Source organism: Cygnus atratus, chromosome 3 (genome assembly GCF_013377495.2).
Source record: "Cygnus atratus isolate AKBS03 ecotype Queensland, Australia chromosome 3, CAtr_DNAZoo_HiC_assembly, whole genome shotgun sequence".
NCBI classification, from domain to species: domain Eukaryota; kingdom Metazoa; phylum Chordata; class Aves; order Anseriformes; family Anatidae; genus Cygnus; species Cygnus atratus.
The window spans coordinates 107,613,543-107,751,141 of record NC_066364.1 but is presented as its reverse complement, the minus strand read 5'-3'; the positions used below and the strand labels follow the sequence as shown (position 1 = coordinate 107,751,141).

The 137,599-nt window shown below is 49.1% G+C and overlaps 9 protein-coding genes across 10 annotated transcripts in view; 2 read left to right on the top strand and 7 right to left on the bottom strand.

Annotated features, from left to right (window-relative positions):
* Nucleotides 1-14,089, bottom strand: part of ENTPD6 (ectonucleoside triphosphate diphosphohydrolase 6) — a 15,799-nt gene extending 1,710 nt beyond the window's left edge. Inside the window, exons 1-13 of one of the 2 annotated variants that reach the window (XR_004781009.2) lie at nucleotides 14,022-14,089; nucleotides 11,551-11,891; nucleotides 10,135-10,211; nucleotides 9,205-9,348; nucleotides 8,199-8,274; nucleotides 6,552-6,587; nucleotides 5,329-5,417; nucleotides 3,894-3,973; nucleotides 3,209-3,273; nucleotides 2,760-2,861; nucleotides 2,122-2,262; nucleotides 1,069-1,226; nucleotides 1-81 (exon numbers count right to left, since the gene is read on the bottom strand). The exon at nucleotides 1-81 is cut by the window's left edge and continues 32 nt beyond it. Coding sequence is in view for 1 of the 2 variants with exons in the window: in XM_035561985.2 (XP_035417878.1) it covers nucleotides 1-81; nucleotides 1,170-1,226; nucleotides 2,122-2,262; nucleotides 2,760-2,861; nucleotides 3,209-3,273; nucleotides 3,894-3,973; nucleotides 5,329-5,417; nucleotides 6,552-6,587; nucleotides 8,199-8,274; nucleotides 9,205-9,348; nucleotides 10,135-10,211; nucleotides 11,551-11,809 (1,207 nt within the window). In the remaining variant the exon portion in view is untranslated. The remainder of the gene's footprint in view (nucleotides 82-1,068; nucleotides 1,227-2,121; nucleotides 2,263-2,759; nucleotides 2,862-3,208; nucleotides 3,274-3,893; nucleotides 3,974-5,328; nucleotides 5,418-6,551; nucleotides 6,588-8,198; nucleotides 8,275-9,204; nucleotides 9,349-10,134; nucleotides 10,212-11,550; nucleotides 11,892-14,021) is intronic. The other variant, XM_035561985.2, reaches the window with a different exon arrangement.
* Nucleotides 14,090-39,273: 25,184 nt separating this feature from the next.
* VSX1 (visual system homeobox 1) lies at nucleotides 39,274-42,197 on the top strand. Its single transcript, XM_035562788.1, has 5 exons — nucleotides 39,274-39,682; nucleotides 39,900-39,978; nucleotides 40,197-40,320; nucleotides 41,197-41,377; nucleotides 41,932-42,197. Exons 1-5 carry the CDS (start codon nucleotides 39,274-39,276, stop codon nucleotides 42,195-42,197), a joined length of 1,059 nt encoding a protein of 352 aa, XP_035418681.1.
* Nucleotides 42,198-48,791: 6,594 nt separating this feature from the next.
* On the top strand, nucleotides 48,792-65,053 carry PEX6 (peroxisomal biogenesis factor 6). Its single transcript, XM_035562973.2, has 17 exons — nucleotides 48,792-50,835; nucleotides 50,922-51,085; nucleotides 51,814-51,897; nucleotides 52,476-52,578; nucleotides 52,732-52,868; nucleotides 52,953-53,064; nucleotides 56,348-56,556; nucleotides 57,150-57,342; nucleotides 57,758-57,834; nucleotides 57,942-58,074; nucleotides 60,225-60,430; nucleotides 60,511-60,572; nucleotides 60,887-60,995; nucleotides 62,148-62,264; nucleotides 62,883-62,960; nucleotides 64,013-64,152; nucleotides 64,485-65,053. Exons 1-17 carry the CDS (start codon nucleotides 49,903-49,905, stop codon nucleotides 64,619-64,621), a joined length of 2,994 nt encoding a protein of 997 aa, XP_035418866.1. The 5' UTR covers nucleotides 48,792-49,902; the 3' UTR covers nucleotides 64,622-65,053.
* Nucleotides 65,054-66,236: 1,183 nt separating this feature from the next.
* On the bottom strand, nucleotides 66,237-68,199 carry GNMT (glycine N-methyltransferase). Its single transcript, XM_035558048.2, has 6 exons — nucleotides 67,966-68,199; nucleotides 67,752-67,879; nucleotides 67,534-67,647; nucleotides 66,902-67,044; nucleotides 66,619-66,740; nucleotides 66,237-66,544 (listed from the first exon to the last, which is right to left on the bottom strand). Exons 1-6 carry the CDS (start codon nucleotides 68,169-68,171, stop codon nucleotides 66,373-66,375), a joined length of 885 nt encoding a protein of 294 aa, XP_035413941.1. The 5' UTR covers nucleotides 68,172-68,199; the 3' UTR covers nucleotides 66,237-66,372.
* Nucleotides 68,200-71,256: 3,057 nt separating this feature from the next.
* On the bottom strand, nucleotides 71,257-73,972 carry CNPY3 (canopy FGF signaling regulator 3). Its single transcript, XM_035558062.2, has 6 exons — nucleotides 73,802-73,972; nucleotides 72,966-73,089; nucleotides 72,644-72,740; nucleotides 72,119-72,241; nucleotides 71,872-71,989; nucleotides 71,257-71,759 (listed from the first exon to the last, which is right to left on the bottom strand). The coding sequence occupies exons 1-6, from the start codon at nucleotides 73,914-73,916 to the stop codon at nucleotides 71,548-71,550; spliced, it is 789 nt and encodes a 262-aa protein (XP_035413955.1). The 5' UTR covers nucleotides 73,917-73,972; the 3' UTR covers nucleotides 71,257-71,547.
* A 329-nt stretch (nucleotides 73,973-74,301) lies between these two features.
* Nucleotides 74,302-75,842, bottom strand: PTCRA (pre T cell antigen receptor alpha). Its single transcript, XM_035558076.2, has 4 exons — nucleotides 75,762-75,842; nucleotides 75,286-75,591; nucleotides 75,062-75,103; nucleotides 74,302-74,411 (listed from the first exon to the last, which is right to left on the bottom strand). The coding sequence occupies exons 1-4, from the start codon at nucleotides 75,811-75,813 to the stop codon at nucleotides 74,302-74,304; spliced, it is 510 nt and encodes a 169-aa protein (XP_035413969.1). The 5' UTR covers nucleotides 75,814-75,842.
* Nucleotides 75,843-76,399: 557 nt separating this feature from the next.
* POLR1B (RNA polymerase I subunit B) lies at nucleotides 76,400-94,644 on the bottom strand. The gene is made up of 15 exons (XM_035558089.2): nucleotides 94,479-94,644; nucleotides 94,225-94,392; nucleotides 92,274-92,420; nucleotides 91,173-91,305; nucleotides 90,011-90,147; nucleotides 87,856-88,079; nucleotides 86,115-86,286; nucleotides 84,806-84,977; nucleotides 83,738-84,019; nucleotides 82,979-83,112; nucleotides 82,377-82,547; nucleotides 81,616-81,772; nucleotides 80,191-80,387; nucleotides 79,545-79,798; nucleotides 76,400-77,949 (listed from the first exon to the last, which is right to left on the bottom strand). The coding sequence occupies exons 1-15, from the start codon at nucleotides 94,626-94,628 to the stop codon at nucleotides 77,067-77,069; spliced, it is 3,381 nt and encodes a 1,126-aa protein (XP_035413982.1). The 5' UTR covers nucleotides 94,629-94,644; the 3' UTR covers nucleotides 76,400-77,066.
* Nucleotides 94,645-95,594: 950 nt separating this feature from the next.
* Nucleotides 95,595-112,501, bottom strand: TTL (tubulin tyrosine ligase). The gene is made up of 7 exons (XM_035561293.1): nucleotides 112,165-112,501; nucleotides 108,297-108,375; nucleotides 106,316-106,548; nucleotides 103,161-103,296; nucleotides 102,794-103,063; nucleotides 101,685-101,828; nucleotides 95,595-100,043 (listed from the first exon to the last, which is right to left on the bottom strand). The coding sequence occupies exons 1-7, from the start codon at nucleotides 112,319-112,321 to the stop codon at nucleotides 99,926-99,928; spliced, it is 1,137 nt and encodes a 378-aa protein (XP_035417186.1). The 5' UTR covers nucleotides 112,322-112,501; the 3' UTR covers nucleotides 95,595-99,925.
* A 3,443-nt stretch (nucleotides 112,502-115,944) lies between these two features.
* Nucleotides 115,945-133,436, bottom strand: SLC22A7 (solute carrier family 22 member 7). Its single transcript, XM_035561214.1, has 10 exons — nucleotides 133,059-133,436; nucleotides 130,189-130,292; nucleotides 125,166-125,320; nucleotides 123,508-123,676; nucleotides 121,525-121,642; nucleotides 118,119-118,228; nucleotides 117,817-118,031; nucleotides 117,191-117,299; nucleotides 116,190-116,396; nucleotides 115,945-116,008 (listed from the first exon to the last, which is right to left on the bottom strand). The coding sequence occupies exons 1-10, from the start codon at nucleotides 133,434-133,436 to the stop codon at nucleotides 115,945-115,947; spliced, it is 1,629 nt and encodes a 542-aa protein (XP_035417107.1).
* Between the last annotated feature and the right edge of the window lie 4,163 nt (nucleotides 133,437-137,599).

The window sequence follows — 137,599 nt, the reverse complement described above, 5'->3', positions numbered from 1 at the left end:
CTTGCAGGAGGAAGGTGATGTATGTGAGGTCCATGCATAGAAAAGGGCTGCTTCCAGGGCTGATTTCCATGGTTTTACACACTGAAGACAAAGAAAGCAGTGTATCAACCTAGCTTTGAAAAACCTCAAACAAATCCTTAAAAAACACCTCTTGTAATTTGTGTTCCACAGTAATGGAACCCATTAAAATGACATTAAAATAACATGCATGTGTTTGCAGAAGCCCAAGAGTTTTGGCACACAGGAAGGAAGAGCAAGGCATTCTGTCTCCACAAAGACATCTGAGTTTCTTGTACTTATCAGGGCAAGGACAAAAAGGGCCTCCCACTTTTATTCTACCTACTTTAAATCTCTTAAATATCAGCAACCTGAAGTGTGATCACATCTGCTTTTTACTGAAAAAAAAAAGATGTCAGCAGCTTGGAAAAACAAGCATTGTGAAAAATTTCATCCCTATCTCAATAAAGCTTGAATGCTTAACAGATAGTTGTGCTCCTCCTACTAAAAAATTTCTTGAGCGTAAGCATTCAACTGTTTAAAAATAAATAAATAAATAAATAAATAAATAAAATAAAAACCACTTCCTTTCTCAGAAGATAGTCCAGAAATAAGAACTGCAACAATTGTTCAGTCACTCAGAAAGTTTACCGAAAAGTCACAAGTCAGTTTGATCAAGGCCTGAGTCTGTACTATTAAAAACAAACAAAAACATGATTACATTTGCAAATCTGAGGAGGAAGTTCTCTCTGCAGCTGGTGAAGCAAAAAAGACTATGAATCGTTTTCCTCCCCTTTTCAATTAACAATCTAATATACGAACAAATCATGAGAAAAATTGAACAAATAAACTAGATTAGAATGGATTATGCTAACATGACGAGAACCCCCACATTTATTCTGCAAGCATGGTTTCAGGATAACTGTTAACTGACAAGTTTATTAGTAATTCCCAAGAGGGTTTTTAAACGTATTACAAGAAAACTAAATCTCAAAAAAAAAAAAGGTTGATATTTTCAGAAATACACACAAATCAGCAGAGGTGCTATGGAGAGAGGTGCTGAATATTTACCTGAAACAAAAAATCAGTCTTCTTAGCATGTCACGCATTTGCCACCTGGGTATGAATTTACACACAATTACCAGTCTTGTTTGATTGCATCTTTTACTCACCATACTTAGCTGCAATTTCAAAGTCATTGACAGTTAAGCTTCCTCCTTTTTCTTTATCTAATAGAGAAAAAAAATCATGGTATGTTTAATGTTTTTTTGTATAAAGGCAGTAGTAGACTCAAGTTGTAAAAGACATTTGTAGAGAATGTTTGGAAATAAGCCTTGAGCCAACTGAAATCAATGACAAAACTCACATTTGCTTTAAAGGTATAGAAACATTTATTTAAGATTCTTAGTATAGCTTGAAAACCTAATTCTATGTGGAACTTTCTTTCCTAAAACTATTTTCGTATAAAAACAGAGTTTAAAGACCTCCTCACATTGCCCCATGTCTATGCTGCCCTGTCCTGTAATGCCTGAACGCAGCTAACACCTTTGACCAGATCTGACAGGGCAGTGGTGCTCTGCAACATACTAAATGTGAAATTATTCATAAAACAAAGTGGCTGAGGAGGGAGTAAGTTTGTCCATACTAGCTTGAGATCCCACCGCCTGCTTTCTACTACTAAATGTGACAGCCTTCTGTACACCAGTGTACCACTGGAAAAGAGATGGGATTCATTCTGAGTACATGTTGAACTATCTGAAAATATTTACTCCATCTAAAAAGGTCGGCCCAAGAGAGCAAGTCCGGTCTCCTTTACTGCCCAAGAAAAAAGCTAGCAAGTTTTTTCATATCATCATGAAGTCTTTTTTCTATTTTGGACTGTAATCAGACACCAATCATTTCTGAAATGCAGACAGCTTGTTTAAAAAACTACAAAAAGTTGGAGGTCCTATATCACATCTCCAGTCCCTTCTGTAAAGAAATGCAACAACGTTCAATACTCGCTCGAGACCAATGCACTGTGGTAGCCATGAGAGCTTACCACAGCGTTGTGATGTGTATCAGTGCTACCATTTCTTCCAAGATCTGTCATTTAAAATGAAATGAAAACAGGAGCAAACATACCTATGAGACCAACCTCTGCTGCACGGTCATAGTAGTAGGAGAAAGCATAAAAATCCAAGTCCTTCACTTCCTCAGCTTTATGCACTTTCTTGTAGAGCATCTTCGCCACTTTGTTAGAACAAGACTCATACAGAGGCTCACCTGAAAGAATGCAAAGACACCCAGCATAGTACAGGTAGACACTTAAACGCAAAATTTCTTCAGGATCTGCAAGGAGACAGGCTCCCTTTTGCACAACAGCACTTCTTCATTTCTTACAGGCTCTTCACAGAGGACTGAAACGACACACCTGCATTTTCTCCAAGCAGTAACTGACCATCCTCAGGCGGGGACCAAGTATGTGATAGATCAGAGCCGAACAACACCATTTGAGGCAGAAGGACTTTGAAAAGAGTTCAGGGAGCGCTCAGCTCCATCTGCAGTACTACTAACAGATTTACTGACTGGGCAGACATACCACAGCGTGAGAGGAAAGAGCTGCAGAATCTCTTTAACAGCATGTCAAGAGAAAGCCAGACAGAGGAGTACACAGACGGAGAATTTAGTATCTTTCCAAGAAGCTTAGGGCATATAATTTTAAATACTCTTCTACTAGCATGCTGGCCTAGATAGGAAGAGAGAGCGATAAATTACTATACCTGCCTTCTGTCCTTTAATTTTGTACACTATTTCAGCATGTTGCCATTCAGATTTGAAACCAGGTGGTAAACAAGGGCTGATCAATTCCTCACCTTCCCCTACTGCAGAAGTAAAACAAAGCCACATTAGAGAAAAACGCAAGGAGTTAATTTTAGATCCCCAGCCCTGCTTCATACTGTCTCACACCCTCAGCAATGCACCTCTAAGCCCCAGCCATGGCTCAAGTGTCCCACGCCCCCCTAAGGCTGGCAAACATCCACGTCTCCTGGGATCTAGCAGCATCACCTCCTGCATTTGCCTCAAACACACTCAGCTACGGTGACAGGAATGCACATACCACTCGGGCACCTTCAGCCCAGTGGGAAGGGGACAGACAACCCTTTTCCCCCACAATAGTGCAATGCACTCTGTGATCAGAGCCAAGACTTGAGGAGTGCCCGGAACTTACAGGGTTTTCCCTCAACTCCTCCTAAAATGGCGAGCCTTGCTGACATCAGCCCGAGTCCCAGGTAACTGCAAAGGGAAAAAAAGCCTCTGTGAACAACAAACACCCTTCCTCTGATAGTCCATCGACAACTTGGCCGGGACATGCCTGCCTCCTCTATGTGGTCCCAGCAAAAAGGCTCAAGTCAGCAGCTAATGCATAAGGGGAACAGTGTGACAACCCACCGTGATAGTATCCTTACCCAGAGGGATAATCTCTCCTTGAAAAAGTACAGGGAATAGCTGTCAACTATAACGTCTCTTTAAAGGCTGGGAATGCTTCCCCTAACCTTTCTCCTGCACTCCTCAAAGGCCACACAACCTCCAGCATGGACTCTTTCCAAGCCCCAACACATCCCACAGCAAATGTAGGTGGGAAGAATCTGCTTCCCTCTGCCCAAAGCTTTGGGCGGACAGGCAGCTTCAAAGCCAGGAGCAGAATTAGAGCCCATCACTTTCTCAGCCATCAGACTGCTTATCTGCCTGTTGTTCTGCATAACTGCCCCCTAGTCAGCTTGTGTGGACAGTGACTTGGCTCAGGCTCACCCACTTCTTCTCAGGACTCAAGTGCACTTCAGCAAAACACCTAGATCTCACTGGCTCCAAAGAAAGCTCCTACTTTTACAGTACCTCTTCTTACCACGACTAACCTGTATGAATACAGCTTGTAGGTGCTGTTAAACATCTGAAATGAAGTTGTATGGCCAGCTGGTGATGTCTGGAGAGTTGCCTGGAGGGAAAAAATGATGTCACGGCAAGGTTTCAGCCAGCAACAGCAAACATCAACAAGACAATCTTCCAAAACCTTAGGAAATACACGAAACAATCCTAGCATGGTTCACAGAGAAATGAAGAATTTGCGTGTATCTCCATTTGACCTTTGATACGTAAGATAACCAAAAAACTGGAGCCAGAATAGTGACTTTACATGACAGTCCAAACTGGTTACATTTCTAGGTGTGTCTACACCAAACTCATCTGTAAAAGAATTATTTTAATTATAAGGAGTCCTTATTACAGCTCTTAACTGTTTTTGTCAAGATGCTACAGAAACTGCCTCTTCACAAGATCACTACTAGGGGAAACTGTGCAAAATAATAAGTAAACCAGGCACGCATTAACTTCCTACTCCAGTGAATTCAGCTGTGAACTTCCACAGGCCAGAGGAAAAGCACATCACTGTTCTTGCCAAGGAACAGAGTGAGGACCAGCCTGTGGTCTGAAGAAATGAAAGGACAATTGTCTAAAGCACTGTGCAGCCTGTTCCCCAAGTGCACCACCACCACCAGCGCATTTATGGGGAACACAGCTCAGGCAGCTCATGCCTAGCTGCTCATATCTTAACACCATGTCTAACTCCAGAATTTCCACATCCAGGACTCTTCACATTCCCTGGCATTCTTCTGTGAGAGCACAATGTCCTGATCAGCCCGGGCCGGCACACTAGAAACAGCAACCTTATCCTCTGCTTCTGTGCAGCTTTACTACGAACAGGATCTCTGATCGGGCCAGGACCTTGCTATTCCATATCCACAGGACTTCCTGCTCACAGAACACCTACACTAATGCCGTAAGAGGAAGCTGAGATGAAAAACATCAGCATGTGCTTCTAACTGCATAATTCATGTTACACTTTATAAAGCATTCATTTGCAACTGAGTAAACTCAGGAAAGCCACAAACAAACATCGAGAATGCATCTCATTCTGTTCTTAGAACACAATATAAGCCAAACGGACTTGGATTCACTAACAGCATTGCCTTTGAGGTCACTATAAGCAGCACAAACTGAGTGGGAAGGATTAAGATGCTCAGGACATTGCATTTTCTCCTATATAAAGCAGCCCTGGCATTCACCACATGCACCGACCCACGGAGCTGGAGCAAGAGGACTGACAGAGAGTTGCGCATGTCTCTGTTACCGACTGTAACAAGGCATACGTGACCAACTGATAAGGGTTTTTTTGTCAGAAGCATGGCTTTATGTTACACTGACAACCCCTTGGCATGTGTCCAAGGGAAATAAAACCGAGCAGTTACTGATTTCTGCACCACCATTTCCCTACAGCGTGCACGTTCCCATTACCTCGGTGTGTGGGAGGAAGGTGATCTGTGTTGATCCGCCACCCAAATCCAGCATTCCTACACTTCTCTTCTGCGGGTCATCTAAGCTACCTGAAATGTGTGACAGAACAGAGAAAGGCACAGTGGGCACTGTGAGAAACTGGCAAGGAATAAAACCAGAAGTACAGCTGTAAAGAAAGACGGCAATCCAACTCCATCTGTCAGCTTCCAGCCAGCACTAGATTATAACATCGTCACTTATTTGTGCTTTATCAGGGTGATCTGAAAATCTTCCAAGTGACTATTATTTCTCTGGTGGCTGCTCATGCCCTAATTACAGCAGCTTTGGTTATTGGATTCCTAAACATTCTTCACTGGATGCAAGCACCTTTTTGCAAACTTTACTCTGGTAACCACTTTGAAACACAAAGGAATGTGGTTTTCCTGGCCATCTCTCCCTGATCCCACAGCAGTATTTTGCAGATTCCTACGGCCAAGGGGAGAACAGACTGAAAAGAGCTGGCTTAATAGACTAGCTCTCTCAGAATTCTTCCTGCTGCCGTCCCAGACCTTTCTTCTCTTTAAAATCCAGTTCTTCTCAGATCCTTCAAATACACCTTCCTGACAAGATCAGTTTGTGCCAAGTACCACAGTATACCTCATGAGAGCTAATGTTTGAAGATCTCTGACCTTTCTGATACTTCCTTTGAGCATGAAAAGATTTACAGCACTTGTCATAATGCTCCGCACACTGTGCTGAACAGAGTGCTTGGGTGGCAGACTGGTTTGCTTATTGTCAGAGAAGGCTTCAGTTTAATTTTTTTCTTCAGCTACCCTTTTCCATCTCACCAGTGTAAACACTTAACTGTATTTCTGTTATAAATACGTAAGGAAGCACCAACAGCACTTACTTTCACACTGTGCAGCTGCCAGGCAGATCTACAGTATCCACATCAAAAATTTATGCAGAGCTAGTGGCAGACTATAAAAAGGAATAAAATGCTCTGGTACCTTACAGGGAATTAAAAGAAAGGCTACATGAACGTCTAGGAAAAGGGATTAAATTCCTCATTCTATCAAGCAAATGGCCAAAATCTTAATTACTTAAATGGGGCAGGCCAAAAACAACTGGTGACTTATTTCCAAACCGTTCCAACGAATGAGCAAATATTATACAGGGGCAGAAAACAGTATGAATTTCACAGCATCAGTCATACTTTTAGACACATACTCATGTAAACATACCTGTTAAAAAATTTATTGTGATCCAGGCTGAAATACCTAACAAGGAAAAGATTCAGTAGAGGCACGGTTAGATCACATAATATCAGAAGATGCACTGTTACAGCATGTAACTTCATTTTATATGACAGCAGTAACCATTAAGATGAGCCATATTACAAGGTCTTCCGGCTTTAGTATCTGTTTCACTTGGAGGTATTTTAAAGTTTTCTCAGTTTCACTCCACCATCTAAACAAAATAATCAGCAAACCAGAGCTTGTCATGCAACCATAGAAAGAGACATCAGAGAAGCATGTACCACAAGCTCCCTTGCCCCCTTTGACAAATGGAGGACTTCTAATGCAAAGACTCCAAAGGACACCTAGAAAGAAGGACCTTCAAGAGAGGCAAACAGGACTGGCTCTGCTGAGCTACCCTGACCCAGCCCGCCCCAAAGCCAGTGTTTCCGCAACTGTCAATGGCTGTCATAAACCAAGATTAGAGCCTTGAGCAAAGAGAGTGGCCTTCTATACCAGAGTTTATGTGGTAATAGGAAGAGAAGCCCCATATATGAAATGTCTGGAGAACTCTGTACTTCACAGGCCAAACACTTAGGTGAGAAGTCCCAAAGGCTCTATTAGAGTGGCTTCAGCTCTTAGCTAAAAAATAAGGAAATGACAAACTCTCACATTGTTCATTTTCTAGGAAAATACCCACCAGTAGGCTTTTGTGTGATGTTAGGCATACAATTTTCCTTTTGAATACTAAGAATTTTCATCTTTTCAGTGCTTTATTTTTTCGTACTTCCTCAAAGCATTTTCGTGAACTGCACTGTTGCTGTCCTTTTCTTGTTTTCTAAACTTTTTCTTCATGAATTAGGTGAACTAATGGCCCTTATGTTAACAAATTAAAATATTTATCCATTTGGTTAAAACTAAGGCACGCTAGGGAACGAGGTCCACTTCAACCCTTGGCTGAACCAAGGCTGTCAGAGCTATTAATGAACTTAAAATGAAAAGAATTACAATGTCTTTCTTCCATTAAGCAGTAAAAAAGAAACTCATAAACAGCTCTGAAGCAGCAACTACTTTAAAGTCTGGTTTCTAAGCAGATTAAAAACACACTTCAACACTAAGTTACCCAGAATGTAGACATGTTTCTTTGAATTACTTTAAGTCAAGACTGATTCTGGGTTCTGTGCTCAGCCTTTTTTGATGAACATCCACTTACTTCAATATATATTTTCTCTATGTAACGTGTTGCTTTTTTCAGGTTCAATTCACAATCACACTCATTAGATCAGTTTTAATTAACATTAAGACCAAATACTTCCAGAAAGCTCAGATGAGCATTGTCAAAAGCAGGGCATACAAAAACAGGAGGTGTTGAAGACCACCTCAACAAGCAGATACACAGAGAACCTTCCAGAAGTGCTTACTGCAATTCCCACAGGAATTGCCTGGTAATCAGAGCTTTGAAAATTAGGATGCAGTGAAGGACTTCACACTGGAAAATACAGCACAAAATCTATTTGGCAGGCACTATCTGAGGCAGTATAAAAATTGTATCAAACCTCCTACATATGGGCTCCTAGTACGGTCAGTGGGGACTTGCCACAGCGCAGCAGGAATCTCCAGGATTGCAAAAAGGTTCTTCAGAAGTTAACCTACCTTCATCAGTTCCGTTCATTATCGACACACAGTTGTCCCTCACAAAGAAGGGGGAAGCCTGAAAAATCTCCTTCACCTGTAGTTCAAAGAAAAGTTATGCTCAGAGAAAACTTTTTTTTTCAGTTGAAAAGCAGTTTTTTTAAAAAAACTCTGGCTTTACACAACTGTTCCTTTTCTTGGGCCAGAAATCACAGCCAACAACTACTAGGGACAACAACTTTGGGACTACACCAGGGAATGGCATTTTTAACACGAGCACGTTGACTGTTAGAGGCTTTCTGTACTGCACCCTACGTTAGGCAGCAAAGCCCTACATTTCTGGGTCTTCTAAAGCAACAATTGCAGCAGTTCCAGATGAAATTCAGTGTGGAAAAAGAACAGAGCAGCTTATAAGCAGCAGAGAACAATCTAGACATTGGTTTCAACCACACCACATTTCTTCACTCCAATCATCGCTTAGAAAAAAGACTACAATTAGGGTACAACCAATAACTTCTCCAGCAGCTGTAAGGTCTAGGACATAATATTTTGTTTATTTTTATAATATTTTAAAATAGTAAACATTTTATATGCCTTTAAATACAATATACACTATTCTAATCAACATAAAGCAGAGGAATCTTGCAGCAGCAGGCTGATAACATGGCAGATAACATGGCAAAATGAGAAAGTTCTTCTCAGAAAAGCAGGATTCTGGTCGAAACCACCAACAAACCCACACACTAAGAACAAGCCTGTGATGACTGTTAAAAGTATCTCGTTACACTTATTATGTTTCATGTCATCTCCATGCATATTTGGAGTTGTCATCATTCCTCTGTGTTTGTACTCTTACCATTTCTTACCCCGGACTCATCCGAGATCAGGTGACTATATACTGCTTTCAGAGTAAAGTGACAGGAGTGACTAATGTACATAAGGATAAAGGAGTATATACTTTACGCTGAAGGGACCAATTTTTGTCATAAAATTTCTGGAAAGCAAACCGAAAGATAAGAAACAGTACCTTATCCAGCAATTTCTGAGCCTTTTCTCCCGGCAGCAACCGTAGGCCAGCTGTCGCTTTCAGGACCAGAGGAGTAAACTTCCACAGCTCCATAGGAACTTCCTTCTTTGCCACCTCCAGGAGCTCTTTTATTCCCTGGCCACTCTGTGAGCAGAGAAAGCACAACCCCCAACCAAAGCCCATCTTAGAAACCCTTAAGATTTGCCTTTCTCTGAAGGGCAAAAGGGTGATCAGAGATATGATTCACTGTAAATGTGGAACAGGGACAAGTAAACATCACAAGGGATCAGGAGAAAGCGGATGACTCACAGAGTAAGAACTGGCGGATATAACTGGGATTATCCAGCAACAGGTCAAAGGCAAACAGAAAAAGTCACTTTCTCAAACTGTGCCATGTGCCAAGCAGTACCAAAACTGAACGTTCAGGCTACAAAAGGTTTAAAAAGCAATGTGACAAATCCCTGGGGAAAAAGCCCTTCGGAGCCAGCAAAACAATATGAGCCAGGTGCATGTCTGGCTCAGGAATTCCCTAAATCCCTGTGAGCCAGAAGGTAAGGAAGACAGGAGAGAAGCCACTTAATACTCGGACTGTTTTTTTGACTCTTTCCCTGAGAATCCACTTCTGGTCACTTTTGGAGAAGGCTCTGCTCCAGTCCAACACGGCTCTTTTGCCATATTCTAAAGCCCACAGGAAATCTTAAGACAGAAAAAAACATCTGCTGTGCTTAACTAACATGACCAAGCAGAACTAGATGTGTTCTGCTCCTTGATCTCTGAGTGTCGACCAACTTCTACTGTGAGTTTGTACCATTTGGAGACTGAACTGAGACAGTTCAGCATATTGTACCACGGCAAGGTGTGGTTTGCTGTTCATATCACGAGCAGCACGCTTTGGTGCATGTGCTTTTACAGTAATAGAAACAAAATTACCTTTTCGACATCATCAGCATATGCAGACAGGCCCGGCTTCAGCGCTTTAAACGTCTCATGGGTTAATTTGGGAGTCTCTGTTCAAAAGCAGTATTCCAAAATAAGTACTAGTACAAATCATTTTGCATGCACAAAGCCAAAACCACTTTACAAATTACATCATTATGTGCTAACGGGAGTCAACTGAAGCCTCTGCCTAATGAACGATCAAAGGCTGCCCGACCTTTGAACACAGCCCCTGCTGTGGAATTAGCTCTCCACAAAACCATTTGTTAAAGTCACGATCGTGCTGGTGCCCACCATGCACATATTCTTTATGCACATCAGACAAATGTATCAGATGGGTACACGTTCTCTTCAAGCCCTTACCCCTGCCATGTGCAGCTTTCCAGACTACACGGGTAACAAAGGCCACACATTCCAGCATGCTCTGTTCTGCCTAAACTTGACTCCAGCAGAAGTCAGTGGAAGTTTTACCACCATTTTCAACAGCGGCAGAGGAAGCCAGCCCTAAGTATTTTGGAAATCTGCAAGCAAAACACCATGAACTTGACAGCATCCCCCTCTCGTACCCAACTACACTCCATGAAGTTTCCTGCAATATATTCTGGAATTCTGTTTAGAGAGAAGCAGAGGTTTGGGAATACACTGAAAGAAGAACAAACGAAGTCCATGTGTGGACTGTTGTTTAACATCTTTGGTGGCTAGGCCTTCCACTAGTCCACCCTGCAAACCTACGGTGCTCCCCAAAGGCCAAACACACCATATACCACACTCCTACCTGTTAAAAACATCCTCCACATCACCTACTTAAGTGTTCACATTGTTTCTTTCATCTTTACAAGTTTCACAAACAGGAGCTGACAACACATAAACAAATGAAGCTTACAACTCCAGAGGAAAACTGGAGCTTTACAGTCAACTTCTGTCTTGGTTCTCAGCAAAAATTTTGTCTAAATGCAATACACAGTAATTTTAATCCAATAGGGAAGTGCCACTGAAGCCAAGACAAAGTTTAGTGCCACTAAGCCAGACAATGCAGAGAGAAGCAGCTCACTGCTACGAACTAGAGAGAGCCAACAACCTCATGCTGAAAATCTGGGGGAATGAGGCACTTTGAACTTGCTCCTCTCGCCCACAAATATCGTGATAAAAATTGCTTTTCTTTAAGATGTGTTCCAAAGGTACAGTAGCTATTTAGTTAGCATTCTGACATCACTGCATTTTCCCCCTTGTTGAACATTTTCATAATAAATTTCATCCAAACCCACATGCTCAAATCATAATGCACTTCCTGATGGCTCTCCGGAAAGAGCTGAAGTGCATTTGTTCAAGTACTCCCAAGAATAGAATCATCAATAAGCTGCTCCATAATTTATAGAAGAATTTGTCTATTGTGCAGTGTGCAGGCCATACCTTTAGGCTGCTGTGTAAATTTAAAAATATGGATGCGGGTTCCTGTGCTTCCTGCATCAAACATGATTCCATAAAAGACCGAGAGGTCTGCGGTCAGTGCTTGATGGCTCAGTTTGTCTCTCCTGCTTTCAGCAACTCCTTCTGTTGCTCCCACAACCGGTTTGGAATCCAAGTGCCATTTCATGTATGCGACATAAATAGCAATGCATGCCAAAATCCCAAAAGCAAAGAACCGCTTTGATATCTTCATGGCTTCCATTTATCAGATCTTTTGTTTCTTCCTGTTACCAAATGTTTTATTTCTTCTGTCTCACACAGAACAGGTGGTTTCCACATCACTCCTACATCCAACAGAAAATAAAGCTGCGTTTTACTTTCTAAACCTGTAGAAGGTATTATAAAAAGATCTAAGAGCACGATGGTTATTTGATAAGGGACTTACAGGAATAAACTTGACTTGAGCATTAGTTAAATGCTTAACTGTTAGTGATAAAGTTGAGAATGACTGTCAGAGCAAGCAATTATCCACTGCAACAAAGAGCCTGGTAAAAAACCTTATACGCAGAGTGACAGACTACTGCTTGCACATAAAAGGATTTACGCCTTCAGCTACTTCAGCATCTAGAGTGAGACAGCTGCTGTCTTCAGTACTCTAATCTATCTTGATTAATCCAGGGCAACTTGCAGTTAGATGTGCAAAATTACCCCAGCAGGACGATGCAGAATGCTGCATTCAAAGAGCTGGGATTACCCTATGAATCGCTTGTAAAACTGGACCTAGCAGCAAAATCCCTCTTCTCTCACGTCGCCCGTCCCAGCCACCAAATGCCTCCACGGCAGCTGGATGCCAACATCACACACTACTTTCCTAATGGTTCAGAAGGAACATGTCCATCCTCCTTCAGCAGGTCACTGAGATCTACAGCTAATTTTAAGACAAGAAACAGCATAAATATATTTTTTTTTCCATTGCTACTGAGGCCTTAAAAAGAATAGAGGAAGGAGAGTTCAGAGAAGCTAAACACAGTAACTGAGGTGGGAAGGAACCTCCAGAGGTCTCGTGTCCAACCTCCTGCTCAAAGCACAGGCAGCTATGGGGACCCACCAGTTACTCAGGGCTTTATCCCATGGGATCTTGAAAACCTCCAAGGATGGAGATCCCACAGCCTCTGTGGGCAACCTGAATCGTTTGCAGTTATCTTTGTTAGTTCCTGGATGGTGAAGGAAGTCCCAGGAGACCAGACAAGGACAATTTTAATTTGAATTTAATTTTTAATTTAATTTTAATTTAACAGGCAAGGAGGAAGATCCAGGGAACCAGCCTGGATCCCAACTCCAACACCAGGAAAGACCCAGCAGGAAAGCACAATGCAACAAATACACAAGTGCCCATGTAGGCAATCGATTAAAACAAAGTCATCAGTGATTTATGGGGAAACAATTCCATTATTAATTTTTTGACAGTGTAATGAAGAAGAGAAAGCAAACTAGTTGACGAAGTTGACTTAAACATGGTTTTGACAGATGTAATCTGTTGATGACGGGAATTCAGGAGATATACAGAGGGTGTGAGAGGGAGGAATTAAATTCAAGGTGATTATGGTACATTGTCAAAAACAGCTAGGAGAGGATTTTATAAAAATGGAGGGAGGCAGGACCAAAGGCACAAATATGGGTGAAGAGTAGGTAGAGGGGAAGAGGAACCGTGGGGTGCTGCAGAAGAGAAACTGGGGAAATGGTGTTGAAAAAGGAAGGAAGGAAGGAAGGAAGGAAGGAAGGAAGGAAGGAAGGAAGGAAGGAGAAAGAAAGAAAGAAAGAAAGAAAGAAAGAAAGAAAGAAAGAAAGAAAAAGAAAGAAAAAGAAAGAAAAAGAAAAAGAAAGAAAGAAAAAGAAAGAAAGAAAAAGAATAAGAAAGAAAGAAATAAAGAATAAGAAAGAAAGAAAGAAAGAAAGAAAGAAAGAAAGAAAGAAAGAAAGAAAGAAAAAGAAAGAAAGAAAGAAAGAAAGAAAGAAAGAAAGAAAGCTAGCTCTTTCTGGCTTGCACTAGCAGATGTGGGTGATAACTCTTGCACATATCCGGGTGATTATTCCAACCCTCCCGGTCCAAGAAAGGCCTCCACTGGCTCTAAGTGCCAGAGGGCTACGAGCATGTCCTGAAAGCAAAGCAGAAGGATCCCGGCCCGTTGTGCAGAAAGAGGTCTGTGTGAGGAGAAGGGAGGATGAGGCAGTAACAGGAGAAGCAGCAGCAGCCCCCTCGCGTCTCTCTGAAGGGCAGGAGGACCATTAACCCCGCTCTCAGGGGAAAGCCTTCTCCCGGCGCTGCCTACAGAGCCCCGAGAGGCCGGAGGGCCCCGACCCGCCGCCACTGCCCGCAGATGGCCCGGCAGGGCCCGGTGGCACCGGCGGCCCCTCCGCCCCGGCCCGGCCCGCGGCCCCCGCCCGCCCCGCGCTGCCCGCCCGGCCGCACTCACACCGCCGCCACCGCCGGCTCCGCCATGGCGACACCGCCGCCACTGCGCCTGCGCGACCTGCTGGCTGTGGTGGCGGCTGAGGGCAGCGGGGGCTGCTGCCAGGGGGCGGCTGGGTGGGCGCAGGGGGTTTGGGGGGGTGGTGGGCACCCGGCTGGACACGAGCCTGAGGTGTGCCCTGGCCACTGAAAAGGCTAATGGTGGCCTGGGGGGCGTTAGGCACCGTGCTGCCGGCAGGGGGGATGGAGCTGGTCCTTCCCTGCTCAGCACACCGGGAGTGCTGGAGCGCCTCGCCTGTGGGGGAGGCTGAGCGAGCTGGGGCTGGTCAGCATGGAGAGAGCCAAAGGGGATCCATCAGTGTGTATAAATCCCTGAAGGCAAGGAGGACAGAGCCAGGCTCTGTGCAGCGGTGCCCAGTGCCAGGACAAGAGGCAGTGGGCACAAACTGGAACGCAGGAGGTTCCCCCTGACCATCAGGAAACGCTCCCTTCACTGTGCAAGTCACAGAGCCCCGGCACAGGCTGCCCACAGAGGCTGTGGGGTCTCCTCCTTGGGGATCTTCAGAACCACCTGGATGTGGTCCTGGGCAAGCAGCCCTGGGTAGCCCTGCTTGAGCAGGGGGTGAACCAGATGGCCCTAGAGGTCCCTTCCCAACTCAGCCATCCCATGATCTGTGGAGCTAGTATCCACAGTGTAACCATGGAGGACTCCATCCTGGAGCAGTTGACTATTTTCTGAAGGGACTGCAGCCAGTGGAGAGCCCACACTGGAACAGATTTTTCCTGAAGGACTGCAGACCATGGAGAAGACCCACTCTCAAGTGGAGGAAAAATGTGAGGAGGAAGGAACGGGCAGAGAGGAGCTGTTATGGACTGACCTCAATGTCCCGTTCTCCATTGTCCCACTCAGGGTGGGAGGGAGGCTGAGGAGTCAGGAATGAAGGGGTAAAGCTGAGCCTTGGGCAGAGTGGTGAGGGGAAAATGTTGTTTTAATGTCATCTTTGTTTCTTACCATCCACATCTATTGTAATTGGCAATAAATTAATTTCCCACAAGTCAAGACTGTTTTGTCTGTGATGATAATTGGTAAGTGATCTCCCCATCTTTATCTCAACCCAGAAGCTTTTTCTTATTTCCTCTCCCTGTCCTGTTGAGGAGGGAGAGCGAGGCAGTCACTGGGTGAGTGTCTGGCAGCCGGCCCAGGACAGCCCATGACAGGGATTCAGGCCTATGTGTCAAGTGGGCAGCTGGAGGTGACTGATTAACTTGAGGAAGTTCTTCTGAGATAATTTGCAGAAAGTTTTCATGTCCTATGTGCCAGTATGTTGATCAAGCTCACACAATAGTTGGTTTTGCAAATAAATCCTTTAGCAACGTTTGCAAATGGTGAGTCATTCCCAGTAAACACTGGGCCTTTTTTGCTTCCTGATCAGAAGCTCAGGTACAGCTCTCCAGTTACCATCCCCATGTTCTTGGTGCACATAATGTATATGTGTTCACAGACATCCCTACAAGCATAGGGAAAGAATTCTTATATGGAAGGAAAATATGTATGGAAAGTAACTATGGACTGCAACCTATTCAAGTCCATCAAGTAGCTCTGTTGACTCTCGTTCCCACAGAACAAGGTCATCAAAGAGATGACTGATAGGATGGCTACAAACCCTCAGCTTTTCTTGTTAGATCCTGTCATGACGAGAACTTGTCACTTGCAAGTTTTATCCAGCTGTGTTCTAGGCAGAGAGTAAGCAAATGACTCCATCAGAAGATTGCTTTATTTTTTCCTCTAGAGGTTTTAATTTTTTCTGCTTGAGTAAGTTTCTTGGTGGCTTTCTTCCACATAAGTCACTTTGTCTTTCACCAACTAAAATTACTTTTGCAGCATCTTGCCAATCCACCCAATCTGGAAGAATTAAGAGCATTGTTTTTTGGAGCAAGGATATGTGAGGGTTCAGCAGGAAACACAGACATGAAGAAAAGAGAAAACTAATATTTGGAAATCAGATGCAGAGCAGCCATTCATGCCACAATGCTGTTTGCTGTGTGTGAGAGGCTCCTATCTTCCACTGAGCTCTGCCGTTTCTCCTACAGTGCTGTGCAGGTGCAGGCCTCTGCGCTGAGAGATCCCACTGTTGGAAAGAGCGCTGAGTCTTGCTGGGTACTATTTATTCCAGTAAACTGCTTCCTTGTAGCACTGTTTGGGCATTAAATTATTTTTTTTCCAAGCCCTATGCATTGCAGGCATTGAGGAATTTCAAATGATCATTACTGTTCACATGAAACTCCCTGTCTGTTTTGCTCATGTAAGGAAAACTGAACTTTCCAACTGTTTTCTAACTTGCTTTAATGTTGCTTAACTATATTTAAAAGGAGTTTTGCTCTTAATGGGAAAATCTTACATAGAAAGATTAAGGCACGAAGACTTAAAGTCTTTAAGATTTGAGGCTCCCCAGTGATGTGATTGCAACAGAATTCACACTTTATTTAGTTTCAAGCCCTCCTAGTTTGCAAGAGAGACCCTGAAAATACAAGAAACCTTATAGAAACCTCTCTGAGTCTGCAGGTAGCTTGAAAAAAACAGATGAGCATGCTCTAGTAACTCCTGTAGGTGCTAATCCCAAAATTGCTCCTGTAGCACTTTGGGGCTGTAGGCCCATGAGGAAGAAGATAAACAGGAGAAGCTCAGCAAAGGTGTAGTCTGACTGCTGGTTAAATACCCTTCATCCCTGGGACAGGCACTCTGCCCCTCAATATGATACGCTGATGTTAAAAAGGTCAAGTTTTACAGTTTTTGCTAATAAACTGTAGCACACAGATGCCTAGTGGCAGGCAGTGTGGTGCAGTGGGAAGGTAAATTGTTTGCAAATAAGCTGTTTTTCAATTTGATTGATCGCTTTTTGGTAAGACAACAAAAAATGTGCATAGTGAGTACTACAAGTCCACAGTTTTCTGGGCAAGGAGCTTCCCAGGCCTAGAGCTGTCCTCTCACGGACCTGGGGACCAGGGAGCTGTGTCATATCCTGTTGTTGTCTCTAGGATTTTGGGCTGCAGTGAAAATTCCCACTTAGGACCAAGTTTCCCAATACCCAGAACAGAACTGCAAGCCCTTGCCTTTAAAAATACACCCCTACCTGAGCTCATTGCATTGGGTAGCCTGCTACATGAACAGCCTATTTTTTCATGTTGTAAGAAAACAGAAATGCTTCTGGAGAGCTAAATACTCAGGCTCAAGTACTACTTATGTTTTTCTTCAAGACAAAAGATTTCTGTGACATCAGGATTGTTTTACTTAGCAATATGATTTTTTTTTACAGTCCTAAATGAAAAGTGCTCCTGTTACCAATTGCTGCAAGATACAATCAAAGAGCCAGCAAAACACTTTGAACTTTCCCCTTTTTGCTAGGTAGGGGGAAGAGAAGACTGTGGAAAGTGAGGTCCTCTTGGAAAAGCAGGCCAGGCCAGCAGAGAGCAGTATTTTATCAGCAACACCATTTCCCTAGGGACAGGGGGAAACAGTATAGTATTTGCCTCTTGTATATTAAACATCCTGCACATATATTTGTAAATGCAGCTTGTAACGTTTTAGCTGTGCTGCAGAGAACCCAGAAAACTGTAAAACTGTAATGCTGTTTTTTATGATTTATTTATTTATTCCTTCTGTGAAAGAATCATTTATGTGCACAGGGAACAGTTCTTGGTCTGCTCTTGGAAACCGCCCCCTCACCTCATCTGGGGCCCTGGGTGGAAGTATGGATAGTTTAAAAGGTTCTGCATTTGTTCTGAAGTTTTCTTACATATAGTACTGTGGTCATTCCCCTAATTAACTCAAGCCATATACTATGAGGTTTGTAACAAATTTTCCAGTATGGTGCCTACATATTACATATATTACATAAATGTGCATTCATACTTTGTGTGTTATATATGCCATCCCTTAGCTAGAATGCAGGTTACTGGGGACCAGTTATTTGAGAAAGGATCTCTGCCACCAGTTGATTCGTGGCCAACAAATGAGTTCCGGCTGCATGATGTGGACCTGGATGCACAAGTGTGGCTTTGAACATCTGCCCTCTGAGACCTGAAGAGTTATTTAAATAATGAAGACCCCCTGTATCCATTGGTGTTTCCTTCAGTGCTGCCCCCCCCGCTCTGCCTGGGGAATGGCTCTTTTGCAGCAGTGCAGGTTTGGGAATGTCAAAAACAGTTGCACATTTAAGGTGCAATAGAGTACCTCAGAGGACTCCCTGAAATGTTTTGTTTAAAGATATTGGAGCTCATCTGCAAGCACACCAGGTACACATCCTCTCTAACGGCAGTGCAGAAGTCAGAACTCATGTCCCATGGCAGACGGAGCTGGGATTGCCTGAAATATTAAGAAAAGGTAACAGCAACTAAACCTACAGCTCAGATTGCCATCCAAGATCAATTTTCCCCCTTCATCTCAAAGAACAAATTTTATTAGTGCTGACCTGCAGCAGAAAAATGCCGTGTTCCTTGAGCAGTGAAAACTAAGCTTATTTCCCTGTGGATTTGAGTCCCACAACCCCTGTATCTCTCCGCTACAAAACACATATCTGTAGTATTTGCTGAGACACTCTGCGGAGTCCCCACATCCTCCCCTTTTCCCTGAGCTCCTACTGACCCTACAGGTACCGCTGCCATCCGATCGCCTACATGAAACCCCAGGTGGTACCCACTATTCCTCCGATGTCTGCCTCCATGATTCCCCATCATTCCTCCCCAACATTTCTAAAAAGGCAGGGCTTAGCCTATATTGTGGCTTCTCCAGAGCTGTGCCCATCCCTGGTCAGAGGGCTGCTGTCAAACATACTAGATAAATGCTGAGTGGCCATTTCCTTTCCCACAGAGAAAGCATAAATAAGATTTTTCTGTTTCCTCTGGGAACGCGCCACTTTTTGACAAACTCATAAAAATTAAATCTCCCTGAAACACTTATGTTTCTGGCAAATGTGGCTGGGACTAGTAACTGGCTGAAAAGTTTTGGAGGAACAGCATGTGTACAAGCCTCGTATTCTTAGAGCTCAGGATTAAAACGTGCCTTTGACATACTAACGTTATTCCTTCACTGACTGTTTTGCACTTCTCTCTCTCTCTTTGTTTATCTAGTAATGTGCCGATGTTTTTTTGTGGTCTGAAGTAATATGTATTTTGTCTTCCAGGCTTTTTTTTTTTTTTCAAGCTGTACATAATCGTGTGGCAATAAACTCAAACTCTGAAGACCTCTAGTATCAGGCCAATTTGGTATATTTTTCTCTGGCTCTGCAGGCTGGTGTAGTACGGCATAACAGATTATATTTGTGGCTGTGCACCGGATTTGTCTGCAATAAATGCTGGATGGGCTCCACCATTCTGCAATTGTATCACAGAGGGTGTCTCCCAGGGGATGTCAATGACTTTTTCAGCTGTGGCTGCACTACCAGAAAATATGAACATCCAAGCATGTCTCTGTTGTTTCTCCCTGCTCTTTGCGATCCACATGCAGAAGCGAGCAGTAACTTTGAAAATGCTGCCTCAACGTGGTCTTTTTGGTGCCCTACAGGCTGAAGTTCTTCACAAATTTATCACGACCTACATAATTGACCTATATTATTTGATAAATAGCTTGTGCTAGTTAGAAACATGAATGGGAATGGCTTAGTGGTTATTTATTTATACAGGGGTGTGCGTCTGTTTTGTGCAGTGATATGTGTGGGGATCATGCCCAGATTTTCCCCTTCTGGACCCCTTCTATATATAACCTGTGCTTGTATGATTGGAATAAAACTGGAATTGATTCTGTTCTCAACAAAAACAACAACAAAAACCATACTATTATTTTTATTGCTTTTCTAGGCAAGGAGCTACATCGTATGTATGTCTGTAAGCAAGGCAGCTAAAAATGAGGGAGGAAATAAAGCAAAATGTTCAAGTCTTTGATTGGAGATCAGTGAGTAGGAGCAAAACATGTTTTGCACTTCAGTCACTTTTTTAGGGCACACCACTAGGGCCCAGGACTGGCAAACAGCGTTGCTGCACCCTGCTGTTATTTGAACATTTTGTCATGAATGGGATTATTTTTTCTTGCACTTCTGCCTCACTTGCAGACCAGTAGGAGTCGTTTAAAATCTGGACTGATGTTGCAATTTGGTGAGCGATAATACCTTTGAGTTTAATGGAATTGCACCTGCTTCCAGCAAATACAAATTCAGCTTTTAATGTTTTAGAAGAAAACCCATCTGATTGGCCTCTAGGGGCATATTTGGATCACAGCTTTTAAACAGATGTCCACTACTACAAACCCTACCGGTTATATTAACAGTGCTGTCAGGCGGTTTCCACTGCTGTGTCCTCATTCATTCGGACAGGGTGCACAGAGTGTAATCTAATTAAGGAAAATTCCCCAGATTTTTTTCATGTCTGTTATCAGTGCATTTTTAACTTCTTCAGATTCATTAGAAATGCATCCATCTGTGGGCTGTCACATAGCACTGTGCTACATATTATCTATAATTCCTTCTACATGCTTATTTTAAAGAACAATTGAGTTGGGTGGAGAGGAGAAGTGAAAACAAACTGCTACCATTTTTAACTGTTCATGTTTTTGGGAATTGTTGCCTGTGTCTCATGCTGAGGATGGCAGTTGAAAGTGTATGTTTTGCCTGTGAGTGTGTGGACAAAGAATGTGTTCAAAAAGGTATGTTATTCATTAGCTCAACCGGTTGTCTAGTGGCACAGGTTTGTCTAACTGAAGAGACAGCCTGCACCTTGACCAGGCTTTTGTTAATAAAGATTTTTATGAACTTGTCATAATCTTGGGGTCAGTTTTGAATATTTTGAGTTAGAGGAAAGTCCTTGCTCACCTTGTAGGACAGCTCCACCTGCAGAAAATTGATCTCAGCCTCTTCTGTAAAGCTCTCGGGACCTATTTTGGCATGATGTATGACAACAATGTTCAGAAATGAAGTTTTTTTGTAAAAATGCCCTGGTTTTAAAAAACATTTTGTGCATGATATTTGAGTCCTAAAATGATTTACTGTCATCTTGAAGTTCCCCTTCTAAAACTAGGATCAGAATTGAAGTTTGGTCAGGTTGCTCAAAGCCTTGTCCATATGGGCTTCTAATATCTCCAACAGACTCTCCAAGCCCTGTCCCAGACTCAACTACCTGTAGGGTACCATTTGTCTCCGGATATCTAATAGGGACTTGTGCTGTCACTGAAGATCTTTGGGAAGAGCCCAGCTCCATGTTCTTTACTTTAGGTAGCAATAAGGTCTCCTCTTTGCCTTCACTTCTGATGGTTGAAGAAACCAGCGCTGAGTGGAGGGGTAGGATCACCTCCCAGTCCTGCTGGCTAACATTTTGCTTACAACAGCCTAGGACAAGGCTGGTTTTCTGCCCTACAGGGGCATCCTGCTGATTGCTGGCCAGCTTGGGCCCCAGGGCCTTGTTGGTGGAGCAGGCCCCAAGCCTGTCCCCTTGCATGGCACCTGTCTGTCCTGGTGCAGGGCTGGGCATTTGCCTTTCTTGGACCTCGTGAGGCTCCTCTTAGCCCATTTCTCCAGCCTGCCAAGCTCCTGACCTCCAGCACATTGACTGTGACTCTCCAGCTTGGCACAGACTGCAAACTTGCCCAGACAGTGCTGCATCCTGTCTTCCAGGTCATTAAGGAAGACCCAGGCACTATTGACCCCTGAAAAATTCCTTCAGTAACCAGCTGCCAGTAGCACTGCTGACTATAGATAGTAGTTGTGGGTTTTGTGTGATCATTTGTACTTTTGTGTTATTTCTTGTTTTCACACTACTTAATTTTATGATGATTTTTTTGTGTGTGTCTTTTGATATCTGCAATGACTTATATAAAGTACTTTAAAATTATGAAGAACAAAAAAATGAAGATTTCTGTCTTTCCTTAATATTGGTACTATTCCGTTGCTGGATGTGTATAGAAAAGAAAGCATGGAAATTAAACTAGTTGCGAACTCCCCTCTAATTTATAAATAAAGGGATCAACTCTTTAAATTATCCATGCCCTGTTGCCTGACCCTGTACACCAGCAAGGAATGCTTAGAGTCCTCTATGAGAGAATGACCCGGAAAGTCACTTTTCTTCTCTGAAACACTGTGAACCCCTCATTTGCTAGAAGGTACTGAAGTCTTATATATGAAATAATCACTTAGAGTGGTCCTTGGAAGAAAGGAAGTCTTTTTAATTATTTGTTTCATGTCTTGGACCAACTACTGATGAATAAATGTTAGTGGCAGCCTGTTGTTAGCTTTCCATCCCTTATGCCTCCAATATTTCTAAACTTCCTTGAAAAAGTAAACTAATGTTCACTGTTTTAGTTCCTACAAAATGAATGTACTTTCTAGTGTCCCGGTGATGAGTTCACTGTTGATTATAAAGTACTTATTTCCAAGGTGAATGCAGAAGTGCCTGGGTGAATGCAGAAGTACCTGGGTGAATACTTATGGTCTGTTAGGGGAAGCAAACACAGGGAATCTCTGCTTGTCCAACCTGAGGCACTTTAAGAAGAGCTTTGTCCAAAAGCAGCCTCCCTGCCCTTTGAGACCTTTTGGAGCACCCAGCTTGGGTACCCAAAAAAGCAGGCCCCAAACGTCATTAACTGCATTTGAATACAGTTCTTTCTCTTCTGTGTCACTTTTTTATTATTATTATTTATTTATTTCTCAGGAAATGGAGTTACCTACCTGTCTTCTAACATCATTTATTACCCCGAGATAAAAATAAATCTATTCTTGCGGAGTATAATCTTAATTTCTGATGAGCTTGGTTACTTTGATATAATGAAGAATAAAAATTATGCTGTGAGATTTTCAGAAGTGACTTTTGACATGAGGCACCTGTGCGCTGGTTTGAACCACCTTAGTGCTCAACATGAAATTGAAACTCTTCATTTTTTTTTTGAGAATATGCAACTGAGCAATTTCTACATTTTAGAATGTTAGAATTGGAATTGTGATTGACTGGAAATGCAGCCTATTAAAAAGTTTAAATATTTTGTTTGCTAAACTAATGCAAAGCTAGAAAAGTTTTGGATAATTCTGTGAAATGAGAAATTATTTTGGTACTTCTTGCAGAAGTACTGGAAATAACCTAAAGGTATTTCTGAAATTCCGGATCAAAGAGCAGACAAGATCACAATCTTCACCTTCCCCACACCCCAGTTGCTTTTCTCTAACCAGTCTGGCAAACTGGGATGAAGGGGAACCAGAACCACTGCTGGTGAATGGATGAAGGGGAGAGAGCAGAGGCTGCATGGGCACGTAGTGGATGCAGGAGCTGGGAAGATGAAGAGGAAGACATGGGAGCTGTGCCAGCAGACTCCCCTACTCCTTGAGACCTTCTGTGCAGCCCATCAGAGCTACCTGGAAAAGAAGCAAGACCCAGGACTTTCCCAGAGGTGTTAAAGATTGTCTGTGCTAGAGACCAAAAAGCCAGAGAATGAGGTTAGTGGAGGGAGGTCTCTCAGTGAGGGTACTGGCTGGCCTCCTGCAGTCAATGCGGGGAGCCCTTCCCGCCAGTGATTCAGCTGTTCGAAGGTCATGGCATCCCAGAGGGACAGAGGATGGATGGAAGGTTCCCAACACAAGGGAAAGGAAAATGCTTTGGGGTTGACCTGGCACCAGCCCGGCTGCTCGTCTTCTGTGGAAACCACTTCACCTCCATCTCATTCTCATGAATAACAGGGGTTTGAATTTACCAAGTGAAGTGGCCGGCCCCTCCAGCCCGCTATTCATTACTCCAATTAACAATCAGTTGCCTGAAAAATGGGCCAATCTGTTTCTTGGGGAGCCGCATAGAAAAATCCACAAGGCAAGCCAATTAGCATACCAGCCCTCACCCTCTAGGGAATTTCATTTAGTTGTTTGGTTGATCTAAGTACCAAAATATTGTTGTTTTGTTATGGAGCATATAATGTTTGTTAAATGAGTGAGATCCCCTGAGGCCCATATGCTGCTGATATTCTCTGTGTCCTCCCAGTCCAGGAGAGGCAATAAGGCAAAACTGTTGTGTCCCACACATGGCCCCTGTATTTTCCTGGCAGGACGCAGCAGCTGGACACGGGCAGAACAAACCTTCGCCACCCGGGGTGGGCGGATAGCTTCCCTCCGAAATAGTTGCACACTTGAGCAAGCCCATTGTCTGCCCAGAAAGCATTTCAACCGCCTCTTGTCGGGCAGCCGCCGCGTACAAAAAGCATGCAGAGCCGGCGCTCGGGCAACCTGTCTGCGCGGTGCATTGTGTGGGGGCAATTAGTTTGCAAATTGCCCGTTTGCACACCCGCGCATGAATTGGTTGGGTTGCTCCCACAGGATTTATTATTATTATAATGATTATTAAGGAAGGCCCATGAATAAATAAGGTAATTTGGCCAAACGCCTTTCTCCCCGCACACATACGGATCCTGCCTCTTCCATGGAGAGTAAAGGCCATGGGTGGGATCCCTGGGTGGAAAAGAGCAGTTCCCAGGGCCTGTGTGTTTCTGAGCCTCTAGGCTGATGCCAGAGTACTGGCAACATGTGTTGTGCAAAGTTTTTTGTCAGTTTAATAGCTTTTTTTTTTTTAATTTTTGTTTCCAGTGAGAGAAAATATATTAGAGCTGTCAGCTTGTACTGCCATTGCTGGTGCACACGCTTTGTGCTTTGAGATGCGACCCCAGTCCTGCAACTGAACTGCTCCTTCATTTGTGAAGAAATCCTGTTGGGGTTTCAACAGCCAGAGAAGTGCCAAACACCAATCTGTGCCATCCAAGTGCCAGGCAGAATATATCTAGCCTGATCTGAAGATGTCGGTTTTATTCTGGTCTGACTTTGCTGGAGCTGGTGGAGTCACGTCAGAACGAAAGCAGCCTGACTGACTGGACTGTCCTGCTCGGTCTTCATGCCACAATTAGTTCTCCAATGCACAAACCCAAACTGCAGATCACTGCTACTGAATCAGTAGAAGAAAAATATAAATGAAATGTGACTCAGTCCGTCATACTTTGGATTTCGGTCAGAAGTTTCAATGAATCTGTAAATGCTTAATAAAGGGTTTGTGTTCTTGCTACCACTGATAATCTCCACAGTTGTCTAAGGGTTTGATTATCCATCTTTGAACCTACTGGTGTTTCTCCCCACAACAGCAGCACTTGGAAGGAGAAAAGCCCTCCTGAGCTGGGTTTTAGCTCAGCTGCCTATCTTGCAGCCTTGCAATCCCCAATGTAACCATTCAGTTCCTGCTATATATATCATGGCCTTCTGCACCATAGGATTTCAGCCAGGAGTCCAGACCCTTGGCAGTCCCAGGGATACTGCTGGGTCTGTGTTGAGTTACGGAAAAGCAAGTTGTGGTCAGGAGATATGAATGGGCTACATGGACATCTGCATCTCATCTGGGAAATCTCAGAGGCTGCTATTGTAGATGCTCTGTAGGAGTAATTTTAACTTCAAGTAGTTGACTGAGTAAAGAAAGAAAATTTACTGGTCTGCAAGTATATTTGACAGCTGCAAAGATTTCTAAAAATACTTTTATTACAACAATTTACTCTTGAAATAGTTGTCATGGTGTCTGACTTTAAACGAAGGTCTGTGCATTTGCACTAGCAGGTCATCTGCTTTGTCCCCTTCATGCCTGGCTCTGCTGACCTGTTCTCTGACATAATTTTGCTTCTGCACATCTTCCTTTGCTGTGCTTAGCATTGCTATGCCTATTTATTACAAGGGAAAAAAAAAAAAAAAAAGATATAAACAGCCCACAGGTGTTGCCGGACAGATACACCATGCCCGATTCTATGGGGTGCTGTGAGCCTTCAGCATTCATAGCTTCCAGAAGGAATTGGGAAGAGCAAGGCAGATATGAGAATCAGACCCATGTCAGATACCCGTGTAACTGGTCTGAGGTCAGCAGTGAAGCATCCTGTGTCACTCCCCGGACAGCCAGCATCTTGCTGCATGAGGCTGGCAAGGTATGACCAAGGCAATAGGATTCCCAAGCTTTTGCAGTTTCATAGGACCCTTTTTTTTTTTTTTCTTCATCTTACTAGTTGTAAGGTAAAATGCCCGGACTCTTCCTCTTCAGTTGCAGAACTCTTTTGAAGGCAAAAGAAGGTGCATCTTTCCTGACCTTCTCTTCCACATTTTCACACGTATTATATTGCACACTGATTAGATGAGTTGCCTTTGACAAATCTCTCTCTACATCTCTGTCACTCAGTGCCCAGGGGCCAAAAAACAAACAAACAAATGAGAAAGAGAAAGAGAAGAGAAAGAGAAAGATAAAAATCTCTCTCTGCCTCATATCTTTGTGCCCTGATTTCCCATAATATCCTTTCTGTGGGGGGAATTATTTTGTCATACAACATATATGTGACACCATATATCAACAACCAAGTTCCCAGTTGGTATAGCAAGAACAGACCATTATTTTGGCTGTAGGTAGCATTAGGGAATACATGGTGAAAAATTTCTCCTTTCTTTCTTAATTCAGAGAGAGAATGCATTCCAGTGATGGTTCAACCATTTCTTCAGCTGTTTCAAGCACCATCCCAAAGGACCATCTCCAGGCTCCATATTCTTCCAAGGAGACGTAGATTTGCATTTGGCTGTAGCTTTCTTAAAAATGATAATGCAGTTCTGCAGGTAGTTAAATTTTGCTCACATATCTGATCTGACCACATGCTATTTAGTGCTCAACTCATTTTTGAATCCTCTGCAAATGTTACAAAAATCTAGTAACATTTAATATTATTTTGCAGCCCCTTGGTTAACCCAACACTGCTGGGTTGAGATAAGGCTGGAGCTGGTGAATTATTTGGCATTGATTTAGGGATTTAACAGTTGCCAAGTTTAAAATTTGGTTAATAAGGGCACAACGAATGTTGTGTAACACTCTTTTTTTTTAAAAAAAAAAAAAAAAAAAGAATGAAATCAAATTCCTTCGAGAAGCTGTAGCATTATTTATCAATATGGTTACATTCTTTGAGCCAACTCCTAATCTGATGAAAAAGGATCATTTATATTTTCTGAAACAGTAAAAACACATTTCCCTCATGCTATTTCCTGAATTCTTTACAAATTAAGTCTTATATGAGCATTCTAGGATTTCCCCTTGGAAAGTTAAGGAGCTGGTAGTTTCCTGCACTTATCACCAAAAGATGTGACTAGTGCTTCTTTCCTTGTTTAAAACTGCAAACATATATTGACTGAAAAAAACATATTCTGAACCATAAATGGGAACTTAACAGTCAGCCTACTGTAGGATATCTAGCTAATGAACAGGAGATATGTTTGCTCTTGGTAAATGTGGATGCCTCCTTCTTAATTTCCTTGACTCTGTTGGTCACAGTCTTTTTCAGTGCTGTCTTTATACTCCTGTGTCAGTACTCTCTGTTCCCTGCCTGTCAGGTTGTAACTCTTGGTGCAATGATTTCATTTAAAGCAATTAAGCATGTGATCCTATGTTTCATACTGTTGACAGTCCTAAAATTTGAGGAGCTCAGGTTGTGCATGGGGTAATGAAGAACCAAGACTCAGCTTTCTTGGTATAGGCCACAGTTCTTTGGTCACAGCTGTGATCCAAATGCTTTGGGGAATGGGTAACTGCTGCATTTTATTAAAGACACGCAACCAAAATAATAATCGGATAAAAGGATCATTTATTGTCAAACGATTATGGAGCTGCATTAAGTGATTTCATCTTTTCCTTCAAAATCTCTGCATTTCAAACCAGCTTGTGGTTTTACTCCATGCCATTAACACTTTGGTATTACACAGGAGTATATTTCACATGGTAAATTCTGTGGAATATGGATTATGTTATCAGAAAATAAACACAAATTTCTCAAGTTGGCCTTCGCTCTGCTGGTGGTAATCAGGAAATTGCTTCTCCTTAAGCTACAACAGAGGATTGGATTCTTAAAAAACGAATAGGAAAAAATGCTTTTAGGGTGATTTCTTTACAAGAAAAACATGATAGTCTTAAAGCTCAGTGATAATCTTTGTGAGTCCGTTCTACGTGAAGCAGGGGAGCAACCAGATTCCCAGCTGATGTAAGTCAGCGTAGTCCCATTAGCTGGCAAAGCTGGGTCAGCTCGCAGCAGCTGAGGATCCAGCCCTTTGGCTTGGAAGGAATCATCATCTTGCTGTCAAAACCAGGGGAAAGACTATAACAGGATTTTGTGAGGGCAAATAATATTAGACAGAATATAAGATGGGCTGGGGACCAAAGAGGAAGGCTGTTTCATTTGCCATTCACTGAGACCTTTTTTATTGGAACATGCACTAATGCAGGCAAGTTGTCTCCCAGTGCTGCTCAAGGCTGTTAACCTTTTTTTTAGTACTATTTAGTATCTCTCACTACAGTGGAGTTACAGTATGCCTTTAATAACAAAACTCCTGAGTTAATCTCCTTTGGAGGTCTGCGTGGCATTACTAGCTATAATCTCACCCTTCCAGGTTATTGTCAATGCACTTATAGACATAAAACCTTCTTTGGGAGAATTAGGTATTTTCTCATTATGCACGCTAATATCTTTTCACTGAATATCACCAAATTTCCATGAAAATCTGTTTGACATTCACTAGCAAGTTGCAAAGTTTACCCAGTTGTTAAAAGAATCGTCTCAAATGAGTTGTCCTCTAGCAACCTTTTTTTTCAGGAATTATGCATGTGAGATACTCCCCAATGAACTGATGAAAAAAGAAAGCAGTTCTCCTTTGAAACAGGCAGATGAGGGATATGTGTGGAGAAGGAAATCCTGAAGGAGCTGAGTCCCTGCTGGATGCAGATCTCAGGTTGCCAGCCTGGAGGAGAAGACAGAGCCATTTTGTGACAGCAGCCTGGTGGCGACACCTAAAGTCTGAGACCAAGCCTAAAGCCTGTATTGGATCTGGTCTTTAACCTCTGTGTCTCAGCTCCCTCAGGGAAAATAATGCTCCAAGTTTAGCAAACTCTGCAGGAAAAGGGCCCTCTCTTGCTTTGCCTGTCAAGCCAATAATAAATAACTACAGCAAGGAGACCGGAGTGACTGTGGCAAGAGGAGTTGCATCGCTAGCAGCAGCAGGCTTCTCCTGCCAAGGACGTGACCCGTCCTTGCACCACAGATCCCATACTGGTCGTGTCCCCGTCTGCGACGTTGAGGAATTTGTGGGAAGCAGGGTTCTCTGGGCCCTGGGGTACCTGGCTGCCTGTCCCCCAGGCGCTGACCAGTGCCAGCTACCTCGCATTTCGTCGTGAGGTGGATCAGGGAAATCAGGTCACAGCAGAGATGGGCTGCAGCTTTGCCATCTGCAGAAGAGTTTGAGAGAGTCCAGCATGCAGGGTCGGTGGCAAGTATCCAAGGTGCTGGGGGTACCGGAGGCTCTCGTCCCTCCTGGGTTACAAAGGAAAAGGAGGACTCTTCTGGCAGATGGCGTCTCCAGTGTGGCCTGTGGTGTCTCGCCTGCACCCATATACAGCTGCAAATCATGGTGTTTGTGTTCCTGAGATATCGTATTGCTGGAATATTTGTATTTATAGAAGCCTTTCTTGTGCTCATAGCTGAGATGTGATTATGTGCCAAACTCTGAAACACCATAAGTGGAACAAGCTGGTGTGTCCCCATTTCTCATCATGGCTTGAGCACAGCTGTGGAGGAGGAACAAGGTGGAAGATAGCATAGTTTTTAGGACCGTGATGCTTGTAAACTTTTTTACAGCTGCACTGTGGAGGATGGTCTCAGCTCTGAGGTGTGGGTGTACAGGACAGACCCAGCAGGGATGTCCTCTCCACCTCCTGTAGAGATTTGAGTCGCCCAAGGGCTTGTTGAGAGCTTTTGGCCAGACTGCAAGTTGAACCAAAGCCTCTTAAGTGCTTGAGACAACTCGCCTCCACCTTCCCTTGCTAACTCGCTCACCTGAGGTCCTGTGTGCCATTCGGCTTGGGTGGCTGCCCAACACTGCAGAAATCCCAGACTGATCCGCGATACTCTTGCCAGCTAGTTTTGCTTTGGTTTTAATTCATTGGTTTTCCTTTCCACAGAGTTGTTCAAAGTGACTTTGCTTGAAGAGGGGCTGAAATTCCTTCACAGGCTCTGCACTGCCCGAGAGGAGGTGTAATTAAGCCGTCTACCTCCTAAAATCACGGCCCACCTTCAAATAAAGAGGGGAAGACACCAGAAGGGTTAAACACTTTATTTAGATGGCTTTGTTTGTTACGTTAGTGCTTTGCTTGTTCTGAGAATTAACAGAAGATAAGCTAAAAGTTCATTTATAAGAGTATTAAAGGATAATTATGATGGAGTAAATGCAGCGGGTCAAAAGGCATTATGATGAACAGAATCATAATATAGAGCTTGGGAAAATAAGCTAAAATATACAATGCCTAACATCACTCAATGAACGCCATGAAACATGTACATCTTTGGTTTTCTCTCTTCTTTATTTCCAGTCTAAATTAAAGTTTCCTCCATCAGCACTCTGCCGCTCGTGTGCGAACATGTAATGATAATCGATTGCAGTAACTTAAATTAAACTTTTGGGCAGGCACAAATATGTGACCTTTTAATATCAACAAAATGATAAAAAAGATTTGGTAGGAAATCTGTTTCAATCAGATTAGAGGAGAAGTGGGTAAAGCTGATTACAAGCCCGCTAAACACAGTATTTGGGCAGTATTTGTTCAGAAACAATAGCGTTAATTCTACTTTAACAAGTATTATCTGAAAAATCAATAATTAATGGGAACCCATTATCAACTTGTAATTTAGCACTCAGATTAAGTTGGGGGAGAAGTGAAAGCGAGTGGGCAACCTGCTTTTACTTGACCTGTCGGCCGATGGATTAGGGGGGCGGTGGCAGGTTTTGTGCTTTTTTAAAGCAGAGGTGGTGGAAATTCATCCATTTGGACCCCTCGCTGCTTGGCTTTGCACAGCCAGGTCGCTGCAGCCCAGGGCAGGTGCCTTCAGTGGCACCAGGTGCTGGGGCACGTGGGGGCCTTGCCCGTGAATCCACAGGGTGCATGGAGCCAACCCGCCACAGAAAATGGTATGGATGGTATGGACGGCTGCGGTCTTCCCCCTCCTTAGCATCTTTCTGCACCTCTGGGCTGGCCCAAGAGCCCCTGCCCACGCTCTCCCCTTGGCTGGCGGGTCTGGCAGTGGCATGTGTAAATGCACGTGAACCGCCAGATCTTTACCAGCCTGCTCCTCCCTCCCCCCCGCCGCATCAGCTCTATTTGGAGAAACAACCTGATTTGTCCTCCGCGCTGACTTTGGACTTAGATGTCGCATGAGCGGGGGTCCCAAGCGCTGTGCTGTTGGAGTAGGTCATTGCAACAGATGCCAAACACATAACAGTTTTGCAAAGACAATATACTCGCAGAGGATACAGATGTTCTGATCAAGGATCTATGCGCGTCTCTCTGGGTATCACTCTGCGTGTTTTCGGAGGCTGGAGCTGGCTTTTAGAAGAGGAGCATTGCTGCTTGCGAAATTTTGGGTGGACAACAGTGAACCACCATTTCCACCTCGCTGCTGGCCTGCCTGTGTTCTCCTCCTGGTCAGAGGGCTTTCGTCCCCAGCTGGGTCACCTACCTGGTTGGGGACAGAGCAGGATGCGGCTCGTGGGCTGCAGAGATTTGGTGGGATAAGGGAGGGAAAGGAAACAGCTGGGGACAGGGGAACACAGCTGGGCGTGAGGAAGGAGCTGGGTGCAGTAAAGTCCTGGGGTTGTCCCACCAAAGTGACCACGCTAGTGGCATGTGTGAGGGACACCACGATGGCCTGGGTTGGGACGGGGTTTTCTCGATGAGCATGAAGGCGGGATGCTCTCAGCAAGGGGAACAGATTGAAGGCAGATTGTGTGGGTGAAGCAGCACTGTGCTCCGCAGCTAGGGAGTGGCTTCAGAAATGGCATTTAATCATTCAACATTAACACAAGACATCTGTCACCATCCCCGGCAGTGACGGGGCTACACGGCAAGACAATATGTTCTGGTGCTCCTAATCACTGGAAAAACACTACTTTTTGCAGAGAGTTCTTTTAGTGCCTGGCACAAATCCTTCTATTTTATTATAGCAATCCCAGCCAAATCCTCCAATAAATGGAGTTTTTATTAATGTGCAGCTGTTAAATGAGAAAAAAAAAATAAAACTCAGAAATAAAAATGAATCCCTGAATAATCGGGCTGATCCCAGGCAGTAAGAACAAGCAGGCCGACCAAATACTTTTTGGTATTATTTAAAAATACGGTCGGAGCTTTTCTTTCGCCCTCTGCTTTATGTACAGGCCTGATTAGATTTTGCTCGGTTCGATCAGAGCCACTTCTGTGCTTCTGTGGGTACAGCAAGGAGGATCGAGAGCTGCTGGGAGGAGGCTCACATCCAGGGCGCAGTCTGATGTTGCTGTGGCGGGTAAGATGGGTGTGGGGCTGGGGAGAAAAGCAATGGGTTAGGCCTCAGCACTCCACAGGTACAGAAGCTGGGCTAAAGAAGTGCCAGGCTGCAGTCCTGCTGGCAACGAAATGGCCCAAAGGAGAACGCTGAGCGAGCAGAGTTGTAGGGACCTGGTGGAGCCTCCATCAGATGTGTCGCATGTTTCCATCACATCCATCGCATGGTTGCAGGTAGCTGAGACCTCTGACAGCCTTGTGGGAGCCCACTGAGAGCAGAGCCTCCATCAGGAGGGCAAAGCCAGCCCGGGCAGCTCCCCCAGGTGAGCCCTGGCCACCAGGATGCTGCCTGCCACCGGTGGTAGGACCTTGGCCACCTGGGGGTGCTGCTGGGGGAAGGCAAAGCGAGAGGGAAAACACCCTGAGCAGATAGCACCCTGCCCACGAAATGGCACGACCACCTCCGCTATGCTTTCTGATTAAATTAGAGCCAAAGTAAAGCCCTAATTCTTCTGATTAAAGCTTAGAAGTTAAGCTCTTTGGGCAGGATGCGTGCCTTGCCCTGTGCTCTCCTAAACCACTTTGTCCACTCAGTGGCAAGACACTAATAACACACCCCTATATGTTTTTTTTATGGGTGTATGACATTCCTGGGGGCATTCCATCACTTCTGTCCAATAAATAAATACCATATTGTGGTATTTATGTATGGCCACCTGACTGTTTTCGGAAGGGCAGAGGTGGGAGAAACCGCTCCAAGCACAGCAGAGATCCAGGTCTGCTGGGGTTTGAGCTTTCCCCAGAGGAATTGCCCTGGGAGAGGCACCACAGCTTCCAACTTCTGCCTCCAGCATCTTGCACATCTCCTGTCCCTCCTCCTCCTTTGCAACACGGGCAGGGGCACAGCCGGGTGTTGTTTGTCCCAGATCAATGTATTTACCCGTGTGGAAAAATGTCATTACCACCAGGGCTCAGCTTTTCTTTCTCTTTGAACTGCTCCTGCAGAGCAAAAGGCATCTCCCAGGTCTTCTGCAGCCTCCTCAGCTCCTTCACCTTTGGCTGGCTAAGCACTGCAGGAACAGCAAAGGAAGGGATGCTGAAGAAACCTGATGGCCAGGCGTCCCTCCTGCAATGTCACTGGAGCTATCTGAGGCACCAAGCAGAAGGAAATGAGAATGCCTGCTGCTGTTTTCAAACTGGAAGAAAATACTTTTTTTTTTTCACCTTCAAAATCCGGCAAAAACTCAGAGACTTGCAGACAATGATCCCACAAGGGGGATGCTTATTTCTTCCTCTTAATCCTTTTTCCTGGAGCGTGACAATACCCATAGTACAAGTCCCTGTTTGAGGTGATTAGGTTCATTGTCAGCAACACTCAATCTGTTCATTTTGGACAATACAGTCCCTTTTGGCATTGAGGTCCACCTTGATTATGTTGCAGAAATCAAATCAAAGCAAAAAGCAGAATCTGGTAGGAAAGCTGGGAAGTCCTTCATGCTCTGTGTCCTTTATTATAGGGAAAACGAAGTGCACACACACAAAATAATGGCTGTGCTTTGCTTGGTGCACATTTTACAACTGGGTGCCTCCAATGAAGGAGCTGAAGAGGCCCGTATGCCTCTACTCATATGAGAAGGAGAATCCATATTTGGGAATACAATTGATGTTATTTTTCTGTTATTCCTATAGGTCCTCCAGCTGGTTTCTTTTTTTTTTTTTTTTTGGTAAAGGGGCATGCTGCGTGTGTAATGCCTCTCAGCCTTTGGATTCGCCTTCAAGCGCCAGGACTTTGGGTGGTGATGGCTGGAGGATTTTGTCCTCGGAGCCCAGCCAGGTCCCACATTTTGGCACCTGTTTGCGCCCAGGAGAGCAGCTCCAGAACGCGGCATTAAAGGGAAGAGTGAGAGTAGCCGCCTGCGTGTGCGGTGTCCCCGTCTTTAATTAGGTTAGCTGCTTTCATGGCAAGTGCTGTCACACGGAGCCGAAAAATCAATACCATATGGCACGGCACTCAGATAGCAAACTTGGAGCTTAATTAAAGGAGAAGGAACCCTGTCAGGTCTCATAGCGCAGCGCCTATTAGGCATGGCTGAACTGGTTTGGAAAAGCAAGGGACTGGGTGACACCTTCACCCAGATCTGAGTTGGGCTCTCCACCATATTGTGGCAGAATAAAGTGAAATCTGCCTTTCCCTGCCCCCAAAAGAGACATTAGAAACAGTGGAATCACCATTTCACGTGTTTGACTGGATTTCACCATGGCGCTCATGGAAAGAGAGGGTGGCTTGGTGACTGGGTGGATTGAGGTGGCTGGGGGAGAAAGGAGGCTGGGAGGTGGAGAAGGGGAAAAGCAACCTTCAAGGCACCAGCAGAGCAGCCGGTGCTCACCAGGACCTCTTCCAGCCAGCCCCCGGGCACTTCTCCATCACTCCTCCACCTCCTGGGACCAGTGCCTCCAAACCAACCCATCTTTTCCAAGCCATAACTGTGGCTTTCACTGGGGGTGGGCATGCCCTATTGCCCTATGTGTTGCTTGAGGTAGCCAAGGCAGGAGAATGGAGTCCTGAGGCCAAGTCGAGGATTCCCGTGGAAGCATCCGGTGTGTCTGCCGTGGAGTCTAGGGTCATAGAATCAAAGGATGGTTTAGGTTGGAAGGGACATCGAGGGCCATCTGGTTCCAACCCCCTGCCACAGACTGGGATGCCTTCCACTAGACCAGGTTTCTCAAAGTTCCATCCAACCTGGCCTTAAACACCTCCGGGGATGGGGCATCCACAGCTTCTGTGGGCAACCTGTGCCAGTGCCTCACCACCCTCATGGTGAAGAATTTTCTCCTAATATTTAACCTAAAGCTACTCTATTTCGGTTTAAAACCATTCCCATGATGACCAGCAGTAACAGCTGTGGCACCTGGACGAGATGCCTGCACTAGGGTCCAGCAGGATCTGTCCCCCAGCTCTGCCACTGTCCCGCTGAATGGCCACGGGCAGGTCCCTCCCGCATGGTTTCACGTGGAGCACAGAGCAGGTTTCCCATCGAAAGCTAACCTTCTGAATGAAGAAACTGGCTGAAAATCTTCCAGACCAGAAGGATGTTAAGACTCTAGGTTCAGTTCCAAACTCACTAAGGTCAGTAAAGCTCTTCCAGCAGCTTTCATTGTCCTTGACCTGAGACCTTCATGGGACCAAACATCTCTCTGCTCTCTCAAATATAAAAGAAACCTAAAAAGGTGGTGTAATGCGCAGCTTTTTCCATTAAAACAAAAAGAAATTTGACTCCATTGCTTGGGAAGTTTAATTTCCAGGGCCTGAACCAGAGTCTGACAATGTATACCCCTCTTTGGGGAGATGCTGATGTAATGAATGTGGCAGCTATTGTGCGTGCTTGGGAGCCTTGCAGCCACTTCTCTTCTGCTTATATTTTCTTTTATTTTCTGCTTTAATGAGTGTTTCTCTAATTGACTTGATGATTTCTGTTTAATTAGCACATTTTGGAGGAATGATCAAGAAATAATAAGATAAAGTAATTGGACAAGCATAGTGCGGAGGAATAAGAGCTCCTTTGTGGGGCTAATTGGAGAGGACAGTCCATCGGCTAGTTTGGGGCTCCTCACAGTCGGATATTCCCAGTCCAGCTCTGCCATGTGCCCAGGACTCCCAAGCACCCACGCAGACCCAGCTCCGGCAGCCATTTCAATTAGCTTTAATGAGCCGTGACGGAGCACCAAGGAGCACCCAGACCTGCCCTGTTTTGCCATAACCCACGTTTTGTAGGACGCTGCTCCGAAGGTTGCAGAAACAAGTGGAGTGGGCACAGGTACCACCAAGGGAGAGCATCCCCAACTCCGCTTGCTCGCTGCTTGCCGACCACGCAGTTGTAGGTGTACCACCTGGATGGTCATTTGTTTGCCCTGTGTTTGGCCAGGAATTAATTAGAGGATCGGCCCCAGGCTGCTGTGACAGCTGTCTGCGCGTGGCACTTCCCAGCAGTTCGATTAAATCTGCAGCACTCCAGATGTGAGAGCCCTGTTCCCCAGCACATGGTTTGCTCTTAAACTCCACTTAAACCGTGACTGCTCTTCTGTTTTTAATCAAAGGCAAATGTCTTAAGACAGAAAGCTGTGAGGAGGAATTAGTAGGGATGTCTCTGGGACGTGGAAAGGGACCCCCTCCAGTGCCAAATTAGGGCTGCTGAAGCGCTCGCCTTAAGCCCAGCTTGCTGCACTCCGGCACAGCAGGCGGAGTGCGCGGCCAGATGTGGCTGCCTGCATCCTGCAAATGCTGCCTTTCACCAACATCAGCGCGGGGCAGAAAGGAACCGCTCCCTGCAGCACAGCAGCGCTGTGAGCACAGATACTGCCATTTGTTTAACCTGTCCGTGCCACCTGCCCCCACAGATCCATCACCCCAAAATGGAGACTATTTGGCCATCGTTTTCCCAGCAGGACATGGAGGAGGTGGAAGAAAAGCCCTTTTCCTTCTGTCTGAGCTTGCTGAGGCAGTAACCTCTCCCCAGACTCTCCCCCTTGCCAAATTGCTGGTGTTCCCATCCCGTTTACCCAGGCAGGAGTTGGATGTGGGGTGCATGGCATGGAGCCAGCAGGGACCGCCTGGCCAAGGCTGCCAGCTCAGGTCCAACGGTGGCTGTGTGCTCCCTGTCCATAGAGCACAGGAGGCTCTTCCACCCTGAGCAGCCACGAACTGTCAGATGGTGCAGACTCTCCTGTATTATTGACCTGATTCATATCTAAACCAGGGAGGTGAAAGCTGCCTTATCCCATTACTAATCCCCTAAACCAGTCCCTTCAATGCCTCCTCCTTGATTCCCCTTCCTCATCGCTACAGAAGGTGGATCTGTGGTGAGTGTGCATCCTTCTGAGGTTTCCCTTCACATCCCTGCAAAGACAGGCGCCCCTAAACCCCGCTGGCTGCTGGCTTGGGACTCACTTAGCGCATACTGTAATCCCGCAAGGACTTGGCAAGGCTCACTCCGGGGTCTGGAAGGGCCAGCCCTGGGCACCCATCCCACCGGTGCCCCTGCGGTGCCATCCCGAGGTGCTGCAGGGTGTGGGTCCCAGGTGCTGGGGCACCCTCGGGCTCCTGGTCTGGTCGGCACATGCGCCCTGCCCGCAGGGGGGGAGGAACCGCAGGGAAATTAGAGCAAGAGCGATGTTTGATGTTCTGCTCTTTAAGCGATTAATAATCTTTCGGCGTCGGAGAATCAGCTGAAAATCTTCCCTGGAAAATAATGAGCAGAGAAACATTTACTGATTAGTCTAATCCCAGATAATCCTATCTGATGAGCGTATATCAAGATATCCTTTAACTGATTTATTGTCCAAAGGACCGGTGGAGATGCCCCTCGGAGATGCCCCTCTCCACCATGGCTTGGGGACCTGGCACCACCCGTGTCCCCCCCTGCCCCGTCCTGGAGCCGTGTGCCCAGAGCAGGCGCATCCCTGGTGCCCCGCGGCACCGCCGCCGTATCCAGGCCACCTCGCCGGCGTAGGGAGATTTAATCGCTATTTCCATTTCTGCATCTATCGGCTTTCTCTTGGGTTTGAGCTTTTATGTTTCATAAACTGATTAGGAGCAATTATACGTGCTTTATCCCCAAACTTTCCAAATGACTAGGCCATATGCATATTTAAGGCTTCATCATCTCTCCCAACAGCTCGGCCTTAACGTAAACTGCTGAAATCAAGCTGATTCTGGGACAACGTCAAAAATTAGGGTTTTATCCACTAATATCTGCTTGGACAGGAAATTTGTTGTGGGTGGTGGCCGGATTAGGGCTTCTAATTACTGTGGCAGATCCTCCCTGCCTAGCAGTGAAAGTCTCCGCTTCCAGCAAACCTGCAGCAAAAACACTCTGGAGAAGTGAAGGTGCCCGAGGGGACGTTGGGTGACCCATCCCCGGGTGGGTGGGGGGCAGCCCTGGGTGGGCATGCCCCAAATATCCCTGCACGCCCAGTCCATGGGGACCTTGGTGGCTTTGGGGGCGCGATGTCCCCCGCTTCCCACCTCCCGTTTGTGGTGTGAAGCGCGATCACCCGAAGGCAACCCCCCCCGCCAGCCCCCAGCGCCGGCCACGGCAATTATCCTAAATGAAAGTTATTGTTCTGCTAATCCCAGGAACAGCTTGCGAGGGGAGATTTGGGTCTTTCTTTAATAATGCAAAGTTAATGCGGAGTCCCCTTGTAATTATCTTTATCAGAAGGACCCTCGGTTAATCTGACCGTCCAGCGGGAAGGCCTGGATCAGGCCACCCGTGTAAGCCGGTTGTAAATCGTTTCCATAAACAGATGAAGGGGAGGGAAGGGGGGGAAAGCAAAGAAAGAAATTGCAGCTCAGGTGCAAGAATCTGGGAGCCAAAAGGAGCCAGGAGGCCAGGCACCTCGAAATGGCCCCGGTCTGAGAGGGTCCTGCCCCACAGCCCCCTGCCACCCGGGGGGACAGTGGGGGGACAGCAGCCGGGCGGGACGCTCCATCCGGGATGTGGGGCTGGAGGGACGAGGAGAGGGGACGTGGGGACAGCACCGAGGGGACCCGAAGGGCGTCGGGGTGGAGAAACGGGAGGGAGCGGAGGGAATGGGATGGAGAGGAGCGGGAGGGAAGGGATGGGGAGGACCGGGAGGGGATGGACGGGGAGGACCGGGATGGAAGGGATGGGGAAGACCAAGGGGAGGGTCCGGAGAGGGGGACCCGGGGGGGAGGGACCGAGGGGGGACCCGAGGGAGGGGCGCGGGGCCCGGTGGCCGCTAATCCGTGCCTCGGGATCGCCCCCCCGCCGCCCCGGGGTGTGCCCGGGGCCGGGCCCGGCGGCGGCCCCATAAAAGCGGCGGCGGGCGGCGGTGTCCGCTGCGGGCCGGGCCGGGAGGCGGCGGCGATGCCGGGCCGGGGGGAGCCGTCGGGGGGCCGGGCGGTGGCGGCGGTGCCGGTTCCCGTTGCGGTCCCCGTAGCGGCGGCCCCGGGCCCGGCGGCGGTGCGCAGCGCCCTCCCCGAGCGGGCGGCGCGGCCGGGCCAAGGGGGGCTGCGGGCCAAGGGCTTCGCCATCACCGACCTGCTGGGGCTGGAGGCCGAGCTGCAGCCGCCCCCCGGGGCCGCCCCCGGGCCCGCCGGAGGCTACGAGGGCGGCGGGGCGCTGGGCTTGGGGCTGGGGTTGCTGTGTGGCTTGGCCGGGCCCGGAGCCCCCTGCTTGCTGCCCGCCCCCCTGCCGCTGCTCCCGGCCCGCGGACCCCGACCGGGTCCCCCCGGGCCGCCGCCGGCCCCCCGTCGCTACAAGGAGAGCGTGTCCGGTGAGCTGCTGGCCCCACGGCCGGGCCACCCGTCCGGGATGGCCGTGTCCCCCGCTGTCCCCCTCTGGGCACCGGGGAGAAGGGGAAGGGGCACCCATGGGGTGGCACTGGGGAGGAGCCGCTCGTCGTGGGGCCAGGGAAGGGTCTGGATGGGAAGGGTCTGGATGGGAAGGGTCTGGATGTGACCGTGTCCCCCCCTTCCCCGTGCTGCCACCAGATGAGGACAGCCTGTCCGGGGATGCCAGCGACCTGAAGATGCCAGCCTCGCAGATCAAGAGGAAGAAACGGCGGCACAGGTAGGGCCCGAGGGCTGGGCTGAGCCCCGGACACCCCGCTGCTGTCCCCCGGGTCCCCTAGGGTGGGTGGGTGTCCCCACGACAGCAAGGAGAAGGGGATCTACGGGAGCTGAAGCAGCGGCGGGGGGAGGATTTTCAAGGCATAACCCCAGTGGGGAGGGGGTGATGTTATCGGGAGGGTCTGGACCCTGTCACAGGATGCTGGCTCCTCTCCGCAGGACGGTGTTCACAGCCCACCAGCTGGAGGAGCTGGAAAAGGCTTTCAACGAAGCTCACTACCCCGACGTCTATGCCAGGGAGATGCTGGCGGTGAAGACGGAGCTGCCGGAGGATAGGATACAGGTAGGGCTGCGCGGCTCCTCTCTCCCCATGGAGTCTGGGGGCTGCTGGCACCTGCCGGTCCTCTGCTGTAGGGCGAGTGGGTGGAGGTGGAGGGAGCGCCAAAGTCTCTGGGGTGGCTCCTCGGCTTCCTGCTCCCCGGGCTCCAAGTGGAAATGCAAGGATGGGGGGACACAGTGCTGGCCCAGGCAGCTGCTGTTCATCGCTGGCTCTTCAGCTCTTTCCTCTAGGGACACAACTCAGGCAGGAGTGATGCAGAGGTGCTAGGTCAAAGCTCTCCCCAGCTTGCTCACGTAGCCTTTGAGGTGGTATTTTAGGGCCTGATCCTGCCCCCTTGTGGAGCAGCTCATTGGCTTAAGGACAGGTTGGGAGTTTGGATGATGGTCGGGTTGTATCAACACCTCTTTAGCCATTAAATACAGGAAGGGTGTGGGGAGAGGGACCTGAGCACCCTCTGCCATCACCCATAAGTGCGATGTGGACCCCTTCTGGAGTCGTCGGTGGCTTTGTGCAGAGCCAGTGCAGGGGCTCTGTGGGCAGGCGGCGAGCAGGGGCCGCCCTTGGTGACTTGGGCTGGGGGCATCTTCCTGGGTCAGGGCCAGCCTCGTGTAACGTGTGCTCCCTCTCCCCCCCTTCCTCTCCTCTCTCACTGACACCCACGTGTGTGCCCGCCCTCCCCAAATCCTCCTCCGTGGCTCTGCCCCGGCCACCCTCCCTCTGCCTCCCCCGTGCCCATGTGTACCTGCACCCCACGCACGCGGCTGCCCCTCTGCCCTGGATGCGCTCCCCCGTGCACGATTGGCCTGAACGCCCAACCGTGGGGCCATCTCCTCCCCACATCCCACCCCCTCCGTGCTCTCCTGGCTGTTACCCCTGAAGGTTTGGTTTCAGAACCGAAGAGCCAAGTGGCGGAAGCGGGAGAAGTGCTGGGGCCGGAGCAGCGTGATGGCCGAGTACGGCCTCTACGGCGCCATGGTGCGGCACTCCATCCCTCTGCCCGAGTCCATCATCAACTCCGCCAAGAGCGGGCTGGTGGGGTCCTGCGCCCCCTGGCTGCTGGGTAAGCATCAGGGCAGAACGGGGCAGGAGTTGCAGGTTTTGGGTTTTTCCCTCCCTCCTTGTACCGAACAGCCAGGAAGGGGAAAGCCTTTTTCCACTGTGTCAGATGAGCCTCTGCACTTCACTGTGTGTTGCTTCATTGTGTTAGCAGTCATTGTGGGAGCGGCTGGGGGTCTGGGAAGTCATCACGCCCCTTGCTGAAGACAATGTTAATGCTCTGTCAGAGCTACCCTGGGGCCCCCAGCACAGGAAGGACAGGGACCTATTGGAGCAGGTCCAGAGGAGGACCACGAGGATGATCAGAGGGCTGGGGCACTGTGAAGACAGGCTGAGGGTGCTGGGGTTGTTCAGCCTGGAGAAGAGAAGGCTCCAGGGAGACCTGGGGTCTGGGCATGGGGTAGAAAACATGAGTTTTCTTCGGATATAAGTGAGAGTTGAAGGAAGCAGCAGGAGGGCAGAGCAGCACACTCCCCTCGACTGAGGAGATGATGCTGAGCAGTCCTAGGCAGAAATAAGCAACCGGCACCCTTGGCTTTGCTCTCTCCCCTCTGCCAGGCATGCACAAAAAGTCGATGGAGGTGAGCAGGAAGGCGGAGAGCCAAGAGAAGCTGGCAGATGGCTGGCGAGCGGATCCGGATGAGGAGGAACTCCAAGGGAAGCAGGCCAGTTCCCAGAGGAGCTCTGACAAACTTAGCCCGGCAAAAAATCCTGAGGACACAGCCATTGACCTCTCCAGGACGGCCAAGCATGAGAAGAGGAGCATAGTGAGGCAGTGCATCAACGGGGACCCTGCCGCGGAGCAGAAGGACAGGGACCACTGAGCTTGGGCTGCCCCGGAGGAGGCCAGACCTCACAGCTTCCTGGGGAGATAAGAATATTTATTAACACATATATATATTTTCTTAAGTCATTGAACTTTTATCTGAATTCAGGGCATTCTAAAACTGGACACCTTCCCCCTGCCTCTGTCCCTTCACTTTTAAGCTGTTCACTTCTCAGCAGAGCACAGATGCAGCCAGGGTGGAGGGTGGGAGAGGTGTCCCAACACGGCCAAGAGCAATGTGAAGACGGGACCATGTTTCGGGCAGCATGGACGGCTGCTCGGGAAGAGCTTCCCTTCTCCTCTGGGATGTGAACGTGTCCTGGGCCATCCAGGAGCACAAAGAGCAGCAATGCAATGGGAATCGTTCCCTTCCCAACCATGTGGGTGCAGAGATGGTGCAGGAGTTTACAGACGCCTTCTCTGAGCGCTGCCATCCCTGCACAGCACCCGTGTGGCAAGTCCCTCTGCTTCAAGCACACAATTCTTCCACCTCAACCAGCAGTGGGGTTTTTAAACATGGTAGGGTCCCTCCTCAAGCTGGTGTAACCTGACAGGCCTGCCAGTTTATACCTCCTGAGGATCCGGCCTGCCAATGCAGCCTTACCACTGGATTTACACTGTGTAGCTTCCTTAACTCACGTTTGGGAGAAGGGGGTAAAGACGTTTTTGTTATGCAACAATTTTGTACATTCTTGAATGTTACCTGCCATACTATGCATACTAGAACAGACCTTTTTGAAAACCAAGCCATAGTACCCTGGAACAATGAAACAGTTTTGTGAACTGACATAAGAAAATATTTTGTAATTATCTGTAAATAGCGTAATGTGAGAGGTGTTTCTTGGTTGTCCTATATTTATGTCTAAAAGCACTTTAGTGATCTGGATTTTTGAATGTGGCTGTTCCTGTTTTGTCCGTTTATTTATTACGCATCCGTAAGTAAAATTGTGGTGTATCTTTGGTTTTCACGCTCTGCATTGTGATTTCTTTTATTTTACTTTGGCAGGTGTTGTGGTAGTTGCTAGCTTAGAGAAGATCCTGGGCAGACCCATGCCTAAATGGGGCTTGAGTGCTGTGTAGTCACACAGGGGAGCAGAGTGAAGCCCTCATTTGTCTCTCCAGAGCTGAGGTCCAGTTCAGTGGCCTCCACATGCCCAAAGGTGATCGATTTTCACCAAAGGTCTGAGCTGATCCAGAAACACCTGCTGCCCTGGAGGGTACAGAGCTGGGCCCCGTGTCCCCATGTTTCATGATTAAACACAAGGAGCTCTTTTTGGGCTAGGTGAACCAGCGCTGCAGGAACCGGTAGGGTACCTCAGCCTCCCTAGCAAGTACATGGAGCAGGACAGCTCCGGCAGCCCCATGAGCATCCCCAGCCATGACGGCATGTGCAAGGGTGCTGTGGCCATCCAGCTGTTCAAATTTGGGCTCCTCCTCTCACTGCCATGCTGAGTTGGCCTGTGTGTGCACTGTGACGGCTATCCTGGAACACCTCCAGCTTTATCTGCTGGCCAAAATCTAACTGAAAATTATCAGAAGGTTTTATTACAATCTGAGTAATCCCAATTTGGAAAGTTTCCTAATGCAGCTCAATGAGAGCATGGCTGTGTAATGATGCTATCACCTGTCCCTGTCCCTGCCGCTGAGCCTGGTGGCAGCTCTTCGCAGACTTGGTGCTGTGCAGGGGTCTGGGGGGCACGTGGGGAGACGGTTGGCTGGGAAGAGCAGTGCCATCATCTGCAAATATTCCACCTTCAACCCCCCCTCTGCTCAGTCAGGTCTGCTGGGGGGGTGGGAGGAACATATGCATGGTAAATACAAGCTTTGCAGGAAAAAAAAAATACCCATATGATGGAGTGGGGGGAGCACAGTTCAGGAAAGGACCAGCCAGGGCTTATTGCAGCAGCAATTAGGCTCTGTGAGAGCCGAGACTTAGCACATTGGAGGCCTAATCCTGCCTGAGCAGCATCTGCAAACCCTTTATTTGGGCTGTGCCATGCTGGCACTGGATGCCTGCAATCCTTTTTTTTTCTGCCCTGCCCGTGTGCAGATGGCCTGGCTCTCCACCTCTAACTGGGCTGAGCACTGCGAGCTACGACCACAACGTCACTGCAACAAGGGGACCACCATGGTCCCCTCCCCATGTGGGGCACAGAGCTTTCCTGGCAGGGCCTGGTGAGCTCCCAGCTCTCATTTTGTGCTGCGAGGGGTGCTGCTTCACAGAGAGGACTACTGGCCTGAGGCATGGTTCATAGAGGGATAGGATGGCTTAGGTTGGAAGGGACCTTAAAGATCACCATGTTCAAAGCCCCCTGCCAGGGGAAGGGACACCTACAGCTAGACCAAAGCTTCAAAACCTCATCCAGCCTGGTCTTGAAAACATCCAGGAATGGGGCATCAAGAGATGGTTACAGGACTGGTGCCACAGACAGGGGTTTGGCTACTTAGAAATAAGGACTTGCACTTAGAAGCATGCTCTGCTGGGGGCTGATGGTCAGCAGTCAGCTCCACCCCGGGAGTCTTCTCTCCTTAATGCTGACCAAAGGAGACCCCTCAGTCTGCCCTCGTGTGCCGTGTGCCCTGGTCCCTCACCCCACAAATGCCCTGGGCTGGGCCCACACTACACACATCAGTACCTTTCCTGTACTGGGGAGACCAGGAGGGGATGCAGGAGTTCAGACGCCATTACAAAAACGCCACCAAATAAGAGAGCAAAGTTGTTTTACTGATTTATTTTTTTTAATTGTTATTATTATTGTTGCACTTTGAGTCCCAGTCTGGGGAAGAACTGGTGATGACGCATCTTGAATGGACTCAACGCTGCACTCCGGCGCTTCTTCCTGGCACACCTGAGGACTTGTGCTTCTCCAGTGTCTGCATCACTGCTTTGTCTGATCCGCTGCTGTTCTCTGTGCACCGCCATGGAGGGCCCGGCTTCGTCTTCAAGCACCTCCTCATCAGGCAGCTTTTCGTCCTCAGGCTGAGACAGCCAAGGCCCAGTGCCGGCTTGTGAGGGGGCCTCCTGCCGCCCCGGTGCAGCAGCCCAAAGGAAGCCGAGTCCACTCTTGCCCACTCCTTGGGACTCTGTGCAGAAGAGATGACACCTCTGCCCGAGAGGTGGGGATGGGGCATGAGGGATGTGGAAGGAGGCCATCCCGCAGGCAAGCCTGCTAGGTGTTTCCCGGATGGCCTCTCCCAGCTAGTGGTGGCGGCGGAGGCTGTGCCAGGGATACGGAGCTTTCCGGGCGCTCCTGCAATGGTGACGTCTTGCAGGTGGGAGCCCTGGCACGGTGACGCTGTGCCAAACCACAAGGGTTGGAGCTGGATCCACCTCCATGGGCTCCACCTCAGCAGCCACGGTCGCTCTGCTTCCGCTGGCACTCCTCCGCCGCCACTTCTTGGGTTCAATGAACCGCTCTGACCCACGCAATTGTGGGCAGCAATTCCTCCAGGACCTCTTATTTCCAGCCATGGCTGGTAATCGCAAGAGGGCCAAGAAGCTCAGCGAGTGGTGGGCCAGGCGCAGGGGGTTTTATAGGGCCGATGCCTCTGTGACATCATGGAGCCTCACTGACGGCCCCTGTGATGGCGTGCCACGCCCGAGGCCAAACATGGCCGTGTGGGGAGTGGGTTTCTGCGGCCTGAAAGAGGAGGCCCTCGTGTGGTAGGAGGCCTGGAGGTGGGGGGAAGAGAAGGGGTCACTCTGAGCCCCCCCCTTGCTCTCACCTCTAGTGTTAAGGAGAGACCTTCTCACCACTTCTGTGGCTTCTTGCTTCCTCGTTCGGAGGAAGAGCTCTCCCCACTGGTTGGGAGACTGCAAAAGGAAGACATATGGAACTCCCTGCCGTGACATGTTTGGAAGAGGCAGTGGAAACTAGAAACCTCATGAAGAGGCTGCTTCCATTATGTGGAGGTGGAGCCTGGATGCTGAATGTTAGCCTTCTTGGTCAAATGAGTCAGTACTAAACCAAATCAAACCAAGCAAATAAAAAAAAACAATGCTCTGTCAAGGCCAAAGCTTTCAGGAGCTGTTCTGTGCTGAAACTGTGAAACGAGGCACCGCCAGCCACATTCTGCTAGGAGATTCTTAAGAGTCTGTTCATAGAACCACAGAACGGCTTCTGAGGTTGGAAGGGACCTCTGGAGACCATCTGCTCCCACCCCTCTGCCAAGCACGGTCACCTAGAGCACATTGTGCAGGCATGGTCACATTCTTGGTCACATTGCTGGCTCATGGTTTATCTGCTGTTCACCAGGACTCCCAGGTCCTTCTGCGCAGAGCTGCTTTCCAGTAGCTCAGCCCCCAACCTGTAGTGGTGCAGGGGGTCATTCCTCCCTAAGTGCAGGACCCTGCGTTTGGCTGTGTTGAACTTCATGACGTTCCTCTCAGCCCAACTCTCCAGCTTTCCAGTCTCCTCTGAATGGCAGCAGAGCCTTTTGTTGTGTCAGCCATTTCTCCCAGTTTTGTGTCATCTGCAAACTTGCTGAGGGTGAACCATCTGGTTCATTGATGAAGAAGCTTGTGAAACAATACTGGTGTCTGCTTCCCTAAAAGAAAAAGAGAAGAGAAAGCTATTATGGGAGGTACCACTAGCCTGACAATCTGTAATTGTCAGACTTCTGGAGAGCAAGTATTTGCATACTTTTTACATGCAGTTGATTTGTTTATAAATTGCTTTAATTATTATTACTATTATTATTAATAATAATAACAATTTATTAATATTAATATTTAGTAATATTAATAATAATAATAATAATAGTAATAAAGAGCCTAAATTTGCTTCCATTGAAATCAACAGAAGAAGTATTAAACATTTGTGATATCTGGAGTTAGTGCTATGAAATGGTAGCTACCTCTTGTGATCACCAATGAAAGAAATATAACTCTACATTAACCAAATCTTTTTTTCTTGGTTGTTTTGGGCTGAAAGCGAAGAGATGTTTTGGCACATAACAAAAAGTACAACTTTGTACAGGAACATTTGAGCTGACTTTAAGTCAGCTGTTGGACTACTACCCTGTGGGACTGGAAGCAGGGTAGTTGTGTCCAGAGTTAAGAACAGCAGCACCAGCATGCTGCTATGCCACCTCTGCTCAGGGGGCTCTACTGGTATCTCTGCGTGACACTTGGGTACACTGTGTACACACGACAAGTTTTTCAAAACCAGCACAGCTTGTGGAAAAGGAAATGTCTGAGCCAGAGGCTCTTTCTTCTGCAAAGCTAGAGCTGCTGAACTTGTCTCCCGTTCGTTGGGAGATAAACTGACTGCCAAGAGAATGCAGTTATTAAACAAGAGACATTACAGGATATGCAATGGCTCAGGTAGATGAAAAGAGATGAAAACTGAACTCCAGTTGTCTGGCTCAACAGCTGGGGCATAGTACTTGTCCGAAAGACCCGCCTGAGACTTTCTGGTCACTAGCATGGCCAAAACCACATCTGCAGGGCCAGTAAAGACCCTGCAAAACGTCAGCACTATTGTCTGTTCCCTCATGATGTTCACCAGCCCCAAGAAGAGCAAGAAGAAACCTTAATTGAGGTTAATAAAGCTGGGGCTGCCAGCTTTACATATGAAGCCTCTTCTAGCTCATCTATGTGAAGGTTATTCCTTCAACAACTTTAATGCACGTGAGCACGTTGTCTGAGTGTAGCTGGTAAGAATGAGAGATGAAGGGTGAGGAAGAATGTGCCAAACACAACCCACTCGGCTGGGGTACATTTGGAGCCAGAGCTGAGCTCTGCTCTACAGCTCTGCCCTGAGAAAAGCCCATGGGGGGGACAATGAGATCTCCAACATTCAGCTCCCATGGAGTGGGTGTCAGCATGATCTGACCCCTGCATGTGGATGCCCCATCCCTGGAAGTGTTTAAGTCCAGGCTGGATGGGGCTTTGAGCAACCTGGTCTGGTGGGAGGTGTCCTTGCCCATGGGAAGGGGTTGTAAACAGATGATTTTTAAGGTCCCTTCCAACCCAAACCTCTCCCAACCCTGTGGAGTCAGGACCGAAGAGCCCTTAAGTGTGGCAACAGCTGCACCTTGCTCGTGTCTCTGGGCTGTGGTGGGGCAGCTCACGTGAGACCCCGCAGCCACCTCAGGGCCCTCCTGAGGGCCTAGGTGGGCTCATCAGCCACAGGAGCTGTGTTTGCAGAGCCAGAAGACTGCTGGGGCACGGCTCGGGTGTGAGGAGCTGGTCAGAAAAAGACGTTTAGATGTAGAGCTTAGTGATATTGATTCACGGGAGAACTCTATAACTCAAAGCAAATAAGTTATAAAGTAGGTATTGTTATAAATTACTCTCAGTCGGAAGAATTTGAATTAAGTCAATCAATTTATTGAGTAAGCGATCAGCAAGCAAAACAGCGCTGGGCGGCCGGGGGAACTCGTGCTCCTCCAAGCGGCGCGCAACCTCCCCCCCCCTTGCAGTCCCTTTTTATCATTCAGTTCTTCCGGGTTCCGCTGCGTCAGCTGTTGCTAGGGGGTCGTCCTGTCCCAGTCACTTCTGTCCCTCTGGTGGTCGCACGGATGAAGACAGCCATCCTTCTCTCTCTTCCTTATTCGGTTATATTAGTCCTCGAGACAGGGGAGTACGTTACTGACTGAGCAACCTATTATTTACACAATGTTCTCTCCGCCATGGACCTGAGCTATCCTGTCTCTGGGGAATGTCTCAGCATTCCAGCCACTGTTTGAATAACTCCCTTCGTTCCTTTAATGTAGCAAAATAATGAACAAACATTCTTGCCGTCTATCACAGGTATGGGGTTTATTTTGGCGCCGGGCACATGCGGGATAGCTCCCAAAGGCATGCGCACCTTAACACGGCAACTTGCTTTGGTTATATGCAGTAAAAAGTTACATAGGCATGAAGTTTCCCAATACGCCTATACATATTCATAACATATCCCCGCTTTGTATTCAGATTAGCTCCAAGAAGTCATTTCCATAAACTCCTCCCATCTGCGCCTGCACAGTGCCTCGTGGTGGCGGTCGTCGGGGGGTCGTGGGGATGAAGTCCGATAACTCTTCTTCATCACCACTAGTTGACCCCCTGCCGTTGTACAGACTCAGCTGCTCCTTGGCTCTTGTCCAAACCACAAGGTTGGTCTCAGCTGGTTTTTGAGACAGGTTCCCCATTTTTGTCAGGAAACATCTTCTGTGAGGGGCCCCGAGACTCCTTGTTTCGGTTAATTTGCACAGTAGTAAGCGAAGACACTCAGCAATATCTATTTTAAAGCGATTAAGCAAGCCCCCATTCTTTCATTCCTGGCTTTAATAATTACGATTGTTTTATTTAGAAATCATTAATACGATTAAGCAAGCCCCCATTCTTCTATCCCTGGCTTCAATAAGAGTGATAACGGTTTAGTGGAGGACTTGGTAGCGTTAGGTCAGAGGTTGGACTGGGTGATCTTGGAGGTGGCATTCCAACCTAGATGAGTCTGTGGGAGAAGGGACGAGGGAAGGCGATGAGTTTATTTTAGTGAATTTGTGGGCTTTTACTGAATTTCTGAGCTTTTACACGGCGGGGGCTGAGAGGAGGCTGCCTCTCTATGGTACCGGCCGGCACTCTATGACCCGGGAGGTGCGCGGGCGAGCCGCTCTGCCCCTCCCCTCTATGCCCGGAGGCGGGCAGGACCCCTGTGCGCCTGCGCGCCGCGCCCGCTCTACCCTCCCGTCTCTATGGTGTCGTGGCGGCGCCCATGGCGGTGGCGGTGCTGCGGCCGCTGGACGCCCCTCCGGCCGAGCTGGCGCCGGTGACGGCGCTGCTGCTGGCCCCGGAGCCGCTGTGCGCGGCGCTGCGGGGCCGGGCCGGCGGCGGGAGCGGCGGCGGCGGCGGCGGCGGGGGAGGGCTGGTGCTGGCGGTGCGGCCGGCGGGGCGCGGCGGGGCGCAGGCCGTGCTGCTGAGCGCCGTGGCGCTGGAGGCGGCGGGCCGCCGCGGGGCCGAGCTGTGGCTCCGCGGGGCGCTGCTGCGCCGCCTGGGGCTGGCGGCGGGCCGCCGGGTGGCCGTGTGGCCGCTGCGCCGCCCCCCGCCGCTCGCCTGGGTGCTGCTGGCGGCGGCGGGCGGCGGCGGCGGCGGCGGCGGCGGCGGGGGGGGGAGGCCGGCGGGGGGCGCGGTGCTGGCGAGGAGGGGCGAGGCCTTGCCGGGAGCGGGCCCCGGGCCCGGCCCGCTGGTGCTGGAGGCGCGGCCGGCGCTGCAGGGGCTGCTGGGCAGCGGCACCCGCGTGGCGCTCGCGGCCCCCCCGCCGCCGCCGCCGCCTCCCGGTGCCGGGGGCGCCTCCTGGCGTCGCCCCGCGGCGCCGCCCCTCGTCTCCCGCTTCGCCGCCGGCCCCCGGGCTGCCGAGGGGCCGCGGCTGAGGGCTGCGCCCCCCGGTGGCGGGGCCGGCGGCGGGGCGGAGGTGTGGGTGAGCCGGCGCGGGCTGCTGGCCCTGGGGCTGTTCCACGGAGAGTGGGTGCGGGTGCGAGCAGAGGGGGAGGCCCGGCAGCACCTGGCGGCGCTGCTGGCTCGCCCCCCCGCCTGGGAGTACCCGCGGGCCGCCCGCAGAAAGCCCCCCGATGGCACCGCGCTGCTGGCGCCAGCCCTCGCCTTCAACCTGGGCTGCGACCCTGCCGGCGGCGAGCTCCTCTGTCTGCAGGTGAGTGCCGCGGGGAGCGGGTGGTGGGCTGGGGGGCAGCAGAGTAGAGCCCGGGGTGGCTCATGGTGCCCCTCGTCCCGCCACAGAGGTACGAAGGAAAGGCGGGGGCTGCGGAGGGGAAAGGAAGCCGATCCTTGCTGTCCGTGCCGCCCTTTGCCAAGGAACTGCACGTAGAGATCGTCTGCTCGCCAGCCTACAGTGCCAGAGGAGTCTATGACCGTATTCTCTACAAGCACTTTGAAACTCCCCGGTGAGCCACGCAGAAAAGCCACACGTTTCTGTTCCTGGGGGGCCTTGTTTGCAAGCTGCACCCTCACTGCGCGTTTGTGGCATCCTGATCCAATACACGTCAGTTACGCGCATAACCAATCGCAGAATGCTTACACAGAGTATTTCCTAAATGTCTGTTTGCAACATGTGCTCCCCGTGAGTTCACGCAGGTTCAATTCCAAGCAGCATCTCTTGTCCTGTCCCTCAAAAGCCACCCTCAAATCTCCTTCCTTGTAATTCAACATCCAGTGGTGAAGGCTCCCAAGTACTGCCCGCAAACCTCCCTCCTGGGGCATGCCCATAAACCCAATTTTCAGCTTTGAGTGAAGATCAGTGACTGGGAAGCTGGATGTGCTGCGGTCTTCGCTTGTGAAACCCGCCCCCAAGCCTTTTCAGGAGCCTCGTTATGAGGCTTTCTGCTGTTGCAATTAGCCAGGCACAAGAAGGTGACTTTGTCGGGAAGTGACGCTCTTTGATAGTGTTCATCTCCTGTGTCTTCCCTTTAGCAGTCTGGTTGCAGCTACTCTCATCCCCTGCGAGCTAAATCTTTAAGTGGTTATTTACGGTTTTAGAACACAAGGAAGGAATGAATTGGTGCAAATAGCTACGTTCTTTTCTGTAAAAAACAGATGTGGTATGGGGAGGGCATGCAAGAAGAACTTACTGTTTTTCAGTGTTGAAGCTGTGTTTTGTTGTTGTTTCCTGTAGGCTTGTCCAGGAGGGAGACATCCTGTGTGTTCCAACATTTGGGCATGCTGAGTTTTTAGATGTAAATGCAGACAAATTCCTTAGGTAGGTGGCAGTAAACTATGGTGCTATCACATAGATACTGAAGAGAAAAGGTACTTCTCCACTCCTGATTCTCTTGAAACAAGACAGTAGATTCCATTCTCATCTGTCTCTGGAGCTGATGGTTTTTCTGCCTCTTTAAGGGAAGAAGGAAATGTTTTTCTTGGATTATCATTGAATTTTTAAGGTTGGAAAAGACCTTCAAGATCATCTGGTCCAACCGTTCACCTACCACCAATGTCACCCGCTAAAACCATGTCCCTAAGCACCACGCCCAGCCTTTCCTTGAACACCCCCAGGGACGGTGACTCCACCACCTCCCTGGGCAACCCGTCCCAGTGCCTGACTGCTCTTTCTGAGAAGGCAAAATGAGAAGTTAGAAGTTAGTACAGCAGTACCCATGGGCTGAAGCCACCAGGAGAAGCTGTAGCTGTTGACAGTCCTGTTGGTCTGCCTAGCCAGCCAGCCAGGGAGCAAGAGTCTCTCTGCCTACCCTTGCCTCTCAGTTGGCTCCTAGCTGATGGATGTTCCTGTCTTCAAGATCTTGGCTCCATGATTGAGACTGCCTGTTTTTCCTTTAGGTGGCCAGAGCTTTACTTCAAAGTGAGGAAGATTTTAGGCATGGTGGAAGGCGAGCAGTCTGAGGGTTACCTGGCGGACACACAGAACACCTCTTTGTATCTGGTAAGATGTTAGAGGAGGGCAGGGAGGATGCCAAATGTGCCTGTGGAAGCTTGTGCTTCCCCTGCTCTTGTAGAATGGTGTTTCAGGACAGACTGTCACTTGGTAGCTGTCTTTTCTTAGCTGCTGTTCTGCAGAGTGCTGTTTTCCTCACAGGTGGGCTCAACAAACAGCGCTGTCCCATCTGCCCCAGCCTATAACAGTCACGAGTTCTGGAGCAGTTTGTCTCCTGCCGGACTTTCTGGTGTTGTGAAGGACCTCTGCGATGCACTTCGGCCTCACCTGAACAGTCAGTGAGTTAAATTTCCTTCCGTCACGCCTCGGGAGAGCTGGGGCCCTGCTCCCCAGTCACTGGGAGAACTGCCTCTGTGTTACAGGGCAACCACGCTGAGCAGGGTGGGCAGCGTTCTCCTCTCAGGACCAAGCGGCAGTGGGAAGCTGATGGCTGTCAGAGCTGTGTGTAGCTGCCTCAACCTCCACCTCTTCAAGGTAATTCCTCCTGTGGCTGGTTGACGATTCTATGGTTCTTGGCCCAGAGGTTGCCTTTGTGCCTTTCTTTAATAGCTGTTATTTTGGTGAGTCTAACTGACTTTACAGATAGCACAGCACACAGTAGCGTTTTAGGGGATTTCACATCACTGGGTAGGGGATCGAGTTGGAACCGTACCCCAGAGGGCGGCAGCAGCTGAACACATTGAGAGAAGTTGAGGAGGTGATGAGGGCAGGAACTGCAGTGGCACCGGGTGTTTTCAGTTGTCCCTGACGAAAGGCGTGTTGCAGGGTGAAGCAGAGATAACACTGAGATCTTCCCCAGCTGGGCAGGAATCCTACAAAAGAAAGGTGGCCGGTGGTTTGATAGCAACGCGTGTGCCTGATCTGCTTCAAAATCTCACTGCCCTTTAGAAGAGCTGCACTGTAAGTGTGCTTCCCTCCATACACCAAGAGTCCTTTCACGAGAGCAAAAAAGCCCCCACGTCTTCCATAGCTGTGCTTGGCTTTGGAAAGGGGAATGACCTCAAAACAAGGTTTGTTTAGAAAAAGAGAGTTGGCTGAGGTAAGGAAGTCCTTACATCTGCTATGGAGGCAAATGAAGGGCAGCGTGCTGTAACACAGGGTGACTGCATAGGTCATATAGGGATGGGCTTGGGAAAAGTAACTTGAAGCCAGAGCAGATGAACAGCAGGGAAAGGGCATTCACCGGAAACAAGAAACATCCTTCAAAGGACACACAACTGTGAGGTTAGAGTGAAGGATGGCATTAGCAAAGACTAGGATGAGTGTGAGCTACTGGGAAGGAATCCCTGTAGTTCCTGCAGAGCCAAGTCCTGTCCAGTGAGCCTTCAGAAGGTTACTTGAAGGTGTTACATCAAGCACGTGGTGAGGGGAACTTGACTGATGCGGTCTACTTGGGATTTGAAAAGGCTGTTTGGGAAACTGCGTGGCGGTGAGATGCGAGTGAAGATCCTGGCTTGGATATAATGCTGGTTAAAGGTTTGGGACGTGATGGTCTGATGAGTCTTAGCTGATGACAGCTGGTGAGACTTCACAATCAGCAGGGGAGCTCTGCAGGTATCTGGGCTGGGAGCTGTGCTGTTCAGCATATTGAGAAATGTTGTGGGAAAGAGGATGAATTGAGATCTGGTGGTTGTTCATAACAAAACTATTAAGGGTACGAGGAGACAGATGGACAGACTGTCCTTGGACTAGAGGAGAGGTTTAACGAGACGAAGTGACTGAGCAGTAAAATGCCGGATAAAATTTACTGGAAAACAACACTTTACATGAAAAGTGTTGGATTTCAAGCTGACTGTCACCAGTCAGGATCAATACTTTTGTTCTATGTCAGTGGCTTCATGAAAACTTCGGCTTTGCTCTCCATACATGTCAAAAATCAGATCATACTTCAGGAAATAAACGGGAGAGTTGGTGCTGCTGCTGCACAGATCCGTGTCTTGCCACAGCTCTAATATCGTCCACGGTTCTGGTCTCCCCATATCAAAAGCATAAAGCCGAACTAGAAAAGTTCAGAGGAGGACAATGAAGAAGATCAGGGGTCTAGAACAGTTTCTGTGCAGCAAACAGCTGAACAGGCTCTTCAGCTTGGAAAAGAGCACTCGGAGAGTTTGTTAGAGTTTTGCAGGATCTTGAGTGGTCAGCGCAGAGTGGAAAGTGTTTGATTTCTCTCTCTGTGCCAGGACGATGCTTGGTGCCGACAGGTGAAAGCAGTGGGAGGCAGGTTATGGGCAAGCTGAAGGAGATGGTTCTTTATGGTAGGTAAGAGTATTTGGAGGAGAAGTCTACTGCATCTTACTTTTATCACGAAATCACGTTTGACTGGGAAAATCCCCAGAGAATGGTAGTTGCTCGGAAGAGGACTGAGGGCAGAGGGCTGTAAATGCTTACGCTGATCTTAGTCTTTCTTAAACAGCCACTTGTGGCCATGCATGGCGACAAGATAGCGGGCTAAGTGGACTCTTGGTCTGGGCCAGTACAGCCATTGTTACGTTTTCACAGCTGCGGCTACACTGGGTAAGCTTTATGGCCAAAATGAGGTCTAGCCCCTTTCTCTGAACAGCACTTGAGGTTCTGAACACAAACAGAGTCTTCACTGACTTGTTAAAAATGCTGTTTTCCTTCTGTGCGCTCCTTTTGTTCGCTCTGAGAGTCTGGATGCATTCCTCAAATTCTTTAATGTCCTTGAATCTATAGGTTTATGTTTGCAAGGAGTTTGGAAGTTGCAGGCTGGCTTTTCTAAGAGCTTCACAAACTCTAAAAGGACTTGGAAGAAGAAGAAAGCTAGAGTAGAAGAGAGCTCGAAGGTTCCTTTTTGTGGAAGGAAAACATAAGCTTACTCCTTTTGTGTGGGTCTTGTTAAACTCACAGAAAACAAGCTAAGCATTTTGGACGTTTGGGTTTTCTTCTTTTGCTTGGAAGTTGGGTCCTGTTACATTGTGTCACTACTTGGACAGAGAAGAACAGTTAAGAGAGTAAATCCGTAACAGTGGGTCAGTGGGGGAGGCAGATAAAGCCCTGGCCATTGCCCAGCACCGTCTCTTGTTCCAAGCAATATGTCCTGTAGGGAGTCTTTGTCACGGATCCGCTGCTAAACCTCCGGCTTCTCAGTGTGTAGGAGCTGTATCTGGAGACTTCTGGCAACCCCGCAGAACAACCAGTGGATTTCCTCTTCTCTCTGTGTAAAACCTCTCAGCACCAGGAGGCAGCAGTGTGTGTTTCCAGCAGTGTTCAAGCTGCTGTTCAAGGGCTCACCAGCAGCCTCTCCTTTTTGGATGACTTCATGCAGTGTTTGCCTAGTAAACAGCGTCTAGGTTTCCAGCCACCCGTAACTTTTTCTTCTCCTCTTACCTTCTACCTCCCTCTTGCACTCTGAGCCTGTGTGGCGCTGAGCTGAACAGTGTCCCGAGCCTTCTCCTCTGCTCTTTGCTCTGTTCCTTTGAGGCACCTTGTTCTCCCTGTCTTGTTCTCTTCCACAGCTCTCCCATCCCTTCCAGCATAGGTTGGCTGAGCCGTGACATCTCCTTCACTGACTTCTCCAGTCCCTTGTCCTCATCTCTTTCAGACAAGACCCTCCTGCTCCCCTGTCCTCCTGCGGAGAAGCAGGAAACTGCCATTTCTGCATGTCAGATAATCCTGAAACCCCTTTCAGCTGCGGATTGCCCACGGCAGGCTCCATGGAAGCGAGCATTGCTCCCAGTCCCCGAGCTGTCCACGTTGCAGCCCCTGCAGTCCGTGCGTTGTGTGGCCTGTCTTGCAGGTCGATTGCGTTAGTTTGTGCGGTGACACCAGTGGAGCCACAGAGGAGAAAATACAGATGGCCTTTGCCCAGGCCCAGCAGTACCGTCCCTGCGTGCTTCTGCTGAAAGACATAGAGCTGCTGGGCAGGGACCGGGACATGCTGGGAGAGGATGCCAGGGTCATCGCTACTCTGCGCCAGCTGCTTCTGGATAGAGACCCAGCACTGAGGTATGGACCTTGTCGGGCGCCCAGGACAATTGTTTGCTTCTGCCTAGGGCTGCAGCCGCTGTTGCATCGAGGCTTTCGTTGCTAGCGTGCCCGGTTTTGTTGTTAATCCAGTAGAGACTCTCCCTGATTTACTTTGTGTACCTCACTGGGCCCTTGCTCTTAGCGGCTGGGGAGATCAGGGGGCCTTATTGTCCAGGTTTGGGCTGGTTTCTGAGTTTATTCAGATGAGCAAAGCTGGCATAGTTGTGAGGTATGCCAAGGGTCGCAGGGTCTGCGGAGCTGTTCTGCTGGGATTGCAGAGCTAGACCCCAGGAGAATCCTGCGGCAGATGACAAATACCAGGGAGCAGGGAGGGAGACACCAGGTGAAGAGGTGAGGTGTCACTTGAGGGGCCTTGTCTTGGAGGCAGGGCTCAGAAAGCAGTACAAGGGTAAGCTGGAGGAGAGTGGCTGGATGGGAGAGCTTGGCTAGTACGTGCGTGTTTCTCAGAGGAAAGGCAAACTGTTGGAGCGTAATGTGATCTGGGTGACAGCAGTGGGGAGAGGGAGGTTTCCACAAAACTGCAGCCCTTCCCTGCCCCCCTTTCTCAACAGCCACCCAGTCCTGGTGATCGGCACAACCTGCAGACCCCAGGACGTTCCTACAGACGTGCAGACTGCTTTCCTTCATGAGGTGAAAATCGAAGCCCTTTCCGAGGAGCAGAGGAGGTCGATGCTGAGCATGCTGACTGCCAGTCTTCCTCTGGGCAAAGAAGTGAACCTAGCCAAGCTGGCCCGCAGGACTGCAGTGAGTGAAACCACAGCGACACGTGGCAAGGGGCGGCCCTGTGATATGGCAGGACGGGGCTGCTGGGCCAGCCTCCCGGGTCTGGCCGTGGAGAAAAGGGACAACTCCCGTAGCCCAGTCAGTATCTTCAGTGGTTAACCCTGGTCCTCAGACGTCAGTTGTAACTGCAGATTTCTAGTGCCTAAGGGCCCTACGCTTTTTGCAGAGGGCTGGTTGATGCTCTGCTCTGCTAGAAGGCAATTTGAAAAATGGAAAGGAAAAAAAAAAACACAAACAAGACAAACTAGAGCCTTTAATCAAAGCACGGAAGCTCAGAGTACAACTCTGCAAGGACTCTTTCCCCATACACCTTTTATGGCCTGGCTGGAGCTGTGGTCAGGGACTGAACTGATGCTGTTTGTTTCCGCATTCACAGGGTTTTGTGCTGGGGGATTGCTGTGCCTTGCTGTCCCACAGCAGCCGGGCTGCTTGTACCCGCATCCAGGCCTTGAGGTAGCCCGGGCAATTTGGCAGGAGGCGGGGAGGGTGGGGATGCAGCGAGCCTGGCCGTGCTGGGAGCCGGGCAGTGCCTGAGCCCTTCCCTTCTCTTTCCTTGCCAGTTTCCCGGGTGGACTGAGTGAGGAAGTAGAGCAAGATTTTTGCACTGCTGGCTTCCCAGTGCTTGAGGAGGATTTCAGCGTTGCTCTGGACCAGCTGCACGATGCCCATTCGCAGGCAGTGGGAGCCCCAAAGGTAGGATGCTGGGGCAGAGGGGGGGGATTGTTTCTCTAAAGATTCTCTCTCTGTGGCTCAAGATACTTCTCACAGACTTTGCCAGACCTGTGCTGTGCCCGAGCATGTTGCTTCCTGCTGTCTCATTCCACATACTCCCCAAGCCACGAAAAACAGTCCAGGTGTGTTTTTTGGACCCTGTTGGCTTTGGATTTGCTCGGGGAAGCCTTTGCAGCTCTAATTGGAGACTGCTTCATCAGTAGGGGTGCCAGGCTGCACCGCTCAGCCTCTCAAGAGGCCGCTGCCTCGCTGAGGTCTCTCCAGCTGCCTGGCATACAGGAACAGAGAGCGTGTGGCACAAGCTGGAGAGGGAGTTTCCCCTCGTGTGAGAAGCTTTAAACTTGATCCGTGGCCTTGACCATGGCTCGAGCTGCTGGCACAGGCTTTTCTGAGAGCCGGGCAGTTTGAAAAGTTGGGGATCCTTCAGGGAGGAGAGGGCCGTGGGGGGTGAGAGAAAACCAGCAGGGTCAGCTTCTTGGGAGGGGCGTGCTCTGCCTCTGGTGGCTCGTGACCAGGGAAACAGCACTTGGGGTGACCACTTCTGCTGGGCAGCGCGGTGTCGGGACCAAGCGCGCTGATCAGAGCCTCTTCTCCCCGCCCCCACGTGCAAGTGACTGCGCTCAGCACAGGGCTGGGAACAGTCCTCAGAGCAGTTGTTCCGGCACCTTCCCCAGCTGCCCGTTTGCGGTCCTGCCCAAGCAAGGTATCGCCTTGCTGCTCTTGTCAGCTGGGAGCTGCTCTGGGGCTGTTCGGTATCTAATAAATTAATGAATTAACCAAACGAGCTCTGCTTTGAGGTGTGTTTACCCAGTTCACTCACTATAAGACAAATACTAACCACAGAGCATGCTCGGCAGCGAGCTGTGTGAATGGAAGCTAATTCTGCTTGTATTTTGCAATCCTTTATCGATTTCTTAGTTATTGGCTAGGGTTCCAAAAGCCCATTAGCAGGCACGGATACTTTCAACGTATGTAACTCTCAATTCCGTGCTTGCTTTTTCTGGTTAGTCACACGTTTTTTCTTGCAGTTAATGGGATGCCAGCTTGAGGAAAAAAATGATTTCAAACTTCAGTTGCCAGCAGCATCTACGGCATGTCCTACAGTTGCAATGTTCTCCTTTGAAAACAACCTTGCAGCGTTCCAGCTCTTGTGCTGATGTCTGCAGAGCTTTTCCTAGGGAGAGGCAGCATAAGCAGGAGTGTGGGGGAGAAGGCAGCTCTTCGCTTCATCAGCGGTGAAGGAAGAGTGCCTGTGATCTCTTGCTTTAGAAGGTTTTTTTCTAGAAATCCTTATCTTGTCAGACCTGATTTTCCGGCGGAGTTGCTGGACGGCTGGAGTAAAAGCGTGATAACATCATCTCGAGTAGCAAAGGAAGGAGAGCCCAAAGAGGGGAGGGAGCCGAAGGAGGGGGAAAGAATTTAGCTTTGGCCTATTTTTAAACTCCCCGTTTGCGCTGGCACCTGTTCACCACCCAGCCAGCAGCTGGGGGAAGTGTGCTGGGGCTTTGTTCTCTCTGTGTGTTCCCACGAGAGCTGCTCTGGCTCGGGGGGATCTGTCACCCAGGCTGTGGCATTCCTGCTATTTCGAAGGCTTTGCGCAGAGCATCCTCCTCCTCCAAGGTTCTTTTAGCATAAAATACAAGTGGCGTGGCTCCCCCCTCTCAAGTTTGCTGTCTTTCCTCGCTCAGTAATCCTCCCTTGCATGCTTGCAGCTGGCCCCATCCCTACCTACTTGTAAACCCATGGATTTTGTTCCTGCATTTCCCTTTTCAAAAGCAGCTAGTTTTTTGCGGTGTCCTCCAGGATGTCTGTCTTCCACATCCTCCTTCACGCGACAGAGGTCTCAGTAGCCCAGGTTTTGTCACTCTGTTGTGAAGCCCTTGCTCAGTCTAAGCACCGTGGGGAACAAAGTGGCCTAAACACAAGTTGCTAGGTCCATTTTTTCTTCTTTCAGCCTTCCCCCATGTGTCCCTAGGGGGATCTCACGTGGCTGGGCAGTGTGGTGAGGGGCTGACTTGCTGCCCCGCAGCACGAGAGGCTGATGACCGGAGCAAGAGCTGAACGGGCAGGCTCAGGAAGAAGTGCTGACAGGGACTCTCCCTCTCGTGCAGATCCCCTCCGTGTCCTGGCAGGATGTTGGTGGGCTCCATGAGGTGAAGAAGGAGATCCTGGACACAATCCAGTTGCCCCTGGAGCACCCAGAACTGCTGTCGCTGGGTCTCTGCCGCTCTGGTCTGCTGCTGTACGGGCCTCCTGGGACAGGGAAGACCTTGCTGGCGAAAGCCGTGGCAACCACGTGCACCATGACCTTCCTTAGGTGAAAAGCCTTGCGGGAGGACTGACTTTCTCCTAGCAGTGGCTGGCCATGCTCTAACCAGCTCCCTTCTCCCCCTGCAGCGTGAAGGGGCCAGAGCTCATCAACATGTACGTGGGGCAGAGCGAGGAGAACGTGCGTAACGGTGAGTGGAAGCGTCCTGAGCCTGCGTGTGGCAAGAGGGGCTGCTCTGTGGTGCCGGAGGGAAGGTGGGAGGGCTTAAACCGCTTTTCCAAACTCCCTTCCACAGCAGGCAGCGAGGGCGTATGTCCAGCAGTCTCTTACAGCCAGTCTGGCTCTCTCTGAGCCCCTCTGGCTGGAGTAGAGAGCGGTGGTGAGGGCAGCAGGCAGCTCATTTCCATCCACAGCTCTTCAGCTCTTCTCTGCTGGTGACTCCACTGGGGTCCGCTGATTGCTCCTCCTGCTTTCTCATCTCATGTGCTCTCTGTCTCCTCCCAGTGTTTGCCAGAGCCCGGGCAGCTGCTCCCTGCATCATCTTCTTTGACGAACTGGATTCCCTGGCCCCAAATCGTGGGCGGAGTGGAGACTCGGGGGGTGTCATGGACAGGTGAGTGAGCGTAGCGTGTCCTTGGCAGAGCAGGCATGCCTGCCTCAGCTAGGGGTGCACGGGATGGCCCGGCGAGGCAGAGTCCATCCCAGCTCTTTATCTCCCTTTTCCCTTCCTGCTCCCTTCAAACCCGCTGCGTGGCGTGTCTCCCCTCTCAGGCTCATAGTACTGCTGTTTGCATTGCAGCAGATTCCTGATTGCCCAAGCTTGTTGTGCAAACATTTGGTTAAAACTCAGCCTCCTCCAACTGCTTCTGTGGCTGCCAACTGTTCCCTTTGGCCTCTTCCAAGGTCATCCCTCACACCCCTGCCTTGCGGTGGGAAACCTTTCAGCTGCCTCTGGTAGAAGCAAAGCACGTACAGCTTGGCGATACCCAGAAACAGGGTGACTTCCCCCAGGGCTCTTATCCTGAGCTGATAGTCCCTCTCCAGTCTTCTCTCCATCCATGAGGGGTTCTGCAGAGTTTTGCAGTGCCACCATGTGCCCACAGCGCCCATCTTCACATACGCAGACCAACAGCCCTGGAAGGGGCTGGGTATGGTTTGTGTTGGTTGGCTCAGGCAATGCCAGAAACTGGTTGAGGTTTCCTCGTGCCGGGAGGCCTGCGCAGCACTGAAGTACTCTGCTGCCAGACGTCCTGGAGCCCCGTGGTTTGCAGAACTAGATCTGCACCGTGTGCTGTTCGCTGCCCTGAGGACCGGTCGGCAGCATCGCAGGCCCACCGGGGCGTCCCCAGCACTGACTGACAGGGCAGTCTTGCAGCTGAACTTGCTGGGCAGCACCACATAGCAGGGAGAGTTGGGATTGACCAGCACATCTGTGTGGGGAATCTGATCCCTAGGCATGCGTGCCTGCCTATGTTTGGTCTGTGTTGCCAGCGTCTGATAGCAAGTTGTAAGCACGTGCAGCCAGCCTGGAAGGGGTCAGAGCCAAGCAGAAGTATGAAGGACTGTCTTGGTACCAGAGGTTTGTGCTGACTTTGCAATGAGCCCACACAATCGCTGGCTGTGCCCAGAGAGGTCTGGGCGGCTGTGTCCGGGCTGTTCCAGGGAAGAGAAGTAGGAGCTGAAGCCCAGGACGTGGACCCTTAGTGGCCTCGCCTGTTCCTCCTTTCAGGGCCCAGTTGTGAATGTCCCGTCTTGCTCCCTGCAGAGTTGTCTCGCAGCTCCTGGCTGAGCTCGACGGCCTTCATTCCAGCCGAGAGGTGTTTGTCATTGGAGCCACGAACAGGCCTGACCTCCTGGACCCAGCGCTGCTCCGGCCGGGCAGGTACGTCGCCTCCTACCTGCCTTGCTTCAGGGCAGGGCTGTGGAGCACCTCAGCCGGTGATGAGCTGAGCTGGGTCTCTGCCACGTTCCCCCCACAGGGACTCTTCCTAAAGCCTGCCCTGGCTTCTGGGGAAGATAGGCAGCTGACGTGAGGCCAGAGCCTATAGCTGTAGCAGCAGCACAAGATACCGTGCTCGTTATGTCCCCCCCTACTCCGGTTATTGCCCCAGCAGCAGAGCAAGGCAGTAGGAGTCTTGCCGTGGCACCAAACTGGCGGTAGGTCTTGGTTTCCCAGGGTCTTTTCTGGAGAGCTGCCTCCCAGCCTGTCCTCGTGCCTGCAGTTTGCCCATCCTGGGGCAGGGCTTTGCATCTGTCCTTGCTGGACCCCATGTGGTTCCTGTCAGACCATTTCCCCAGCCTGCCAAGGCCCCTCTGAAGAGCAACCTTGACCTCCAGCATCTGCACCACCCTCAGAGTCTTCTGTTGTCTGTGGACTTGACAGCAAAAGGAGCTGCCCCAGGGCTACCTCTCAGTTTTCGGTGCACGGGGCTGAGCACCAGTGCCAGGTGTTTCTGGGCCTGTTCTTGACCGTCTCTTTTCTCTTTTTCTCTGCTGACAGGTTTGACAAGCTGGTGTATGTGGGCATAAATGAAGACCGGGAGTCCCAGCTGCAGGTGCTGAGTGCAGTCACCAGGAAGTGAGTGACCCTGTCCCCTTGCAGCACCCTTCCACCACCTTGCAGTGGGTGGCAGCCTTCCTAGGAGCAAGCCACCCCTTGCTTGAGGATCCTGGCCGTGTGGTGAGGCTGCAGTGCACCAACAGGGCAGGAAGTTCCCACTTGCTTTCTGCAAGACTTCCACAAGCACATCTGCTGCTCTTTCCAGAACCGGGGGTGAAGGCAGCTCTGTTCATCGTCCTGCCTCTTGTCTTGTGATGTTGAGGGGTGCTGTTCAGCCTATGCTCTGTGCGTCTTCCCAGAGAAAACACTGGTTGTGTGGGGGTCACCGAGCAGCGGGGTTTGGCTGCTTCTCCAGCTTCTCTGGGCTCCCGAGAGCATCTCTGGAAGCAGAAGAGCAGGCTGTGCAATTTGGGTGTGGACTTAACACCTCAACAGCTGGGTGAGCAGCAGAGCATCTGCTCTGCATCTGCCTTTGCAGAGACTTTGTGTAATGGGTAGCTGTCATCGCTGCTCCTTTCGAGGACAAGCTAGTAGGAGACGTGAGAGCGCGGGCGGGCTGTGAGCATCGTTTCACGCCGTGCGGTTTGGCAGTCGTGCCCTCCAGTGCTGTGCTCTCGTTCGTGCCGTAGGAGGCTTGCTGCTGTCTGCCGTGTGGCTCTGATGGGATGGTTTGGTGTTCCAGTGGTTCGTGCTGTCTGTAATTAAGCGTGTTCTTATTCAGCCCTGGCTGCAGGCTGTTCCCAGGTGTGCAGAGCATTTAATTTCCCTGAGTGAGAACTTGAAGTTGCCTTTGATCCTGCTTCGCAGGAGAGAGGACCTTGCTGTGGGGATGTTTCAAAGCGAAATGACTGTGGTTAAAAAAACAAAATAACCAAACAAACATAAACAAACAAACAAAGCCCTTTGATTTTTTGGAGCGTGCAGAGCATAGTCCAGAAGTTGCTAAACATGGGGTGTGACTCTGTGGCCTCTGATTCCTCCTCCCCAGTCACTCTGGCTGCTGCATATCTACCAGACTGTTTTTATTTTTGTCCCGTGGCTCTTACAACTGTGGCTTCATTTCTTGGCAGGTTTAAACTGGATCCTTCTGTGAATCTCAGCAGCATCCTAGAAAAATGCCCGGCTCAGCTGACAGGAGCAGACATCTACGCGCTGTGCTCGGACGCCATGATGTGCGCTGTCAAACGCAAGGTGGAATGGATCGAGGAAGGTGGGAGCCCGACCCCAGCCCATCCCAGGTGTTGTGGCTGCCCAGCTCAGGGGCAGAGAGGGCGGTTACCGCTGCTGGCAGTAACTGGGCTTTGGGAGAAGAGCCTCGGTGGCTCTGGGGCTCTCTGCGTGCTAGGCTGCGGGTTACTGGCAGGCAGTTTCGACGTGTGTGAGCATCTCCACCTCCAGTGCTTGGCCCCGGGGGGGGAAAGAGAAGTATGGGTTTTCTTTCCAGGCCAATTTCCCTCCCTTGGCAGGAGAGAGGGATGTTGGATCTCACCAGCCGCCCTAGCGCCTTGCTCTCAGTCTTTTCCCGTTTTCTATCTCATGCAGGGCTGGACACAGAGAGCTCTGCTCTCATCCTGACCATGGAAGACTTCCTGCAGGCTGCCGCGAGGCTGCAGCCATCGGTCTCTGAGCAGGAGCTGCTCAGGTACAGGCACATCCAGCAGAAGTTTGCTGCCTGCTAACGCTCAGCGGAGGTGGGCCCGAAGGAACAAAGGGAAGGATGCGCTAAGGGTGCGAGAGAACTGGGGCAAAAACAGACGCCCTGCTGGTGGACCCCTTTTTTGAGCTGGGCTGAAAAAGTGGCCGTGCAGTTCCGTGTGCAGGCACTGTTCTGCTCAGCTGCCCTGGGTGGTGGGTTCTGTAGCAGTCCCTCAGCTGTAGAGGAGCACCACGGCGCTGCCAGGAACATGCCAGGGTGACCCCAGGCGGGGGGAAGCTGAGTCTGGTGGCTGTGGGCAGCTCAGGGGTGTTTCAGGACAGGAAAGCGAGGCCAAAACTGGACCCAGTTTGGCAGCAGGCTGGAGGCAGTCACTTCTGGGACGTGGGGCAATGTTGCTGCCGCAGGCCTGGCCTTGACGCGGTCTCCGTGAATAAATAGAGGTTTCTGCTCCATTGCGGCACTGCCTGGCCTCAGATCTTTGTCCGCTGCGCTCAGGACAGGCCCTGCCAGCCCCTGGGAGGACTGGGTGTCCCAGAGGAACCCGCGTCTGGCAGGGAGCGGGGAGCGCAGGCACATGGCTGGGGCCACCCACCCTTGTGGGGCTTGCTCTGCTGGGAGAAGATGAAGGAAAATCTCGCTGCTGCCTGCAGAGGGAGCCCCGTTCTTCCTGGAGGAGCTTGGTGACGGGATGAGCTGCAAGGGGGACAAGTGGCAGCAAGGGCGATTCCCACTAGATACTAGGAAAAGCTTGTCACAGCCTTGGAAATACTCAACCCAACCCTTGGCTGGAGCAGCCCAGAGCTGCCCCCTCTAAGCCAACCTGCGCTGAGCGTGAGCTGGACCAGACACCCCCGAGGCCCTGTCTCGCCTCGCTCCGCAGCTGGCGCTGCTGCTGCTGCTGCACGCGCGCTGCCTCCTGGCCTTTGCCAGGGGTGCCAAAGAAATCCCACACTTGAGCTGTGCATGTCAGTCAGCTGCCAGGTCGCTGCAGCTGCTCCCGCAGCTCAGGGGCAGTCCCAGGTTAAACCAGGGAGCCGTGGGCGCCCCAGCCCTGGGGGGTGTTGGTGCTGCCTGCCCCAGGACTGCTTCCAACCGCATCGCTGCACCACGTGCGGCTGGTGAGGACCCCAGCGCGCTCCTCCCCAGAAGGCTGGTCCTCCCGCAGCCGCAGGCACTTGGTGCGTGACAACCCAGCTGAGTGCCTTGAGCGCTGCTGCTCCGGCTCCTGAGCGTGTTCAGGCAGAGCCGGCCGTGACCGTGACGCGCTGCTCGATGTGGCCACCACCTCTTCCCCAGGGCGGGCAAGGAGGGGGCTGCAGCCATGCCGAGGGATCAGGGCTGAGAGCAGCGTCAGGAAAAGGGGGGTGGAGGTGCGAGGGAGAAGGGTGTCTGCTGGCCTCCCCCGTGAGCGGTGCTGCAGCAGGCGTGCAGCGGTGGGGATGCGCAGCCACCCAGGAGCCAGCCCACGCTGGCCTCCTGGCGACTGGCAGCAGCGAGGGGCAGAGAGATGGGGTGAGGCTGGGCCCGTGACCCCCCCCTGTGCTCCCCCCAAGGTCTGGCACTCCTTTCCCTGGGCACCCAGGTCCCCCCGTAGCAGAAGGTGACTCGCCCCATACACGGACACATGGACCACGGGCTCCGGTAGCTCTCACAGATGCTCTTAATTAACAGGAGGGAGCTCCCAGGCAGGTCACGGCGATGTCCCCAGCCCCCTGCTTGTCCCCAGAGCTGCTCGGAGCTCTCCACCACCAAAGTCCCGTCTCCGCAGCCCCCTCATGCCGTCTTCTTCACGACGTGGATGAAGTAGCAGGGGATGTGGGCCTGCCCCGGCGTGTAGGGCTGGAAGTCACCCAGGACGCTGTGCTGGCACTTCCCCTGGAAGGCACCCTTCAGCAGCGCCGTGAAGGCCTCCAGCCGGTGCGGGTAGTAGGAGAGCCGAAACTTGCTGCAAGGAGGCAACGGCGGTGAGGCCGGGGAGCTCGGCGCTGGCCAGGAACCGCCCTCGCGGCCCCCTCTCACCTCAGCTCCGGGGAGGCCCCCGCCTCCGTCGGGGGGACCTGCACGGTGTAGTCCAGGGTCACCATGTGGGCCTTGTTGTTCACCAGCAGCACCGAGGTGGTGATGTCCTTGGTCAAGTCGCTCTGGGGAGCGCAGGAGGCCGGCTGTGTCCTGCGGGGACTCGGCCGCCCCCAGACCAGGCACGGCCCAGCTCCCCGGACCCCTTGAGGACCTGGTGAAGGGGCTGGGGAATGGGTTTGGGGCAGAGGGGCCTGGGGTAGGGCAGGGTCTGGCAGCCGCCCACCTTGTAGTAGATGTTCTTGCCGGGCGGCGCGCAGCCCGTGGCCAGGATATGGTCGTAGTTGCGGTGGTCGATGACCAGGACGCCCCCGGGCCGCACCATGCTGGCGATGTTCCTCAGGGCCAGCTTGTGGTCGCTCTGGTCCCCTGCGGGGAGGGAACCGCAGCGTCCCCAGGCAGGGGTTGTGCCCTCGTACCCACAGGACCACCACCCTCATTTCACCCATATACAAATCATTGCACCCCCACCACCACCCCCCCCATCTCTTAGCTCAGGGAACCCACAGCCCCACCCACGGTATGAGCTCAGGCACGTTCTCAGCCTCGCTGGGGCAGCGCAGGGAACCCACAGCCCCACTTGTGGCACGAGTCTGGGTGTGCCTTCAGCCTTGCCAGGGACGCGACACAGACGCACGCAGCCCCAGCACCCTGGGGCTCGGTGGCCCCGCTCGTGCCACGAACTGGGGCACGTTCCCCGGCGGCACGCTGCAACGCAGCAATGCCACCTCGGGTAATCCACTCGTGGCATGAGTTAGGGAAAGTTCTCAGCCTCCTGGGAGGCTCTGTGTAAGGGTATATGTGGGTATGTGACCCCCCCCCTCCCCGAGCCCTCCCGCCACCACCCCCAGGCCTCACCTTTGAAGTCAGGCAGGTGCGCGAAGGAGTTGCCCAGGCAGATGACGGCGTCGAACCCGTCCCCTGGCTTCTCCAGGTCCTTCTCCAGCGTGAGCCAGTTGGCCTCCTCAATGACTGCAGTGCAGGGGAAGGCATGAGGGCAGCGCCCCCCCCCCCCCCCCCCCCCCCAACACCCCCTGCCCACAAGCTTCCCCCCGTCGCCCCAGCAAGCCCCGCACCCCATCGGTCGAAGGGCTCCTCCTTGCGCCGCTCCCAGCGCTCCTTCAGCGCGTACTTGAGCATCTTGTCGCTGGCGTCCACGCTGGTCACCTGGAAGCCCTCCTCCAGCAGCATGATGGAGTCCACCCTGGGGACACGGCTGTCAGGGGTGCTGAGGAGGGCTCGGAGGGGCTGGGGAGGGGGGGGGGAGCTCACCGGTGCGCGTTGCCTCACCCGGTGCCGCAGGCCACGTCGAGCACGGAGCGGCAGCGGTGCTGGCGGAGCAGCGCCAGGAGCCAGCTGCGGTACTCGGCCGTGCGGCTCCGCGTGTCCCCGATGTACAGCTGCCACACGCGGGCCGCCCGCCCGTCCGCGTACTGGTCCGGCAGCCCCTCCGCCGCCACCCCCAGCGACCGCGTCCGGTACACGCTGTCCACCATCCCGCCGCCCGCTCCGGCCCCGGCCCCGGCCCCGGCCCCGACCCCGGCTCCGGCTCCGGCTCCGGCCCCGCTCCGGCCCCGGCCCCGCTCCGGCCTCGGCCCCGGCCCCGCTCCGGCCTCGGCCCCGCTCCCGGCGCGCCACTGCCCCGGGCGCGCCACTCCTCCCGGCGCGCCCCTCCCTCGCCACGCCCCCCGCACTCCCCCCGCCGCCCGCCAATCCCCTGCCGCGCCCCTTCCCGCGCCACGCCCCCCCGCCGTCCCTCTCGGCCAATCGGCGCCGCCCGCCCTCTTCCCGCCTTCCGGCTGCGCGCCACGGCCCGGCGGCGGGGGTCGGGGTCGACGCCTTCATTGCAGCCGAGCGGGGGGGGGGGGGGGGGGGCTCCGTCCCCGGGCTGCCAGCGGCTGTGGGGGGGCTGAAGCGTGCGAGGGGTTAACTGTGGGTGAACTAAGGGGCTGGGAGCCGTGGGAAGGGCCAGGAGGGGCAAGGGAGAAGGAGGAGGACGGGGTGAGGGAGTGCTGGTATGAAAACAGCGGCGCTGAGGGAGTGCGTGACACGGTGCGGAAAAGCACCGTGAAAAAACCTCCTGCGGGTACAAGTGGAAAGTTACCGGCCTCCGTGCCTAGGGTGTATAAAGAGCACACGTGGCCTAGTAAAGTGGGATTTCGATCCGGCGCGTTGGAGGCTGTGCCTCTCCCTCTGCCCCAAAAGGCGCCCGGAGCACTTCACTCACCGGTGGCGAACGTGGGTCGCTGCAAGGGAGCGAGCTCGTGCACGACTCATCGCCTTCGGCGGGATGGAGGTAAGCAGCCGAGGACTACGGGGAGCGAAACAGCCCAGGAACAGAAAATGGTGTTAACTCTAATGCAAAACATTTTGATAAAAGCATGGGAAAATTATACCGGTCCTAGATCTCAAAATGCTGTTTGTGTGGGGGATTGACTCTAGTCCAATCTACAAGTCTGAGACCTGACACCAAATAGGGTTTAAACTCCAGGACTCAGCCAGGTGAGGTGACAGAACAGCGGTGGGCTGCTCACAGCATGGCGAACGATGTCTGACACCCTAAAACAACATACCCAGACACCTGGGGACAGGCGGGGGTTCCTGTGACCATACCATCTCCATACACCACGAGCTTTTTGCAGTCAGTGTCTGAAACGCACGTGCTGGTGCCGCACCACCGTCAGACTACAGCACAAATACTTCCAACAGCCACTCAACTCGTGGCGTGGGCTAGCCAACGGCGCCGGCTAGTGGGCCAACAAGCAGTCGAAAACCTAGGATGACCAGACAGTGATCTGTTATGCGGAGATGCTGCAAAGCCTACAGAGTCTTCTGTCACCATAAAGCAAAGGCCGCAGGATTCTTTTATGCAATTTCTGGACAGGCTGATAGGTGCCCTTTACAGGTAAGTAGATCATGCTGCAGCTCGGGAAGTTTTGTTGGAACAGCTGGCGGTTGAAAATGCTAATGCAGATTGCCAACGGATCTTAAAAACCCTGCGAAATCCTGCACTTATGGACACGCTAGATGCGTGTCAGAAGGTGGACACCCAACAGCATCAGGTTAACCTTTTAATGCAGGCTTCTGCGGCTTTCCATGCCAGATCCTCCAAATGCTTTTGCTGGGGGGAAACTGGTCACTTTAAAAGGAAATGCCCCCCAAAAATGCCGAGCCAACGCAACAAGAGGGCACGCGCCGACACAAGCCGCCCCTGGCACTGGCAGCCCCAGCTTGTATGCCTGCACCAGTGGAAGCGCTGGAACAGAGTCACCATAGCACTTTCTGATACTGCCGTTATCCTGATCCCAACGGGAGCCAGGGGACCGCTGGGCAACGGATGCCCAGGTGCCACGATGCTCGACCAAAGTTCATGGAGAAGGCGGTTTTGGCTCCACAGGACCTGCACGAATTATGTGGGCCCGAAAGGTCTCTGCGCAGCGCCCTTCCTACTGCCATAAACTCCGACGTTCTGCTCAGCAAAATGAGATACGGGGCTGAGATGGGTCCCGGCGAGACGGGTCCGGTCATCATTACATCAGCCATTGCCATCCTGACGATGACAGTACCTGTGGACAGAGTGTGGATCCCGCCACAACCCAAGAACTCTAGCAAATAAGACTGGCCAAGACACCACGTGCCTCGCCTTGTCTACCCTGGGGAACCCTTTTTCTACGTGCCTGGCGTCCAGCAGACACCTGGCCTGCATCTACTGCACAGGATTTGTGTAGCGCCGTAAGAAACTGTGCAGATAACTGGGATGGGTGGGGTGCTTACTTGCCCCTGCTACCACGTGAACCGCAGGAGCTTGAACTTTTAGGTTCAGTCAAAATGGACAGTTGTTTGTATTTTAATTACACTGGTAAAAAACAATCTGTAGCACAAAATGTTAATTCCTCTCTATCGTTATACAGAAATAGCACAGCCTGGTGCAACTATGCCAGCCCGAACATCTCCCGCTCCACCAACGTGCCCTTAGCGCTCCCCTTGGGGATCTTCTTTATCTGCGGAGATCACACGTGGGGAGGAACGCCCTCACACGTAAGGGGAAGACCTTGTAGCCTGGGAAGACTTACCTTGCCGACACCAAATACGTCAACGATTCTGAATTACCATCGGCGCGCTAAGCCATGCTTTCTCGACAGACCGCAGGGATGATGTGGGATTTTGGAGCAGTAAAGAGAGAATTCTGGCCTATTTGCACCAGGAGTAGTGGCATCAAAAGCTTCAGCCACCCTGAATAAACTAGGTTGTTGGCTTGCCAAACAGGGCAGCACCACGTCTTTAGCCTTACCTAATCTACTGATGGATGTGGACTCGGTTAGACAGGCTACCTTGCAGAATCGCGCAGCAATAGACTTGTTACTGTTAGCCCACAGTCATGGATGTGAAGAGTTCGATGGGATGTGCTGTGTGAACCTTTCGGACCATTCCGAGTCCATTCATGAAAGCATCCAGAAGCTCAGGGACAGGGTTGGTAAACTCAGGCAGGACGATGAGTGGGGATGGCTTAACAATTTTCCTGGTGGTTTTGGGTTGGGAAGCTGGGTTATGCACCTGTTGAAGCTACTCACAGTATGTCTGTTGGTTTTCTTATGTATTTTAATACGTGTACCGGAAAGTTACCGGCCTCTGTACCTAGGGTATATAAAGAAGCACACTCGCCTAATAAAGTTTCATTTTGATCCTGCACATCGGAGTCCGTGCCTCTCAACCTGCCGCAACTGCCCCCTGCCCCGGCTCGCTGGAGCCTACAGGGGCTGGTGAGTCCATGCCGGGGCTGGCCGGGGGCTGTGGCCCCGCAGCGTGGAGCAAACCCCTTCCCCTTCAGTACTTCTGGGGTGAGCACCGTGCCTCGGGGCTCCCGGCCCCTGCCTACAGCTCGTCGGCAGGGCTGTGGGGGAGCGGGGCCTCCTCCTGGACACCGTGCTCCTCCAGGGTGGCCCCTGCATCGGGGAGGCTCTCGATGCCCTCGCTCTGCTCCTTCACGGTTTTCTTCTTCTTCTTCCCGCTCTTTTTCTTGCTCGGCTTCTCCCCCATGCTTGCCAAATCGCCCTTCTTGCCGGTCCACTTCTCTGCCAGGCAGCCTGCGGAGAGAAGCAAAGCCCTGAGGGAGAAGCGGGGCTCCCCGCACCCTCACCGGGCCGCCCCGCTCCACCCCACATATGCCTGTCGCCCCTGGGAGGAGCGAAGACTTACTCGCGTCCTTCCCTTTTAGCACGTGGTCAGCACAGAGAAACTGGGAGAGATCCTCTGTCTGGTGGTGCCTGTACCAGTCCTCGATCACGTCTTCGTACTCCTCCACCAGCACGTCGCACTAGCGGAGAGAGGAGAGCCTAGCTCCCAGCACGCGGGGGGTGGGAGCGGGGTGCTGGGTCCTGCCGGCACCCGCAGATCCTCCCCCAGCCTGCACAGCCGCTGCGGGCTGACCCCGGCGGGCAGGTACCTGCTTTTTGAGGTCGGCCACCTCAGCGGAGGTCTCGTTCCACAGCTCGTAGGGGATGTCCATCACCACCTTGACGCCCTTGTGCACCAGGTTGTGCAAGGTCTCAAAGGTTTCCGACATGCCCTGTGGGAGAAGAGAGCTGCCTCGTGAGGTGAAGCTCCCTGCCCAGCCCCTGCTCTGTCCCCACAGTGCTGCCCGGGGCGCAGACGGGCACAAGACAGCTGAAATCAGGGGCCACACCGCATCGGTGTCACTCGGGGAAAGTTTAAGTGATGACAAGTCCCTCTCTGCAATTAGCACCCGATCCCCAACACGACAGGAAGGCACGTGCCACGTAAGAGGGCACATATCTCCCTCCTGCACACACAATGACCACTTCTCCCTAAAGACAGCCCCCCCCAGACCCAATTTCCAAGGCCTTGCATGCAGATGGCAGGCCAGGGACCCAGGGGACAGGAAGAACAAACCACAGTTCAGTGCCCCAGTAGCGTGCAGGGAGGCGAGGTACTGAAAGGCAGCCCCCACCTTTGCAAATCTGTTGCTGCCGCTCCTCTCCTTGTGCAGGTTGTAATCCAGCAGCCTCTTGCAGATGTTCTCCGTCACCTCAATGAGCCGGATGTCCCTGCGCAGACAGGAGGGAGGGGAAGGGCTCGGTGCTGCTCCCCAGGAACAGCCAGGGTGTGGGGCCGAGCCTTTCTGGAGCAGGAGGCACGTACCCCGGGCTGCGCTGCCCACGCTGCCAAGCACTGGTGCATTTTAGGCCTCTGCAGCCTGCCTGCAGGCTCGGCAAGACCCTGGCTCCGCAGGCACCAAATGCAGCAGGAGCCCCCATCCCGCTCTCACTTACGACTGCGTGTACTTGACGGCAGAGCCCTTCCCGTCCAGGAAGCCATACTTCGTGTCGATCACCTCCTTGGTCTTGCCGGTCTCCTCGAAAGCAGACTTCAGCTCCAGCGCCACGTACTTGCACACTGCGGGACGGAAAGCACAGGCGACTTAGTGGCTTTTGCCGCTCCCGGGGAACAGGACTGCTTCGGAAATGAGTGCCGGGAGTTGGGCTGGACGGAGTTGTTGTGTGCAGAGCAGACACCATCGGTGTCCAAAGAACTAAACAGCAGCGTCTCAGCTGGTTCTGCTGAGATGCCCTGAAGCGGGGGGGGAAGTCCCAAATGAGTGCTCCGACGTTAGTGTGTTGGCACAGGGAGGCCGGGAGCCAGTTTCACCTGCGGGGTCCCTTCAGAGCTGCACTTGGCAGCCACCCACAGCCACATCTTTGAGGAGGAGGAGAAGGAGGAGGAGGAGGATGATGAGGAGGATGATGAGGAGGAGGATGAGGAGGGCTCCTGGTGCACCCCAGCAGCCCCACGGCACATCCCACCCCCTCCCCCTCCCCGCAGCACCGAGGCCTCCCGCCCTGTGACAGCTCCCAGCTCCCTGGTGCTGGGCACCTCAGGGGGCGCCGTGTGAGGGCAGGGCCCGCCAGCACCCCGGCTTTACCCCACCCGCCGCATTTTCTCTCAGGACACCATCAGAGGGCCGCAGCGCTTTATTTCCTCAGCAACAACCATCGCACAGCCGCGCCAGCCCCGGCTCCCCCCCCGCACGCACCGGGGGGTGGGGGGGGCCCGCCCAGGCCCGCGGAGCCCCCCGGGCCCCCCCCCGTTTCCCCCCGTCCCCGCTCACCCTCGCACTTGCTGGGCAGCCGCACCCAGTCCGAGTCGTCGCCGCCCGCCGCCGCCGCCAGCAGCAGCAGCAGCAGCACGGCGGGGCCCTCCGCCGCCACAGCCACCGCCGCCATGGCTCCGCTTCCGGGGCCACGCAGCCGGCCGCGCCTCGCCCCGGTAACCACGGCAACAGCCAATCGGAGCGGGCTGCGTGGCGCGCCCGGCCAATCCCAGCCCGCGCGCCTCAGGAAGCCCCGCCCACCGCCTGCCCCCGGGATGGAGGGGCCCAAGTGTGGGCAGTGCCCTTACCTCCCCCCCCCCCCCCCCGCCATTCCCCTCCCCATCCCCAGAGTTTGGGGGTCCCCCCCGCAGCAGCGGGGACCCCGCTCCCCTCCCGCCCCCCCCAGCCTAGAAGGGGGCTCTCCGTGCTTGCGGCACCGGGGGGGCTCCTCGCTGCCCGTCCCCTGGGGGCGCCCCCAGGCCCAGCGGGGTGCTGCCTCCCCCCCCCCCACCAGGCACTCACCGCTGGGCCAGGAGGGCGGAGGTGAGGAGGGCGTCGAGGAGCGCCACCTTCAGCAGCACCAGGCGGGCGGCCGCCAGCAGGGCGGCGGAGGCGCAGGCACGAGGCCCTGGAAGAGGGGACGTCAACGTAGCTCCCATGCGAGGCCGGGGGGCCTCACCGTCCCCATACGGCCTCCAAAAGTGCGGCGAGGCTGGGTGGGTGGCCTCGAGGCTCCAGAGTCTGTGGGCTCCCTGGGGTCTGACCTGGCCTCCATCTCCAGCCTCCATCCACGGCTTTCAACCCCAGCCTCCATCCCAGGCCTCCATCCCCAGCTTCCAACCCCAGCCTCTATCCCAGGCCTCCATCTCCAGCCTCCAACACCAGCCTCCATCCCAGGCCTCCATCTCCAGCCTCCATCTCCATCTTCCAACCCCAGCCTCTATCCTGAGCCTTCATCTCCAGCCTCCAACCCCAGCCTCCATCCCAAGCCCTGGTTTCCAACCAAAGCCTCTATCCTGGGCCTCCATCCCCAGCCTCCATCCCAAGCCCTGGTTTCCAACCAAAGCCTCTATCCTGGGCCTCCATCCCAAGCCCTGGTTTCCAACCAAAGCCTCTATCCTGGGCCTCCATCCCCCAAAATGTTCACCATCCCCACCAGAACACAGTTTAACACCCCCTCGCCCTCCCTGGTCCATCCCCACCCCGGCCTCCAGCCTCCCAGCGGGGTTTCCCCCCTGGCGGTGCGTTTTCGGGCTGCCGCAGGGGCCGGGCACTCACCGATCATGGCGCTGGGGCACGGCTCTGCCTCCTCGCCGCTGCCTGCGGGACGGAGAGCAGCTGGGGAGGTGGTGGCAGGTGCATATCGGGGCCAGCCACAAACCCCTTCCTGCACCCCGACTGAGGGGCAACGTTCGCCCGCAGGGCCTCACACCTGCTCCCCACCATCACGGGAGCCTCTGTCGGCCCTGTTCCCACCGAGCCGGGCAGAGGGGACGCCATACCTATGACGGGGACGGGGCTGGAGCTGCGGGCCGGAGCGGTGCTGTTGGGCCCCACGTGGCAAGCCAGAAGCCCACCCTCCGGGGGGCTTTCGGGGAGGATGGAGACGGCGCAGACGGTGCCGCCGTCCTCCGGCGAGGCCCCGTAGGTGAAGGACTGCAGGGCGCTGCCGTTCCCGCTGGAGATCCAGACGGCGTCGCCGGAGCCGGGCGACACGTCGCTCACCACGCACACCACCAGCTGCCGGTGTTGCCCGTCCACCACCATGGTCAACGGCGGCGCCAGCGTGGGCACGGAGGCCCCGGAGGCTGCGAGGACGCGGGTTAGGACCTCGTATGGAGGCTGCGCGCCCCAACCTCCCCGGCTGAGCGCTGGGATCCGCTCGACCTTCGCACCTTGGCCGGGATGGCCGCCGTCCCACCCCGGTGCTACGGGTCGAGGACCCGCCACCCTTGTGCCTCGTCCCCCCGGTACTCACGGGGCAGGAGCGGGAGCAGGGCGGAGGCCAGCAGCACGCAGAGCACCTCCATGGCAGCAGCAGCAGCAGCAGCAGCGGCGGCAGCAGCAGCAGGGCAGGGCTCAGCCCTTCACCACCTCCACCTGCTCTGCGCATCTCCCAACCCCGGGGCGGGCGTGGAGCCCGGGAGGCCCCCGGGGGAGGAGGCTGCGAGGCCGGGACAGCCTCCCCGTCCTCCGCGGTGGTACCGCCCTCCTGCCTCCCCCCCTCCCCGCCCCGCCGCCGTGGTACGGCCCCGGGCAGCGCCATGGAGCCGGCCCGCACCACTGCGCCCTCCCCGCAGCCCGCGGGGGGGGAAGCGGAGCCGCCGGCCCCGGCCGCCCCCTCCTCGTTCGCCGAGCTCCTGCGGCTGGTGCGGAGCGGCCAGAGCCCGCCGGGGGTGCGCAGCCCACGGGCCGAGCCCACGGGGGACACCCCCACGGCCTCCAGCCTGCCGCGGCCGTGCAAGCCCTGGGAGAGCCGCCCCGGCCGGCCCTGAGCGCAGGAAGCGGGGGAAACCCTTCCCTTCCCTTCCCTTCCCTTCCCTTCCCTTCCCTTCCCTTCCCCAAAGGCAGGCACCAGCTCCGAAAGAATTATTATTTATTTTATTTTTTTTTTAAGAAACATATAAAGAACTCTTAACAAGTGAAAAATTCTCCTTTGTGCCCTCACCGCAAGCAGCGGGGCTGAGCAGGTCCCAGCGCCACCCCGGCTCTCCCCGAACATGGGAGACGCGGCTGGCATCAAACTTGTGCTGCTGCCTCCAGGGACTCGAGACGGGGAGCCTGTGCCTTGTGCCTGCTCCCCCAGCACCGCAGAGCTGCTGGAGCCAAGGTAGGTGCCAGGCTGCAAAGCCATCTACTTTGTTCTTCAGCCAAATGCAAGAAATAAAATAAAAATAAAGAATTACAGAACAGTGCAACGCACTGTCTAGTCCCAGCATTCACTTCATGCTGTTCTGTGACCTCTCTGTCTTTGTGGCTGCAGCCAGCGCTCAGAGAACGAGGAACCCCCCCCCACACTTTCCTGGTGGGAGCACTGATATTGCTTGATTTCCATACACCGTATCTCGACAGCTAGTGATCCTTTATGAAGGGTAAACAAATGGCGGCGGAGCTGCATTTCTTCTCGATGCAGCTTCACGAGTTGCTAAGACAGCCCCATCTCAATACAAACCTCAAATTAACCTTGCAACCGTTTTAAGAACTTGAGAACTGACATAAAGCTTGAAACCCTCCGGGGGCAAACGCAGGACTAACGCGTGCTTCCTCCCTCCCCGCAGCACAATCACTGCTCCAGCGTCAGCCTTAGCTTGATGTTCATGGCTGCCAGCTCTGCCACGAAGTAACGGAAGACGTGGGGCACCGGGATAACCTGGATGGTGTCCACCCTGCCACACAGCAAGCAGGAATACCTCCTGTTGCTCGCCACAGAGGAAGGCGGCGGCCGCTGCAGCAGAGGAGAGAGCATGCTGCCGCAGCTCGTGCAGACGTAGGCTTCGGAGCCATCGGAGCAGCTGAAGAGGCGGTCGTGCAGCAAGAAGGACGTGCCGTGGGCCAGCAGTGCGTCACGCTCCATCTCGCCGAAGCGAATCCCACCTTCCACGTTCCTTCCCTTGATGGGCTGGTTGGTGACAGAGTCCCGAGGGCCCGTTGTCCTCACCTGGAACTTGTCCGAGACCATGTGGCGCAGGCGCTGGTAGTACACGACTCCCACGAAGATCTCTGCCTCCAGCTCCAGGCCGCTGATCCCGCTGTACATCTTCTCCGTCCCAAAGAAGTTGTAACCCGCGCTCACTAAAGTCTCGCCGAAGTATTTCAGAGCCGAGTCCTCCTCCGAGAAGGTGAAGGGAGTGGCGTCGTAGCAGACACCGTGCAGTGCTGCCGACTTCCCCGCCATGCTCTCGATTAGCATCCCGATGGTCATACGGGAGGGGAACCCGTGGGGGTTGAAGAGGATGTCTGGAACCATCCCGTTCTCCGTGAACGGCATGTCTTCAACCGGCCAGAGCTGGCTCAGGATGCCTTTCTGCCCGTGACGGCTGGCGAATTTGTCGCCGACAGTTGGATTTCGGGGAACTCTCACGGTGATGCAAGCCTTCTTCAATTTCCCGGTGCCACGGTCGTTACTGCATAACTTGATGTTGTCTACAATGCCCACCTCCTTATTCCTGTGTGGGCAGAGAAACATTCACAGCAAAGGTGTCAGACGTGCTCGTGATTTTTAGGGAAGGGAAGCAGAGGAAGGAAACCAAACCACTTTTTTAGTCTAATAAAATGCTGGGGATCACTGCATTTCTTGGGAAACACCATTCAGGGAAATCAGACTGCATAAGAATTAGAGCAAAAAAACAATACAGAAGCATCACACAAGTGCCATCCATTTGTTGTTTCTAATGCTAGAAGCACAGCTGCAGGCTGCCATGCGATCAGGTAGCGTGCCATCCATGATTTCAAATAAAAATCATTTAAACCAGGTTCATCGATGTCACACCCAATCTGAGAAAACATTTGTTTTGTTTTAAGGCAGCAGCAGCCCTGCCTCCCCAGTAAATTCTCACTGCCTTGGTGGGATACTAAAATAAATAAATATGTTTAGAGCAAAGCAGAGAGGAAGACTCGGGAACAGAGAGTGAAGGCACGGTGTGAGCTGACACGGCCTTTGCCAACAAGTTCAGGGGTGTGCTACTTCTCCATGTGTACCCTCAGCCTGATGTTTCACATGGTGGGTGCCTGCTGCAGGCTTAACTTGTGTTACACAGCCCAAACTCTCAACGTGTTTTGGAGGCAACAGCTTTAGAATACATACGTTTTGTCCATGTTACAAACGGGGTTATTTTTTTCCCTTTGTCCTTTGAAATCCTAATGAACACTACTTGCAGAAGGCACGAACCTAAGATTAACTTCTGTTTTAGAGCTGTTCTTTTTCTGTGCCGAATGCAACCAAAGTACAGGCCATCGCAAGGGGAAAAGAAAAAAAAAAGAGAGAACTGCAAGCTTGTTCAAAGTTTTAAGTCAAAGCCTCTGTTCATCTCTTCCTAGCTGTGCTTAAGCCCTGGCAGTGTATGCAGCACACTTCTGACACTAAAGAGAACTTCAGGGTGCACGGTCCCTGGGGAAACTGGGGGTAGGAGCCAACACTGAGGGCAGGGAACTACACCTCTCCATAGGAATCCAAATAATGATCTGATTTGCCTTCTCAACATGAATAATAAATAGCATAATCCTCACACTATAAATGTTGTAGAGAGACACAGAGAGTACCTCAAGCTGTACGGATAACTCCATACATATGAGTGCAGTCTTTGGTGACCAAGCACTTTCTTGTATTTTGTTGTTGTTGGATTGTTTTGTTTTATGTTGTTGTTGTTGTTTTGTGCGTTGGTGGTGTGGTGTTTGTGGTTTTTTTTTCGACAGAACACTATTTCCTATTCAATTAACAAAATGCTGCAGAAAAGGACAGAGGAACAGTCCCGGGAGACAGCAAAACATTTCTGGAAGCAATCTTTTCACCAGTCTCAGATTTGTCTCCTGGGTAAATCAGGCTTTGCAGCTCTTCAGCATACACTGGCTTAGAGAAAAGCCACAAAACATGCACCTAAGTCACCTGTACCATGAATTTCATGTTCCATCAACACGTACATGTTTCGTGGCCATGTGAGGAGGAAAAGAAACCCTGGGAAGATCATGCAGCTCATCAGGGGCCACTGCTATCAGACTGCTCACAACTGCATGTTTGGGGCCAGGAGAGACAAGCTGAACTTACTGATAGTACACAGTGAAGGCCTCCCCCGTGTTGAGGTTCATGTAGCTGTAGAACGGGTCCCCTGGCTGTAGGATGGAGCCAATAAAAGGCAGTCCATCAGCATCTAACTTCTCTGCAACATTCGGATCACCAGGCCTGATACCAAATACCAAATTATCGTCTCCCCTGTTGGCTTTAAGGGAAAGGTCAATGCTCTCCATCTTGATAACGCTTCCGTAAGCGAACCCTCTCTCCCAGGAAGACTTGTTCACAATCTAAGAGGAAGAAAAAAGGCCTGTTAGAGATTCGCTAGTAACTTCAAAGAAAGCATTTCCATTCTGATCCGATGCTCATCTTTTTAACATTGCCTTCCTCAACAAAACCTCCCAGCACCATCCCAACAGGCCCAAGCTTCCTCCACCCCCATTTTGTCATCAGTGCTGGAAGCCCACTGCCTTTCACGAGGGAGCTCTGCTCTACTCTCAGTACCTCAAACACAATCTGCAGAAGATCCTTAACAGCTGAGCTCCTGTATCTGCCCTAATGGAGTCTATGGACTAGCAGAAGCAGAAAATGGGCTCTTCTCAGCTGCGTACCACCCTTCTCCACCATTGCCCACACCAAATTCCTTTATAGGACAGCATAATTCCTTCTTTTGGTGGCTTACCATTGCATCTTCCATGTCATAGCCACTGTAGGAGATGACAGCCACAATTGAGTTGGTACCGACTGGGTAGCTGTCCATGCTGTAGTAGTCATACATTCTGGGCCTCACCAGAGGGCTCTGGGGAGTATGAAGGAGGTACAGCTTGTTATCTGAGCGGTCCCTGTAGTTATAAACTGGAAACCCCATGGTTTGCTTTCCTATAAAGAAAGAAAGTTGGATTTATTCAGGATCAATTCAAAGTTAAGCCACGTTTCATCCTCCGGGTATCTTGCTAAGAACAAGGCTGGAAATGAGTTAGAGAAATTATCAATTTTAAAAACTGTAGAATTTAATAATTGCTTTAAGTCCAGTTATTAAAGTTTCTATGAGCCACGCACAATATTCAATTCCCTTCATAGTATTACATAAGAAATATTTGTAATTTATTGTCTTTTCTGCAATTTCAGAATCTCCGATAATGTTTTTTTTTTCCCCCCCCTTTGAAGTTTCCCATAGTGAGGCATACTTGACATATTTCCAGGTCACGAAGCATTTGCTACTGCCAGGATAAATATATTGGCAGGAAAAACAAGTTTTTTGTTTTTTTTTTTTACAGAGTTACATGGGTACTTTCAGAAAAGCATGAAAACGTGGCAGCATTTTAAGGACATCTTTCTGATAATATTGTCAGAAATGTAATATGCTGTGGAGGTAATGAGAGCTGCTCTCAGTTCCTACCCACATGCTTCTCTTAGCCTGCTTTTTTTTTTTTTGTTTTAAATAAGCTTCTTGCAGGTCACTTGCACATCAGACGATTGAAACCCCATGTACATACCCTATCCCAACTGCCTTCAGACAACCAAATAAATCAATTTAAATAGCTGACGGAGAAAAAAACACCCTGTTGCCACAGCACTGTATTACTATCCCACAACAGATGCCTAGTAACTGTCCTCTGAAAACCGAGTGTCAAGACATCACAGTGACTGAGAACAGGTGGCAAAGAAACCTGCACTACTGCACAGCCTCTGCTCTAGTTACTAGTCAGAAAGAAGCAGGTCAACCTGGCAGCTGCGGGGATGGCAGCACAGTTGTCAGATATTAACTCCCCTAAGCAGCTGGTGCAGTGCCCCATACTTGTCTCTGTGATCAACAACCTCAAATTAAAAAACAGAAAGAAAATGCCAACAACTTACTACAGACTTAAGACAGGCAGTATGAGTGCTGCTGTTTAGAACTGCCCACTGGAAGGCTGCCAGCATGATAAACCTGACTTCTCCGACAGTCATTTCTTTCATGGCAATAAACCTCGAGTTTGAAACAACTGCTGGGAAGAGCTGCTATTTGGGACTGTAGGGACGCACACTGGAATAGAAACAAGAGGTTCCTCCACCCCTCACCTCCCCCTGCCTGGGGACTCACAGCATTAGGTACTGTAGTACTTACCCATCTGGCACTGGTACATGTTTCGTGGACTTTGATTGTGATCGGAGAAGGGGATGAGGTTGGCCACCACACTCAGAATGCTGTGAGGGAAGAGCTCCAGGTGAGTGGTCACTCCAGGAACCACCTCTGACTCCATGGTGGCCACGTTCATGAAGATCTGCAAGAATCCAATCAGACAGGTCAGGAAGAAAGCAAAATACAGCTGCCTCTGATGACTTTTCATTTCAGTTTTAGCTGTGGTTGTTGTCTGCACCTTAGTGCAGGCAAGAAAAACATCAGACAACTGCTAAACTACTACTACAATCACAGCTAACTGCAAGGAAAGCAAGTCTGAAAATATAAAACTGCAGTAAGATGTCACCTTTCCTTTCCTAGTTCCAAATCACCAAGCTCCCAAGCAAGCCGCTACTTGTTTCCGCAGACTGCCCTCGGCAGCCATGATATAAACCAAGATGAGACAGTACACACAAGACAGCAATCCTTCACCTAAAAAAATTTTGACTATGTTAATACTGAAAACAGACTTAAGTATCTCAAAGACGCCTACAGTCCACCAGTAAGAAATGTACCAGAAACTTACCAGCTAGAAGTGATAAAACCCTTTTGCCACCTATTCTAGCTCTTCAGCACTATCTCCCTATGTCCCATTCTCAGCTCCTTCGACAAATACTTCACAAAATAGTGCTTTTGATGCAGGATACCTCTGTAATACTATTATTCTGTTATTCTGGCACTTTATAAAGGAAATATGCAAAACCCACCTGTTCCAGAGTGCCAATCCATTCTTTCCTTCCATACAGCAGGTTTTTGACAGGCCGCACCATCCGGCAAGGGGTAGTAAAAATGAACAAGCCAGGATACAGACTGGGTTTTCCGGTCATTGGGATAAGGACCACTTCTGCCCGTGCAGGAAATCTTTTCTCTTGAGTTATCTGTTTGTGCAATGAAATAACAATTTAGAAATACAAACCAATACTGCTTTAGTTAAGTTGCATCCAACAGATTAGGTTATGCCCACAATGAAAATATCAACCACAGATGCAGCTCGTAATATAAGATGAAGAACAGATTTAAAAAATATTTCTAGAAAATTCTCCACCAAGAAAAGGTCAGAGTACTTATTTTTTCAACAAAAATAAATAGATCTGTAATAATGACAAGTTCATAAACCAACAGACTAAACTTATGAATGTAAACAAGAAAAACCTGATAAACCCACTCCAGTACTAACATGCTGACAAAATATCTTATTAGGTTATATTTAAAAAATAAATGGAAGTTATGAAAAAAGTTCTAAACATGCCTATTTTTGACCACTGCATACCGAGGACGTTTAACTAAGTCACATTTTAAACAAGACAACCTTGAAACGCCGGAGGGCTTCTGCAACCTGAGGAGCCAGGTCACACTCCACCCAGCCCACCACAGCACCATCCAATACCACTCTGTAACACTCAGCGTAAGGCCTGCTTGGAGTCGCATCAATGGGGACAACACCTGTGAGAAGGAACAGCCAAAAAAAAAAAAAAAAACCACACAAAGCACACGTTACTTCTGCAGGAAGCCTCAAATCCACACCAAAAAGCTTCACGAGACATCAGAAAATTTAGACCATCTGTAGAGTGAAAAGCTGTAGATGACTTGATGGAAAATGTAAGATGTGCACAACTGAGAATGCCATTCCCCACCCACTCCCCAACAATTTTTGGAATGACACAGGACTCCCGTTATTGCAGCAATCACTGGAAGAGCTGCAGTTTAATTAAAGTCACTGCCAGCGTTAGGAAGGCAGAGTTTCATTCAATTTCTCACAGCTCGTACTGTGCAATTCCCTGCATTCAAGTGAACATCTTCACTTGACAGTACATGGCTAACACATTTATTTTGAACTTTCTGTTCTCCAGAAGGTTGACAAGCCTATATAAGCAACATGCTACTTGCCATTAAGCAGAAGCACAGTAAGAACAAGTTTAGCTTGATTTCATCTTCTCAAGTTAAGAATTTACAATAATGGTATCTGGAGAACATTTCCCAGATATGGGTTTGTAGGGCAGAAAAGTAAAAAGGAAGTAAGAAGTAAAAAGGAACTGCTCTATTAAATGTTCAAGCCAGTAAAACGTACCTAGGGCACATAACAAAGGTGGAAGGTCTCTCACGGGCACCATCTCTGTCACTATTTCACACACAGCTGTCATGTGGTTCATCAGACCGCAGGGCTCTCCATCAGGGGTGTCCACCGGACACAGGAACCCCCAGGATTCGGGCAGCAGCTTGCGTACAGTTGTGGTTCTCATCTGGGCAAACGCTGAGCCTCTGTGTACGCAGCGGAAGTGGGAAAGGTAGCGAACGAAATTCAGCTTGTCTCCCACCACACACAGACCGCTGTCCTGTAACATGCCCAGGCCTAGGAACAAAAATGAGATTTATGCCAGGACGTCGCCCAGCTTTGACACATAAAGCATAATGTTACAAGGCTGTTTCCTATTTCTCACTGGTAAGACCTGAAGATGCTCACACAGGATCCCAACAACAGAAGGTACACGTGCATTTAAGTGACTTGTAGAAGACCTAGAGACTTTAAATTCCAAGCTATGGCTTAAAACACAACTTCTTTTAGAAACAACTGGAAATTGTTCCTAGTAAAGTGACTTGGGGATTTGCACCTGGTACTTCTTAACAAAATTCTGCAGCCTTCTAATCTCACTTCATTTTCTAGTGAGCGTTAAGTAACCACATCAGCACACTCCATATGCCAGAAAAACAGAAAGAAAATTTGAAATATACATTATTAAACTGAAGCAGTTTCTCTCTGTTGAAACTCACATTACTAATGGGGCAGTCCTGATAAACAAACACCCCTTCTCTGTCTTACGTAGTATCTTTTAAGAAATAGTCTTTGGGAAATAAAAATATGGCTGCTTGTTTGGACAATGCTAAACTCAGTTTCTACTATTTATCTGTGTAGAGGCTTTACTTTAATAACTAACATGTTTTATACCATGCATAAGAAGAATCTATATTTGAAGACAAATCCCCCCTTTTATTCAACTATCCCTTTCCCCAAACCAGTCTTCATTAACTCACAGTATATCATTTCTGCATTCAAGTTGCTTTCAGTTGAAAGCTCAGTTTTATATTGTTTCTCATACTATGTAACAGGAAAAAAGACTTTTTAAGCCTTAAGACTCACCAGTTTTAGATCGCAGGTTGCCAGTTGCAAGAAGATACTCAAATGCCTTGGTAACATCTGCTGTCAGGCTGAATGCCTTCATCAAGCTGTCAGCATTTATGTCGATATCTGCCTTTTCTGTTCTCTTCTCCAAAACAAATCTAACAGATTGCAGCCAGTTCTCAAGCCTCTCCTATGGTTTAAAAGTGAGAGGTTTAAACTGAAAACTGGAAAATGGAGACTCAAATTATGAGTGCCTCATTGGTTACGCGTACTACAGAAATCTTCTGAAATCAGCAGGATGGACAACTTTCAGCAAAGTGGAAGCCTTCCGACCAGATTTCCTACACTGACTTTATTTTATCTAAGTGCTTGCATTATCGTGCCAGTGCAGACCCGCAACAAATAGCCCATCCGACATCTTAGCAATCACTTCCACCCAGACTGGTGGTGACTCTAGTAAATAAAGTACTGTAACAGAATTTCATAAAAAGCAAACGAGCCCCAAAGCTGAAAGCATATATATAATCTGACCACAAGACCAATTCTGTTGTTTAGCCTACTAAATACAGTGATGAATTAAAACCACGTCATGAAGCAAATTTAGGCACCAAAACTTGAAGGCCATGGTCACACAAAATTGTGAGACAGGGGATTAGATTTTTATAATGTAGTCTTGGATACTATAAAAAAACAGGGAAAAGGAAACAGAACAACATACCCATGACCACTTTGAATTCTTATAAAAAAACAAAACAGTGTATTGAGCTTATGTGGCAAGGTTTTGGTAGTGGGGGTGCTGCTTTGGTGGCCTCTGTAAGAAGCTCCCAGCAGCTGCCCCATGTCAGATCACAGCCAGCTCCAGCCAGCTCCAAAAGGGACCTGCTGCTGGCCAGAGCTGAGCCAGTGAGTGACACTGGTTGGGCCTCTGGGAGGGGCAGATTTAAGAAAAGGATAAACACTGTCTAACAGCAGCTGGGAGAGAGGAATCAAAGAATATGAGCAAAAACAGCCCTGCAGACACCAAGGTCACTGAAGAACAAGGGCAGGAGGTGCTCCAGTTGGTGGGAGAAAAGTTCCCCTGTGGCCTGTGGAGAGGCCCCTGGTGGAGCAGGCTGTCCCCCTGCAGCCCATGGGTCCCACACGGAGCAGATCTCCACGCTGCAGCCCGTGGAGGAGCCCCCGGTGGAGCAGGTGGATGTGGCCTGGAGGAGGCTGCGGCCCATGGAGAGCCCCCGCAGGAGCAGGCCCCGGGCCGGAGCTGCAGCCTGTGGAGAGGAGCCCACGCAGGAGCAGTGGGTATGGGGGGAGATATCAGATATGATCTTACCTTTAAGAACATAAGGTAAAGCTGTCCTGGCGTAAGCACTTCTTGATTCATCAGACTGTCAGGATTATCCTCCATGCACTCCCCTTTGGCAAAAGCATACAGCTTTCGGGTCATCATACAAAGCAGGTAGAACTTTTCAGTTCTGTCTGTTAGGTGTATGCAGATACACTTGCTGAAGGAACAGAAAGAAGGACAACTAACACCATCTCTTCATGCTAGCTGCTCTTCACATTCTTCCTAAATTATCTCAAAACATTTTTTTAGCTAAAAAGATATACCTGGTTGATTAGATGAAGGTGAACCTTGTGAAAAACTGACTTTACAAACTCCCACGTTAAATGTCCAGTTCATGTACACAGCTATTTGAGTAAGAACCACCCAACAGATGAGTTTTGCACATTATTTCACAGTAGGTATGACACCGGTTACATGCCCGTGCTTATCCACATACACGCAACCAAACCACTCTCCGAATCCGAACTGGATTCTAGTAACAGATCACAAAACATTTCTGTCTGGCCACAGAAAATCTGAACCTCTATTGCTATCAAACCTTTGCATGGAAAAAAAGTGGGCTGAACAACATTCTAGCGCAAGCAGAAAGGAAGGTTACTCCTAATTCCCAATTAAGCTGACAAACTGCTTTCCAATTAGACAAATGAAATAACTTGCCTTCCAAGACACAAGTGCAATCATCTTTCAGCATGTCAGCACACAAGGACCTGTCCATTTCTGCTGCTGCTCTATACTGCCCCCCGCTGAAGCCTTTACAACTTCACCGTAAAGACAAACCTCCAACGGCCGATTCTGAGGTACGTTCTGGCCAGGCAGAAGTTATGATACAAGGTACATCCCAATTAATTCTTTCCACTACTCCCACTCTATCTCCCCAGCTTAGACAGACAAGGTGTACAGAACATATCAGAGGGGAAAAAAACACATAAGAGTATTTAGAACAAAGAGAATTACAATATAACTTCCTTGAAATTATCCACCTGTTTCTCAGTACAAAGTGCTGTACTTCCTGCACTGTAAGTGCCCCTCTGTGGCACCTGAAGACTGCCTTAATGTTTCCAGCAACCTAACCACCCCCCCCTATTTACAAGTACTCAAGGGCATGGCCATCCCAAATGATCCTTTTCAAATGCCAAAATACCTCTCATAGAACTAACGCTTACTTGAAAAATAAATGATTTGGTTGAATGCTCATCACATTGACATCTCAAACCTAACTTATTCCATGAAAGAAGTTAGATTTTAAAACATCTGGAAGCTAATCTGGTTTCTAAACATCTAATTCCTACCATTTTAATAGATAAATGCAATTCTCATAACAGTTGCCCATTACTGTGTGAAACAGCTGAGGAAGTGCCAGTACTGCTGGCCAACAAGACTAACTTCGAGCAGTCCACATACGTACCTGGAACCTTCTTTTCTTTAAGTGAACATTCCAGTTTTTCATCAAATACATCAGAAAACTACATCTAAATAACAATGAATGCCCTTCTCCTGAAACCATTTTGTAGATGTTTGTGTCAATCTGTAAAATTGGTATTTTAGAACACAACTACAGATTAACAGAATATCCTCAAGTCCCACAAAGAACTAGCCACTGGCTATCATTTTATGTGTGCATGAAAATCTTAACAAAGGCAGTGTGATGGCAGAGTATTCTTAAAGTCGCTTGTAATTTCAGTGCAGTCACGCTGAATCACACACTCCTAAATGCATAAATACATACTTGAAAATGAAATCTGCAGCCTGTTCATTGCTGTACCACTCTGGGAGGTTCAGTTTTACTCTGAAGCTCTTTCCAAGGTATTCGAGGACGTTTTGCTGCGTGTAACAGCCTGCATCTGCTACTGCTCTTATCATCTCAGTAACGCAGTTCACATAAAAGGTGTCGTTTTCCTTATCTTTGACCAGCTCTTTAAAAATCTGGTAGTCTGTGAAATTAACTAATGCCTGAAAGACAAAAGGGTGTCAGATCAGAAAACAAAAAAAACAAACAGCCATGACAATGCTGGGCCATAAAACACTGAAGAAGCAGGGCACCCCAATGATTTAGGTTCTTCAGTTTTCTCTGGAAACACCCTTCCACCATACAAACTGAAAAATACTGTGGGATTAAGGGGCTTCAAGAGTAGCACTGAGGATATTAATAAACTGATGATCACAAGTAGGCCCAATCTAATGAAACCCTTGGAAAACAAACAAACAAGACTCACACCTTCTAAATTAACAGGCTTCTTTTGTTTAGGTTTGATTTACTTGTATTTTTTATATATTATACAAACACACACATATGTATATACACTTTTTTTTCTTTACTTAATAAGCTCACTTAGAAACATGAATTTAATTCGCCCTTGTCTCAAGCTACTTCTTATCGCCACAGAAATCAAAAGACAATTTAGTCTCTAAAGCCCCTTTAGAAGGCCATTACAATTCACTTTAGCTTCAGCATTTCATGTTCTAAAGCTCATACTTAAATCCACTGTTCTTAGGTCTGGGTGTTATAACGGTTGCCTAATTGTTTCTTTAAGTCAGGGTTAAGCAAATACATTGCCCGCCAATGACTTCTCTATTTGCCGAGAAAACTCCCTAGTCTTTAAGCAAACTGTTTGTCCACAACATTTAAGAAGCCTTCAAAAAGCTCATTAAAAATGGAGGCTGCATGAAAAATACACCCAGGCAGATTTCTTTCTCAAAGGGGGCAATGCAACCTCAGCAGTTACGTATTCTGCCGCTTGATATGTCGTGATATGAACAATCTAGAACCAGCCACAGCACACGCTGCCTCTCAGCCAGGACGTGAGGTGGTTACGCAGCAAGGAGGAACTGGAATTGCAACCAGAACAGAAGAACCAGGCTGCCACAGCAGGACCTGGACACGCCACAAAAAACCAGTGCAGAACTAAGCTCAACTGACGCTGGGGGGGATGAAAGTCCAGGGAGTGCCTACTCTTGAAAGAAGAAAAACTTCAGACAACACAGCCTGCTTAACCTGAGATCTCATGAGCTAACAAAGTCCGTATAATTCCCTTGCTTATCAAAACTACGAGTAATTACCTATTTTTGGTAACTACTTTTGTTGAGACAGCGGACTGGAGAAAAAGTGAAATGTATCATGCAACAGCAACACAAATACAGCAGGTTGTAAGTACGCACAAATTCCCTGAGACCAATTTATGCAGTGGAAGACAAGCTGTAGTGCCACAGGCCTCTGATTTGCTCCAACACTTGGCTGCTGTATGTAAAATACACAGCTGAAATACCCTGGGCTCTGCTATCAGAGAAAGCACGCTTTTAAAGGAGAAATTTGGAGAGCCTGACTGAAGTCAAACTTTTGCCTGCTATCTGAAGAACAGTTTAACCCACCCAATGCGCTCAGACACTACTGTTTTTTGTCTTCCAGTTCTTACCTGTTTTCAGTTCCAATCAGAAACAGCATTTCATTTTTCTCCTCAAAAATTAAGCCAGTTTACTGGTTTACTTTTACATGAGACTACTTGATTTTAATGATTAATACGAATATAGCTGAGAACTGAACCGTTTCTTGTAAGGTCATTCTGCTTTAAAAAGATTCCCAAGACCTATCAGATTAGGTGCCAAACCCTTACACTCTCCATTCATCCACAGCATTCATTAGTATGAAGCCATAAAACCTTTGCAAAACTCCCCCCTCCTCTCTTTACCCTGCATGCACTTCCTCTGCTGCAACTGTGCATGGTATTACATGTACAGGCTCAGTCTGGTCTACAGTTCTTCAGCCAATATAGGAAGCATGACAGAAAATATTTCTTACAGAATTAGCTGATTCTTGTTACTCAAAAATGGAAAGTATATACTGAAACTTGTCTTTATTCAACAGAGACAGCACAAGCACTATTTACCTTAAGAGCAAATCCCAAGGGAAGGAAGAACAGCTCTTTCTGAAAAATGAAGTTCAACATGACGCAACCGTTTTCCAAGTAGTGAAGGTTCATATTTATTGCAGTGTGCTCCTCCTTAACACAGTGCATCACTACTCCTGCAAAAATTAACACAAGCAAAGACCAACGTGAGCTGTGCAAAACCAACTGACTGCATTTCTGTGACAAGTCCGAACAGGTGAGACAATTCATTAGGTCTTTAGTGAAGTTTTGGTACTTTGTGGTTGAGAACACAAGGCGGACAGATCACTGATTTCAGCATCAGCATCCCATTTCAAATAAAGATACCAGCTCAGTTTAGTTCTTAATGACAAACATCTCCAGGCAGCCACTGCATTTGCTGAGAGGTTCACAAGATGCGTAAAGCTTTTAAGAAATGGCAAGCCCCAAGACTCATCTCTTCTATCTGGAACTGTAGGTCAAAAGATACAGCAACACAAGTACTCTTCCTACTTGCACTGTGGTTCAAATTTTTCACATCTCTGTAGTAGGGCAGTACCTTCAAAGCAGTGTTTCCTGGTCCTGTTCTATGATGTCCACTGCAGGAGAAATTAAAATAGAACAAATGCGACTGTCTAAACCGGCCCTCCCTCAAAATAAGTTCATGGGGAACTGCAGTGTGTTCTGAAGCACCATGGTTCACTCAAATCAGCAGATGGTAATGCTTTGAGTGCAAAACCCTAACTTCTCTGGTTTAATGCCAACTGAGTACACATGACAAAGCTATGGAACAGCCAAGAATCTAGTTAATCCGTTTTATGTAAATTACAAATGGCATCTTGGAGTACAGAAAACCAAATTCACTGAAACAACTTCAACACTTTACACTGACTTCTACAGAACGTAGGGTTCCAGTTAGTCCTCCCATAAAACAACAACTTCATGTACTCCACAGCCTGGAATACAATCTCCTTGCTTAGCATGGGCAGCTCAGACAACCCCACAAGGCAAGTACCTGTTTCATACTTTCATCATTACGGTGTTCTCAACCCCCTTGGTTTTGCAGTAAAATTTGTCTCAAAATATAAACATTATGCAATTTAAAAAATCAGCTATAGTTGGCCGTTTCTGTTTGTCCACATGTATTTACTGGAGGGATGCTGCGGGAAGCTCCTTAGCTTACCATACTCTGTGAAGCCAGGGCCTCTGTTTTTCCACTTGTGTCTTGTCATTGCAAGAGGGAAATTTCGCCTGGGCATAATCAGCATTCTAATAACTTTTTCTAAGCCATTAATTATGAAGTAGCCTCCCATTTCCTGCCAGAAGAAAAAAAGAATAATGCTTTTAATGTGCTTAAAAATTCATAACATTTTAAGTAAAAGAAAAAAAAATGCTCACATTATTTTGTGAAAGCAAACATTTAATATTTCAGCTATGAAACAGCAAGACACACATTTCAGCACCATACTCGAAAAGGCTGCACTCTTTGTCAGTGACCTTTAAGTCTAATTCTAGCATACAGTGCAAGAAAATGGATGCATGTTCCTTCATTTCAAGGAAGAAAAAAAACCAAATCTATGTGGCCAAGTAAACAGCTCTGAAGAGTTGATATTTTTTTTTTTTAATAAATACTTTTAAGTTCTAAATTTGAATTTTTAGACAAAAAGAAACTTTGGTGCAGAAAACCTCTCTGTGGTCACATATAAGCTTAACACCAATAAATTTTATAGCTCCCCAACTTGTGGGTCATTAGAAAAAAAGTGTTCTAGTAATTAATACTAGGAGTAAGGGTACAAGTGGCATAGTAGAGGCGCCAGCAATAGCTTGCCATTGTAGATTTTCTTTCATTGTTTTGTGCTCACAAAAGAGCAAGCAAACATCAGCAGTAAGTTCTTCTGTATTTAACTGCCCATAGATGACATGCTACTGAGGAGGTAAGAAAACTGTTGTAGAAGACAACCAAAAATAAGAAAAACTCTTTCAATGCCTGCTCTCCAAGTCTGCCTCCACAGCGGCCCACTCAGCTACATAGCCTCAATTGCTGGTTAGCAGTTGAGAAGTCGCATACCGCAACCGCAGGCAGTGGCACCAAACAGATCCCTGTATTCGAACACAGCTGAGACTTAACATTTTTTAAGACGTTGTACAGAACCGCCGTAAAGACCAAACATTCAGAGAATGTAAGTCAAACTTAAAATACAAATGCTCAAGTCCTGTAAGTTGTTGGCCTAATGTACCGCTCATGTAAAATGCAGATTTTCCTGACCTGCAAAATCCTCATTACCTCTTCCTCCTCATGGTGCTGGATGAGCTCTTGGGGAGAAAGATTATAGAGGCTGCACAATTTAGACTTCACCATAATTGGAATATACCCCACAGGATGTTTAATAGTCCCTTGTGGAATGCCATTCACTGACCAGCTGATGTCAACCTAAAATGATACAACAAAAACAGTGAGCGAAGTAAGCTGCCCTTTTACTTTCCTCACATATTAACTGCACATTTAACATAATCACCAATCTGTTTCATCAACTTTTGCCACTGTAAAATTGTAGTAATCATAATAAAAAGCAAAACTAGTACATACATAGGTAATATACTCTGGTAAACAGTCAACAGTAGTTTCCAGAAGAAAATCATACAAGTACAGAACTAAGTAAAGAAGCTGCGAGTAAGGTGTATGAAGTTGACTAGAGTTTTCTTTGCCTTTCAGACCTCTCAAAAAAGCAGCCAAAATAGAAAAGGGTATGAAAGCCACAGGATATGAAAGGAGGCCTCAGACGTTAACACACAGTTAAAAGAAAAAAGTAGAAGAAAAAGTGTTCAATGAAAAGACATCCAGATTACAAGCCTTTCCTAAGACTTGTCCACTTAATGTTTTCATAAATGGACTTTAAGGTGAGAAAGAAAAGTGTGCTGTTAAAGAAAAGTTATTTACAACAGTAAGATCTGCCAGTGGGTTTGGAGAAGGATGATGCCTTGACTGTAAGAAACAAAGTGATAAAATGCCCAGCAGAAGCAAACGATCCCGATTTTATGTGCAGAATAATGAATGAGTTTTAAAAAATCTACTGTCACTCAGGAAACATTGGTATTTTAATATGAAATACGTGGTTCAACACCTGGCAACACTTCTTAGGAATTATTAGGAAATGGAGCGGAAACTGTTAACTCTGCCTCCTCTGAATCTGTGATGCAGCCTTACATTGGAACTTCTGCACAGTTCTGGGCTCCAGCTTAAACGATGACCAACAGCATAAACTGGCTTCTGTGTGACAAGCTGCCCAGCAGACTATGGCACTTACCTTGGAGAACTGAGAATAATTTGATAGTGCTACTTGCAGTTAAAAGCAGTGTGGTGAAGACAGGGAATGATCAGACACTGCTTCTTCCTGCGCAAGAGTGCAGAGTGGACAAGAACAAGCAAGACTTTCTCACACAAGGCACAGAAAAATGTTTTGTTCCAACATTTACACAGCTTGAAAAAACAATTAAATATGCATAGGAAAAAAAAGAAGGGAAACAATATAGTTAAGAAGAATGAAAGCATTTCTAGCTCAGCAAAATCCAGGAGTCACTGGGAAAACTGCTGCGAACAATGTCTGAATGCCCCACTTTTATGTTCATACAAGATGTTTCAATTGCAGTAGGTTTTACCTACTTGTTGTAATGCTTCAGAAAAAGAAAAAAAAAAGCTGAAACTGCAAGCAAGCATTCCCTTGCAGTGGACACATGGAAATGTGCAGTACGGTCCCAGTTACAGAACAGAGAAAACACGGTGGCCATCCACAGGGCAGAGGAAGGTATTTGCTAGGGATGCTTCTTCTCCAGTCACATGTCGGAGCAATCCAAAAAACTAATGAGCAGATGATACGAACAAGAATTTATAATTCTGGGCTTATTTGAAACCTAGATCCAGGCAAAAAAAGGATTTTAATTATAACATTGTGAGTTTAAACGTGTCTCCTCCTAGGATTTTCTGAACTGACGGATTTCATCACAAACTCGACAGCAGAGGGAGGAACATGATTAAGGTTCCGGGGGGCAAGGGGGAAAGAAAGGACAGAGCAGATGGGGTCTCTTCAGAGCTCAGTTTGAAGAAAACCTTTCGCTGCCAGCTCGCCGGCACCGCACACGGGACGCGACTCTCAGGAACACCCCAGAAGCCGGTGAGCCTTGAAAAAGGCGTTTAGCTGAAACAAAAATAGGAATGTACCGCGGTTGGGCGGGCTCACCGTGATCTTGCCGCGGTAGGTGCTGCGCAGCCCCCGGCACTCGGCGGGGTACACCTTCACCTCCCGGCACACGGCCCCCTTCGGCACCATGGGCGGCGAGATGGCGGCGCCGGCGATGGCCAGCGACACGCGGCTGTTCCTCAGGGCGAACTCCACCGGGGAGATGTCCTGCGGAGGAAGGGGACAGACGCCTCAGCGGGACCCGCACCGCCACCCGCACCCCCCCCCCGAGCCCCCCCTCGGCTCCCCCCGACCTGCAGGGCTTGGTACACCCCCTCGCTGATGGCGTAGTTGAAGGAGTCGATGTGGGCGGCGGGCAGGTCGCGCTGCACCCCGCCGCGGGGCCGCGGCCGCCGCCTCAAGCGGCGCTGCTGGCCGCCGACCGGCACCGGGCCGCCCTCCATGCCGCCCGCACCGCGCCGCCTGCCGGGATGCCGCGGGGCGGGGCGGGCAGCGGCAGCGCTGGAAGCAGTAGCAGCAGTAGCAGCAGTGGTAGCAGCAGCAGCAGGGGGCGCTGCGGCAGCCACCGCCACGTGCTGGCCCCACGCGCGCGCGCCCCCCGCTCCCCAAGCCTCAAGCCTCAAGCCTCGCCCCCCTCCAGCCCCACAAAAAGATTGGGCTCCCCGACACTCCGCGCGTGTGGGTGCCGGAGGAGTTGTGAGGTGCTTATCTGTGAGGTGCAGGCGTGCGGGCGGCACGCCCTGCCCACGCCACGAGTGCCATCAGGCCAGCACGTCACACACGCGCGCCCCACACATCACTGCCTCAGCGCTGTTTGCCCCCCCTGCGTTGCTTCCCGTTTGGGGGAGTTGGTGCAGTGCGAGGTGTCCTACTTGGAAATGGGTGGTCTTTAAGGCCCCTTCCAACCGAAACCACCTGAGACCTCATCAATGTGTATAAATATCTGAGGGGAAGGCGGCGAGAGGATGGAGTCGGTCTCTTTTCAGTTATGTCCAGTGACAGGACGAGAGGCAATGGGCACAAACTGAAGTACAGGACGTTCTGGCTCAATATGAGGGGGCACTTCTTTACTGTGAGGGTGACAGAGCACTGGAACAGGTTACCCAGAAAGGCTGTGGAGTCTCCTTCTCTGGAGATATTCAAAACCCGCCTAGATGCCATCCTGCACAAAGTGCTCTAGGTGATCCTGCTCAGCAGAGGGGTTGGACTAGGTGATCTTCAGAGGTCCCTTCCAACCTCAATCATTCTGTGACTCTGTGTGACAATTTTAGGTAGGCCTGTGTGGAGCCAGGAGTTGGACTTCATAATCCTTGTAGGTCCCTTCCAAATCAGGATATTATATGATTCTATGATTCCCCGTGCCCACCCATGACGGAGGGCAGGCTGCCCCAAGGAAAGACGCCAGCCCATGAGATCAGCTCGTTTAATGGTGGCCGAGGACAGACGTGGACGCAGCTGCTGGAGAAGCGTGGGACAGGGAGCCCCGCCGGCCCCACACGCGCATGCTGACGTGGGAGCGGCCAGCACCGCCGCCGCTCTCCGTGGCCTGTGGGAGCTGACATGGGTAATGAGACATGGTTACTAACCCACGGACGGCACAGCAGGGCTCCCCGGGGGGACAGCTGCACGTGGAGAACATGAAATGCTGAGACCAGGGACATGCAAGCAGTCCTGAAGGGCGTCAGTCACAACGGGGTGCAGAAGCCGGGTGAAATGGCTGCTGAGTCCTTCTTAGGCTTCTCCAGAGTTTTTTTGTGGGCTGCAGCTGGCCGCTGGATTTCATGGGAGCACAACAGCAGTTGCATGGCAGTCACAACTAACCTGGCATGAGACAAGTGATTGGGGAATTAACTGAAACCCAGGGCCCAGCTGGACCAGACCCTGCTGGAAACCCACCAGAGCACCTGGGTCTGAAATCCTTCGTAGCCCACAGGAAGGGACAGAGCTAAGACTAGAGACATTCTGCAGTATGGCAGGTATCTTCTTGAAACCCAGCACCATCCTTTATAAAAGCTTAGGAAAGAGGGCAAGACCTTTTCTATCGACCTTTTAGCTGGAATAAGGTAGAACACATTTTTTTTTTGCATTTTTCTAAAAAAAGAAAGTCTCACGAGGGTTTGTAAGCATCACTTGCAAGATGCACCCACGGCTGCAACACTCAGGCCTCAGCCGTACACACATCTAATATATGCTTGGCTAATATATTGGACAAGACCTTAGGCACTATGCTGTCTGTCCTCTGTCATTTACCTCTGTGCTCTACCTCGAGGAATGCTTTGAGGGCAGGTGGTAGTCACAAACAGTACCTGCCATTTTCCTCCTGAGGCTGTAGCTTATTTTTAAGAATTCAGCAAACCTACCGATGATTAGTGTCCCTGAATCACTATCTCCCCGAAACCCAGTTGATAGGGCAGGTTATAAACAGCTGCATCACCTGTGGTCACGGCTCTACCATCAAGTCGAAGCCCTGGTTTTAGCTGAGCAGCACTAATAGCCAGTTGGTGACGTACCACAACGCAACCCGAGATGCAACAGGGGGGAAGAAAAGGCCTTGGAGTTTGGCAGAGGTTCCTGAGTCAGTACTTCTCCTGGCTTTATCAGCTGCTCCAGTGAAGGCCGCTGCTTTCTCCTGCATCCAGGCTGCTTTCCTGGCCTCATGCCACTACTTCAGCATGGACCTGTACACTAAGAAAGGGAACAATCTGATTTTTGAATTTCCCTTTTGAGTGGAAAAGAAAGATGGGTTTAGTGCCCCAGGGCTGGTGCGTTTTTCATTTCTTTATGATGGGGAAATTTTTTTCTCACTTCACGCACTTAGCAGCTGTGCTCTGGGCTGCTCTAGAGCTTGAGAGAGTGCAATGTGTCCTGTCACCTCATGTACATCCAGGACCAGGGTGACTGCTATTTGATCCTGCCTTTGCTGGGGGGGGGGGGGGGGGAAGTATTTTTAAGCTCATGTTAGGTTAAGCTAATTTAAAGATACCCTGGAAATGCCAATGGAGATGTGGTGAACTGTCAGCTTTGCAAGCTGAGTTAAACAGCCATCATGGCCTACTTTTTTACTTTGGAGTGCTACCACTACGCTTTGCCCGGTCTGCATGGAAGTTTTGATGCCTATGTGCCACCATAAGGTTACTAAAACCCAACCAGTCCTCCTCCTATAGCCCTCTCTCTACCAGCTTATGATTCACTACTTCCCCACTGCCTCCTGACTCATGAACTGAAGAGTTCACAGCACCTCTTCGGAATACACCCAAGGTCCAAAGTCAGAGGCCAGACCTGGCATTTGGGATCTCTCTAGAAAGAAACCCACCCACTAGCACTCACAGTCCAGGCCTCTTCTGCACGCAGCAGAGGAAAAAAAAGCCCTGTTTTCACATATTAAAATGCTCCTGCTCCTTGTCACTTCTCAGAGTGCACCAGTGCACCTTGTGCCTGTCACATGCTGTGCAGATGCTGATCCACACAGCACTTCAGCGTGTTTACAGCTCCAGAGGTGTTTGTGTGGCTTTTTGGGATGCTTCCTCTCTGCAATGCTTCTGCTGGGTTTTGCTAAGCACTCTGTTCCCTCTTGGATTTGAGCATCCTTGTGTGAAGTAGTGCCACGTGTGGATTCACAGCATGTTGCAAAGAATGTCCGTCCCATTACACCATGATCAAAATATCTTCTTCTAGGGAGGCCTGGACACTTCAGTTCTGTCTCCAGAAAAGTGGCAGGATCGTCTCCTTACAGAGCTCTAGGCTGGCAGGAAGACCTTTCAAATCTCGGTCATGAGCAGAGATGAGTCCATCACAACTCCAGGATCTTTCGAGGGAGAAATCCCACTGCTTGACTCACGTCCCACTTACACACAGGCAGCAAGAAACTTGTAACCTCCACGATCTCTTCTTGTTTGTTTATTTTGGGTAACAGGAACCAGTTTATTTCTGTGCCAACCATCTCTCCCTGCCAGAGGCAGCAGAACAGAGCTCTGACCTCAGCTGCACAGTCTGCTCTCCTGCTGCAATCAATTCAAATCCCCAGAGCTGCAGTTTTCCATGATGGTTTCCTATGCAGTATGTGAGGATCTCAATCAAGCAATCTATCTCCTTTCCTCCTCGCCAGGAACTGGTTCTGTGCTGCTCATGCAGGCACAATCCGCCCTGAACCATGTTTTGAACCACGTAACCTCAGAGCTAAGGTACATCCACACATCGTGTGCAACAAGGAAAGAATCCCCAAACCCAGTACCACCATTGTACAAATGAGCTTTAACATGCACTCTGTGAGCACTCAGTTCTTTGCAGACACCACAGTAGCCTCTTGAACAGAGATCTAATTGTTGAACTTTGCTTCTCTGTATAAAAATCTGGGACACGGCACAGGCCAGACACCACTCACAAAGCCAGCTGCTGCTAGAAATGCTGCTGTGCTCTGCAGAGAGCTTTACTTTAGGAGGGGTGTGCTGGCTTACACTGAAAATTCAGATGAACTTCACAAGATGGGTGGCATGCCAGGGATTTAGGTTATACTCAAAGTAGATGTTAGCTCTGAAATTCAGGGACCTCAAGGAATTTAACTTCCCCACAAAAATATCAGCCTGCCCCAGCTGTGTGGCAAACCTATACACAAGGAATCTCCCTCCTGGTCTAGAACATCTCACCCATCTTCCTCCTTGCTGCGACTGAGCTGTGGACTGTGTTCAGGGTAGAAAATTACAGTATTTGTAAAATGGGGGAGGATCAAATTGGCTGGATCAAACAGGATAAAAATCATTTGGGTTGAAAGGTTTCAGGTTCAAGCCTCAAAGGTGGTAAGGTGAAAGCTGAGAGAAGAGCCTAAATTCACTGCATTGTCTCAGAAGAAGCTGAGTAGATTGGGTTTCAGCTATTCAAAACACTCCTAGCACAGAAATGGTGCTAGAAATCCTATAGGCTGCAGGTGAGTCCCAAGGGGAGTCTCTCTACCTGTTTCAAACAGAATCCAACTGCACCAGACTTGGATTGAAACTGATTCAAATCTCATTAGGAAAAGGGATAACTATAAACAAACAAACTGCCTTCCCTGCTTGGGTTAATTCACCGCCTGCAGTTCAGCACCCTTTCTGACAGCGTCCTTGCCAGTCGTTGCCTGGGTGTTCAGCCAGCCAGCTTTGAAATGACCTCAGGAAACTGAATTCTCAGTGTTCCTGGTTTTATGCATCCTGTGATGCAAGAGATCTTGTTCCTTTCTATGGAAAAGAGCAGGAACAAGGGAAAGGAGTCACCTATTTGGAGCTGAGCTAAGGCACTAATTATGCAGTGGGTGAGGAAAGAAGAAACACAGCGGGAGGAGGAAAACTTTCCAACTACGATGTCCCAGAAGACCATCGTACTCTTCACTCAATCGCCTTAAAAAAAACCCACAATGTTATCTCTACAGAAAAGGAGGAGCTAATACAGTATTATAGTATCCCTGTTGGGGTTTCATCTTAAGGTTGCTTTGCTGTTCTCCCAGAGAGATTTGTTTCAGATATCAAAGTCACATGAGCTGTTTCTAAAGTGGATTTTGGTGAATGCAGGCAGAATTGTCTCAGCAGCTCTGGCTGATCGCTGCTCTATGTGGGTGCCTGTTTTGTTGTTTTTCCCCATGATTTTCCAGAACAAAAAAAGAAGTCTGTCCCTATCACTTTTTGGCATGATACTGAGATACGCCATCGAACAGTGCTGACCCAGTGGGTGCAGTCTCTCCCTATGCACAGCAGACGCATTCCCGTGGTCATCACAGCTTGATAAAGATTGATGGTGGCTGGCTCATCTTCTGCCCAGTGTCAGCGAGCGGGAAAACGCTAGAGATGGCTACATCCACAATTCCTTGGCAGAGTTCTGCATACAGCTTCCTAAGAGACAAGAGAGACAGAGTAAGATGCCCGAGCAGGCCAAACCAGTGGGCCCCCAACCTACTCATACATAGGCATGTGTTTTCCCAGGGGGAGCTACAAGATCCTGCTGCTGTTACAGGTAGCTCCAGGGAGGCAAATCAGATGAGGCTGGCACGTCCTGGTATCCTCCCTTCCTACCCCAGCAACTGTCTTCTTTCTCAACAATGCTCCCATTCCCAACATTGCTCCTTGCTGCACGGGACCATAAAACCCATTTCTCTCAGTTCACTGTCAGAACAAGCTCCTCAGCAGTGTCTCCACATCCTCAGGGCCCAGACTTGAGTCACTGCACGATGCATGGGGGCAGACAACAGCTAAGCACCCCCTGTACCAGTCTCCCAGCTCTGGAGTTGTGATTATCACAACAGACCCTGTACAAGTGGGGATGCACCCCAGAGGGATTTCTTTGATTTATGCATGGTTTGATGAAATGTTGCAATGGGGTGCAAGCGTGTATATTAACTTGTGAGCCAGGCACAGAGATTTCACAGGACTCCCCCAGAAGGGCTGGAAGGGTTTCATCAGGGCAAGGTTCACAAAAAGCAGGATTAGGCAGAAGAGAGACAAGGTGTTTGAGAAATGAGTTAACAACAGCTTTGTTTTCTGCTGGAGGAAATACACGTGTAACCTCACTGAATGTGCTGGCATATGGGACACTTCTAGTGCCAAAGCTGTCTTTACTAGAAATAATAATGCCACCCTTGCAGCCGGGGATACTTACTAGTAAGATGCTTTTTCAGCTCCTGAGTATGTTACTGCTTTCAGCAGACAATTTTTGACTTTTAAATATGAATTGTGTGATATGGGTGCTATAAATTAGACTAGCCCTGAAAAGGCTGATGACTGGGCTGCCTGGTAGGTTGGCCCTGTATTTCTTCTCTAGTATTAGTGATGACCTAATCTAATCTACATTTAATGCAGATTAGTTGACATACTATAACATATATAATAACATACATATTATTATAATATATAACACATTGATATGTATGTGAAAAAAAATATGATCGATACAGTAATGCAGATAATGTAGAACTTCTGTTCTGCTGTGTTTGTATATAATAAAGATGCCTATTTAGCAAAGATTTCTAGTCTTCCAGTCGTCTCAATCGCATAATACAGCGCCTCCGTAATACAGTGCCTATGCAGAGATGTTCATGGCCAGGGTTGCCTGGCTGTCCCAGCTTCCCCTTGGCTGGCAGGGGCTTTGATCCAATTTCTGGGGCATCTACACTGCGCTCTGGGGTCCTACTGCCTGCAAATTCAGTCACCCACTTCCAGCTGCTGCATTTAATGCTACTCATTTATTGTGTTCAGGTGAAGACCATCCACCGCTGGCTCCACAAGAGAGGCTGAGGAATCACCTGAGCCCCAAGGCATTAATTCTGCAACATACCCCACAGTGTCAATAAAAACAACCCAAGTTACATTCAAATCCAGTTGTCCAGAAATCGAGTATCTGGTATGGATTTGCATGGGAAAGCCCTCTTCCATTCACTTTCTTCCACCTTTTTCACTTGGAGTTGGGATACGTCCAAGTTTTGTGTGAGCCACGTGAATGGTGGCATCGCAAATGTATTACAGAAACTGACTACTCACTGGGCACAAGCTGGAGCCCCGTTGACTTCTATGAGCCAGACTTTCAGCTCCTCATCAACCATGAAGTCAAAGCCAAAGAGCTGGAAGCTCTGGTAGTGAAGATGCTTTGTGCTGATTGCAGGCTCTATACACATAAGGCAGCTTCTGTGATGGGAAAAACAGAAACATGAGATTAAAAGCCCTGCGGGCACACTGGTTGCACTGCAGCTTCTGAAGGCATGTGCATGGTGCAGGTAAGCGGAGGGCTCCCCCATTACCTTGGGACCGCTTGGGGCATCAAGTGGATGGGGCAACGCTTTCTGACACTGACAAGCAAACAAGCAGGCAGTGCCCCCCTGCAGCCCCATCAGGCCTGCCTTGTGCCTGGTATCTGGGTGTCATTTTACCAGCCCCTAAATTACAAGTTATATCCAACACACATCGTGGCAACCAGGTCCCTGCAAACATCAAAACATACGTGGACAGTCCAAAATCCCTGAGACAGCCCTGAGTTAACACCCAAAGAGTGGGAGAGCAGCATCCACCCTCACCACTAGATTAGGCAAGTGGAAAAAGAGGATCTGCAGTTAGAGCTTGAAGTAGAAGGCAGAGCCACGAAGAGCTGCACCAGGCCCCCAGGGAACTGCCACTCAGAGCTCATTTGCCACTGAGACCCTCAAAGATCGTGTCATGTCATTTTGGTGTAACAGCAATGGGGGGTTTGCAAAGAAAACTCTGCCGTGGAGGATCACTTCTTCAAGACCTGGTTTCTCTGCAGTGCCACGATCTCTCCAGGCAATTTCCTCAGTGCCCAGGAAGTAGCTGATAGTGCTAGCTGGCTCTGCTTGGGCTAAAGCTCACTCCATTCTCCTCCAGAAACGGCCAGAAAAATGCGCACACACTGACACCTACCCTTCAGAGAACCGCATCTATAGAGTCCCTTATCTGCTTTTTCACTAAGCAATGACATTGAGGTGTTTCTGGATTTATCTTTAATTTACCGCTGGGTCACAACCCCCAATTCATGCAAATCAACCCCTTCTCTTGTCCATCAGTCTGTTCAGTTGTGTTCATACAGATTCCCTGTCACTGAAGGGTTAGGTACCCCTGTACAACTGGCAGCCGGTTACCTTATTATGTGTTTGATTTGCAGTAAGATGCTATTCTCAAGCGTTGTGTTTAGGGCATCCATCAGATACTGGTTGAACTCCTCAAAGAACATTTCATTCCCTTCCTCATACCGTCCGTAGTTTTTGGAATATTCCTTCTGAATGCAGTGATTGGTCAAGTGGCAGGTTTTGTCCTGGAAATTAGCACTGTTATATGGTTCGGAAGAGGTCCGCAGGACACCCTCTCTGTAGAGGTAGATATTATACTGATGATCCACGAGAACCCAGCTCCTAGGGGGCAAGAGAACAAACTCAAGTCTCAGTGGCTTAAAAAGAAACTACACAGAAATGCAAACCGGTATTACAAAAGCCAGGCAGAAAAGGTTACCTGATGTCAAACTTGCGATGCCCTGGCTCCAAAAGAAGAGGCTTCTCCAGGTATTTCTGGATCACATGCACTTGTCCCTGCTCATCGATAAAGTCCAGGAGCTCTCCAGCCTCTGAAGAAATCATGATCCCTTCCCCTGACACAGAAAGATAAAGAAAAAATCACGTGGAGGATCTTTGCTGGAGCTCTTTCCGGCCCCAAGTGGGCTGTGGATCATTCCCATGGAAGAACAAGCATCACATGAGAACCCATGGCCCCAGGGCAGCCCGGTGCCTGAGCTATGTCATGTTAGCTCAGTGTCATGCAATAAATCGGCAGAGGTATCTCCCCTTTTCCATGCCATAGGACATTTGGTTCCCCTCCAGCTGGAGCTAACGCAAATGGAAACCAAGGGTACTGAGATGGCATGGTCTGCCTGGGGCCTGTCTGCAGGGGATGGCTATTTAGGTGTGAGTAGACGCAGAGCAGTCAGGGACCTTGGCAAGAAGTGAGGCAGCTGCTTTGTTTGGAGGATTTGATTTTCTTTTCTGGCATGTTTTTTTTCCAGCTGGGCTTGGCAGGGAGGGGCATTTAGCACTTTTTAAATTTTCTTTTGCTTTTCCCTGTTTTTCAGCAGTTTGAAGAGAAGGGGCTTTGGCAGTTTGTGAGATTTTTCTTTATTTTGTTTCTTTGGGGAGGGAGGTTTGTTTTCATTCTATACTAAGACTTTCTTACCCTGCCTGGCTTTTCTGTCTGTCAGAACCAGATATGCAAACAGTGTTCCCCAGCTCACTGAGTCCATTTAAGGTACTATTGAAATCACTGCTGAATTAGGAAAAGAACTATTTCAAAATGCTCACCAAGTAGTCAGTGTTTCCCCCTTCTATGGAAACTCTTCATTAAAGAATTTAGATGTGTCTTTTAAATACTGCTACATTTTGGCTGAAGCTATCACTGTTCATTTCTTGCAAGAGTCCAGACATGAAATCACTGTTGCAGAGCAATGAAGTGAGAACAGATCCCTTCTGGGATTTGATAAAAGGATGGCACAGTGCCACTGAAGGATAAACCAGCTCAGGTAAAATTATCTAACACCTCTCTGGCACTATGGCCTGTTGTTAAGCATTTAATTAACCTTTTAGACTAAAGCTGATAATTTACTCTTAATTTTGTGCTGATTTTTTTTTTTAGGAAATACTGAGTGGAAAGAAACAAATGCGCTTCAATGGGGCACCATTAGGACAACACTGGTTTAGAGCACACCTGTGAATCACCAGCTTCCCAGCCCCACCAATGCCCTACCCTTCTCAGTGTCCTCAAACCACATGGAAGTGCTTTCATCAAATATTTTCCTCCCCCATTTTATCTGGGGGGGGGGAGGGAGGGGGAAACAAGATTTTTAGTCCCCTGATCACAGCAGAGCCAGTCAGACACTTGCGTTGGTGTACCTATGGTGTATCACAGTGCTGTACATCACATGGGAAAGAAAGGAAACAACATCTCTTTAAGTAAAGCTGCTGCAGTGGGAAAGTCAGCAGGCATCAGTTCTGTGCTGGACAGCCGGTGAACTGAGGGGGTGGTTAGCTTAACTGTGCACCTAGTCAGCAACCAGCAAAGCAGCTTATGTGGGGCCACTGTCTCTGTTCTCAAAGACGACACCAAAATCTCTGGCAACAGATGAACATTTCTTAACTTTTAAGTCAGGACATCCTAAACCTTTACTGATGGACAACCAAGCTTCTCCTAGAACTCTCTTGAATCAGGGGCTGTCTCTGAACTGAAGCTGCCTGGCCAATTAATGCTGACAAGCTTTCTGCTTCATCAGAAGTAATCCCCAGATATTTAAACTTCTCTCTAGAAGATTAACACGAGGCTCCCTTTTCACTTTAATTCCCATCCTGAGTTCTGCAGCACAGTGATGAATACAAAAAGTTACTTTGCTTTAATGCAGAAAAGAAGATGGGATCACGCTTGAATAAAGTATGTGGAGAGTTTAAACCTCCCCATGCTGCACTGAATAACAGCCATGGCCTTTTCAGTTTTCCAGACTGATTCTTTGCCAGACAGTTACACTGCACAGACACATTTCCCATCAGTGGCACGACGAAAGGACTCATCTCCCTTCCTCCTTGGTGAAAATACACATACTCTTCTGATGCTTCTCGGTAACAGAGCCATGAAAGCAGAGCAGTGAGGAAAGCCTGCACGAATGAGTTGTACCACCCAGCCTCCCTGCAGCCACCTCTGGCTTTCACGTTTCCTGATGATTTTTGTAAAACTGCTTCAAAAGTGACTCTGCAAATATGAGTAATATTTGTGGGCCTGTTCTCTTTGAAAAGACCAGGTCTTTCCATGGGCAGGGCTCTGCTACTTGGGGTCTGCGCACACAGCAAGGCGAGTTTTCATAATGAAATTCTGACAGCGTGCCAATGATACTGCTGTAACTGGCAGATAGGATAATTACCAAAGCATTACATTCATAGCTGTGTCCAGCTCTATCTTCCTAATAGCTCATTATTTCTGTACACCAAGCTGTGCAATGACCCTGGAAAAAGGAAGGGCACGTTACCACCTAGGTATCTATTGCCTTATTCAAATGGAAGAGAAATACAGGTACTGCATTGCTCTGCTTGGGGCTGCCCAGGGCTTGGATGTAATTTGGATACACTGCGCTCACAGCTCTCAGTGTGATCATGGGAGGGACACTGGCACCAGGTATTTGGGTTTGGGTGGAAGACAAGCAATGGTCTGAAAACAGCTGAAATCAGGCTTGGCTGCAGCATGGAAATGCTTGCCACTGTCCTGGAGGACTGCTCTCCTCTCCACTGCCCTCCTCCCCACATCCTGTTATGCCCCCCATCTCTTGCAGTCCACATTCCCCTGGCCTGCTGGTCCCCGCTGCCTTCCCCCAGCACCAAACATTCTTGTATTTTGAGGTGCGTGACTAGAAAAAAGGGGAGTTATTTCACTGCCATCCATGTCCTAATTCCTGTCAGGAGCCTGATGCCACCAAAAAAGGAGAGCCCTATGGTGGCATGACTGGCATGGATTAGGTAGGCGAAGCCATTCACAGATGGGCTAAATTTTAGCTGGGCTCAGCCAAGCCCCAGGACTCTATTGATCAAGTAAGGGGTAAGGAATAATGAGAAGGTGGCTCATTTTGCTGAAAACCGAACCTTTGGCACCAGCTGAGGACTTGGCGATCCACACGTTGCCTTCTTTGCCTTCCCGCCGCCTGTTGTAAGCTGCCAAGAAGACTTCCCTCTCATCTGTCCTTGTGTTGTTTATGAGATGGCGAATTCCATTCTGTGCTGGGGCCACGGGGGTCTTCAGGTTTGTTGGGTAAATCACATAGGACTCGGGGAACCACGTGCAGGACTCTGATAGCTCAGGGCTTGTCTTGATTAGCCTGGGTGAAGAGATACAGGCTGTTAATCTCCACATTGTTAATCTCCAGAGTGACCCATGAGGACATAATTTCCTAAGTACAAGTCATAATTAACTGGGCTCTGGTGATGAATAGCATCTTACAGACAGCCTGTACTAAATAATTATATTCTCTTTAGACCATCGAAATTAGGGTCTTTTTAAAGAGACCATGGCAACCCCAAGCTGCAACAATGCACTTCTCTTTGAACCAGACCTGCAAGCTTTTGTTAAATATTTTGTGCTTTAGATATCACGAAGCAATCAGTAAAGAAGTTTCCATGTAATCAGAGCTTGTAGTGAGTTCTCTACACCATCTCTGCACGAGGCCACTGAGGAGGCGTGATTGCTACCACGAAAACAGGGCAGGAAGGAAGCTGTGATAACAGCAGGCAAAGGGGAAGCCAGAGCAGTAATGCTCTCTGGGCTACTGCTCAGCTTGTGACCCCATTCCCCCTGAGATCAGATCAGGCGTCCCAGATGGGGATGGAGACCACTGGGAACAGGCTGAAGGCAAGGACACAGCTACACTTTTCCTGTTCTGAGGTGCCTGGGATCCCCTTTGCATTATGCAGTCTCTGTTCCCTCTGGCAGATACTCCCTCCTACCACCAGTTACGCCTAGAGATGCCAGCAAACTCCTGTCGGTGGAGCTGAGGCCTGTTTTCTTTCAGAGTCCAGGGAGGTGCCTGCCTCTTTGAATGCTCATTCTGCATTTTGCCGAAGGCCAAAAGCAGAGCTAACCATGTGCTGACTATCTGTGTGCATTCTCTGTTGAAATGGCAGTCCGTCAGTGACACCCTGGGATTCCCCTGTCAGAGGAACGTCACTTCTGGTCCCTTGGTTTCATAAGTGGCTTGATATACGGTTGACCCCACAGTACAACAAGTCAGCCAACCTTCAGGAGAGAAAAACAACTGCAAGCGCTTTCAAGATTGTCTCCAGACCATGGGCTGCAGAGAAATCCAGCTGGGGAGCACACTGAATGCTTGTTTAAAACGTCCTGACAAACAGCATCACGACTGTAGAGAAAGCATTTGGGACCAGGTTCTTTGCAGGGGAAGGATTGGCCTCAGATCAGCACACAGACTGCATCAGCAAGAGGCAGGACAGACACTAACTTGTAATCAGACGCTTGGAGGACGCCAAGAGCTCTGACATGAAGATGCCCTAACGACTGCAGAGTTTGCACAGGGAGCGGGGTTATCTACAATGAAACCTCACCCCCATTTCCCCAGGAGACCGTGGCACAGCTGGTCATGTAGAAATAACTCCCAGAGCCTGGTCTTCCTCGAGATGTCTCCAGACATTTGCTTGACCAACAAATCTGATTAGCTAAACGCATATTAGTGCCTCATCGCTGTATGAATCAGAGGACGAGAGGAGTAGGTTTTAATTAAGTAGCTACAAGGAGAAAGAGCAGATACGGTTTGTTGTTTTTTTTTTTCTTTGATTTGGCTCTAATCTGTAGCTCCTGTCTGTCTGATTCAATACACTCTATGGTTTCAAGAAGATGTAATTCAATGGAAATGTCATTTCCCCTGAAGTTACAAAGAGGTCATTGTGCGCCCAGATATCTGCCTAGACCAGCACAGAAGTCTGAAGACACCACGTGTGAGGACACCCCAATGCAGCTGTTCTGTGAAATACCCTTAGAACAGGTTCAGCAGTTGCCAACAGTTAGAAGAAAATTTTCTACCAATGCCATGAAACATTTCAGTGAATTCCTTACTTCACCAGGGATGCTTTGCGGCACAGCTTGTCTGCTCCCCTGTAGTAATTCACCAGCTGCACAAGTCCGGGTTCGTGGCCTACAACAGAAAATAGAAAAGTCAGGCAAACTTCTCAATTAGTGGAGGAAAAACATCTGCTTAGTGCAAAGGATCTGTGCAGTAGAGAAGAAAACGAAGTTGTTTCCTTGCCCTCCATCAAAGAAACAGACTCTCAGCTGGTACCAGCTCCAGCATTTTCCTCCTATCAGGGAAGAAAAAACATGCTTTTATTCAAGTCTGTTTTGAACATGCCTCTTCCATTTTCCAAAAGAAAGTAACCATTTCCTAATTCACACTGGGAACGGTCAGAGCCACCCAAAAATGTTCTCCATTTGCTGGTGGCACTTTTTAAGAGCCAGGCTTTCAGTTACTCTTAACTGCAGTAGGAAGATGCAGGGAAGTACACCATGACACAAAGATCACAGCTTAGGAAATGACCTTTTTTTTTTTTTTTTTCATTTACAGCAGGATTCCCTTTAGGCTCAGATAAAGGGCTGGGAAATGTTAAAAGACGATCTAAAGCCTTGCTTCCCTCTGGCAGTATGCAGGAATGCCCCTGGGACAGCTGCAGTGGGAAGGGACCCCTGGAGGCCTCACGCCCCAACCTCCTGCCCAGTCGAAGTCCAAACAGCTCTGAGGTTGAAGATCCCACTGCAAATGTCCCTCCCATGGTCACACCGAGAGACTGACGGCCCAAGGGGTAATGCAGATCTGGGCAGCAGCACACAGCCTTCCCCAGAACACGGATGTGCAACAAGTGAACGATGCCTGAGGCAATACCTGGCCCCCTAGTGACAACTGACATCCATAGGGAAAATATGACAGAAAACCACTCTGGTCTGAAGCGAGACCTAGGACCAGAGGGACCCCCAAGCATGACAGTTACTTGCATCTTTGCCTTCTCTTTTCAAACAAATGCTTGTGGGAGTTATTTAGACCCTGAAACAGCATTCAGAGTTTTAGTTACCCTCTGCAGTAATTGCCTGGAAAAAAAGGCCCAGAGCAAACATTAACCTAAAGACCAGACAGCTGCGAGATCACAGACAGTGAATGTCTATTTCAACCCCAAAACCATGGCCCTGACCTGGCTCATTATTTTATTCACACATCTTTAAGTATGAAAAACAGCTGAAAGATCTGTAAAGCCAGGTACAGTCAGCACTGCCACGCACTAATTTACTGAAAGAAATGAGTAAAAACTCTCAAATTTCTTCCTGTTTCCAGCTTACTGATTTTGCTTGCTTCCCAGGGCATCTGAGGTAGTGCCCCTGTTGGTTTGCTGAGCATCTCTGGAGCAGTGGCCTGTGATGTGCAGTCTGGTGGCCAGCAAGGAGGGAAAGGAAACAGGTTCTTGTGCACACCGAGGTCTGCTCAGTGGGTTTAACAGGGCTAAAAAGCTGTCAAGGCACTGAGTGAACCGGCGATCCTCCAGTGGCCAGCAGAGCCCAGCATCTTCTGCTCTGTCAGGCCTCTGCAGCCTGCTCCTCCTTTGTCTCCCCTTAGCACAAGCTGTTTTTATGCAAGATACAGGCTTAGATGCGGACACTCACCGCGTAAGGGCACGATCAGCCCAAGAAGTAGGAAACCAGCGAGTGCAGCAGAAGTGCTTGCGGCCGGCTAGCAGCAGTGGCACTCCCACCACTCCCCCATGACACATGATCTAGCTTAGCCCTTTGGAAGACACAGCCCTGCAACTCCCTGAAACAGTGTCTGTTTCAAGCACAGCCTTTAGGAGAACCCAACCCAGCCAGCCTGCATGCAACAGCTGCTCAGAGGGACAGCTTTAGGAAGAGATTCCAGAGAAGGTACAGATTTTTGGAAGATGTACCAAAATAACCACGTTTTTTTGTCTTAATCTACTGATTTCAGGCAACCAGCTCCTGCTATAAGAGGATGGGTTAAAGAAGTCAGTGCCAAAGGTTGGCCCCTCTCTAAGAAAAAATTTTTAGGCATCCTGTCATAAGACATACTGAGGGACCTGCTGAAGCCCTTCCATCATCCCAGGGTTCTTCTCTAGGGTGGAAGGGGTTAGCAAGAGGTTGACCTGAGCTGGGCATGCTGTTCTGGTCACATGAAGGGCCTGCACCGGTTCTGTGACAAAGCCTGCTGCTCCCAGGCCCTGCATGCAAACCTCCACATTAGGGCCCAGCTTTGCTTGCTGTGGCTGGCTGCAGCACGTGTGAGCATCCTCACTGCTCAAGCCTCTCCCAGGGTTTCCCTGCCTCCCGCAAACACCCTGACACTGGGAGGTGACCAGATGGCACTGCCATGTGTCGGGGTCTTTCCAGTCACAAGCGCGTGTGGAGACAGGGGGAGTGGTGCTGGAGCTGCTGACTTACCGATCTGACAGAGCAGGGGTGACCAAGTGGTGCTGGGCTTGAACTGCATGAAAGGGGCTGCAAAAGCAGTCTTGCCCCCAAGCTGCTGGGACTGCAGAAGGGAGACACCCTGCGGTGTTGGGGTTAGTGGCGTCCTCACCCCAAACCTGCTCCGACATGCGGGGGAGAGGAACCAGCACGGGGCCAGCCCAGCAGCTGGCACTCTGCACAGACACCCACCAGCCTCGCAGCTCGCCACCAGCCACGGGCAATGACAGTGCATCTCTGCTCCCCGCCGCACCCCACAATGCTGCCAGCGCCTGGTGTGGCTCTCCCTGCTCGTGGGCAGCGCACGGCCCTCTCCTTCCCTGCTGCTGGGCTCTTCCCTGTCTGGTAGGGCAGGGGACAGGCAGCAGGGCTGGCAGGTGACAAACCCACGTAGGGAAGCTCCCAGGGCTTGCTCGGCCATGGCCATGCATGCTGGCAGAAGGGGACAAGCAGCAGGGGAGAAGAGGGGGTGCCCTGGCCTTACATGCACACGGCCTCCACAATAACTCTCCCCCTGCCCCAAGCAGGGACCAGTCATGCTGTCACCCTCGCCAAGACCCTGCAGAGGCACATCCTCGGCTCCAGGATGAGGGTTTCAGTGCAGCTGGCTGCGACACGTTTCCCCAGCAGCCTCAAACCCCAGAAACACTCCCCTAACGTGTGAGCTCAGCGCTGCAACCTCCCTGCCCTGTGCTAGGCACAGGGATGTCACTGGCACCGCTGTGTCCCCCATGATCCTGCACCAAGTGACAAAACCCCCCAAAGAACAGCAAAAAAAAAGCCTCAAGTGTTTTTTCTGCAGGCATGCTCAGAAGTGGGGGTGACGTGACCCCCCAGACAGCCCTGGGGATGGCGGGGACCCTGAGACCAGTGTCCTCTACACGCGGGGAGCCAAACAAAGGGAGTGTCCCGCAGCGGGGTGCGAGTCCCGGCTGCCAGCATCCCACTCCTCCGCCCCACAGCCCCCAGGCTGGGCTGGGTATTTTGGGGGGCATCGTAGACGCTGTCCTCCAGGAGTTTGGGGAGGGCGATCCTTCGAGGCCTGATGAGGGGCAGCAGCCCCCAGCAGGGGCTGCCTGTTTTCAGGTTTTGAGACAGAGCCTGTTCCAGAGATGGAAGCGGCCGCAGGGAGACCCCCGGTGCTGCCCCTTTGTTCTTGGCGATGCGGGTTGGGGCGGCCACGGGGTCCCTGCGGCAAGGAGCCCGGCGGCAGACAGACGGCTGGGGGCCAGCTCTCACCGAGGGGCTGCTGCCACTGCCAAGGGGACCAGGAGACACCAGGGGACAGCCGGGCGATGCCTCCCAGGCTATGGGGGACCCTATGGGGCACACCCTGCCCGCAGAGGTGCCGGGGGGCTGCCAAACCCCGGTGGCCGCACCCTGCCGGGGGGGGGGGGGGGGGAGGGGGACCCCGACAGCACCGCGCCCTGCTCATGCACGGCGACGCCGAGCCAGCCCTTACCCAGCCTGCCGAAGGGGAGCCGGTTCCTCTCGCCCAGCATCAGGTTGAAGCGGGGGTTGTCCTTCCTGAGCCGCCTCCACTGCCCGCTGGCCAAGAGGAGCCGGGAGACCTCGGCGTAGACGCTGCTGTTCTCGTCCCGCACCACGAAGGTGTACATGGCGGCGGGGCGGGGGGGGGGGGGGCACCCCCGGACCCTTACCCTACCCTACCCCGGGGGCCCGCCGGCCTCCCCAGGCCCATGGGGCCCCGCCGCAGCCTAGGCAGGCCCCTGCTCGGCCACCGGCACCGGCACCGCCGCCTCCTCCCGTCCTGGCTCCGCATGGCCGGGGCCGCCCGCCCCTGCGCGCCGCCGGGCTGAGCTCATCGCGGGGAGGGACCGCGCCGGGCCCCGCGGCTGCGGGGCGGGGAGGCCCCGGCTTGGGTCTACCCCCGGCTCGGGGGGGACAGGGAGGGACAGGGGGGGCACACGGGGGGGTGCTGGCCCTGCCCCTGCACCGCCTTCCCCGCGGCGACCCGGAAGCAGAGCGGGTTTTCCCGATTGTAGAAGATGGCGCCGTGGGGGGTGGTGGTGTGTCCCGGCCCTGTGTGCCAGCAGAGGGTGGAAGAAGGGGATGGGAGAAGGATGGGGGGATCGTAGAGGTCTGCCCGTGTGGCTCTGCCCAGAGCCCCGACATTGCAAGGGCCCCTGTGGGGCACAGCCATGGGGGAGAGGGAAGGGGTCGTCCCCTCTGCTCAGCGCTCCTTGGCCCGCGTCAGGATGCTGCGGGTAGTTCGAGGATGGTCTTGGTGAAATGGAGTGAAAAACAGATGGCAGATGAGGGTGGCAAGCGAGGAAAGGGCCAGGCTGCCCCTGGGGGTGATGCTGGCCCCAAGCTGAGAGAGACAGCGAGGCCTGGGAGCTGGTACAGCGACACTTGTCCTTGGTCCATCACACTCGTCAAACCCTGTTTTTCTTCTTGACATCTTTCAGTTTTGCTGTGCTTATCTTCTCAAGCATTGTTATCTAGTTAGGTTTTTCTGTTCATTGAAAATGTCTTTTTCCTTGTAACCGTTGCTCCTGTCTTCCTCTTAAACAAGGCTGCAGCCAACCGCACCCATCTCATTTCACAAATTCACAACCTGGAGAGTTTAGATCTCTTAACAAACCTGTCAGTAATGGCAACAGAGTTCTTGATTTGGTTAATGCCCTGGTTTCCTTGCAGACCCTATATGAGAAATGCCATCAGCACTGCATGCTTGTGTTGGTTGCTATAAATCATGACGCATTTCCAACAAATCAAGAGCATTTTCCTGAAGAGAACTGAAATGTGTGGTAGATTGGTGATGACCAGCATGGCTTTTCTTTTTTTGACAACATGAGATGATACGTGGCTCAAGGACAGGGAAATCTCATTTTAAAAATGGCTCCTTACCTACCTCATTTTCTTCTGCTAAATTGATTAAAAAGTTCTTAATGAAATGTTTTCCACCTTATGGACGGTGACAACAATTAGTGTTTCCAAGTTGTTATAATAAAAGACCAATTTTATTAATAATCTAAGGAAAATAGAAAACACTCAACTGTAGGCCAAATGGATGATAACAAGATTCGAATGAAAAAGAACTGTCCGATTATTTTTTATCGTCTTTGACTGGAAGCTGACGTGCAGGTTGTTTAAATGTGATGCTAATTGTTACTGACATGAATCTTGGGATACTGAATCTAGTCTTTTTGAAGCTAAAAGGTTTTTCCTGAATATAAAATGGGATCAGAACTTAATTTACCTCCCCTCCCCCCCCCAAGAAAAAAGAAAAGGGTTTTAAAGCAATATTATCTCAACTGTGCCATTTAGAAGTAAACCATTTTAATTGTGTGTGTGTGTATGTACACCTCTTGTATGTGAGGAATGGCCTGTGGGTATGCTCCTGCATGGGCAGAGTAGGAATGGGAACCATCAACCCCAGTCATTTGGGACCCCACTTGTCTTCCTTTTGACAAGGCTATAGAGGTGGGGAATACATCAGGACGTTAAATCCCATCCTTCTCCCACTCTGGAGAAAAATTTAACCTTCTTTATTGAAAGTTTTCCTGAACTGACGCTTTCCAGGTTGTGATGAAGTGAGTTTTGCAGCTTTTCTTTTCGCGTGGTCCTGGATGGCTCAGAAGAAAGTGCTGCAACATTATTCTGCTAACGCTGATCTGGTAACACAGGAGAAACTTCCTTTCCAGCTCCGATGGCAGCTACCAGGATGGATGAAATAAGTTGAGGCTGTACTATATGCAGGTCCAAAACTGATGACAGCACTACGAATATAACTTACTATACTCACAGGTATATAGAAAAGATATGAAAACCTGCAACTGCAAAATGTGACCTAGTGAGAGGTGTCCAAAATAATAAATTTCCACTAATAAACACATTCTTTTATCAAAGGTTGCATGCTCCTTCATTGCAAAAGCACCCTGGGGTGTCTCCTTCAGGTATTTGCTGTAGCTAGGGCAATACTCTGAAAAGGATCCCAAACAAGTGTTCTGCATATGGCACTTCTGAAATAATACTGTGATCTGTTATTAATGTCGGCATGTTGCAACTTGCTGATATAAGAGTGATGATCTGCCTCCAGTGAACACCAGGTAGTACACAGGGAATTGGTCTTTTTTTTTTTTTCAGGGATTTTGAATGGCTATTTGACCCAATCTTTGAGACAGAAATAATACACAAAATTATATGTCTAAGTCTCAGGATGAGGAGTCTGCTTTCCTTTTGTTTGCTTAAAGCAAAAATGCGAGCAAAATTTCGCCATGCAGCTCATTTCTACTAGGAGGCGCTCTTCGACCTAGAATTTGATGGGGCTCCTCATCTGTTTTCGGATACGTTGTTGGTTTATGTTATCCTAATAGACCTGTGCATGGTTTAGCTTAAAATTCATCAAAGCCCCGGGAATCATGGTGTGTCTGGGACTCAGATGCTGAGGTCATTCTCGCTTCCCAATTTAGAAAGCTGATCTTTGTCAGGGTTCCAGATTTATAGTTGGTGCCTTGTCTCTGTTATTTGCAGAAGTAAGTGCAAGATGCAAAGGCATTTCCTAAACTTAAGATCAATGTGTTAGATCAATAAGCAGAATGAAATCCATTACTGAATTACTCAATATTACATTCAAAAGTTCCTGTAATGATTTTTTTTTCCTAAAGGATATCACATATAAACTAGATTTAAATAATCTGAAAAAAAATATCTTCTTTGTGTATTTGGGACAAATGCTTGGAGATATCCCATTCTCAGTGGAATTACTGCATGTACTTTTTGCTAGCTTTGACCCTCAGTGTGGAAAATCTCCAGACCACTTCCAAATTCAAGAAATATTTGTAGCTACAGTATATGGTTTATCCACCATCCAGTTAGATTTATTTCAGACGTTTTTTTTGTACAATTCACACTCAGTGTTTTTATTGCTGTTTTTTTGTGGTTTGTAAACCAATGGACTGTAGTTTCTGGAAGGCTGTGCAGTAATCTGAAAGGTGCTGCTAGTCCATCAAGGCCAAAGACTGGAAGAGCTAAGCACAGGGTCCTTGCATTTTCAGACCCTATTAGACCTGAGTGTTTTTGCTTCTGGCCACACTACAGAGAGGGGTTAGCTCCCTCCAGCTGGTTTCATGATCCACATCCTTCCTTATATACCCTCAGCCCCACTTTCCTGCAGAGAGAGACGAGGAGGATGGTGAAGGCTCTTTTGTTGGCAGGTCAGAGCGTGGCTCAGTTTTGCAGTCCTACAGTGTCTGTGCCTGTCCCACGGAGTCGCTCACTTCAGAAGAGACTGTAACGGCATGCCCTCAGGAGCGCCGGTTTGTAATGGCTCTTTCACCCTGGAAGAAAAGAAGGCATATTTAGGCTGATGGACAGAAGACCAAGAAATCTGACAGTCCTGATCCCTACTGGGCTGTCCCTTGATCTGCTGCCGCCCATGGATGGAGAATTACAGGCAGCAGAGTGGGACGTCTCTGTGCCCTTCTCATCCACGTGCATGGCAGGATGGAGCTGACTCACTGTGTCTTCTCGATGTCCTCGATGCCTTCAGGCAGGCGCACGTTGAGTGTCTCTGGGAGCAAGAAGGCCACCGAGCCGCAGCACACTGCCACGCCACAGTACGTCACCTCAGGCAGAGACCTCCACACGTCATCCAGCAGGAAGACGAGTGGAGCCAAAGCCCCACCAATCCGTGCCGTGAAGGAGGTGTATCCCATCCCATTCTGCCTGGAAAGGTAGGGGACCATGGCGGAGTAGACCACAAGAAAGATATGGGTACTTCTTTCATACCAGACCTTGCAAACTCTGGTTTAAGTATGCACCATTCCCACATAAAACAGACCGGTGAAAGATAGAGGACTGTAGGTACTCTGGGTAGGGAGAAACAGAGGTGAAGTAAACCACGATCCATGCAGTAATCCATGAGTTGATTTTTTTGTTTGTTTGTTTTCCTCCAGATTTTCACAAAACAAACAAAAAACTCCACAAGAAACAGATTTCCTCCACCAGTCTTTGCTATATCCCAAACGATGCTGGTACTGCACCTAATTTTATGTCTCCAGTATCTGGATATTTCATATAAACTGGCTTTTTCCTCCTGAAAGGCTAGTTAATCCCTGCTTTAGTATCATCTGATGTCCAGAAGGCTGTCAAACTCATGTGGTAGTATGTGTCCCTTATAAAAATTGATATTTCGAATGATTATTTCCTGGGTCTTTTAGCAGTTACTGACAGATTATCGCAGGGAGCTAAGACTATTGAGCGCAGATCCCTTGAGTTCCAAAATGTGCCCACACAGAATAGTCCTCACCTTTCAATAGATTTCCCTACACACATAACCCACCCGCACTGCCTCTTTCTCATGAGTATGATATGTAATCCCTAGAACCTGCTGCTTCTAGAGGCAAGGGACCAGTCCTACAGTCTAGCCAACAGCATCTTTTGCTGTGTTGATGCCAAAGACCAGGGGGTGACATCCCACCGAGGGTCTGGTTGTGCACTCAGGCAGTGGCATCTCTTACCTCAGTACGGTGGGGTAGAGCTCAGAGGTGTACAAGAAGACAGTGGTGAATGCAGCTTCTGAGAGACCTTTGCCCGTAATGGCTACTACAGAGCGTAAGGAAGTGAAGGCTGGGGGGAAAGAAAAGACATTTATGACAATGGTCGAAGAGCAACAGCTAGGAAAAGGGTTCTTGTGCAAAAGGAACAAATGCTCAATGCTCTTACAAAAATAAATAAATAAATAAATAAATAAATAAAGAGAAAGCCTAATAGCCCTAGAGCTAGTGCATCCAAGGTCTGAATCCAAGTCTGAAATTTTGGTGACTGTTGTCCTGAGTGGAAGCTGAACTGATGAAAGGATAGGTCCCAACATTTCCCACTGGACATTGTCTGTACTAAAGGCGCTTAACCTTGTCATAACTTGACCCTCACTAGCCACTTCACAGTGACTGGAGACCACCTTTTGCCACCAGATATATGGGCTAGCCCACATTAGCAGCCTTGTCCCACTGTCACCCTTGAAGATGAAAGACATCTCTGTACACAGTTGCCTGTGGACAAGATCTATGGTTCTCCTTCTCTAGCACTGCGTGGAACGGAAAGCTCCCCTTTAGCAAGTGCTGCATACAGCAGAAGAGCATCTCACATTTGGGAATGATGATGTTGGCTCCTATGCATAGTCCAGTCAGGATGAGTGACCATGCCTGACTCTGCCGTCGTCCAATTCGATTCACCAGCACATACACGATCATCTTGGCTGGAATCTCAATGATGCCAAAAACAAATTGGGAGAGATACATGTTGAGCCCAAAGCCAGTTAGTTTCATGCTCATGCCGTAGTACGAGAAGGCAACACCAAACCTGCAAGGAGTGTGTGGAGATGGGAATTAGGGAAAAACAGCTGTGCAAGTGCAGGATAAATCCCCTCTGCAAAGTGACACTGCTTACCACACTGCCCCAGAACACAGAGAGATCTTCCGCAGGACTGGTGTCCTGAACAAGCTGATGTAGGAGTAACTCTCTCCTGGCTTTTTGTCTGTTGTGATCATTCTGAGGGCCTGGGAGAGGTGGAAAGAAGGAAATAGCTCAGCTGCTGTACGTTCAAGATCCAGACATGAACCCCTAGAGAGGTTGGGGCCTGTCATCCTTCCCAGCTCCATCATCACATTGGGTTTTCCATACTTTCCTATAGCAGAACAATTCTCTGGACATACATTATCAGAGGCATGTCTTCATACAATATTTAATAGATTGTCTACCATTTTAGACCCCTTTTTCATCTATTCACCCCTTCTTACCTGCATACCCTACGTGGCAACAAGGCTTGCAGCAGATTGTGATGTTAGCAAAGTCAGCATTGGCCATTTCCACCCTCTTCCCCAAGTAGTTGCCTGCCATGGAGTCAGGTCGCAGGCAGGAGCTAACAGTGAACTGCATGCTTTATTCTCACATTTATGTAAGTATGATTATTTATACATCTATATATTTAAAATATATCCATCTGAATATATAAAGAAGCTAAAAACTGAGAAGTGAGCCTTGCCAATAAGGAAGAATAGACTGTTTATTGACAAATTATTTTTGTGATTGATTTAGGGACAAGTACCAGGAGAGTTCACAATTTGTGCTCACTGGCTAAGATGTGAGAGATTCATACAACTGCAGGTCTGCAGTGCAGGCAGAGGTACCTAAGCTAGTTGCCATAGGCTCACTGTGTAGTTAATGGGGAGCTCCAGTGGGAGTGATGGAGTCATTTTATCCCAGAGCAAATAGCTGCATTTGGTCAGAAGAATTGCATGCTAAACTCCATCAACTCTGTTCATTAGATTGCAAGGCTCTAAAGGAGACTGGAGACAGCTATGATGTGGACACCTAACCTTGGGAGAGATGTCAACGTGGCTTTGCTTCACCATGCCCAAGAAGCATCAGCAAATGTGGGGTAGGACTGTTAAAACTGAAAAATTTTAAGGAAACCTTGAGGAGAGAGTCTGGTTAACTAGTGACACATTCTCAGATCAATATTCTCTTCGGAGAAAACAAAGCCTACAACAAAGTTTTTGCATAAAGACTTAATCACAACCACAGAGCTATGCTGTGAGCCTGCAGCTTGGCTGGATGTATGAAGAGGAGATGCAGCGTCTTGGGTCTGAGGGTCATTTCCAGTGCCTTGTCTCCAACAGCATCCTGCAGTGGAGCCCACGGAGAGCAGGGCAAGCACATAGAGATATTCCACCCAAAATGCCACCTCCTCCAGCAGTTCAGGGACTCTGAACCAGATGAGCTGTCTGCCTGTTGGATGATCCTTTCGCACATTGTCTAGTGGTTTGCTGAACCCATGTTTTTCTTTTATTTCAGTATACCCACTTTCTTTCTTTCCTTTTTCTACTTTTTTGCTCTATTTTTGCCTTTTTCAGAGGCAAATAAGTCTTTTCATCCAGATACGAAGGATGAATTATAGCACTGATAGCAGACCACTTCTGCAATGCTGAGAATTTCAATGTGAGATTCAAGTAACCCTGATGGCAGTTAGTCCTCTCTTTAAGTTGCATGATTTGCTATTTAACTGGGTAATATAAGACATTAACATAGAAGACATCTTCTACTGCATATTGTTGGCCAGCTTTCTTAGCACGTGGAAGGACAACTGGGAGAGCCAGAACAGCAAGAATCCCCAAGGAACTTTAAAAGCACGTGGTTCAGTGATAGCTGGGGAGGAAGGAGGGTGAGGGAGTCTGCAGGCTTTCAGCATTACCTACAGTTAACACAGTGCTGAACAGCTATGGAGGCTGCAGGCTTGGAAATATTTAATAAAAGAGAAATCCTAGCTCAGAGAGCTCTCTGGTTTAAAAGAACTGTACAAAATGAAAGAATGTTAGGAAAAGAAGGAGGAGAGTTGTAAGTAACAGCATGTTCAGCTAGGGAAGAGCTAAGATTTTTATGTTTAATTGCATACTATGAGACTTTCATTCTTTGCAGTTTTTGGAAGAGTGACAAAACTTTTCATACTGAAAAAAAAAATCACACTGGGAAATTACTTAATGAGTTCTATAAGACAGTGCAATTAAATCTGAGAGCACATCAGTAACGTAATGTGCAATTATCAGGAGATTTATATGTCTCGCAGAATCAAAGTCTTCTGAATAAGGAAAATCAGTTGTTATCTTAATAAGCCATCAAAACACACTGAAGCATGGTCAAATCAATCAAGCAATCTTAAATCAGGCAGTCATCTGTTGCTTGCATGTTTGGATACAGATGAGAAAACAGGCATGTCTCTATAAACCTCATAAATCCAGCAAGGTGTCACAACTGCAAACCTTTCTTGATCAAGGTCCAGTGGTCATGGTCCAGTGTGACCTGGTGCAAGGCCACACAAGTGGGGAAGCCCCAGCTACACTTCCTAACCATAAGAGTAGGTTGACGGTACAATCCCATGTCCTTTCTGGTGATGCTGCACTCTGAAATACAGAGTCATAAGCCAAAGCTGAATGAATGGGGTTAAAACCTGTTATTTTCACACATTTAGTCAGAGCTACTGGCTTGATTAAAGGCAAGGAAAAGTCACAGTTAGCTCCCGCCTGCCACAACCTAAACTCATCATTCCTCACATGATTAAACAACACATTTCTATTGTAAATCAAAGGGGCTAATCACCTCTTAAAAAAATATTAAGAAACTGCTTTTTAAAAATGGCATAGTGGCTAGGATAAGAGAGTGGTGGGGATGCTGGAGCACTGTGTGCACATCTGGACCGTGGTGGCAAAGCACAAGGCTCGTGTGCTTGTGCCAGGGGTTTCCCATCTTCCTCCTTTGGTAGGAGAAAAAGCAGAGGACATTAAAGAAAATATCAGCGTTTAATGAGCCACAAACTTCTGTACCCACTGGATTTTACAGCTGAGCTTTGTCACTCTTGAGGAGGTCAGGACTTAAATCATGTGGACCTAATTATTCAGAGGTGACAGATGTGCAGCCATCCAGCCTGGCTGTGAAGGATTTTCATGAGTGCTGACTTCTCCACAGCCAACAATCTTCCATTGCATATGTACAGTAAATACAAGATTATTTCTCCAGACTAAGGTGGACTAGCCTTCATATTTTTGGATATCACTGCATACAGTACCTTGAGTGCAATGAATGCACTAACTACATGCTATTAATATGTCTTTATGTGAGCTGAGCTGATGTTTTCTCTTTAGCAGTGGGTATAAGTGCTTTCTAGAGTAAAATGGACTATGGCACCCTGTGGATCACATTGCAGGCTGTGAGCATTGCTTCAGGTATAAAATAGAATTAAAACAGAGAGAAAGAGGAAATGAAAGAGGAAGGATATGTGTCTGGATCTTCAGTTTCTCACCTCTGGTGAGAGAGCGAAGTCTTTCATCCCATTCATTCTTGCACATCTAAGCAGATGCTTGTGAGCTTGTTTCACTTTGCCATTGGCTATGAGCCACCGGGCAGACTCTGGGACCCACCTGGTGCGAGGAGAGAAGACAGCATTCCTGTTGGCGCTCCGTGTTTTCCACCCCACATACATGGCCCTGACCAAAGAGAAGGGATCTTCTCTGTGAGACTTCAACCTCAGCTGAAAATAGAAACTGTGGTGCATGAAAATAATAAGACTAATAGGACACTGTCTTTACACACGCATGCTGTTCTGCCCTTAAAGAAATAATTTAAGTGCTTATCCTTTCCTGGCAGTGTGTCACAGAGATTTTGGTAATACGGGCCGCGTATTCCTTGCAGAAGAGAGACCCAACTTCTGCTGCTTCACCATCAGGATGGATGGTGAGCATTAAAGCAATACTCATTCCCTAATCTGCCACTGCTCCTCTGCTTGCTCTTTTGCAGCTTCTGGGCAACAACAGGTGGGTGTTTCTAAACACAGAATTTAGAAGCTTGAAGGAATATGTAGGTAAGAGGTCTACTGAGATCACATATTTGTCAAAATCTCTCAGTGGGGTCTTCCAGAGGAGTGATTTGAGACCAGTTCCCTATAAGCTGTTGGTGATTTACGTGCCCCAAGTCAGGCCACAGTAAAACTAATAAACTATTCAATCTAGTCAATCAGTAGATGAAAAAGGATGTGTGGAGCAAAAACATTTGCAGAACCGGACTTCTGGAAAGTTTTCAACTCCTTCCCATAACCTTTTAATACTTTGGCAAACATAAAGAATAAAAAATGGCATTTTGCACACCTTGTCACCATCTCCAGAGTATATTATGTCATTTGGTTGTCTAATGTCTCAACTGAGTTGTGGTGCCATGTCAACAATATCCATGGAATGTGCTAAATTTGATTTTGATCCCATACTTCATGGACTTTTAATTATCCAGCAATCACTGACTTCTTGGGTGCCTGAATTTTGATCAGACTACAGTATAATTTGTTGGAGAACTCATCTCCATAAAAGGCATTAACGTAAGAGAGAGAGAAAAAAAGGAAAGTTACCCTTCAAAGGGTGGGTCAAAATGTATTTATATGAATTTCAACATTTCCCATGATTCAATTTTTTTACAGCTAGTTGTCCTTGAAAAAAAGCAAAAAACCTCAGATTAAAAAGCCAGCGGAACACATATTTTTGTGTTGTACTTGATCAGCAAAATATCAGATGATACACTTTGCCAGAAAGCATTAATCACTGGGGAAAGGATACGTCTATTTTTGAGCCATTGTTTAACAACAGCATCAGTTTCTATCCCCTTTTTCATGTATATTATTTGAGATTTTGTTGGTAGATCTGTGCAGTTGTGGGAATATCTCTGCTGATTACAACAAGGGACATCTGTCCACCTAGGAAATGGAGTTGCTCATGCAGAGAACTGTTTTGTGTCTTTGAATAAACTAATCCAACATACTTCACACTACAGTGACAGTATCAGTGAATCAACCCTATATTTTAGTCTGTCTTGCTATATTAAAGAAAAAAAAAAGGAAAAATAATTTCTTTGATTAAATAGACCATCTCTCCATTGTGAGGTTTCAGAGATGTAAGATATTCCTTAAATAAAGTTACAGGTGGGAAATAGCCCACAGAAAGCTGATGTATTCGACCAGTTAGGATGTTCACACAGCTGACAAAGGCCATGGGAAATGCAAAGATCTGTGCCTGGCCTCAGCCTCAGTCCTGCCTCCTCCATGTTCCCAAAGCCATGGTGCACCGTTGGCTCCCGGCCTCAGCAGAGGTGAGGAGAGATGAAACCCAGGCCACTCCAGTTTTCAAGGCCTGCCATTCCAGGACCAGCACTGTGATATTTGCCACGCTCACAGGGCAGGGGAGGCAAATCACAGCCCGCTCCCATCCCCACCAGCCAGCAGGCTGCAGGGCGCAGCACTCACCACAGGTAGATAATGCTCAGAAGACAAGGTCCTGTTACGGCGACTAAGAGCCAGTGCCATTCCCTCACCAGGTAGGCTATCAAGGCCAGCAGCATGTTCCCGATGCTCCAGAAGATGCTGGTCAGGACCCCAGAGAAGGTGCGGTGCTCTATGTCCACCCACTCCATCCCTGCAAGAGGGAGGCAGCGTTCAGCGGGGACACACAGGACTTCTCCAGGGAAGGGTCTGCGGGACTTTGTAAGAAGTGCAAAGTGAGACAACATCCCTGGTCTTTTCCTCCAGGAGAATTCTGCTGTTTGGCCGACATTTTGCACATTTTAAACGTTCATCCACAATGCTTAACCTCCCGCAAAGCTGTAAGCAATTAAAGTAAAGCCTTAAAAGAAGAAATGCTGGACATACAGTAATAAAAAAATGGTGCTAAAACCCCTTAGATGATACATTTTTATCCTGTTCAGCAGCATTCAAGAGGTCTTCTTCATTCAACTCATATTATTTTTTTTCTTACTATCCAGTTGTATCTTGTCTGCATAGTTTCCTATTTCTCTGCCCACTCATTATTCCAGATTAAAGAAATATATTAAGCTGAATAAGTGTTCATGGACAGCAGATACTAATGCACATGTAAAACCAGAACAAATGGTGGTCTCCTTGTTTCTGTGCGTGAACTAAAAGTCAATTTTCCTCTAAAGATCCTGACATCTTGCTACAGTATCTAACGATCATAAATGTCCTTCCCAGGCTCTACTTTGTCTTGTAGGCATCAGACTTTATAACAGGAATGAGCCATAGCAGGCCTTGGGACGTGTAATGTCTTGTGAGGACTTGCCCACTCCTGAAGTGTGTTTAGCTTGATTTTGGTTGTATCTGCAAAAATTCTGGAAATTTTTGCTGCACCTATAGCTTGCTCTACAGTACAGTGACTCTTGCCTAGTATGTCCTAACTGTATCTATAAAGTCATCCTATGCTCTGCTGGGTAGCTTGGAGTTTGGAGCTTGTTTTAATTATCTAAGTAATTAAAGTCTTCAGCTTGAGTTTTGCCTAGCTTTGAGCGATTTAAAAAATATATATATTTTATTTTATTTTATATTTATTTTATTTTATTTATTTTATTTTATTTTATTTTATTTAGTTTAGTTTATTAGTTTATTATTTTATTTTATTTTTTGTTTCTTTCTCCTGGCCTTTCTAAAAATACGGGTCACGAACATAATGAAAACAACTGTTGCAAAGTCAAGACTGGGGAGGAAGAAACACCATGCAAATGACACACCATACTGCTCCTGCTGAGGACATGGCACGCTGATGAATTTTTGTAATTGTGTTTGAAGAGTGAGAACCCTGTATCAGAGGAAAAGGGACAATAATTTGTCTATGGCTTTTACTGCACGGTTAATGATGCTTAACAGGAATTGGGCAGCATGGATGATAAGTGTTAATGCTGGAACAGAAGCACAAATAAGTGGTTGTTATATTTTGATGAGACTGCTAAAGCATTAACTGGACTAAATTGTAATGCTTGGATCTTCCCAAGAGGGTTGTTCTTTTGGCTGTCCGTAGTGAAATCATGCCTGCGTGCTGCACGAGTCCCTGCTTACCCAGTGCCTGCCAGGAGCACCCCCTCACAGCCAGGCACCCACAAACACCTCACACTTACCCAGAGGCAATACAATCAGGGAGAGACCACTCAGAGCCATCCCGGTGAGGGTCCGCGTGATGGCCAGCATGCTGTAGGAGACGGAGGCGGCACTCAGCATCCCAAATACGACAGAGAACACAAGCGACAGCAGGAGCATGGATTTCCGACCAAACCTGCCGCAAGCACAGTCGTGGGTTACTTACAGGCTGGAAACCTGGTCCAGGAGAAGGGTTTGAAATGGTGAAATGAGAGACTCAAGGACGTCAGTGAAAATGTTGCCTGCTCTGCAAAGACTACATGATGCCTCAGAGGGGGGAAACTGCTCTGGATATAGCCAGTGCTGCAGTGATGTGATCCCCTACAGACGGTCAGCCTGCCCCGTGAGCACCAGGCACAAATCTCCCAAATGGAAAGAGCAGCAATTATCAAAATAATAATAATAATAATAATAATAATAATAATAATAATAATAATAATGGGCTCCCCATTCAACACCACCATGAAAAGGAGAGATGCCAGCTTGAAAATCTGTGTTGCTGCCACAGCCCGCACCTTCCAATAGCTGTCCCCCCCTCCTCCTCCTTCTATCATCCCCTTGGAACCAGATGCTGCCCCTGCTCCAAAGGAGAAGGAGGAGAGAGCACTGTGAAAATTTAAAAGAATTAAAAAAAATAAAATTAAAAAACTTCAAATTAAATTAAATTAACTCTGTCAATGGGTAACATTCGGTCTATAGGGACTGAAACCCTGGCCTGATTCTGACGTTCTCCTAGTGGCCACCTGATAAGGATGATGGCAAAGACCACTACCCTGGTGGGGTCAAATTATGTGCTGGGACACGATGCCACAATAACATTCTTAAGAGTTATCACAGGTGACTTCATGCAGCAGCTAGTTAATGAATCTACTGTAGAAGAAATGAGTCATGGCATTGGCCTAGGCAGTTTGCTGGATCTGCTTTGAAATTTAAGCAGACCCAGTCTTCAAAAGTCATTGTAATGCAGCCGGATCAGAGCAGCAAACATCCAGAAAACAACCTAAACTGGATCCTGCTTCCAAAAGTGTAACTGCTTAGGAAAAAAGGTACATTTTTGAAATTAAAGTATATCTCAAAAATACAGCAAGAAGCATATCAAAACATAAAATTCCCTGCAGGGCACAAGGCAGCTATTTATGGATCCATTAATAGACTCTCTCAGCAAATGCATGCCACCTGCTAAGGAAACCAGAGGGAAGCTGGCAGGATTGAATTGCAGGCTACAGGAAGGCTGCTAGAAATAATGCGGTTAAAACTGTCTTCAGAGAGAAAGATTTGGAAAAGACCAACCTCTGAATGATTAAATGTGGAAAATATAATAAAAGGAGCAAACTGCGCAAGCATAAAAAAGAATAAAAAAGCCATTTTCACAAATATCCCAGTCTGGAGGTCTGCCAAAGCATCGCACAACCAGTGAGGTACAAGGAAAAGGCATAAAAGGGGTGTTTGGAAAAGAGCAGGCAATAACAAATTTATTTATTTTTTTGCATATATATGTTCACAGTAAAGGTCCTTGGAGGGTTTACCAGGGTAAAAATTGTCAGCAGAGGTGTTCTTATACGCAAGTGTCTGTAGGATCTTAGAACAAAGTGAACCATGAGTGTAGCAAAATGCCAGGTCCAGATGGTTTTCACCCCGAAGCACTAGAGATGAAATATCTGCATTACGATTAGCACAAGGAAGTGGGACCTCTTCTCTGTTAGAGAGAAGGAAGGTTGCTAAGGGGACATCAGCTTTGGTGTCTTACAAAGGTGTGGGGCATGACTTCTGGGGTTTAACAGATCTAGCATCGATACTGAGAAAATGGATAAAAATAATGTTAAAAGAATTCTTAGACAAACAGATAAGTAAATAGTGCAAGAATCAGCATGGCTTTTGTAAAGATAATACTCATAACCTGTGGAAGTTCACTGGGGGTGGTCAAATGGATGACAAGAAAGTTCTGACTGATTCAGAATAGTTGGATTTCCAAAAACAGTCTGAGTGACTGGAGACTGGTTGCTGTATCTGGAGTGCCGTGGGGAACCAACACATAGTGCTTGATACATTTGCTGTGTTTTAAGGGATGTGGCATGACCTGCTCTTTCATAACTTTACCTCTTCTTTCCCATCCCCACTCTGTCAGTCCCAGGCCCCTTTCCTAGTGCTTTTGGAGCAAATACTACACTTGTCCTTCCACCAGCAGCTCCTGGCACACCATCTTCAGGGGAGGCAAATCAGGGCACAACTATGCTTAAATGCTGGGCTTGCTTAGGCATTTTGGCTCAATCCCACACCAAGATCATGTGAAGAGACAAACAGAAGAAAAGCTGAGCAAGGTAAGGACCCTTCCCACTTGAATCAGGAAAAAGGATCTGCCAAATTTCCTGCAAATTTACTGGATGCCCTGCTCCCAGCACCATCCCCTGATGTGACCTGCTCTTCTGCAGGGCCTGTGCCCACGTAGCTCAGAAGGCAGTGCAGTCAGCTCTGCTCCAGGCTGCTCACAAGAGCACATCAAACCCTCTTTACCTGTAACTTTAGCAGACTGAAGGGTCTGGTCTGTCTAACTGGAAGTCAAGCCAAAATGTAGTCTTTTTTGTTGCCTTCTTCAAATTTTCTCCACTTCTACTCTAACTTTTAGAGATGGGGAGGAGGAAATCAAAACTGCACACGGTATTCAAGATGTGGGACCACTGTACATATGCATGTTTCTGCATGGTGACGTTCTCTTTAACTTTCTTTTCCTTTCCTAATAATTCTTACTTTTAAATTCGCTTCCGCAGCCACTACACATTGCTGAGAGGATGTTTGCCTGAAGCTTTCTATCATATCCCTGAAGTCTTGCTCCTGAGCAGCTATGGTCAGCTCAGAGGCCTCCATTTTACTTGTGAAATTTTAATTGTTTCTTTATTTATTTTATATTTATCTACCCTGAAATTGTGTCTTCTAATGCTTCCATCCATTCACAGAGCTTTGTAAGATCCTTCTGCAGTTCTCCATGCTCAGAGTTTGTCTTGTCCAGCTTTGTCACTCAGCCTCACCTCCCTGCTTGCTTCTTTTCCAGATCATTTAGAGAAATGCTGAAAAGCACACATATCCAATTATCAGGTCCCCAGAGGTGTTCCTACATTGTAACAACTGAACACTTACACCTCTCTTCTCTTTCCCAGCTTTTGATCAATTATTTAGCCAAGCGGGGACCTTCTTCCTTACTGCAGGGCAGCTCAGTTTCTTTAGAAGCCTTTTGTAAGGAAACTTATTGAAATCCAAGTAGATGATATCTTCTTTGTTCACATATCTGTTAACATCTTCAAAGAAATACAGACTGCTTGTAAAGTACGAATCTTGTGCAAAAGAGGAAAAAGTCATGTGGCCACTGGCTCAGTTGTTCAGAATAGTTTCTGAGCCAATTTGCCCAATATAGCTAGATGCCAGGCTGCCTGGCTGGTAGTTCCCAAGATCTTCCTTGGGAACTGGTGTAAAAACTGATTTGATACCTGATACCTTCCCAGTCCTCTGCTGTGGAGGTCACACAATGCCAACAATATTTCAGTTTTTCCATCCTAAGGTTCCTGTAGGACTGTGGGATGACCACTCCCTGGTCCTGGCAGTTTATCATTCATTCATTTTGTGAATTTTCTCCATGCCTTCTTCTACCAGCTCATTTCAAGGCAGGTCTTCTCTTGAGAAGGCTCCAGCTCCAGCACCTGCCCCTACATGTTCCCTCGCTGTGAGCACAAACTCAGTTATGTCTCACACCACAGCCCTATTGTTGCTCCTTTTATCGCTTAATCATCTATGGGTTCTTTCCCCTTACAATTCACTTTAAAAAACAGTTTATTTTTCATTTTTCTCTAACATAAAGCATTTCTCTGCCTTAATTTGTCTATCTCCTTTTCCTGATTCTCATTTTTCCCCCTCCAAAAGTGCTATCAAGCCTTTTTAGACACAAAGTTGAGACACACTGTTTGAAGGCCAGCTGGGTGTCTTGAGTCCTCACAGAAATATACAGATATAAGCAAAGATATCAAAGATACAGAAGTAACTGGGAGCATTGTACTGGGAAGCTGGTTTCCCTATGCTATGCAGTGATCTTGTAGCCTACTTTACCCTAATGCTTGTTTACTCCCGGAGGAAGGAAGTTGGGAAGGAATCAAATAGTTTCCTGCACAGGAAGCTCAGACATTAAATATTGAATAGTGTAGAGTGAATGGCACATCCTGCTTGCTTGCTTGCTCTGTGTATTCTCTGGTAGGTTTCCTGCTTCTGCTATTTGCAAAAATACTTAATTTCTTAATTTATGACCTTTCTGGGTTGTTACTCAGACTTTTTTCAAGTTTACATTATCACATTCTAACATTTAACAAGAGAGAGCAGATTTGTTCCTATTTTCCTCATCAAGGCATTGCCCTAGCTCTTCCTCAAGGAAAGCCTCCCTGCTTATACCAACCTCCTTTACCCTGCTTCTCTAGTAATAGCGGAGTCAATTTTTTCTTTCTTGAAACTCTGTTTCAGACATGGCAATCATTTGCTTTGATCCATCACTTTTGTGTCCTTAACCAATTTCCAGATAACTTGCAAGGATTTAACTTTTTGTTTGTTTGTTTTAACCAGCTTTCTCCTTTACAGGCAGTTATCTTTCCTGAAATAGGCCCCATAGACAGTGGATATTTTTAGTTTTTACTGTTCCTACAGCAGTGCTGACCCCAATGCTGTGGGTCAGTGTTATTGTTGCAGTGCACCTTGCTCCTAACCCTGGCCAGAGAACTGCTTCCCTGGTGCGCTCCTAACTGGCTGCCCCATGAACCAGTCGGTGGCCACCACTCAGCATTTAGCCCCTGCATTGCTCCTCAGTTATGACTTTAATCCAATTTTCATGTGAAAGGCTGAATTCTCCCTTTATGATTGTGTTTTCTCCTTTCTCTGCCCCTCTGATTGCCTTTTGCACGTCACAGGTTTGTGAAGGCCTTGTCATTGAAGCTGAAGCCCTGGAGGAACAGCCTCCAAATCGAGGTGTCAAACCTGTCTGAAAGGTATCCAAACACCACGGCCCCGATTGTGACGCCAATGAAGAAGAAGGTGGCAGTTGCCTGGTTCAGTCCACGCTGCTCACACACGAGGTCCCACTGAAACACAAGTCCAAAATGACACTTAGTGCCCAATTCAAACTCTGTCTCCATTCTCACCCCTTTCTTCCAGTGATCAGCTATCTCGTGTTCCAATTCATATTAGCCAAATCTGTTTGAGATGTAGAATTGTGCATGGAGCTGCAGATAGGACAGTGCCAGAGTCCTGAAAAATGTAAAATGGCAACCTACAAAGCTCAGAGGCTTCCAGCTGTTAAGCCGCACTGTGACAACCTCTCTGTGGACACTTGCTGAGCATGAGAAAGCTTCCCTGGGTACCACTCCATCATGAAGAGATCCCTTTTTCCTCTCCTGACCCCTGTGATAGCTGTTCTCAACCTGCCTTGGTGCACTTCTCTGCTAGCTTCCCCATCAAGCTCCTGATGCTCTGGGGACTGACCTGACCAGATGGGCATCTGCGGGGTGCCGCACTGGAGTGACCTCAGAATGTGTTGGGATGCAAGGAAATGGTCTCAAGTTGAACCAGGGGAAGTTTAGATTGGACACTAAGAATTTCTTCATGGAGAGGGTGTTCAAGCATTTTAACAGGCTGCCCAGAGCAGTGGTGGAGTCCATATCCTGGAGGTATTTTAAGAGAAGTGTGGACGTGGCACTAAGAAACATGGTTTAGCGATGGGACTCGGTAGGTCATGTTGATGGTTGGACTTGGTGATCTTGAAGGTCTTTTCCAACCATAGATCATTCTATGATTCTGTGTGTGCTGATATCCAGTTAATGTTGACCTGGACAATTTCCTCAAAGTTGTCATTGCAGGGTAGAAAGAAGGCAGAGGAGGAGTCAGACTAGCTCCTGAGGCTAACTTACGGAGTTCTTATGAAGAGAGTGGTCTAGGCATTCTTTTTAACTCAGTTAATGAGCATCATTTTACTTTCTTGGAGGTGCAAATGTCGCTAATCATTATAGAATGCTGTGGCCAAGCAGCAGAGTTAATTTTCCATATGAGTGTAACTTGACAAAACTAAAATTAATCATCAACCCAGCCTTGCAGTCTCTCTGAAAAGGCTGGCCAGACCTTGAGCAACCTTTCTGCCTGCAAGCACAAAAGACTCCAGAGGAGGCCGTGGCCCCTTGAACATGGCCCGAGGCCACTGCACTTTGAATGTGGTGTCACGAGGCTCTGAGCCCAGCACCTCTGCTGCAGAGCACCTTTCCTGCTTTTCCTCCAAGGGTGCTTTACACCTTTCTCCCTGAAACAGTGTAGAAATCAGGTGCAGACCTGGTGTCCATCTCACCTCAGTGCCTGCCAAAACTAGAGGTGGTGGGTGGTAGGGAGGAGGCATTGGCTCTAGGTTAGGATCCATCAGCCTTCTGTCTGACCAAATTGTCCCCTTCCCTCAGATCTACCATGCTTTGGGTTGCCTTTCAAGGAAAGAAAACTACAACCTACATGTAAAGTATTAACACCCAGAGGTATCACTGTCAGCCCTAGCAGAGCATTTCAGAAGGCTGGTGGTTAATGTTTGATGGGCAGGGACCTTGGGCAGGCTCAAGGTTATGTCTGGCCAGAATGCTGCACCTCAGCAGGAGGCCCTTTGAGAGCACATTTCTTGGCTGATGGCAAGAGACACTGCTGGTAGTTGGACTGATGGACTCCTAAACCTGTGAAACGTTTTCCAGGGGGATGAGTACACTGTGAGTCTACAGCTTTTCAGAGGGGGTGATGCAGCCAAGCCCTCACTCTGCTGTTTCCCCCGGTGGCACTGCTGGGGGTGATGGGCACCTGCTACCAGGATTCCCTGCCTTCCCATTGAGGCCAGGTTCATCCAGCCTCTTGCCATGGGGTCTCCACTCTATGGCTGCTGAACCCCTCTGCTGGCATGAGGTTGGAGCTGGTACTGAGCTGGGTGATGTCCTCAGTGTCTCCAGGGGCCTTTTCCCTGCTCTGCTGAGTGCTTGCTGTGAGCTGATCACCACCTTGCTCCTGAAGCATCGTCCTTGCCTCACCACAAACCCTACTTCTTTTGGGCTCTGATCTGGGAAAGTTTTGAATTTTGTTCCCTGTATCCTATGTTCTGTGCCCACCCTCCTTGCTGCTGCTGTCCCACCATTTTGTGCTCTGTGCCACCTCCTCCCTTTTCACTTGGCCCATCCATCCCTACCACCCCATGCCTGCTGGCTGCCTCATCCCCAGGGTGCACCATGAGCTCAAGCACTTCCCAGTCAGTGGCTGGGTGGCATGGTGAGTGAATGCCCTCCTCTGCCTCATTTCTTCCTCTGTCCTGCTCATCTTCCCAGCTAGGCTACATGCTCAACAAATGTGAAACACCAAAGCTATGCCAAGGGGGCAGAGATAAAAAAAGGGGGGACAGTAAGAGAGGCAGTATGATCTCTGGGAGAAGAGGGGGAAACAGGAGATCAGGGAGGAGAGGCAGACAGAGGAAGAGAAGTAATGAAGTGTTAGAAGAATCAAGAAAGTAAGTCATGGGCTAAAATGAAATCCTTATAGTTGTAATCTTGTGCAAATTCCACGTGGCCCAAGCAGAGAAAATTTGATGTCTCTCTCCTCCCCACAACACCAGTTTCTCAATCACCCAGAGAAATCAAGATGCTCGTTATGAGAAATGTTGATGACTAACTGAACTTCAGAGAGCTTCCCCATCCCAGGTCATCTTCACTAAACAAGTAACTTCCACTGGTTAAAATGCAAAGATTCCCCTTTGATTCTGTGCACCTAACATCTCTCCATCTGCTTCTCAAAGCAGTGAGCTGATTTCATTTTCATCTAGATCATGGACCAGGGGTTACCTGGGTAGAGATGGTGGAGGTGAACTGTGAGTGGTCATAGACCCATCCATGCCGGCAGTTCTGGATGACGGAGTCGTTTTCTGGTTGCAGAGAAGAATTGAGCAGTAGGTGAAACTGAGGCTGTGAGAACATTTCACAGGACCTGAAGGTGCCATCAGGCTCCCGGGGGATGCTGATGAGCAGAATTTCCTCCATGGTGAGGTTCACAAATGCCTCTTGGTGTGGAATTGCACAGTGGTGAGAGGGGGTAGCAGCAAGAAAGCTGTGCAGCAGAAAATGCATGGGAAGGTTGATTCTTGCGAGGCAAAGTACAAACAAAATCAAAATCTGGAATCTGCCAAAGCCACCAATTTCCAGCAAGAGATCTTCAAATTTCATCTTTCCTACGGAGTTTGCTCATTCAGAGCAGCTATGTACCAAGGAGCAGCAACATGAGCTTGAGAAGCGGTCTCTGTCTTTGGAGCTCAGCTTCCCATGGCTTTTCATACAGCCACTCCCTTGGACTTTGAGACCTTACTGAAAGGTTGTCAAAAGTCACAGTAAAACTGTCCATTTGGGGTAGAGCCAAAGAAGTCATCCCGTGCGCACACAGCACATACATTTCAAGAGGACCCAGCACAAGGCACCTTCTCTTTTTAGAGCCCTTTCTTCCCATTGTGGTTTTTGAGAGGGAGATCCACATTAGGAAAGGAGGCTGTGGGAACAGCCCCATAGAAGCACCATGATTTATGGTGTGGGGGTACCACACACTGCCTGCCTCTCAGGCACTGCAACAAGCTCTGTCTCATGTGAGCTGATCACCAGCTGGCCCAGCTGGACATGAAATAGGTCCCCAGGAGATCAGGGGTGACCCACTGTGTCTATGGGCACCGAAGCCTGCTTGCTGTGCATCAGCTGTGTGTTTTTAGCATGGCTTGTCTCAAGTCATGACCTCATGGGGGCAGGGAATATGGAGAGGTGAGAGGATATCCAGAAGAGAGAAGAGATGAAAGATTGGTCTCCAGATAGAGACCAATTGGATGGGAACCAATACAACAGCCCAAGAGTGAGGGACCTACAGCCCTTGACAGGACCAGAGGTACTGCTGCCACCACTACACAGGCCTTGCACCATGTTTCTTTCATCACCACCAGAAATAGGTTTCTTGAAGAGATGGGTCTTTAATTTGAATTTTCCACTCCTCATACATTCTTAACCAGGAACAAGGGCTCTTTACTCAGCCAGAGATGATTTTTTTTTGTTTGTTTTCTGAGTTATAGAAACAATGCCTAGAAAATGCAGCAACTGGGAAGATGCAGTAACAGCTGGCACAGCTTGCTTCACACAAACAACATGATTCATGAGCCAGAAACAAAAAAATCCAGCAGCTCCAGGTAGCCCAGGCCTGCCAAAATTGCAAGGAGCTGCACAATCTCTTGCATGGCCAGCAGAGACCTGGATGGAGGATCACTGGCACTTGAAGACAAGACAGATGCAGCTCCCTGCCCCACAACTGGGCAGGCTTTGGAAAAGGGGTGAGATCAGGACAGGTTAAACTGGGATCAGTGGGAGAGGGGGCTTTACCCTGACTCTCTCTTGAGGAGCCTGCAGGACCCTTCCCTCTAGGATTACAAGGCAAAGGATACCACGATGTGACCTCAGGAGATCTTTGGTTGTCTCAGCAGCATTCCTGGCCATCCATGTTTAACTAACATGCTGACCCAGTCTTTGGTACAAAGCATTTCAGTGCTTATCCTGGGGTGAGCGTGGGGGAAGCAAGCAGGAATGGAGCCGGGGCACCCAACAGCACCGTCCCTCCAGAGTTACAGTTTAAGCTGAAGGAACTAAAGGGCAAATTGTTTTTCTTCACCACTGGTCTTCTAAGAGCAAGGAACAGGAACTCTCGTTGATATGCTCTTGCATATTTAAACTACAAAGCAGGTCTAGCCTCCCCGTCAGAAATGAGGTTACAGTTCATTGCGCTGCAACTCCTGGGGCTCTCCTATTCATAGTGTAATTGCTAAAAACATACATTATTTGAGTGCTGTTTTTCTCTAACCCAAACACGTTCATTTAACCAGTCACCAGATACAGTTAATGATCACCATGTGTACAAATGCCATGACTATGCCCTACTACTTGGTTGATTAGACCCAGGACCTGCCTCAAATGGCTTGGACCTGCCTGGCAGCAGTGAGAGCAGACTGACTGCTCACATAAGAAACTGGAAAGAAGAGTTTGCTTTTTACTTCACATCTCTCTCTCTATATATATATATTTTTCAGCAGTCTTTCTTCTCCTTTTTAGAAGGCCAACTATTGGTAGAGAGGGAAGATTTTTAAATAGCCCAGTCATCAACGAGTTGGCTTTTTTTTTTTTTTTTTCCAGTTGCAGTTTTGAAACGCAGCAAGGGAGTTGGTTTGCTCCTTTGGCAGTTAGGGCCACACCGTGGGCAAGTCAATTGCTGCATAATAACTGGATATCTGAACAGTTGTTGTGGGTTGGCATTTAAATAGCATTTTTCTCCTATGGGAAAGCTGCAGATTCTGAAGTGCTGCCTCCCCAAAATCATGCCTCACTGCCTTGAAAATACATGATACATGCAAGATTGCAATAGCAAGGTAGTGCTTCCACCAGAGGCAATGACCAAGACTCCTCTCAGCCTCAGAGGGCAGAGGTGTCCCCATCTGACTGCAGCTCATTGCAGTCTGGGAGTCTATTTTTTCTATGATTTGCTCTTTGGACAGTGAGATCCTATGGAGCTGGCCAAAGTCAGCTGAGATGGACTCTCCTCATGACACTGGCAGTGTCAGGCTAAAGTGCAGTGGTGTATCCAGATGCTCTTGGCAGGAGGTGTGTGCACCAGGTTTTCTAGCTCAGTTGGAGAAAGCTGAGGATAGGCCAACAGAGACCTCCTGATAATCCTTGCTTTTTGTTGGAAGAAAGTGGCTTTTGGCCATTCTGATTTGGTGTCACATTAGGTTAAGGAATCAGAGACACAGGTAGTGTTTACCTCTATCCTTCCAGTTGCATGGAATGATATTGGAAGAAATGGAACCAGCTTATCAATACCTGGTTCCAAGGCTGATATCACTGGCTATTATTTATTTATTTATTTATTTTTGATCATGGGATGGTCTACACAACGCCAGGCCTGCTGGTGCCTGATGGGATATAATTCTGTCAAAGGGGGAAATCCTTTCTTGCTCAAAAGCTTTAATGTGAAGCCACATGAGCCACTTCCATGTCTTCTTCCATGTGTGACCATCTGGGTCCAGTCCACAGCCAGAGCTTGCGTCCTGCCTGTTCCCCAGCCGGACCCAGCAGCGCTGCTTTGTGACCCACAGCCATTTTGTGGAACTATTTTCTTTGTGCTCCCATCTCACCAGTGCTGTTGAGAAATCGTAGCAGGGCAGAAATTCAGACTGAATTATTAGGCTGGGTTTTAAGGAGGGAAGGACGAACCCAAACTATTCCTTCAAATACGGAAAGACACATTAGGAAAGGGAAATCCATTGCCATTTGCAGAGGATAATCTTGTGTGAAGTAACACATTGACAGAGCTCAAGATACACACCTACCAGTTCAGATAGCAGCACAAGAAGGGGGCCGAGGGGACCCCAGCACTGGCCATATCCTCACCAACAGGGCCCAGTCCCCTAGGGTCTCAGCACAGCCAGCAGGAACCTGCGTTCATTCAGAGAGCCCAGTCTGGAGCACAAGGGTCTGGAGACAAGGCTACAAGGCAGGTCCAAGGGCCAGGGCTGGAGACAGGGATGCATCTAATGAGGCTCAGACAGGGATGGGGATCCAGGCCTGAGCTTAACTGGGCTCCTGGCCCATGGGCAAAGGAGATGTGGGTGGCAGATGAAGCTGTGCAGTGCAATTAAGGCACATTAGTGCTCTCATGTCCCTAATATACTGCAACTTAAATTAAATGGCAGGGTTTTACCTCAAAAAGACATGTAATGCTGGCTGGGGAGCTTGGAGCAGAATTTAGCACTGGCTGGAAAGCTATTTTTGGAAATCCTGTGCAGACAGTAAAGGTGTGGGTGTGAAAGTACATGTAGTCATACGTTTTCTTCCACTGAAGCAGGAGCTGGGGTGAGTGGCTGCTGAGAGTGATTTGTATGTGATCACGGAGTGGGTGAAGCTAGGTCTAACGCCTGACCTGCTGGTGTTTCTTTGCCCATGTGGCTGTTTGCTCATCACATCCCAGTAACTCCACAGCTCTGCTCAGCCCTCTCTTCTTGTCCTAGACCATTCCCAGCTGGCCATTCCCCCAAAGGAGCTAAAAAAAAAAAAAAAAGTGTCCAGGGGAGCATCCTTTACCACACAGCACCAGACCTCCAGCAATGGGAACTGCTCCAATTTCCTGCACATTTTGTGCATTGATATTAGTGTTCCACCAATTATCTTCCTTCCTACCAACTTTCTTATTTAAATCTAAGCATCCCCTAGCTCCTATCTGGGGTGACTGAGACTTCAGTTTTGATTTTTCTGCCATGTGTTTGAGTAGGGATCCTCTTCTTTTGCAGTTTAATCAATACAGCAACAGTTGT

Coding starts and splice junctions, on each gene's coding strand:
- VSX1 (XM_035562788.1), top strand. CDS start 39,274: ATGCCGGGCCGGGGGGAGCCGTCGGGGGGCCGGGCGGTGGCGGCGGTG. Junction 39,683..39,899: donor CTACAAGGAGAGCGTGTCCG/GTGAGCTGCTGG, acceptor TGCTGCCACCAG/ATGAGGACAGCCTGTCCGGG. Junction 39,979..40,196: donor AGGAAGAAACGGCGGCACAG/GTAGGGCCCGAG, acceptor TCCTCTCCGCAG/GACGGTGTTCACAGCCCACC.
- PEX6 (XM_035562973.2), top strand. CDS start 49,903: ATGGCGGTGGCGGTGCTGCGGCCGCTGGACGCCCCTCCGGCCGAGCTG. Junction 51,898..52,475: donor AATGCAGACAAATTCCTTAG/GTAGGTGGCAGT, acceptor TTTTTCCTTTAG/GTGGCCAGAGCTTTACTTCA. Junction 52,869..52,952: donor CGGCCTCACCTGAACAGTCA/GTGAGTTAAATT, acceptor TCTGTGTTACAG/GGCAACCACGCTGAGCAGGG.
- GNMT (XM_035558048.2), bottom strand. CDS start 68,171: ATGGTGGACAGCGTGTACCGGACGCGGTCGCTGGGGGTGGCGGCGGAG. Junction 67,045..67,533: donor GCACCTGCCTGACTTCAAAG/GTGAGGCCTGGG, acceptor CCCTCCCCGCAG/GGGACCAGAGCGACCACAAG. Junction 66,545..66,618: donor GGGGCCTCCCCGGAGCTGAG/GTGAGAGGGGGC, acceptor GCCTCCTTGCAG/CAAGTTTCGGCTCTCCTACT.
- CNPY3 (XM_035558062.2), bottom strand. CDS start 73,916: ATGGCGGCGGTGGCTGTGGCGGCGGAGGGCCCCGCCGTGCTGCTGCTG. Junction 72,242..72,643: donor GCAGCAACAGATTTGCAAAG/GTGGGGGCTGCC, acceptor CTTCTCCCACAG/GGCATGTCGGAAACCTTTGA. Junction 71,990..72,118: donor TGGCCGACCTCAAAAAGCAG/GTACCTGCCCGC, acceptor TCTCTCCGCTAG/TGCGACGTGCTGGTGGAGGA.
- PTCRA (XM_035558076.2), bottom strand. CDS start 75,813: ATGGAGGTGCTCTGCGTGCTGCTGGCCTCCGCCCTGCTCCCGCTCCTG. Junction 75,592..75,761: donor CCTGCTCCCGCTCCTGCCCC/GTGAGTACCGGG, acceptor GCGTCCTCGCAG/CCTCCGGGGCCTCCGTGCCC. Junction 74,412..75,061: donor GTGCCCCAGCGCCATGATCG/GTGAGTGCCCGG, acceptor CCCCTCTTCCAG/GGCCTCGTGCCTGCGCCTCC.
- POLR1B (XM_035558089.2), bottom strand. CDS start 94,628: ATGGAGGGCGGCCCGGTGCCGGTCGGCGGCCAGCAGCGCCGCTTGAGG. Junction 86,287..87,855: donor GCTGCAGATTTCATTTTCAA/GTATGTATTTAT, acceptor CTGTTCCTTCAG/CAAGTGTATCTGCATACACC. Junction 81,773..82,376: donor GGATTGGCACTCTGGAACAG/GTGGGTTTTGCA, acceptor GGATTCTTGCAG/ATCTTCATGAACGTGGCCAC.
- TTL (XM_035561293.1), bottom strand. CDS start 112,321: ATGTACACCTTCGTGGTGCGGGACGAGAACAGCAGCGTCTACGCCGAG. Junction 106,549..108,296: donor CGCAAAGCATCCCTGGTGAA/GTAAGGAATTCA, acceptor CTCTTCACCCAG/GCTAATCAAGACAAGCCCTG. Junction 103,297..106,315: donor GTCCTCAGCTGGTGCCAAAG/GTTCGGTTTTCA, acceptor TTTCTGTGTCAG/GGGAAGGGATCATGATTTCT.
- SLC22A7 (XM_035561214.1), bottom strand. CDS start 133,436: ATGAAATTTGAAGATCTCTTGCTGGAAATTGGTGGCTTTGGCAGATTC. Junction 121,643..123,507: donor CTGAGCATTATCTACCTGTG/GTGAGTGCTGCG, acceptor TCCTCGCACCAG/GTGGGTCCCAGAGTCTGCCC. Junction 118,229..121,524: donor ACTTCGCTCTCTCACCAGAG/GTGAGAAACTGA, acceptor CACCTCTCCCAG/GCCCTCAGAATGATCACAAC.